This window comes from Elephas maximus, chromosome 21 (genome assembly GCF_024166365.1).
Source record: "Elephas maximus indicus isolate mEleMax1 chromosome 21, mEleMax1 primary haplotype, whole genome shotgun sequence".
NCBI lineage: Eukaryota > Metazoa > Chordata > Mammalia > Proboscidea > Elephantidae > Elephas > Elephas maximus.
In genome coordinates, this window is record NC_064839.1 from 21415838 (window position 1) to 21560016 (window position 144179).

General features: G+C 44.4%; 1 protein-coding gene and 1 long non-coding RNA gene across 10 annotated transcripts; one reads left to right on the top strand and one right to left on the bottom strand.

The window, feature by feature from the left end:
• Positions 1 to 26309: 26309 nt before the first annotated feature.
• LOC126064929 (uncharacterized) lies at positions 26310 to 68072 on the bottom strand. 7 transcript variants are annotated; one of them, XR_007514690.1, is made up of 7 exons: positions 67651 to 68072; positions 62457 to 62520; positions 57802 to 57933; positions 44404 to 44537; positions 29083 to 29255; positions 28512 to 28661; positions 26310 to 27228 (listed from the first exon to the last, which is right to left on the bottom strand). It is a non-coding gene; the product is annotated as an uncharacterized LOC126064929 (long non-coding RNA). The 7 variants fall into 7 exon arrangements; XR_007514686.1 differs by having other exon boundaries at positions 44404 to 44702; XR_007514688.1 differs by having other exon boundaries at positions 57710 to 57933.
• Positions 68073 to 69772: 1700 nt separating this feature from the next.
• On the top strand, positions 69773 to 81542 carry IRX5 (iroquois homeobox 5). Of its 3 annotated transcripts, XR_007514719.1 has the most exons (5): positions 69773 to 70408; positions 71437 to 71842; positions 71995 to 72777; positions 81274 to 81398; positions 81489 to 81542. XR_007514719.1 is itself a non-coding variant. In XM_049864733.1 (4 exons), the coding sequence occupies exons 1-4, from the start codon at positions 70160 to 70162 to the stop codon at positions 81288 to 81290; spliced, it is 1455 nt and encodes a 484-aa protein (XP_049720690.1). In that variant the 5' UTR covers positions 69773 to 70159; the 3' UTR covers positions 81291 to 81457. The 3 variants fall into 3 exon arrangements, 2 of the variants coding, with proteins under 2 accessions (XP_049720690.1, XP_049720689.1); XM_049864733.1 differs by lacking the exon at positions 81489 to 81542 and having other exon boundaries at positions 81274 to 81457; XM_049864732.1 differs by lacking the exons at positions 81274 to 81398; positions 81489 to 81542 and having other exon boundaries at positions 71995 to 73152.
• The last annotated feature ends 62637 nt before the right edge of the window (positions 81543 to 144179 follow it).

Here is a 144179-nt window from a genome sequence, read left to right on the forward strand (position 1 = left end):
CTGCGGTGCACTGGCCGGGCCTAGAGCCCAGGTCTCCCACATGCAAGGCAAGAGTTCTACCACTGAACTGCTAACGCCCCACCAGGTGTACAGCACGGAACCAATTTTATTTACAATTGGGGAGAATAAACATCTTAGCAATAGTCAGTTCTCCAATTCTTGAGCGTGTTATATCACATCATATCCATTTATTTTTGGTCTTATTAAATTCCTCCCAGGAATATTTTGTAGTTTCCAGTCTGGAGTTCTTATAGCTGGTTTACTAAATTTATTTTTAAGTATATATGTTTGCTTGTTTAAATAATACTATAGTGTATTTTTGTAAAATCTGACACAGCAAATTAGGTTCCCATTTGACAATTTGGGCACAAGATGTTCAGTGATATTAATTACATTTTTCACAATGTGTCAATAGACAGCGTTTGTCCCAACATCATTTGTTGAAATAGCCATTCTTTTTCCAATTATTTAAATGCTATCTTCTTGGCTCCAATTCATACTCACAGTTTGATTTTTGTCTTTTGTCTTCATTATGCTCCATCAAGGTCTCTCTCTTCCTGCCCCAGTTCTGCACCAATTTTGATTAATGAAGCCTTATACTTGGTAGAAGAAAGTTCCCCTACATTGTTTTCCTTTTTTAGAATTTACCTGGCTATTCTTGTACATTTACACTTCTAGATTAATTTTAGAATCATTTTGTCAACTTTCATAAAAACCTAGCTGGAGATTGTTTGGAACTGAATAAGTCTATGGATTTGGAGAGAAGAAATATCTTTATAATAATGAGTCCACCCGTGCAAAGGGTTCTCAATTTGTTCAAGTTATTTTTATATCTCTCAGTAGACTTTAATAACTTCCCCTACACTGGTGCTGAACAGTTATTAAATTTATGCCTGATTTATTTGATGTTTTTGTTAATATTCTGAATGATGTTTTAATCATTCCGTTTTCTCACTAGTGTTTACTAGTTTACTAGGAAAGTTATTGGATTTTCCATTGGTCTCCATATAAAACACTGCTGGTTCTAAAAATTTCTCAGTATCTCTTTGGTTTTTTTTTTAGGCAATTTCAATAATCGTAAGTAATGATATTTTTGCCACCTCCTTTCTAATACAGAAACCTCATCTGGCGAGCACTTCCAGCACCTCATTGAAAGATATCATCCATAACCTGGTATCTTTGTCACATTTCCAACTATAATGATAATATTCTAAACCAAACCCATTGCCACCGAGTCGATTCTGACACGTAGAGACTTGGACAGAGTAAAACTGCCCCATAGGGTTTCCAAGGCTGTAATCTTTATGGAAGCAGACTGCCACATCTTTCTGCCATGGAGTGCCTGGTGGATTCAAACCGTTAACCTTTCGTTTTGCAGTTGAGCACTTAACCACTGTGCCACCAGGGCTCCTTAACAATATTCCCATGGATTTTAATAATAAACAAGATATTGACTATTGATTTGAGCTCATACATAAGATAAAATTATTTTGCTAGATTAAGCAAGAATTCTATTTGTATTTTACTAAGTTTGGGGTTTTTTTTTATTTGTTTCATTGAGGAAAATATTTACCTGTGAAATACCCAGTTTACTGAGCTTGATGAGCTTTGAAAAATGCATACAGCCATATAATTTACACCCTTAAAAAGGACATTTTCATTGCCCCAGAAAGTTCCTTTCTTCGCGTTCCCAGCTAATTCCCACCCCCACTCCCATCCTGAGGCAACTAGGGTTCAGATTTCTGTCACTATGGATTAGTTTTTTTCTACTGAGATGTAATTCACATACCATAAAATCCAACCCTTGAAGTGTATAATTCAGTGGTTTTTATTATACTGTATCACACAATTGTGCAACCTTCACCAGTACTAAATTACAGAACATTTTCATCACCCTCTCCGAAACCCCATACCCGCTGGGGGTCACTCGCCATTCCCCCTCCTCCCAGCCCAGCAACCGCTAACCTACTTTCTGTCTCTATGGATTTTCCTATTCTGGGCATTTCATGTAAATGGAAACGTGCGACACTAGCCTTCTGCGTCTGGCTTCTTTCACTCAGTGTAACGTTTTCAAGGCTCATCCACGTGGTAGCACATATCAGCATCTCACTCCTTTTTATAGCTGAATAGTATTTCATTGCATGGATATACCACAGTGTCTGTATTCATTCCATCAGATGGTGGACATTTGGGTTGTTTCCACTTTTTGGTGCTATTAATAATGCCGCCATGAACACTGTATACAATATTTTTGCATAAACGTATATTTTCAATTATCTTGAGTACATACCTAAAAAACAACAACAAAAAAAAAACTGCTTGCCACGGAGTCAATTCCGACTCACAGCAACCCTATAGGACAGAATAGAACTGCCCCATATGGTTTGCAAGGAGTAGCTGGTGGATTTGAACTGCCGACCTTTTGGTTAGCAGCTGAACTCTTAACCACTACGCCACCAGGGTTTCCAAGTACATACCTAGGACCATAAATTAGTTTTTGCTTATTAAAAAGTTGATATAAATGGATTCATACTTTTGCACTTGACTTCTTTCACTCGGCATAATGTTTTTGAGATTCTTTCATGTTGTTGTAGGTATCAATATGTTGCTCTTTTTTATTGCTGAGTAGTATTCCATTATATGAATAAAACACTGTTTTCTTTATCCAATCTCCTATATGGATAGACACTGGGCTGTTTTCAGTTGGGGGTTATTGTGAATAAAACTGCTTTGTACACTCCTGTACATGTCTTTTTATGACCATTCAACTTCATTTTCTCTTACTTATATAGCTAGTAGTTGAATTGCTGGGTCATAGAGTAAATATATGATTGGCTTTAAGAGAAAATTTCACAGTTTTCCAAGTGGTTGAACCATTTTAAATTTTCATCAGTGGTGTATTCTGGTCACTCCAAATTCTCATTAACATTTGGTATTGAGAGTCTTTTTAAATTGCACCCATTGTAGTCGGTGTGTTGTGTATTTCATTTTCCTGATGACTAATAATATTGAGTGTTTTTTTTTGTTTTTTATATTTATTGACTATTCGTATCTCTTCCACAAGTTTTTTGTAAATTTAAAAAAGTTGCTGTCTTTTTAGATACGAGTTGTAAAGAAGTCCTTCTTATATTCTAGATACAAGAATTGTGTCACATGTATGTTTCATGAATATTACCTCCCAGTCTGTAGCTTATCTATTCATATTCTTAATGGTGTTATTTGATAAGCAGAAATTTTTGATTTTGATGAAATTTGATTTTTCTTTTCTTTTTTAATTGTATGGTTATTGCTTGCAGTGCTCTAAGAAGTCTTTAGCTCTCCCAAGAAGTCTTTAGCTCTCCCAAGGCCATGTAATTTTTCTCCGATGCTTTCTTCTAGAACTTTATAGTTCTAGCTTTTACAAATAGATAGGTGATCATCTCAATTAATTTTTGTATACAGTATGACGTAAGGGTCAAAGTTCATTTTTTTCCATATGGTTGTCTAGTTCTTCCAGTACGATTTGTTGAAGGTTTTTGTTTATTGAATTCTTTTGGTACCCTTGTCAAAAATCAATTAACTGTATAAACATGGGTTTGTTTCTGGAATTTCTACTGTGTTTCATTGGTCAGCTTGTCACACTATTGCTGTAGCTTCTTAATATGTCTTGAAATCAAGTAGTGTGCATTTTACAACTTTGTTCCTATTTCTAAGGTTGTTTTGGCTATTTTTATTTTCACGTAAATTTTATAATTGGCTTGTCAACCTAGACCAAAAGGCCTGCTGGCATCTTGATCGTGACTGCATTTAATTTATAGATCAATTTGAGGAGAATAGACATCTTACCAAGATTCAGGTCTCCAATTCATGAACATGTGATATCATGTTATATCCATTTCTCTCAGAAATATGTTGTAGTTTTCAGTATGGAACCCTTGTACCTATTTTATTAAATTTACTTTTAAGTGTATATGTTAGTTTAAATAATATTTTAGTGTGTTTTTGTGAACGTTTATACAGCAAATTTGGTTCCCAGTTGACAGTTTGGACATAACCTGTTCAGTGACATTAATTACATTTTTCATAATGTGTCAGCATTCTCATTAACTGCTTTCTGGTTGTTCTGTTTCCAGTACTCTAGTTTCCCTACCCACTTGTCTTCTCAACTTTGCTTTAGAGTCATTGTTGATCTTCTGGTTATATGCTTTTTGATATTGTCATGAATTGAATTATGTCCCCCCAAAATGTGTGTATCAGTTGGGTTGGGCCGTGATTCCCGGTATTGTGTGATTTTCCTATATGTTGTAAATCCTGCCTCTATGACGTTAATGAGGGAGGATGGGTGGCAGTTGTGTTAGCGAGGCAGGACTCAGACAACATCATTGGACTGTGTCTTGAAGCAATCGCTTGCAATATAAAAGAAAGAAGCGAGCAGAGAGACAGGGGGACCTCATACCACCAAGAAAGCAGCACCGGGAACAGAGCACGTCCTTTGGACCTGGGGTCCCTGTGCCTGAGAAGCTCCTCAACTAGGGGAGTATTGAGGACAAGGACATTCCTCCAGAGCAGATAGAGAAAGTCTTCACCTGGAGCCGATGCCCTGAATTTGGACTTTTACCCTACTTTACAGTGAGGAAATAAACTTCTTTTTGTTAAAGCCATCCACTTGGGGTGTTTCTGTTATAGCAGCACTAGATAACTAAGACAGATACTATTGGATTTTTAAAATATTTAATTTTCTGAATTTTTGCTACTAGCATACAGAAATATAATTTATTTTTATATATTGACTTTATATCCTGCAGCCTAGTAAATTCACTTATTAATTTCAGCCCTTTGTAGTTGCCTTAGGCTTTTCTAAGTGCACAATCAGGATACCTATAAATAAGAAGAAATTTACTTCCTCATTTCCAGTTTGTATGTCTTTTATTTCTGTTTCTTGCTCTAGTGCACTGGCTACAGCCTCCTGCACAATGTTGAAACGAAGGAGTGGGACTGGACATCTTTACCTTGTAATCCATCCTAGGGGGAAGCGCTCAGTCTTTCACTATTGAGTATGATATAAGTTGTAGGTTCCTAAAAGATTGTAGAACGGGCAAACGTTTTCTTACCTATATATTTGCCACGATAAAAACTTTGAAAAATGGGTGATGAATTTTGTCAAGAGCCTTTTGGACATATTTTCTCCTCTGCACTGCTATTTAATTCTCTTTTGAGGGTTTACTTCCAAAATTTCAGCTTTGAGAGTATAATTATATGAAAAACTTCACCAGGAAAATAAAAATATTTGGTCTGACTTAGTATCCAGTCAGCTGTCCTCACCTATTCCCATCTGCAGGCTCCCAGTCCTGCCCAGACTTGACTCCTTGCAGCTGAGCCTGAGAGTGTGGCCCTTCCTTGTCCTGGGATCTGCTTCACCACAGACTGGGCCTCTGGTGCCCTCCCAGCTTGCTCAGACACCTCAGTTTTTCAACTGTGGAGTTGGGACTTCTTATCAAGGCAAAAACTAGTGCACTGTCTTGCTTTCTGACCCCATCATACCTGATTGATGGATTTACATGGTTGTGCAGTGGTTAAGAGTTCAGCTGCTAATCAAAAGGACAGCAGTTAGAATCTACCAGCCTCTACTTGGAAACCCTATGGAGCAGTTCTACTCTGTCCTATAGGGTCTCTCTGAGTTGGAACTGACTAGACTGCAATGGGTTTTTTTGGTTTTAAGTCTATCCAGACCACAGCCCAAAAAACTTCTTAGGTCTACTTGGAATTTTGGTTAAGCAAATATTTTACCATTTATTTCTTGATATTACCCACCCCAAAAAATCCGTTGCCAAGAAGTTAATTCCAACCTGTAGTGACCCTATAGGACAGAGTAGAACTGCCCCATAGGGTTTCCAAAGAGCAGCTGGGAGATTCGAACTGCTGACCTTTTGGTTAGCAGCTGTATCGCTTAACTACTGCACCCCCAGGACTTCGATATTACCTACAGAGATAAAGGGAAAGTGACATTTACTACGTAGGATGATAGGAAAGTTATTAATAGGTGGTTTGATTTTTTACAATAAAACCCATTGTCATCAAGTTGATTTCGACTCATGGAGACCCTATAGGATAGAGTAGAACTGCCCTATAGGGTTTCCAGGGAACACCTGGTGGATTTGAACTGCCTACCTTTGGGTTAGTAGCCAAACTCTTAACCACTATGCCACCAGAGTGTCCATATAATACATACATGCATAAAACTTTGGTCAAAAAACCAAAACAAGCAGCATAATGTTAGATGTAGGAGAAAGTATGATGATGAACTTTGCATGTAAATACAGAGAACTTAACACTTGACTGGTGAAAGCTCTCCCATGATCTTGAAGCCTTACAGTCTTCTCATCGCAGTCTAAAGCCTTATGCAATCTACCTTCTTAACTTTATTTTGTCACATTTCATGGATTTCTCTTCCCTTCTCAGAAATGTTAAATTTCTGGTCACTTTACTCAAGATGGCCTCTTAGTTTTGTGATGAATATCGTTAACTCACGTAGCACTTAACTATGTTGTTATGAATTTCATCATCTACTATAAACTCTGATTTTACATAATGGAGTTTCTAGTAGGCTTCTTTTTTAAATTTTCAAAATTGGAAACCTGTGATTTTGAAGTCAAGCAGTCGCTGAATCCTAAGATAGGATTTAAAATGAGTGTTGGGAGAAGAAACTTCCTTTTTTTTAGAGAGGTCCAATCTGAAGTTTGTCTTAGTCAACACAGTGTATAGGATATGTACCTACCCATTGTTCTTGGTGGAAGTCCTGAATCAGCAGTGTTATTCCGAAATAGAGATACTTCACACTGAGGTGCTCACTGCTCTGCTTGGTAATGTACAGGGTGCATTTGAGCAGAACTGTGACTCTAGGGGATTATAAACCTCTTTTCCCCTTAAATCTGAATTTAGACTATCATTGCCTGAAAATTACATTTTGTTCACAAGAGATGTGTTTGTGTTTTGTTGCTTACAAGAGGCTACAAATTATGGAGGAACCAAAAAAACCAAACCTGTTGCCTTCGAGTCAATTCCAACTCGTAGTGACCCTATAGTACAGAATAGAACTGGCCTGTGGGATTTCCAAGGAGGAGCTCGTGGATTCAAACTGCCGGCCTTTAGGTTAGAAACTGTGCTCTTAACCACTGCACCACCAGGACTAAATTATGGAGAGGATGGCCCAATTACCCTGTCATCAAACAGGTTAAGTTGTGATAAGAAATTGCACTGGGTTTGGAACACAACTACCTGTAGAAATCTCAAGGTCCCACGCATAGTTTATTTGAGATCAAATGGCCTTGACTGTGGGAACAGTCCTGTGACCTTGCTGGATTTGTCTTGCCCAAGCCATGAGAGTCTAATAGCAAGCTAACAGAGGATTACAGATGCTTGCCCCTGGGCTGGTGTGCCCCTTTAGTCTTGTTTTGTTTTATGGGCCTGTCTAATCTTTGGCTGAAGAGTGAACCCCAGGAGTGACTTCATTAGCTAAAAGGGTGTCTGGGGGGCCATACTCTCAGGGTTTCTCCAGTCTCTGTCAGACCAGTAAGTCTGGTCTTTTTTTGTGAGTTAGAATTTAGTACTACTTTTTTTCTCCAGCTCTGTCCAGGACCCTCTATGGTGATCCCTGTCAGAGCAATCAGTGGTGGTAGCCAAGAGCCATCTAGTTATTCTGGACTCAGTCTGGTGAAGGCCGTGCTAGATGTGGCCCATTAGTCCTTTGGATTAATCTTTCCCTTCTATCTTTAGTTTTCTTCATTCTTCCTTGCTCTTGAAGGGGTGAGACCAGTGGAGTGTCTTAGATGGCTGCTCAGAAGCTTTTAAGACACCAGATGCTACTCATCAAAGTAGAATGTAGAACATTTTCTTTATAAACTATGTTATGCCAATCGAGCTAGATGTTCCCTGAGACCATGGTCCCAACAGCCCTCAGCCCAGCAATTCGGTCCTTCAGGGAGTTTGGATGTGTCTATGGCACGTCCCCCTCACTTGTCTGTCAGTTTGTCTTACTGTGGGGGCTTGTGTGTTGCTGCGATGTTAGAAGATATGCCACCGGTATTCAGATACCAACAGGGTCACCCATGAAGGACAGGTTTCAGCTGAGCTTCCAGACTAAGACAGACTAGGAAGAAGGACCCGGCAGTCTACATCTGAAAAGTATTAGCCAGCGAAAACCTTATGAATAGCAGCAGAACATTGTCTGATACAGTGCTGGAAGATGAGCCCCCCAGGTTGGAAGGCACTCAAAAGATGACTGGGGGGGAGCTGCCTCCTCAAAGTAGAGTCGACCTTAATGATGTGGATGGAGTAAAGCTTTCAGGACCTTCATTTGCTGATGTGGCATGACTCAAAATGAGAAGAAACAGCTGAAAACATCCATTAATAATCAGAACCTGGAATGTACGAAGTATGAACCTTGGAAAGTTAGAAATCGTCAAAAATGAAATGGAACACCTAAACATCGATATCCTAGGTGGTAGTGAGCTGAAATGGACTGGTGTTGGCCATTTTGGATCAGACAATCATGTAGTCTACTATGCTGGTAATGACAACTTGAAGAGGAATGGTGTTGCATTCATTGTCAAAAAGAACGTTTCAAGATCTATCCTGAAGTACAACGCTGTGAGTGATAGGATAATATCCATATGCTTACAAGGAAGACCAGTTAATATGACTATTATTCAAATTTACGCACCAACCACTAGTGCCAAAGATGAAGAAATAGAAGATTTTTATCAGCTTCTGCAGTTTAAAATTGATTGAACATGCAATCAGGATGCATTGATAATTACTGGTGATTTAAACATGAAAGCTGGAAACAAAGAAGAAGGGCCAGTAGTTGGAAAATATGGCCTTGATGATAGAAACAATGCTGGAGATCGAATGATAGAATTTTTCAAGACCAATGACTTCATTGCAAATACCTTCTTTCACCAACATAAACGGCGACTATGCACATGGACCTCGCCAGATGGAACACGCAGAAATCAAATTGACTCCATCTGTGGAAAGAGACGATGGAAAAGCTCAGTATCATCAGTCGGAACGAGGCCGGGGCAGAATGTGGAACAGAACATCGATTGCTCATATGCAAGTTCAAGCTGAAACTGAAGAAAATCAGAGCAAGTCCAGGAGAACCAAAATATGACCTTGAGTATATCCAATCTGAATTTAGAGGCCATCTGAAGAATAGATTTGATGCATTGAACACTGGTGAGCAAAGACTGGATGTGTTGTGGAATGACAGCAAGGACATAATACATGAAGAAAGCAAGAGGTCATTGAAAAGACAGGAAAGAAAGAAAAGACCAAGATGGATGTCAGAGGAGACTCTGAAACTTGTTCTCGAATGTCGAGCAGCTGAAGCAAAAGGAAGAATTGATGAAGTAAAAGAACTGAACAGAAGATTTCAAAGGGTGGTCCAAGAAGACAAAGTATAATGACAAGTGCAAAGAGCTGGAGATGGAAAACTAAAAGGGAAGAACATGGTCGGTGTTTCTCTTGCTGAAAGAACTGAAGAAAAAATTCAAGCCTCGGGTTGCAGTAGTGAAGGATTCTATGGGGAAAATATTAAATGACGTAGGAAGCATCAGAAGAAGATGGAAGGAATACACAGAGTCATTATACCAAAAAGAATTAGTCGATGTTCAACCATTTGAAGAGGCAGCATATGATCAGGAACCGATGGTACTGAAGGAAGAAGTCCAAGCTGCTCTGAAGGCATTAGCAAAAAACAAGGCTCCAGGAATTGATGGAATATCAATTGAGATGTTTCAAGAAACGGATGTAGTGCTGGAGGTGCTCACTCGTCTATTCCAAGAAATATGGAAGACAGCTTCCTGGCCAACTGACTGGAAGAGATCCTTATTTATGCCTATTCCCAAGAAAGGTGATCCAACCGAATGTGGAAATTATAGAACAATATCATTAATATCACACGCAAGCAAAAATTTTGCTGAAGATCATTCAAAAACTGCTGCAGCAGAATATCGACGGGGAACTGCCAGAAATTCAGGCTGGTTTCAGAAGAGGATGTGGAACCAGGGATATCATTGCTGATGTCAGATGGATCCTGGCTGAAAGCAGAGAATACCAGAAGGATGTTTACCTGTGTTTTGACTACGCAAAGGCATTCAACTGTGTGGATCATAACAAATTATGGATAACATTGTGAAGAATGGGAATTCCAGAACACTTCATTGTGCTCACGAGGAACCTTTACACAGATCAAGAGGCAGTTGTTCAGACAGAACAAGGGGATACGGGTTGGTTTAAAGTCAGGAAAGGTGTGCGTCAGGGCTGTATTCTTTCACCATACCTATTTAATCTGTATGCTGAGCAAATATTCAGAGAAGCTGGACTATATGAAGAATAATGGTGTATCAGGATTGGAGGAAGACTCGTTAACAACCTGCGTTATGCAAATGATACAACCTTGCTTGCTGAAAGTGCAGAGGACTTGAAGCACTTACTAATGAAGATCAAAGACCACAGCCTTCAGTATGGATTGCACCTTAACATGAAGAGAACAAAAATCCTCACAACCGGACCAATGAGCAACATCATGATAAACAGAGAAAAGACTGAAGTCGTCAAAGATTTCATTTTACTTGGATCCACAATCAACAGCCATGGAAGCAGCAGTCAAGAAATCAAAAGACACATTGCATTGGGTAAATCTGCTGCAAAGGACCTCTTTAAAGTGTTGAAGAGCAAAGGTGTCACCTTGAAGACTAAGGTGCGCCTGACCCAAGCCATGGTATTTTCAATCGCATCATATGCATGTGAAAGCTGGACAATGAATAAGGAAGACTGAAGAAGAACTGATGCCTTTGAATTGTGGTGTTGGTGAAGAATATTGACTATACCATGGACTGACGAAGAACGAATAAATCTCTTTTGGAAGAAGTACAACAAGAATGCTCCTTAGAAGCAAGGATGGCGAGACTGCCTCTTACATACTTTGGACATGTTGTCAGGAGGGATCAGTTTCTGGAGAAGGACATCATGCTTGGCAAAGTACAGGGTCAGAGGAAAAGAGGAAGACGCTCAACGAGGTGGATTGACACAGTGGCTACAACAATGGGCTAAAGCATAACAACGATTGTAAGGATGGCACAGGACCGGGCAGTGTTTCGTTCTGTTGTGCATAGGGTTGCTATGAGTTGGAATCAACTCGACGGCACCTAACAAGAACAACATGGTGCTTCCATGACTTTGCCTTGTGCAAGTTGTGCTGGCTTCCCCAGTATTGTGTAATGTCTTACCCTTTACCAAAGTTTCCACTGATCTATCGTCTGTTTAGTGTTTTTCCACCCCCACCCCTCCCCTCCTCGTAACCATCAAAGATTGTTTCTTTTTGTGTGTAAACATTTTCATGAGTTTTTACAATAGTGATGTCATACAGTATTTTTCTTTTTGTGATTGACTTATTTCACTCAGCATAATGCTTTCCAGATTCGTCCATGTTATGAGATGCTTCACAGATTAATCATTGTTTATCGTTGGGTAATACTCCATTGTATGTATGTACCACAGTTTGTTTATCCATCCACCTGTTGATAGGCTTCTAGGTTGTTTCCATCTTTTTGCTACTGTGAACAATGCTGCAATGAACATGGGTATGCATGTGTCTATTTCTCTAGGATATATTCCTAGGAGTGGGATTGCTGGATCATATGATATTTCTATTTCTATCTTTTTAAGGAAGCACCATATCATTTTCCAAAATGGTTGTATCATTTTGCATTCCCGCCAGCAATGCATAAGAGTTCTGATCTCCCAGCAGCCTCTCCAACATTTGTTATTTCCTGTGTTTTTAATTCGTGCCAGTAATGCCTGGGTGAGATGGTATCTCATTGAGGTTTTAATTCGCATTTCTTTTTAATGGCTAGTGATCATGAGCATTTCCTCATGTGTCTCTTAGCCTCTTGAATGTCTTCTTTGGTGAGGTATCTGCCCATTTTTTAATTAGATTATTTGTCTTTTTGTTGTAGAGGTGTTGGATTTTCTTATAGATTTTAGGGATCAGACCATTGTCTGATTTGTAATAGTGAAAATTTTTCCCCAGTCTGTAGGATCTCTTTTCACTCTTTTGGTGAAGTCTTTTGATGAGTGTAAGTGTTTAATTTTTAGAAGATCCCAGTTATCTAGCTTATTTTCTGGAGTTAGTGTGTTGTTGGTTATGGTTTGTATCCTGCTAATGCTGTATTAGAGCCTCTAGTGTAGATCTTATTTTTTCTTCTACAAACTTCATAGTCTTGGGCTTTATATTTAGGTCTTTGATCCATTTTGAATTAGTTTTTGTATATGGTGTGAGGGATGGGTCCAATTTCATTTTTTTGCACATGGACATCCAGTTTTGCCAGCACCATTTGTTAAAAAGACTGTCTTTTCCCCATTTGATGGACTTTGGGCCCTTGTTGAAGATGAAGTGATTGTAGGTGGATGGATTTACATCTGGTTTCTCAATTCCATTCCACTTGTCAGTGTATCTGTCATTGTACCAGTATCAGGCTGTTTTTGACTGCTATAACTGTATAGTACATTCTGAGGTCAGGTAGTGCGAGTCCTCCTACTTTATTCTTTTTCAACAGTGCTTTACTTATTTGGGGCTTCTTCCCTTTCCATATAAAGTTAATTATTAGTTTTTCCATCTCTTTAAAGAATGTTATTGGCATTTGGATCTGGATTGCATTGTATTTGTAAATTGCTTTGGGTAGAATTGTCATTTTCACAATGTTGAGCCTACCTATCCATGAGCATGGTATGTTTTTCCATTATGTGGATCTCTTTTGGTTTCTTGCAGTAGCGTTTTATAGTTTTCTTTGTATAGGTCTTTTATATCCCTGGTCAGATTTATTCCTAAGTATTCTATTTTTTTAGGGGCCATTATAAATGGTATTGTTTTCCTGAATTCCTTTTCTTTGTTCTCTTTATTGATTTTTGTATGTTTATCTTGTATCCTGATACTCTGCTGAATCTTTCTATTAGTACCAGTAGTTGTCTCATGGAGTCTTTTGGGTTTTCTATGTATATTATCATATCATCCACAAATAGGGACAGCTTGACTTCTTCATTACCAATTTGGATGCCCTTTATATCTTTTTCTTGCCTTATTGCTCTAGGTAAGACTTCCAACACAATGTTAAATAAGAGTGGTGATAAAGGGCATCCTTGTCTTGTTCCTCTTCTCAAGGAGAATGTTTTCAGCTTCTCTTCATTAAGAATGATGTTGGCTGTTGGTTTTGCATAGATGCCCTTTATTATGTTGAGAAATGTCCCTTCTATACCTATTTTACTAAGAGTTTTTATCAGGAATGGGTGTTGGACTTTGTCAAATGCCTTTTCTTTATCAATTGAGATGACCATGTGGTTCTTTTCTTTCCTTTTATTTATGTGGTAGGTTATGTTGATTGATTTTCTAATTTTGAACCACTTTGCATTCTTGCATACCTGGTATGAATCCTGATTGGTTAGGGTGTATTATTTTTTTGATATATTGCTCAATTCTATTGGCTAGAATTTTGTTGAGAATTTTTGCATCTATATTCATGAGAGATATTGGTCTGTAATTTTCTTTTTTTGTGGTGTCTTTGCCTGGTTTTGATATCAGGGTTATGCCAGCTTCATAGAATGAATTCAGCAGTATTGCTTCCTTTTCTATGTTCTGAAATAGTTTGAGTAGTACTGGTGTAAGCTCTTCTCTGAATGTTCGATGGAATTCTCCAGTGATGCCATTTAAGCCAGGGCTTTTTTTTTGTTGGGAGTTTTTTTTTAATTACCTTTTCAATCTCTTCTCTTGTTATGGGTCTGTCCAGATTTTCATCATTTTGTATGAGTTTGGGTAGGCAGTATGTTTCTAGAAATTTGTCCATTTCCCAGGCTTTCAAACTTGTTGGAGTATAGTTTTTCATGATAGTCTGTTATGATACTTTTTATTTCAGTTCTGTCCTTGTAACTTTCCCCATTTCATTTCTTATTTGTTATCCTCCTTTTCTGAGTTGTTTCTGCTCCACTAATATAAATTCACTGTCTCCTAACATTCTTGTCTAATCTTTTGAGTTGCCGTTGTCAATTTGATCCCATAGGCATAGTTCTTAAAAAAAGCATGCTACTCAAGGCAGACATTTTTTTACTAGTTAAGCTAAATTGTTGTTTGGTTTTAAGAAGACTTCAGGGGATGATTTTGGTTTAAGGTTTAAATATTATCTCAGGGCAACAGTTTCAGGGGTTCATCCAGTCTCCATGGCTCCAGAAAGTCTGAGTTCATGAGAATTTAAAATTCTCTTCTGCATTTTCCCCCTTTTTCTCAGGATTCTGCTATAGAATCTTTGATCAAAATGTTCAGTAATTGTAGCCAGTAATGTTCTTCTGGTCTCACAGCAAAGGAGACAGTTGTTCATGGAGGCAATTAGCTACACATTCCATTTCCTCCTCCTATTCCTGACCCTCCTTTCTCCTCTGTTGCTCCAGGAAAATAGAGACCAATTGTTGTGCCTTGGATGGCTGCCTGCAAGCTTTTAAGACCCCAGGAAATATGCAACGTCCATAGAGAAGTATTAAAAATTATATTTTCTGATTGTGTTGGTATAAAGACAAATATAATCTAGGTGGGATCCATTATTGTATTCATTACTACTATATTATCCTTTATATAGTATTTTAAAATTTTTCTTGTAATGTTCCTTAGAAGTGAGGATGGTGAGACTTTGACTTGCTTACTTTAGACACATCATCAGGAAAGACCAATTGCTAGAAAAGGACTTCATGTTTGATAAAGGGTCAGTAAAAACAAGGGAAACCCTCCATGATCAACAATGGGCTCAAACACACTTAACAATTGTGAGGATGGCGTAGGACCAGGCAATGTTTTGTTCTGTTACATATAAGGTCGCCATGAGTCAGAGCCCACTTGAAGGCAGCTAATAATAAAAAAAAAAAAAATTTTTTTTTTTTGCTACTAATAGCATTATATTAATTATGCCAATATATTAACATATGTTAATTTGGTATTTATATTCATTGTTTTCTCCTGATTTTAAAAGAAATTAAAACTTTTTTTTTGGACCAAGACACTATGCCTACTGTGCCCTCTAAGCTGACCCTGAAGCCAAGAGCCTGGCACAGGACATGGCACCTAGTAGTGTCTGTGGAACATGGGAGCATACATACAAATATGTGCTTCCGTTTCCTTCCATGCCATGTCTGAGGCAAACTTTTCAAAAACTCCAAGTGGCAAATTAAAATTTGAGAAATAAAGTCAAAAGCAAATGCTCTGCCAGCCAGTGGGTATCTGTAACAGCAGTTTTCACTTACAGTGAGTATCACTTTACTTCTTTTAACAAACTTCAAAGCGATGTTGTAAGGCCATTCATTCTACACGTCTGTCTCACATCAGTCACAATTATGTCCCAGCTTCACTTCTCTCCCCTTGTTATACCTCATAAATTGTGTAACTAGAATGTATGTGTAGGATATGGGTTACATTAGAAATTGTCAGAAGTAGCCTGATAGTAAGCATTGGCAGTCACCCCACTTTGGCATATCTGAACCCCAATTAAGGTACACAAATACACTGCACCACAGCAATGGGGGTTTACAGAAACACAGCTCAGGAACAGGGAACCAACATCTTTAACAGTCCCTCTACAGAACTGAAATTGCCCTTGCCATGTTTAAAGAATAGTGCTATAGCTTTATGATAAATATATCTTTTTACCTGATAAATGATCTTGTTGTTGTCGTGTGCCATGAGTCAGTTCCAAATCATGGCGACTCTATGTGACAGAGTAGAACTGCCCCATAGGGTTTCCTGGGCTGTAATCTTTATGGCAGCGGATTGCCAGGTCTTTTCTCCAGCAGAGCTGCTGGTGGGTTCACACCGTCAACGTTTTGGTTAGCAGCCGAGTGCTTAACTGTTGTGCCACCAGGGCTCCTTTGAATGATCATACAAGATTAAAAGCAAAAATATCATTTGAAGGGAGAATGAAACCTGGCTTGTGGTACGTGGGGGAAATGTTTTCTAGAGCAGGTGGGTTGAGCCTCTGAGATGTTGGCTAGCAGTGAGGAGTGAAAAGCTGTTCTTGTGGGGTCGGCGAGGGCTCAAACTTGGTCGTCCTCTGCTCTCTCATTCACAGCAAAGCCTACTGGGTGTCAGTGCCCAACCTTCCCATAAGAAAACAACTAGAGATGAGATGACAACCTGGAGCCTTTCTGGCAACCATTTGGACAGCAGCAAAGAGCTTTGCTTTCCCCACCTTCTGGTACTTTCTCCTCACCATGTACAGAAACAAGGAAGTTACTCATCAGTTCAAGCAAATTTTTCCATTTGAAAGATGCAGTAAAAAGAAGTTATACAGTCAAAGAATTCAGATTCCCTGTTCTAAATGAAAGACTTTAATAGACCCATATTTATCACTCTTGTTATATTTATAAGGTGATTGAAACTCCAGACTGTCTCATGTATCTGGCAATGTTAGAAAAGAGCTGCTTCACACATGTGGATTTTCCTGATAACCGAAGCTTTGTACCCTTTGACGCATCAGCACTTGTTGAATTTTTTTTTAATAGAAAAATTTCCAAAATGTCACACGTATTTCCCAGCCTTGTTAAGGAAACTACAGTTACATGTAGCTTAACGTCCATGATACCAAAAAAAAAAAAAAAACCCAAACCCATTGCCATCGAGTCCATTCCAGCTCATAGTGACTCTATAGGATAAAGTAGAACTGTCCATAGAGTTTCCAGCGAGTGCCTGAAGGATTGGAACTGCTGACCCTTTCGTTAGCAGCTGTAGGGCACTTAGCCACTACACCACCAGGGTTTCCAGCGTTCATGATCAGTTCTGTGAAATAGAGTGTTATGTGATTTGGACTTTGTGTGAACATCATATTACATACTTAGCGAAGATATGGGACACTGTAGGGTGCCTGTATTGACTAAATAGCCAAGATACTGCACACATACAGTACTGTATTTCAGCTAATGTATCTGGCAAGGTAAAATACGGGTTAAGTAGGCTAATACTGTACAATACTGTATAGGTTCGAGTTATTGTTTACCATGTCAACAACACCTTTATTAATCCTTGCAATCTCATCATCCTTTTTAAATCCCTTAAAGTCATGCACATACCGCTTCAGTTTTTGTTTTGTTTGTTTGTTTGTTTGTTATTCATGGACTCTTTGGTCACATCATCCCAGGCACAATCACTTTGTATACAAGAGACATATGAGATACACGTGTTGCGTGTGGGAAACTTTTAGGTTTGATGCATCCAGTAATGTCCACCACATTCTGTTCTCCCATCCAGATTTTTTAACTCTATTATAACCTTATGGGACCACAAATGTATATGCAGTGGGATGTTGCCCAAATGGACAACATCCAACTGCATGCAGCACGTGGCTGTATACTGAAAGTTAATGATGCTGTTCTCGAGGGTCATCCTATGGTGTTTTGCTAATGCATTGTAGGCACGATGGTGAAATGACTCTGAAATCAGAGTGGGTTCAAACTAAACTTGGACTGCACTGACCGAGTGCTGCATTGACCATAAGACCTTGTTGTTGTTGGGTGCCATGGAGTCAATGTAGACTCATAGTGACCCGATGTGACAGAATAGAACTGCCCCATAGGGTTTTGTGGGCTGTAATCTTTATGGGAACAGACCATGAGGTCTGTCTGCCACTTGTGGTTTGTGGGTTCAAACCACTGAGCTTTCAGTTACCAGTCAAGTGCTTACCCGTTATGCTGCCAGGGCTCCTTGGGCAGCTACAAATCTCTGGTAGCAGCCATGTCCTCATCCACAAAGATGGGATAAAACCCCAACTCTGAAGGATGTTGTGAGGGCTAAATTGACTTACGTATTTAAAGTACATAGCATGATGCGTGTGGCAATCATGTGGCAGAGACAGTAAAGGGTGAGATGAGGCAGACAGGCAGACAGACTCCTGGAGTTTCAGCTTTGAGAGGCTCTGGTTCTAGTCCCAGTGCCTCTGGTTCATAACTGGGCAATCTGGAACGAGTGACAGCTCCTCTGAACCCTATTTCCTCGTCTATTAAACGGATATTATATCTGCCTTATAGGAGCCCTTTGAGGATCAAAGAGTAGAAATGTGGAATTGTTAGTTGTCTTACTTTTTTATTGCTGCTATAACAGAAGTACTACAAGTGGGAGGCTTTAACAGAGGTAAAATTTATTTTCTCACAGTTTAGGAGGCTTAGAAGTCCAAATTCAGGGCTCTGGCTCTAGAGGAAGGCTCTGTCGCCCTTGAGTGAGGTCTCCGTCTCGGCTGCTTTAGCGTTCTTCTTTGTGCTCTTTGGAGGTCTCCGTGTGGCATCTATTTTTCCCCCGTTTGAGCTTGCTTCTTTGGTACCTGATCTGCGCTTTTACGTCTCAAAAATGATTCACTTAACATGCATCCTTCACTGATATGGCCTCAGAAACATAATAAAGAAAACCCTATTTCCAAGTGAGATCACACCCACAGGTGTAGGGTTTAGGATATATAACACATGTTTTGGGAGGACACAATTCATTCATAACACCAGCACTATTTTAGCCTGCTATTTCCGTTATAACTATTCTACATTTCCAGATAAAAAAATAACGTACTCTTTGCAGGGAGCATACTGAGAAAAATCCTTAAGCGAAGCATATGAATAACAGAAAAGATGTAATTATAAATGCTATGTAATACACGGACCTTAATAATATCTACAGAGATTTTGAAGAAACACCAAAACAATCTGAAATAGAAGGAAACGTTTGCATGTATTAGCATTTCTCCTAAAAGTATGTAATTTTTTTTTTTCCAAATGTTTGTTTTAGAATAAAGAAAGGGAGACATGTTGGGAGTTTAGCAACACATATAGTACAATATAGCCAGTTCTGAATGAAACAATTTTTCCAAGTTCTTGCGTGCTTGTTATTCATACTCCACATTTTATCCAATCTAAGATGCCGTTCATTGTAAAATGCGCCATGTTGCTTAACAAACCAGCCTGAGCTCATGAGCACTGATTACTGCTCATGAGTCTGGTTGGCTGGGTAGTTCTGATCTCAGCTGGACTTGCTCAAGCATCTGTGATCAGCTGTGGGTGAGGCAGATAGCTCTGCTGATCTTGGCTAGGCTCTCTCATGTGTTTGGGAGTTGGCTGCTTAGAGGATGGGCCAGGATGCCTTCAGCAGGGACAACTGGGCTCTCCTCCACGTTGTCCCTCACTTCACAGCAGGCTACCGTGTTCACATGATGATGGCCAGGTTCCAAGAAACAGTAAAAATTCACAAGGCCTTTTAAGCCCCAGGCTCCCAAGTAGCATACCTCCTCTTCTACTCCATTCCTTCAGCCAAATCAAATCAGAAGGCCAAGCTATTTTCAAAGTGTGGGGAAATAGTTTTCACCTTTTGATGGGAGGAACTGTAAAGTCACATTGCATAGGGCAGAGAGACAGAAGTGACGGTTCAGGATACTTTTTATAATCAGTCTACCACAATTGCTAAGAAAAAATAACGAACACTGCAAATTGGACTAGGCACTGCATTGATCGGAGTCCTTGAACAGTGCAAATGGTCAATGCGCTCAGCTGCTAACGGAGAGGTTGGAGGTTTCAATCCACCCAGAGTTGCCCTGGAAGAAAGATCTGGTCACCTACTTCCAAAAAATCAGCCACCGAAAACCCCATGGAGCACAGTTCTACTCTGGCACACCTGAGGTCACTAGGAGTCAGAAGAGACTCCATGGTAACGGTTAACTAGTACCCCATTGATTATAAGGTGTATCTTAGTTTCAAAGACACTAACAGGATTACAAACTACATCTTAGAATTGATGTATAGTAGTTGTACAAAGAATTTCACATATGCAACTGTCGCAAGAACAAATACCTCTAACTTTTCATTTCCATCTTATATAGCTGTTACTAAAAATTAGGCATAGGCAGTAGTATGATATGGAGATTTAGGTTTTAGCCCTGATGAGGCCATATCCCAGAACTTGATTAAATCATTTAATCTCTCTGAGCCTCAATTTTCACATCTGCAAAATGGGACTAAGGCACTGCCTTGGCTTTCCCACAGACCAGTGAAAAGTGAATGCAAAATAGTTTTAAAATTAAAATGTTATACAAATATTAGTGCTATGAATATGCAGAAGTAGCTATAAAACACACAGATAGCATGAAGGAAAATGAACACTTTCTCCTTGGAACCTCGAGAAAAGCAAAGTTACTAATTCCTCAGGCGGCTAGTCAAACTTTCTGTAAAGAGTCTTGCATTTTTAAGAAATATCTTTAAGATACAGTGGGGAAAAAAATAGGAGATGGCAGTTGGGGATTTGAGTGGAATCCTTGCATATAAACGAAGAAGAAAACCAACTGATCATTTTCTGTTGTTGATTTTCAACTCATAACTACCCCATGTGACAGGGTAGAACTACCACATAGGGTTTTCTAGGCTGTAATCTTTACGGAAGCAGATCACCACGTCTTTCTCCTGCGGAGCACTGGGGTGGGTTCAAACCACCAACCTTTCAGTTAGCAGTTGAGTGTCTGATGGTTAAGATTGTGTGTCAACTTGGCTGGCCATGATTCTCAGTGTTTTGGCAGGTGTATAATGTTGTGACCACTTCCCTGTTGAAATTTGATATGTGATCACCCCCGTGATGGAATCTGCTGAGTGGTAATGGTGGGGGTGGGGCCTGTGGTGGCTCACTGCCCCCTCAGCCTTCATCTCTCCACCTTCCGCCACCTACTTCCTTCCTGCTCACCTTGCCAAGGCTGTTGGCTTGTTCTGGATCCAGCAACTATCTCTTGTCTGACCTCTGGTTCTTGGGACTTGAGCTAGCAGCTTACCTGTCCATCTTGGGATTCCTGTCTTCACTACCTACAAGCAAGAGTCCTGTTCCCCGACCTGCCTATCTTGGGTTCGCCAGCCCCTGCAGCTACATGAATCAGGAGAAACCTTGCGGTCTTGCCTGCCGACCTTGGGGATTCCTCGACCTTCACAGCCTGTGACCTGCTCATCTTGGGTTCACTATCTTCTGCGGCTCTGTGAATTGGGAAGGGCCTCTATCCTGATCCAAGGACCTGGGACTCTCCAACCCCTACAATTGCGTGAGCTGTTTCCTTGATATAATCTCTCTCTCTATATTTATATGCTTTACTGGTTTTGCTTCTCTAGAGAACCCAGCCTAAGACAGTAACCGTTGCATCACCGTCATTTTCTAGCTGGTATAATAAACCCAGGCACAGCCTCATGGGCTGGAGCTAGCAAACCTGGTTATTGTTCACATGTGGCCATTTCTTAATGACATCTGCAAGAAGGAACTTGGGGCTGTCAGCCAGGAAAATCCAGGTTGCCACTTGGGGAGCTGAAAGCTCCCAATATAAAGAAATGAGACACACCTGAGCAGGTCTGATGTATCTTCCTCTCTGCAGAGGGCAGTGGAATCCATTCCTGGGCTATCCATCATGTTGCTAAAATTAGATGCGGCGTAAAAGGAATGATATATTACTGATTACATAATAAAGATAGCTATATTTCTCATGAGAAACAGAAGAGAGATATATTTAGGCATAGGGCAAATATATCCTTGATATGAAAAATGGATTCATTAAGCATTTAATCTTTATACCATTCCTGTGAAATAAATGCACACATACATCACACATGTTTTAAAGTGACTCAATAATTAATATTGTTATACTTGAGAAAAATCCTGGCTTTCCATCGGGAAGTCATGGCATGAGTCAGAGACTGCAGGCCTGAGGCATGCCTTCTGCCGAACTCTGAGTAGGGCCGCTTAGGTACACTCCAAAGCCAAGTGTCTCAGTCTGGGTTCTCCAGAATTGCAAAATCAGTGAGAGAGAGAGAGAGAGAGAGAGATTGATTTACTTCAAGGAAATGGCTCACGCAATTGTAGTGGGTGGAGAATCCCAAATCTGCTGATTGGCTGGTAGGCTGGAGACTTCTGGAGGCTTACATTGTGGGAACCGGAGTTCAGGTGACAAGAAGAGTGTACGGTTGAGAGAGAATGAACTTTGCTAGAACTTCTATTTATATACTGGAGGCAGGCCACACGCCCAAGGAAACTCCCTTCTCAAATGATTGGCTGATCAAATCACATCACGGAGGTGATAACCTTGTATTACATCATAGAAGAAAACCAGTCAAATCCGTCAAATCGCTGAGTCATAGCCTAGCCAAGTTGACACATTGAACAACACACCAAGTCAACCATCTTCGCTGAAAGGGTGAATTGTGGACTTGCATGGCTATTTTATCTTATTCTGGTGAGTCTCAGGAGAGTCACGGGGCTTTTCTGAAGCAGTCAAATTGTACATTTCTAAGGGTCGTATTGATGGCAGCTGAAAAGTTCTTATTCTCATGCACATACCAACCAGTTGCCCTTGAGTTGATTCTGACTCGGGGCGGCCCCACGTGTCAGAGTAGAACTATGCTCCATAGGATTTTCAACGGCTGATTTTTCAGAAGTAGATCAGCCTCTGGGTGGACTTGAACTTTCAGTCTTTCGGTTAGTAGCCCAGTGCCTTAAGCGTGCCATTGGCACCACTCAGGGACCCCACGTGCGTACCAAACCAAAAAAAACCTGTTGCCATCTAGTCGATTCTGACTTATAGCAACCCTGTAGGACAGAGTAGAACTGCTCCGTAGAGTTTCCAAGGAGTGCCTGGTAGATTCGAACTGCTGACATTTTGGTTAGCAGCTGTAGCTCTTAATCACATCCTGTGAATTGATTGCAGCTTTCATTCTCCCCCTTCTTTACAAATAAACCCGCTCCCTTTACATCTCATTCTGTCTCCTTCCAAGATCCTTGCCATAAAGGAAAGCCACACTTTTTTAAACCTGTAGCCACAGTAGAGGCATTTCCCAATATCCTGGTAATGATATCCCAATTTAAAGCAAACATGAGCAAGTTTCATTAGGCTTTAAACAAACACACCAATCTGTAGCACCTCAGGGGTCAAAGGTCAGTAAAAACAAGCCTGGGTGAAATGAAAGAACAAAATAATTTTAAGAATCATAGCTTTGAATAGTGGTTTGATCTAACTAAAAATTATTCTAAAGGGATTGGGGCTAGGAGGAAGATACTAACAAGCTTTAAGGGGTTAAATATTCATTATTTGTTTGTATGTTTATGTTACAGAAAAATTTAATGAACTTGGATTCTAATCCCAGCTCTGAGATTTTGCTAATTGCTAGGTGATTTTTAGGCAAGTAATTTAACCTCCTTTGACTTCTCCTTCATCAGTTAGGTAAAAGTCAAAATACTCTAACCATGCTGGTCTAAAATCAAAAGGACACCCAGCATCTAGCACAGTGCCTGATACAGAGCAGGGAGTCAACAAACCTTGGCTCCCTTTCATTCCTCATCCCTTTTAGCCTGTCTGTTTAGATGAGCACAGAGCCCTGGTGGTACAGTGGTTAGGCACTCAGCTGCAACCAAAAAAGTTCAGTGGTTTGAACCCGACAGCTGCTCCCTAGGAGAAAGATGTGGCGGTCTGCTTCTGTAAAGATTACTGCCTTGGAAACCCTGTGGGGCAGTTCTTCTCTGTCCTATAAGGTCTCCATGAGTCAGTATCTACTAGATGGCAACGGGTCCTTAGGTGAGCAAAGTCCCTGTGTGGTGCAAATGATTAATGCATTCAGTTGCTAACAAAAAGGTTGGAGGTTTGAGTCCACCTAGAGGTGCCTGGGAAGAAAGTCCTGGCAACCAACTTCCGAAACATCAGCCATTGAACACCTTATGACACGTAGTTCTACTCTGACACATGGGGTGGCCATGAGTCAGAACTGACCCCACAGCAGCTATTTCACTTATATGAGCATAGGAAAATAGTGCCAGACACTTTTTCCTTCTCTCCATGATGAAAAATTTCTTCTACTTTACCAGGCTGTAAAATTAAGGTCCTAAAGAGCTAATAGGGACACATTCATGAAGAATGTCTTTGAAGAAGTCACAATAGGCTAGGTTCACTGCAGTAAAAAAACAAAACAAAAACCTAATTCTCAGTGGCTTAATACAATAAAGATTTCTTTCATGCTGTGGGTCAATGAGTGGCTCTGCTCAAGTCAGCCATTCAGGGACCCAAGAGTCTACCATCTTTTGATGCCACCATCTCAACATGAGGATCAGGGTTCACTGTAGGAGGAAAAGGGAGCATTACAAACAGAGCCGGTTAAACCAGTTGCTGTCGAGTCGATTCCCCCTCGTGGTGATGCCCCATGTGTTTCAGAGTAGAATTGTGCATAGGGTTTTCCATGGCTGTGACCTTTTGAAAGTAGATCACGAGGACTTTCTTCCCTGGCACCTCTGGGTGGATTTGAACCGCCAATCTTTTGGCTAGTAGCTGAGTGTTTAACTGTTTGCACCACTGCGGGACTGAAAATAGTGTTTCTTAATTGCTTCCACAAGGAAGTGATATATGATGCTTCCCCTTGCATCTTGCAGGGGCAAGGAAGTACGATCTACCCCGGTGCCAGGAGGGAGAGGAGATTCAGAGAATTGAAGCCCCAGTGCCAGAAGCAAAATAATGAATAGAAATATACCTGGTACAGTAAGTCCAAAGAGGCTTCCATTGTCCCCAGTTGCAGTCTCTGTAGCCTTTACTCCCTGCTTCCCTGAGAGAATGCAGCTTTGCATTGTGGGCCTACCCATCTTTGCCAGGTCTAATCCAAGCCCATTCTCTCCCCAGCCTAGGCTTATGAAGCATACTCTAAAATTTCAGTTATTAACCTTTTTCAATAATTTGTGCACCTTTCTTGAGTCACACCCAAGTTGCTCAACATTTGGAAGCTTCACAGCAAAATTATCAGAATTGTCACTTTGTTAGTACCCGTTGCTGTCGAGTGGATTCTAACTCACAGCAACCCCACGTGCCGGGGTAGAACTGTACTCTGTAGGGTTTTCAACGGCTGATTTTCATTAGATCACCAGGCCTTTCTTATGAGGGGCAACTGAGTTGACTCGAACCTCCGACCTTTCAGTTACCCATTTGCACCACCGAAGGGCCCCATTTTGCCACTAAGAACACCTAATTTTCACCTCACATTACACTTTCCAGATACCTGTTGTCCCCATGCTGTTTGCTTCTTCCCCAGAAATGCTCCATCTGCATCTTCCTTATTTGCTTCCCATTTATGATTGAATGATTGCATTCATGGCCCCCATTTTTCACCCCTCCCAGGTCCTGTCCCCTTGCCATGTGACTCTGAATGGCCTGTTGCTACAGGGATGCCATTTATTTCTCCGCAAACTCAAAGGCATGACCAGAGGCTGTATTGAGGGTTTGTGCTCAAGGGGACAGACCTGTCAGTGGATTCAGCGGCACCAGATGCTTCCAGGCTGTGATGAATCAGGAAGGAGACTCCACAGTGAGTCTGGCGACTCACCCTGTTGAAAGCAGGGTCCCAGCTGGGTCACGGCATGGGGACAAGGTCTGCCTTCATGAAGAAGAGGTCAACAGGACATAAGCAAAACGTGGCCACGCACCTGTCAAACAGGCAGGGATTCTGGCTGAGGGTCCAGGAAGGCAGCTGGAGAACAATCAGGAAATCAAGACAGGAGACCAGCCACCCCAAGAGTAAGAGAAGAGGGTGCCCTGGTGGCACCTCTGGGCCCATCGGACTGTGTTGAAGATAAACACCAAAAAACCAGTTGCCGTCGAGTTGATTCCAATTCATGGCAACCCCACGTGTCAGAGCAGAACTGTACTCCGTAGTTTTTAATAGCTGATTTTTGGGAAGTAATTTGTTAGGCTTTTCTTTTGAAGAACCACTAGTGGACCTGAACCTCCAACCTTTCAGTTAGCAGCCAAGTATGTTGACTATCTATACTACCTAGGGACTCCACGTTAAAGACAGCAAGACTAATTCCAGAAACCAAGGACAGGTCGGGGGGACCTGAGCTCTCCCCAGGTTCAGTCCAGGCTGGGTGAGAACGGGCAAGGCTGAGGTTTTGGTGCCTCTAGCCTGCAGGCCTGGGGACAGCAGGGGCCACCCTTATCACTTACCTCAGGAGCGGACTACAAGCAGCTGTCTACTGCAACAGTCCTCACCCCCAGCTACACGCCAGATCACTCAGGCAATTTAAAAAAATAGTGCCCTGAGTAGAGAACCACTTACCTGGCCTGCCTAGCCTCCAACCTTACTTCCCGGTACAGGCTGCCGCACTTGTGTGTCTTTGTAAACTAGTTAGGTACCCTACTTGCAATTTTTAAAGAAGAAAAAAAAAAATTTCACACATATGTATACAAGGATGAAAATAATCTTTTCAGGTTTTTTTTTTTTAATCAAGTGATTATATGTACAGTCATTTAGAAACCTGTAAGGAGGCCATATGTAGGCATTTGGCTCCTAGCCATATTTGTGCTTGCCTTCCACAGGAATTGTCAGATTCTTTCAAAAGACACGGAGTGCACCGTAAACCTTTGGAGTGCTTTATGCTAAAGAGAGCCTTGAAATGATTCATTTTAAAGCAAATCACAGCAACTTAAAAGTGACAACATATTAGCTTATATATATTCTTCTCATCTGTTCTGAACAAACCCTAGAACTCTAGGGTCCACAGTACAGTGTGCTAAGGAGAAAATAATAGACAATGCCTGGGTGATGGGAAATGCATAATGGTGTTGGTAAGGAGCCTGGTGGCGCAGTGGCTAAGCGATCAGCTGCTAACCAAAAGGACAGTAGTTGGAACCCACCAGCTGCTCCACAGGAGAAAGATGTGACAGTCTGCTTCTATAAAGATCACGGCCTTGGAAACCCTAGGGGGCAGCTCTACTCTGTCCTGTAGCATTGCTATGAGTCCGAACGGACTCCATGGCAGTTTTGTGTTTTTTATTTTACGGGCACAACATGATGAACATAATGTCACTGAATTTTACATGTGAAGAATGTTGGAACTGAAAATGTTTTATTACACATATATTTACAGTTTTTTTTAAAAGGGAAATAAGAGACAGAACGCTAGGACACAGCAGGAAAGAGGGCTCTTTTGGATCTGGCGTCACTTGATTTCAGTGAATGAAGAGAAGGAGCCACTGGTTTCCAGGCATTTCTAAGCGTCCGAGTGAAGGCTCTGTGGAGGATTCCTGCTTGCTGGTAAGTGAAGAAGGACACAGTGGGCTACTTCAGAGGCCACAGTAGCTCAATATCCAAATCGTTGAGGTCCCCAACCAGGCGAAGGGTAGAAAGTCAATACTACAAAATAAACGAGGAGTAAGAGCTAAATATATTTTTAAAGCACCAGGAACAAGCACAGCTGGTGTTACAGCCAGTATGCTGGGGACCATATTATGCTCTTTTACATGTACGAAGAATGGAGGCTTACCCAGCCCCTCTCAGTTCTCCCTATGAGTGATACAAAATAATCTTTTATTAATCTTATATTAAATTTGTTACCATTGTACATGATCTCAGAAGACCAAGTGGAGAATACATTGCAGAAATCAAAGGAATAAACGAACATGAAAGAAAAGACAATTCTATGCCCAAATAAAAGCGTTTTGTAAATGTAAATATTACACATAAATGTTAAATAAACACAAATATAATCTCCCTCTGGGGCTTCTGAAATAAGAATTTCAGTAGGCAAAGTGCTATAATTTCATGTTTAGAAGTTCTCTCAGGCCTGCATTTTCCAGCCTGTGACAGTTACTTCCGGGGAGCCGTTATCTAAGTAGAGACAATGGTGATGGTTGAGAGCTTCTGGGTGGAGGCAGAGAGAACTAAAAGTTCAAGTCCTGTTTTGACCTTGGATGAGGTACTTAATCTAAGCCCTGGTTCCCTGGTTCTGAATGTGTAAAATGGGATGCTTCTTCCCATTTTTAAACTGCTGTAGGAACAAATTAGGATTATGTAGAGGATTTAGCACAGTGGCTATCATATAAAGACCTCGTGGTCACTGTTACCAGCATCATCTCATCAGAGGGCACGAATGCCTGTGAGGAGCAGACACACAAGACAGGCTCAGGACAGAGTAAGACTGTGGCGTGGCCACTGCCCTCAGATCGGAAAGCTTGGAATGGACAATACCCCTTCACAGCTTTCTCATCAATCCTCTGGTAATTAAGAATCTGGTAAGGAGGAGCTCAGCATGTTGCCAAGTGCTTGCATGTGAAATCTAGCCAGTTTGTCTTCTAATTCTTTATTAAGGAATTTGTCAGTATTCTTAAGAATGGTTTCTGGAGACGATTCCTCCTTAAATTGCTGCCAATCCATACAAATAGTAAGCAAATTATACAATAATTATCCACTTTTGAGAATTGTAAAGATTGATGTTATTCATGATGGCGAAAGATATTCTACTTTATGCATATTTCCTATCCTAGCAGGGGCATTAACATATATTCTCCCTTTTCTATTCAAAACAATGAAAACTGGTACATTAGTTAGAAACAGCAGGATTCATTCCGGGCAACATCCTGGAATGTAAAACAAGAGCGATGAGCAGGAATTCATAATAAGGAATTGTCCATTGATACCTCCACTGCTGGTGAGGTCACATCTGGGGCTCCACTGTAGTCTGTGCCAAGATTCATTCTGCTCAGCAGCCTTGGGCCCTCCATGGAGTGACTCTTGGGCACAATCACAGCCTCTTCTGGAAAGCCAGCTGCCTTAGTTACGTAGTGCTGCTATAACAGAAACACCACAAGTGGGTGGCTTTAAAAAAAAAAAACCAAAAATACGTTTTCTCACAGTTCAGGGGGCTGGAAGTCTGAATTCACAGTGTGGCTCCAGAGGGAGGTCTTTCTATGTCTATTTCAGCTTCTAGTAGCTGGTAATCATTGGAGTTCCTGGGCTTACAGATTCATTTGCCTCCATAAGCAGATGTTTGTCTTCCCCATCTGTCTGTCTATCTCTGTGCCTATGCTTCTCTTTATGTAACTCAGAAACGATCAGGTTTACGATTCACCCTACACTGGTATTATCTCAACTGCTTGGTTGGTCATACTACATTAGATGACATTCTGAAGGGTGATAACATTATTTTACATTATGTAAAACGATTACATTACATATAAGGTAATTACATTAGATTTAACATTATATTACCTTGCATCCACAAGTACATGGGTCATGATTCCAGCACATATTTTGGGAGGACACTACTCATTCCGTAATACCAGCCATCCTTGAAGCCACAGTCTTTTAACCAAAAGATGTGGATGTTTCCTCCTGATATTGTCAAAGATACGGTGTGCCACGATGATAAGCTTTGTTCTCTGCTGGACCAAAAAAGACATACTGTTTTTAAAAACGTGCTGCCTCTTTAAGTTGCTGAGTGCTAATTGTCTTAGAAGCACAAGTTCTTAAGTGTCTAGCATGTGTGCAAGCACATTTAATAATAAAAATAGATGGATTCTGTAAATAAACAGACTGTTTAGCTATGTGGAAAAAAATAATGAACCTAGAGTAGAGCCTTGGGTTCAAGTTCCAGTTGAGTTACTAAGTAGCTGAGTGACCTTGGGGATGGTCATTGCACCTCTCAAAATGTGTCTGCTCTCCTATAAAATAGGAATGATAATATTTAGTTCAGGCTCCTCACAGTGCTACGGTGAAAATCAAAGCAGATTGTGTGTGTGGAAGTCCTATGAATACTTTAAGAGGCACTGCTGTATAAGCAATATCGTTATTACCAATTTCCAAGAATTGCTGAACACCATATCCTTAGACCACAGTAATTAACTGACACCTGAAAAATGAGAACTCATTGCACTGTGTCATATTCCATTATCTCTGGCTGTTCTCATCTTCAGCTGATAGGATGGGTCTCTGTTGCCCTGTTGATATGCATCCACAAGGATTTGGAGACTAAGAGAGAAGCCAAACAGCAACAAAATTTCTTTTGTCAGGCCTTTGCAGATGGAAACTGGATTTATGACAGTGCTGGCACTGACGCAGAGCAGTAAGGGATGATGGAGCATGGACACAGAAAACCAAAAACACACACACACGCAAAACCAAATGAACAAACCAGAATGGAGCATCATCCAATATCTGTGGGACAATATCAAATGATCTAACCTATGTGTAATTCACATCTCAGAAAGAGGAGAGAGAAATACACAAAAACTTTCCAAAATGAATGATAGACACCAATCTGCAGTTCCAAGATACTCAAAGGATACCAAGTAGAATAAATGCACCACCAAAAAAAAGCTCCACACCATCAGCATATCATATTCAAACTGCCGAAAATCAAAGACAAAGAGAAAATTGTGAAGGCAGTCAGAGTAAAAAGATACAGTACCTACAGAGAAATAAAAACTAAAGAATTACAGTAGTCTTTTAGTCAAAAACTGTGCAAGCCAGAAGACACCTGAATGACATCTTTGTTGCTAAACAACAGCGACAACACAAACCTGTCGACTCAGAATTCTATACCTAGCAAAATTATCTTTCAAAAAGGAAGGAGAAATAAAGACGTTCTTAGACCAAAACCAAAAACACAAAAACAAACGTGAGACCCACACTACAAGAAATTTTAAAGGTGGTTCTTCAGACAGAACGATTATAACAGCAGAAAGAAACCTGAATTAACACAAAGAAATTAGGAGCACTGGAAATGGAATAAAGATAAAAATAAAATTCTTTTTATTATTTTTAATTCTTTTAAAAGTAACTATCTAAAGCAAAGATAGTAGGAATGTATTTTGTACTTACAGTAAATATGTGACAACACAGAACAAAGACAAGAGGGAGGATTGAGAATAAATTGTTATCCTTACACTAGGCCCTTATATCCGGTCCTTATAACCTTATACCAGCTATGGAGCAAAATAACATTATTTGAAACTAGAGTTTGACTACATAAGACATACATGGTAAACCCTAAGGTAACTACTAAGTTTAAAAGAGGTATATATGATAATGCAACAGTAGATAAAATTGAATCATAAAAAAAGTGCTCAATAAATCCAAAGGGACACAGAAAGAAACAAAGAACAGCTGCAACAAATAGAGAACAGCTGGAAAGACGGTAGACTTTAATTCAACCATATCAATAATCACATTAAATGTAAACCACACTAATTAAAAGATATTGTCAGATTAGATAAAAAGCAAGACCTAACTGTATAGTGTCTACAAAAATACCACTTTAAATATAAAGACAGAAAGGTTAGAAGTAAAAGAATGGAGAACGATATACCAGGTAAACACAATTCAAAAGAAAGCTGAAGTAGCTCTATTTAGATCAAAGTAGACTTCAGACAACAAATATTACCAGGAATAAAGAGGCATATTACTTAATGATAAATGGATCAATTTACCAAGAAGACATAACAATTTAACCATTTTATGCCTTAAATTTGACAATTTAGATCAAATGAACAAATTCTTTCAAAGATACATCTTACCAAAGTTAGCACAAGAATAAATAGAAAAATTCAAATAATCTTACATCTATTTTTAAAATTGAGTTTCTAATTAAAAACCTTCCAACAAAGAAAACTCCAGGGCAAATGGCTTTTCTTGTAATTCTATTGAGCATTTAAGGAAAAAATAATACCTCTCTTACACAAACCCTTTGAAAAAACAGAGAAGGAAACATTTTCCAAGTTGCTTCAGAGGCCAGCATAACCCTGATACCAAAACCTAGAAGGACAGTACAGGAAGAGAAAATTATAGACCAATATTCTACGTGAATACAGATCTAAAGTTCTCACAAATTTACATTACGTGAAAAGGGTAAATGTTAGTAATACATGGGGCTATGCCAGGATTGCAAGGTTAGTTTGACATTAGAAAATCAGCAGATGTCATTCAACACATAGCAGAATCAAAGAGAAAAAAGTACATATATATCAACTATATCATTTCAACTGATACAAAAACATTTGTGACAAAACTTACAACCACCCATGATTAAAAAAAAAAAAAAAAAAGAAGAAGGAGGGGCCCTGGTGGTACAGTGGTTAAGCATTTCGCTGCTAACCAAAAGGTCGGCAGTTCGAATCCATCAGCCACTCCTTGGAAACCCTACAGGATAGTTCTACTCTGTCATATAGAGTCGCTATGAGTTGGAATCGAAGGGGCAGCAATAGGTAGGTATGATAAAAACTCTCAAAAACTAAAAAAGAACACAATTTTTCTCAATCGGATGAAGGGCATATACAACAAAGCAACAGGTGATGTCACACCCTATGGTGAAATGACTGAATGCTTTCTTTCTGAGGTCAGGAGTAAGGAAAATATATCATCTCTCCACATCAATTCCACATTATACTGAAAGTCTTAGCTAGTACAATAATGTTAGGGAAAACAAAGGCACACAAATAGGAAAAAAAAGTAAACTGTCTTTTTCACAGATGAAATCACTGTGTATATAAAACATCTTATGGAATCTACAAAAAAAAAAAACTAGAATTAAAAAATAAATTCAGCAAAGTCACAGGGATTAAGATTAATATACAAAAATTAATCATTTCTAATTTTATCAGCAAACAGTTAGAAAATAAAACAAAAAGCATTCCATTTACAATAGCAGCAAAAAAACACGAACTTCTCAAGCTTATTTTTGTTATATAAATTTTTTAAAAGTTGTGCAAGACCTTACTCTGAAATTATGACATGTTGCAGAAGATATTAAATCAAAAATAATACAACGTGCTTCTGGATTGGAAGAATATTGCTAAGGTGTAAATTCTCCCCAAATTGATCTAGAGATGCAATGCAATACCAATCAAAATTACAGCAGGTTTTTTGTAGAAACTGGAAAGCTGATTGTAAAATGTATATGGAAATGCAAAAGATGAAAACAGTTCAAATAACCTTAAAAACAAGAACAAACTTGGAAGACTACCTGCTTTCAAGACTTTTACTATACAACTACAATAATTAAGACACTGTGTTATTTGCATAAAGATAGATAACAGGTCAATGAAACAGAAAGAAGTCCAGAAATAGATCTATACACATGTGGTCAACTGATCTCCAACAAACGGATTCTCACGAGTGCACACCCACACACACACGCACACACACAAAAGCCAAGGGGGAAAAGAAAGTCTTTGCCACAAAAAGTGCTGAACAATCAGACGTTCATATGAGAAGACAGAACCATGAGCTCCACATCGTACCGCACGCAAAAATTCGTTTGAAACGGAAGGCCTTAATGCAAAATCCAAAACTATAAAGCTGCAATATTTTCAAAAGAAAATGTAGAAAAATATCTGCATGATCTTGTGGTTGGCAAAGATTTCCTTGAGATGACACCAAAAGCACTAGCCATAAAAGAAAAATCAGAAATTGTACATAACAATTTTAAATTTAAGATTTTAAATTTCTGCTCATCAAATGGCACCACTAAAAATAGGAAAAGATAAACCACGGACTAAGAAAAATATTTGTAATGTCTATTTCTGACAAAGAACTTATTACCTAGAATATATAAAGAACTCTTACAAAGCAATAATAAAAAGACAACCCAATTAAAATATGTAAAAAACTTGGATAGGTACTTCATAAAAGAAGATACAGGACTCCCCAAAAAGCATATTAAGAGGTTCTCAAAATCATTAGTTATAAGTGAAAAGCAGATTAAAACTGACATGAGATAACACTTTACACTTACTAAAAAACCAGTTGCTGTCAACTCGATTTCAACTCACGGTGACCGCATGTGTGTCAGAGTAGAACTGTACTCCGTAGGGTTTTTCAAGGGCTGATATTTTGGAAGTAGATTGCCAGGCCTTTCTTCCAAGTATCTTTGGGTGGACTTGAACCCCCAGCCTTCCAGTTAGCAGCTGAGTGCGTTAACTGTTAGTACCATCAGTGATCGCTTATACTCACGCCCAAACTCCCATTGCCGTCGAGTTGGTTCTGACTCATAGCAACCCTACAGGACAGAGCAGAACTGCACCAAAGGGTTTCCGAGGAGTGCCTGGTGGATTTGAACTGCCGACCTTCTGGTTAGCAGCCATAGTTCTTAACCACTATGCCACCAGGGTGTCTAGGTCGGTGAGGATGTGGAACAACTAGAACTCTGATGCATTGCTGGTGGGCTGTAAAATGGTACAACCTCTCTGGAAAACTGTAGGGCAATTTCTTCTAAAGTTAAACACACCAGCCGCATCCTTAAGTATTTACACCAAGAGAAATAAAAACATATGCCCACAAAAACGTTTATACACAAATGCTGATGCCTGTTTTACTTATAACAGCCCAAAACTAAAAGCAACCCAAATGTCCATCAACAAGTACGTGGATAAATAAGTGGTAGCATACTCTTACAATGGAATACGGCTTGGCAATTAAAAAGGAACAAACTACGGCATGAATTTCAAAGATACTCTGAGCAAAAGAACCAGATGCAGAAGAGTACCCACTGTGTGATTCCATTTATAGAAAGTTCTGCTGTTGTTGTTGTTAGCTGCCGTCAAATTGGGCCCCAGCTCATAGAGACCCCACGCACAACGGAACGAACGTTGTGATCCATAGAGGTTTCATTGGCTGGAAGCTCCACTGCAGCCTGTCCAGCATCACAGCAACACACGGACAGACAGCTGGTGGCTGCTCAAGATGCATTACCCGGCAATTGAACCCAGGTCTCTCTCATGGAAGGTGAAAATTCTACCACTGATTCGCCATGTTCTATAGAAGGTTCTAGAGAGGGTACACTTAATCTATGACAATACAAATCAGAAAAGTGACTGCTTCACGGAGAGGGATTGACTGCAAAGGTGCGTGAGGAACTTCTGAGAGACAGGAACGTTCGGTATCATGATTGGTATATGGTTACATGAGTGTGTTCATTTCTTAAACTCACTGAAATGTACAGTGAAAGTCTGTGCATTTTATTGTATGTAAATTATACCTTAATTTTTTTTAAGTAATAAAAATAAACCCTTAACAGGAAATGAAAGAAGCAAGTCACAACAATATGATTTTGTTTATGTAACATTCAAAAAACAGGCAAAACTAAAGAACATACTTCCTACTCTGAAAGTATTCCTTAAATAATCTGCCGTAAGAACTAAAAGTGATTGCTTCTGAGGAGGGGAAATTGAGAAGGCTGCTATTTTTCTTCACAAAACTTGGAGATGCTGGATACGTTAGAATCTACGCAGATAAAACGCTGATGAAAACAAAGGCTACAAAAAAACCACACCCATTTGTAAGTTGGTGATATTAGCTCCAATACAGAATTGCGGACATTCATTTCAGATACAAAATTATTTCTGATGGGTGAATCTGGCAGAAACTTCGGGCCGTCACGTCCAGGAGACCGCGTTCATTTGCTATTAGTTGGGTAATACTGGCCTCCTCGTTACTAGTCAAGCATAAAAGACAATGGAGGAACACTTGGCTCTTCAAGTGTGACAAAGCACAGGAAAGTATGCATTAAATTAGACAGAGGGAGTCAAATTGTGACAGAAACCCGATCTGTACTCCCTAATTACAAAGTCTCACTTTCACCAAACTGACACAAATGTTAAGTCAAATTAAATATTGTCTAATTAAACCGGCATACACAAGGCTTCAAGACCAACGACGAGGTACTACCCAGCTGAATAAATGAAACAGGAGGACTTGCAAATTCTCAGTCAACCCAGATCTGCCATCTCGGCCATTTTGTTTTCACACATCTCTCCTTTCAGGGTGCGGCTTGTAGTATTTACAGAAAAAGGCAATGCTGGTAAACAGTTTCACACAATGAGGTGTTAGAGTTGATAGGGTCCTATTCAAGCTCTGAACTCCCCTGATGAGCTGCCAAAAGTTGTTATGAATGGCCTAGCTGACAGGGTGATGACTGATGGAGGAAAAACCAACAGCTCGGGTAATTCATGAAAACACACAGCTCCAGGACAACTCGGAGTGGCGAGTGACAGTAAAGATAATGGAATTTGGGCACCTTTTCTTAAGGGGTCCTCTCTAGGCAATTATTCCGCTAACAGATTCTCCCTTAATGTAGCTGGAACTTCAGCTTCTTTCCAGAGAAAAATATTACGATCGCTGGCACTGGCTTTAGACTTTCTACAGTGGTCAGTTTTTCATACAAGTTCCTTTTCCTCGAGCAGGAAGGATTTTTGTTGAGACCTGTGTTTGCCGTAGGGAGAAATTAAATATCCTATTTCCATTTCTATTACTAAAACATTTTGGAGCATTCTTCTCTCGTTTCTTTCATTTATAAACCATTTGCCACAAACCCTTGATTAGAAAATAAATATTGGTTTACACACTCAACTGCTAATAATTTAACGGAGAACAATTTAAATGTGGTTGAAGGCCATTTCCAATTCACACAGCCTATTTGGGGTTCATTTTCTTAAATCAGGCATGACCACACAAGAAAGTATCAATTTGTCAATGTTTAGCCTTCCCGCTCAATGGTTTTTCAAGAAGTGCACTGTGGTTTCCATAACAATGCCCGATTTCTCAATTAACATTTTAGAAAGCAGAAATATGAAGACATATAGAAAGCATGGGTATACTCACACACAAAAAGAAAGCATGGGTATACTCACACACAAAAACTATCAGCTCATGTGCCCAGAGAAAGGAAAAGAAGGAGAGAAGAAAGAAGGCAGAAGCACACAGGGGTAGTGGAAAATGATCACGGGGCACTGAAAGCACGGCCGCTGTGGGGTCTGGGGAAATCCAGAGTCTCAGACCTCCCCCACCCCCCAACCCAATCTAAATTTGCATTTTAACAAGATTCCCCAGGTGATTCATATGCGCATCTAGGTTTGGAGAAGCTCTGTAATTTAGATGACTCCTTCACAGTTCTGTAGCTGTAAAAGTTTTACAAGTATGATGGCCCCATGTTTTACAAAAAGTTTAAAAGTACGTTATAATTTACAGCTCCCCAAAGTAACTTAGTAAATCTTCATTCAAATCTCTTATTCTCCTCTCCGCCCCATGAAGAAGTCTTAGTGTGTCCTTGAGCTCACCAAGCTTTCTAGGGAGGTTTAGCCCTTCCTGAATCACTTTCCTGTAGCCACAAACGTTCAAAGACAATTCAGCACATGTTTGAGTGCTAGGCATTTTTTTAGGTTTAGGCATAGTGCTGGAGCCTGGGTTTTTAGAATTCAGTCACTATAACCCAAGTCCACTGCCGTAGAGTCGATTGCGACTCTTGGTGACTCTATAGGACGGAGTAGAACTGCCCCCACAGGGTTTCCAAGGTTGTAAATCTTCACAGAAGCACACACTCACATCTTTCTCCCATGGAGTGGCTGGCCGTTGGGTTCAAATCGCCAACCTTTTGGTAGGCAACCGAGTGCTTTAACCACTGCGCCACCAGGGCTCCTTAGTTGCTATAGCGAACTTCTATTTAGCAATAATATATATTTTTTATATCTCGATTTTAATATCAACTGCTTAGTTGTTCCAATACAGAGCAGAGTACCTTACAGGAGGCATCTTTGTGGCACAGTGGTTAAGAGCTCAGCTGCTAGCCAAAAGGTAACCCCCCAAATAAGGTGGGCAGTTCAAATCCACCAGCCGCTCCTTGGAAACCCTATGGGGCAGGTTGCTGTGAGACAGAATCGACCTGATGGCAATGGTTGTTTTTGTTGTTGTTGTTGTTTGTTTTTGGTATCTTACAGGGGAGATGAGAGAATCAGTGGAAAGGTCAAACCAAGCCAGCAGAGTTGGCCCTCACTCAACTGCCCAATTCACCACAAATCCATGATTAGATATTCATTCCTTTGGATCTGGTGGTTGTTAGTATTTCTAGAATCTTCTTTAGATTCGAAGAGATCTTGGACTCTAGTCCAACTCTCAACAAATATCCCAGGTGTTGTTAAATTTAAATACATATAAATTTAAAAATTTACAAAATACTATAAACAAAGACAAAGATACATTGGGGGAAATATTTACAAAACAAATTAGAGGAATATACTGTAAAAAATAAAAAGATAAACATTGTTGTTAGTTGCCACTGAGTGGATTCTGCCTCGTGGTGGTCAGGAGACCTGTCCCAACCTATCTATGGAGTCCGTGGGTGGTGTAAATAGTTAATCTGCTTGCCTGCTAACTGAAAGGTTGGAGGTTCAAGTCGACCCAAAGGCACCTTGGAAGAAAGGCCTGGCAATTTACTTCCCAAAACTCAGCCATTAACACCCTGTGGAGCACAGCTCTACTCTGACACACACGGGGTCACTGTGAGTCAGAGTCAACGTTACCCCAGGCAGTTTACAGCCTTTAATGATCCCTAGAAAACTGTTTGGCTGCTACAACAGCTCAGCATGTCACCTAGCTCCAAAGAAAACCAGTTGGGATGCCCCAAATGTGTTAAAAGCAGGTACTGTCTGCCGACTCACAGTCCTGTGTCATGCTGATGACACAAAGCCAACGAACTAAATCCCTTTTGACACATTACACTGGCCTCTGACACTTTGCCAATGTAAAACGACATAACATACCAAAAATGATAATATTTAAAACTGTGATAATATATAGATCCAACTAATCAACATCTAATAACACTGTCCAATGCTAAAATGGAATGATAACAATCACCTTGTCCCTCTCTGGAAATGCATCCATAGACTAACAATAATCACATGCGATAATAGCTAACAATATATACTGAATACCTTTTTTTTTTTTTACTACGTGCAAAGCTTGTAAGACTTTATGCTGATTATCTCACTTTACAACAACCCTATAAGGTAAGTACTATAAATATGTCCACTTTATAGATGAGAAAACCAAGGGCCATGGGGGTAAAATAACCTGCCCAAGGTCACTCAGCTGGTAACCGGCAGAGGTTCCTTTAACAACTTTGTTACATAAGCCACCACTTTGAAAGGAATCTAGAAATTTCAACGGGTTTTTTACAACTCGCTCCATGAACTAAATTTTATCTCTGACATACAGAGCAGAGTAAGAAACACAGAGTATGTGAATGATCTGCTAAGCTTGCTACATGAAGGTCATCGGTCTTGGACAAGTGACTTAGCTTCTGTGAGCCTTTGTTTCATGATTTGTAAAACGGTGATGTTAGTACCCTTGTTCCCAAATTGCTGTGAGACTTCAATGTGTTTAAAATGATTAGTATAGTACCTGGCAATTAGTGAGTGCTCAATTAAACGGGTTTACTATAAACACATGTTTTTCCTATGCAGCTGTGAATACACATGCGCTCGCGTGCGTGCGTGCGGGCGCGCACACACACACACAGCCTTTGTCTTGGCTTAAGGAACATGTGTTCTAACGTATTAGAATGATCTGAAAAATGCTTCTTTTCCAGTCGGTAGACTTTTAATGAAATTTTAAAATGGTTCACTTTTCAAACTAATAAGGTCTAGTTAATACTGGTTAAAAGCCAGTTACTAGTATACTGGAGGAGCCATGGTGACACAGCGGTTAAGCACTCAGCTGCGAACCAAAAGTTCAGCGGTTCGAACCCATCAGCCACTCCATGGGAGAAGGATGTGGCAGTCAGTGTCCATAAAGATTTACAGCCTTGGAAACTCCATGGGGCAGTTCTACTCTGTCCTATCGGGTCACTACGAGTCAGAATCGACTCGACAGCAACAGGTTTGTTTTTGTAGTAACCTGTATCATGTCTTGAAATGAAACCTGTGTATGACCTCGGAAAGCTCCTTTCCTTCCCCGTAGCTATCAGAGCACACACAGCAAGCCCAGGGTGGGAAAGTATGTCATTTTGGCAGTAAGACACCAAGGCCATGACAGAAAACCATGACAGAAAGAGAGTGGCAATTGCCAAACACAAACCAGTTTAGACAAAAAGACTGGTACACAGAAATTTTCTTGAGTGAAGCTACCCAGATCTGAGCTGGCATATAAATTTCATTTCAAGGGCCAATTCCATCAATTGACTGGGAATCTTGTGTTGAGGAAAGGTTCTGAGGCTCAGTAAAAAAGAATGCCACAGTGGATCAGGGACAGCTATATGAGCACACGAGAAGAACAGGAGTAAGGACGTTGCATATTGACTATTCTGAATCCAGAAATTGGTTACTGGGCCCCTCTGCCCTCAAACTTTTAAGTTTAAGGCCTATCAAAGATTCAGGCTATTGTCTGTACTGGATGTATTTCAATATTCTAAATCAGCAATTCTGAATTCACTAAAAAGCAAATATATACACTTTTTAGTGAATTCAGAATACATATATGTGTATGTGCGTGTTGCTGTTGTTGTTAGGTGCCACTGAGTCGGTTCTGACTCATAGCGACCCTATAGGGACAGAGCAGAAATACCCCATAGGGTTTTCAAGAAGCAGCTGGTGGATTTGAACTGCCGACCTTTTGGCTAGCAGCTGAGCTCTTAACCACTATGCCACCAGGGCTCCATATATATATATGTAAATTTCTTGTGACATTTAAGCTTTGTCATTTAAGAACATAAAGAAAACATTCTGTCCTGAGCTGACAAAAGCCATCAGTTAAACCACTCTTCAGATTGCTCTAAAATATGAGCTGAGTCAATCACAGAGTCATGGGTTTTCAGAGGAAGACGAGCTCTCAAAAAGTCACCAAAGAATAGGTTTGTTGCCCACAAATTTGCCTTCTAACCTGTAGGTACTGTCTAACTGATAACGGCATGTTACTGTGGAGTAGACTAGGTCATGGGGTATGCTGTCCCCTGTGCCATCCCCTAGAAAGTGAGGGTGAGAGCTGCTCAGCCCCATGATGCCCAAACTCTGTCTCCTTCTACACTGAGGACCAAACCTTACGCTCTAAGAGTGAACCAGTGCTGATGAAGCGGCCAGCTAGCCACCCTCCCCTCTGTGACCTCACTGGAGAAAGCTACTCATAATGATTAACAATTAGCATCTGCATCCGACGTGTCTTAGCACCTTTCTAAAAAGAAAGGTGCTAAGAAATCTAAGAATCTGGATTTAAGCCCCAAATGGGCCAATTAGCTTCACACAGAGAAACCTCCGGCTCAATTCTCACCACACTGGTTAGAGGGGAGAGACTGACTCAAATCAAGCTTGGCACCACCACTGGAAACACTCAAAGGGCAGACTCTGTTGAGAGGGCTCCACCCCGTTTTCTCCCCCAGGATGATGATGTTGCTGTTGTTAGCTGCCCTGAAGCCATGGCGACCCTGTGTGCAAAGAGATAGGTTTATCATTGGCTGGTTTTTCAAAAGTGCCTTGCCAGGCCTTTCTTCCTAGGTTGTCTTAGTCTGCAAGAGCAGCCGAAACCTGTTCAGCATCATAGCAATACACAGCTTCCACTGACAGATGGGGAGTAGCTGTTCTTGAGGGCACTGGCCAGGAATCAAACCCGGGTCTCCTCCATGGAAGGCGAGAATTCTGAACCACAACTGTCCCCAAGAAAATCATAAACCAGTAGGTTGTATTCAAGACTCATTAGTGTATCACTGCAGTAGGAAAACAGCAGAGGGTCTTTAATGTTCTAAGTTACTCATTTCATCATAAAGCATGTGATGCCTCTAATATTTAGCACTGTTCCTCACACACAGTGATATATGATACACATCTATTGACTGACTGCACTTAAAAATAAAAACAAGACTATTGTTGCTCATTTAATCTAACAACTTTTGATAACACCTCTATTCAATCCGTTGGAGTAAATTGGCTCACTCAGTAAGCTATCGTATTAGGAATCCTGCCAAAAGTCCGAAAATTTTTTTAAAACATTGTTACTTTCAATCTTCATCTAAAACATAAAAGTCAAACAAAATCAGGATTATGCCTGTTTATTTTCAACACAGAAAAATTATCTAGAAGGCTTTGAAGGCTCTTCCAACTTCTGAGAAACTGTAAAATGCAAAAGAAAAAAACTTCAAAAATTCAACAGGCTAGCCACGGTGAAGCCCTCCCCAGTCATTTATTCCAGCCTCATTCATGCGTTCCAGCTATGCACGGCGAAGAGCTTGCAAATGGCACATTTTGTATGCTGGTCGGTGAGCAGTCCCTTCTCAGGCTGGCTTTCCCTGCCACCAGTAGAATTGTCACACTGTGGAAAACGCCCCAGGTGACTGCTTTTTTGCTACCAGCTGCATCTAGATGAGTTTTAGATCTAACAATGATTTCCTTACGTGATTCATCATACCATGTACATGGGATATGTGGACCTCCCCAACAGAAATTATATTTAATCGCACTTTAAAAAAATGTTTCTCTAACCAAAGCTTGCAAAGTGTGGGAGTTCCAGGACGCTTAATTGTGCTCATGCAGAACCTGTACATAGACCAAGAGGCAGTAGATGGGACAGAACAAGGGGATACTGCATGGTTTAAGGTCAGGAAAGGTGTCAGGGTTGTATCCTTCCACCATACTTATTCAATCTGTATGCTGGGCAAATAATCTGAGAAGCTGGACTATATGAAGAAGAACGGGGCATCAGGATTGGAGGAAGACTCATTAACAACCTGCAATATGCACATAATACAATCTTGCTTGCTGAAAGTGAAGAGGACTTGAAGCACCTACTGATGAAGATCAAAGATTACAGCCTTCAGTATGGATTGCACCTCAACAAAAAGAAAACAAAAATCCTCACACCTGGACCAATAAACAACATCATGATAACTGGAGAAAAGGCTGAAGTTGTCAAGGATTTCATTTTACTTGGATCCACCATCAACGGCCATAAAAGCAGCAGTCAAGAAATCAAGAGGCTCATTGCATTGGGGAAATATGCTACAAAAGGCCTCTTTAGAATGGAAAAAAGCAAAGATGTCACCTTGAGGACTAACGTAACCTGACCCTAGCCATGGTGTCTTCTATCACCTCATATATATGCAAAATGAATAAGGAAGACTGAAGAAGAGCTGATGATGCATTTGAATTGTGGTGTTGATGAAGAATACCGAATATACACGGACTGCCAAAAGAAGGAGCAAATCTGTCTTGGAAGAAGTACATCCATAATGCTCCTTAGAAGCAAGGATGGCGAGACTTTGTCTTATGTACTTTGGACATGTTATCAGGAGGGACTAGTCCCTGGCGAAGGATCATGCTTGGTTAAAGTGGACGGTCAGCAAAAAAGAGGAAGACCCTCAATAAGACGGATTGATAAAGTGGCTGCCACAAGGGACTCAAACATAGCAGGACCAGGCAGTGTTTCGTTCTGTTGTCATAGGGTCACTATGAGTCGGAACTGACTCTACGGCACCTAACAACAACCAAAGCTTATTAGTGGTTAACAGGGATGGAAGGGAGGAGGGAAGAAGGAGTCGTTGCTTAGAGGGCACTGAGTTTCTGTTAATGGCGGTGGAATGATTCGGAAGAAGATAGTGGTAGGAGCTGTACAATATGATGAACATCGTATCACTGAATTATACGTGCAGAAATTGTTGGACTGGCAAATGTTTTGTTATACATATTTTTACCACAATAAAAAAACTCTCTCTAGGAGAATGCAATTTCTCATTGAAATATCAGGGTTTCTAGCACTTTATCTAGGAGCCCTGGTTGCAGAAAAGGTTAAGCGCTCAGCTGCCAACCTAAAGTTTGCTGGTTTGAACCCACCCAGTGGCGTTGCTGGAGGAAGACCTGGCTATCTGCTTCTGTAAAGATTACAGCCAGAAAACCCCTATAGAGCAGTTCTGCTCTGTCACATAGGGTCACTATGAGTCGAAATTGACTTGATGGCATCTAACAACAACAGCAGCAGCACTTCATCTGGAGATACTCCTGAAATTCCTCTGCCCTTTGGTCTCCAGAGTGGCTCTAATAACCAGAAAGCACAAAGATGGAAAATGAATTCAGGCAGCGTAAGTGGCAGGCCTCTCCCCATTTCCACTCCTCTGCAACCCCATGGAAAGCTTTTTGAAGTCAGAAAGCACTCCATAGGAAGTGAAAGCAAGCTTTGGCTGCCAGCAAGCAAAAATGCTCAGCTACTTAACACTGGGCCACATGTGGCAGCTACAAATGTATCACTAGGATGCAGAGTCCACCTACTTCACGGCATTCTCTGCCCTTGGGGCTTTCAAACCTGAGGGACTATGGGAGCCAATGAACTTGGCGGAAAGGGTGAGGGAAAACTGTTTCATGATTCGAGCCCCAAACGTTCACTGTGTAGTAAGTCCTGGAACCACAACCCGCTGGTTTTATGACATATTTTTCTATGAGTCTGCAACCTGTGGCAGCAGGTAGTGCTGTGTTTATCACGGAGCATGGTGGCACCGGGAATCTGGAACGCTGACTGTTGGAATATTAGAGCGTTTCACGTTAACTGTAAGTCAGAAGGAAGTATATGTCAGAGTAGGTGCTTAAGGTGTACTTCTCAGGTGGAGCACTGTACGTGTTTATGTTACTCCAGAGCTTATCTTCCTTTACCCTGCAGACAAAGGACTGTACACATTTGTCAAGAACGACCTGGGACCAGCTTTTGTGCTCCTCTTTGGTTGGTAAGCTGTGAATTCGAGTCGTACTGTTCCATGAGAGAAATTCACTAAAAAATGCCAGGACTCACCTTCAAACGATCAACTTGTCAGATATGTCAGGCTTATGCTTTCTCCTCAGTGCCAACAGGGAGTGGGACCAGATGACCTGCACAGTCTTTTCTTCCTCTGAGATGCCTTGACTCCAACTAGTGGCTCTGTGAGGCTGAAATGTAAGGAGAGGAAAGCACCATAGAAAACAGCAGACCACAACTGTGAGAGGAGAAGCTTTGGCATTAGGCAGATTTGGGTTCACGTCCCAGTTCTCGCATTCATGAGTCCCATAAATTTGAGTGAACAACTCATCTTCTCTGAGCCTCAGTTTCCTCACCTGTAAAAACAGAAACGATAAGGATCATCTGCCTCATTAGGGGAACTAACGGAGACAATGTAGATTTATATACATAGCAGAATGGCCAGCACAAGGTAAACACTGAAGAAATACAAGCTCATAATATCATGAACCAACCACCAATCCCAGAACATTGATCTGTATACACTTTTCCCCAAAAGAAATAGAGCTTAAGTCATCACAGCTGGAAGGGAGATGTGGGGGAAGTGAGGAGCAGGCAGAATCTTCCCCTCTACGTGAGACCCAATCTCGTCCCTTTGTAAAGCAGTAGGTGGTCCTAGACATGGCATATGACAGGGCAATGAGGGTGCTTCCATGACTGATGGCAGATTCCTCCAGGCCAGGCAGAAGGAAAGCATCATGCTTCCTCTAGTCTAGAACAATCGAGATCGCTTTGGTTAAGGAGATCTATTTATTCACCCAAGAAATATATACCATGCAGGTACCAGAAACTCAGTCAAAAGTGTTTAAAGATAGAGCTTGCAGCCTAGAGAGGAAGAGAGACAATACAGATAGAAAACAGTGGAGATCAAGGAGGGCCTCTCTGAAGAGGTGAGAGTTAAGCTGAGTCCTGAAGGACAAGGGTTCCAAGCAGAAAGAAAGCATAAGGGCTAGAGGCTGAAGGAGTCCCTGTGTGGTACAAACAGTTGATACATTCAGCTGCTAAAGAAAGGCCTAGCGATGTACTTTTGAAATACCAGCCATTGAAAACGTTATCGAGAATGAAATAAGTCAGTCGCCTTTCCCGGTGTCTACAGGCCACTCACTTTCCTTGGCTCATGGCCCCCTTCCTCCACCTTCAAAGCCAGCAATGCCCAACCCAGTTGTTCTCACATCACATCATTTTGACACTGACTCTTCCGCCTCCTTCTTCCACATTTCACGACCCTTGTGATCACACTGGGCCCACCAGAATAATCAAGGGTAGTCTCCCTATTTTAAGGTTAGCTGATTAGCAACTTTAAATCCATCTGCAACCTCAATTTCCCTTTGCCATGTGATGTAGTAACACATTCACATCTCCCAGGAATTAGAGCGTGGATGTCTTGGAGAGGCCATTATTCTGCCTATGACAACTTTATAACATTCTAAACTATTTGCATTTAAAAAATTATAAATATGTATTACTTTTACAATTTAAGACTACAGTATCTAGCAGAAAAAAATTTTTTTAATTTAAAAGACAAGAAATGCACTCTTTTCTGTTATAATGATAAAAAAGTGTCATGTTGCAGGATTCATCAAATGGAACCTTCTAAAAGAACTGGCAATGCAGAGACATATCTATAGATACGTACAGCATTAGACAGAGGACGTATTTCAAACCGTGGAGAAAAAAGAATGGACAATTTACAAATGCGACTTGTGAATGTTAGTGGAAATAAAAAGTCTGATCTTCATCTTACACCATACACAAAAATAAATCCCACATGGTTTAGACAGCAGAACTTTTTAGAAATTACAACTAATAGAAAAAGATGTAGGAAAACATGCTGTAATCCTGGGGTGGTAAAAGGCTTCCTTATACCCCAATCCATAAGAGAATACTTGATTATATTAAAAGGGAACAATGCAAAAATACAAGCAACAGGCTTAGAAAAAATTTTGATAAAGTATAACTAAGAGTCAATAACCATAATCAATAAATATTTTTTGTCATTTAATAAGGAGAAAACCCTACAAGACAACGTGCAAAAGACATGAGCAGGCCAATTCTCAGAACAAGAAACTTCACGGCCATAAATATATGAAACCATGCTCAAACTCACTATAAGGAAAGGCAAATCACAAGACAGACAAGGTGAGCATTTCTCCAGGTATACTGTAGCGGTTAAGAGCTCAGGCTCTGGTGTGCCAACCCTCCTGGGTTTGAAACCTTGCTCTGCTGATTACTCACTACGTGACCTGGTCAAGGCACTTAACCTCTCTGTGCCTCTACCTCCTCATATATGAAATGGGGATAATACTTCTTAACACTTCTTTATTGTAAAGTTGGAATGAGTTAATATATGTAAAGTGCTTTGAATAATGCTTGGCACAGAGTAATCACTTAATGTGAGTTCAATATTTTATTATGAAACTTGCACAAAGGTACACACATACACGTGTCACAAAGGCATACGCATACACACTCAGAGGTTTCCCTTAGCATTATCTGCTGCATCAAAAAAACTGGAGATGATTTTAAATGATATCAATACACAAAAAGATAAGTTTGATGAATCTAAGATATGGAGTAACAATTAGCTATTAAAAAGAATGAGGAAGATCCAGGGCACCAATAGAAGATGACTCTGATAAATTAAATGGAAAAAAAAGAAATTCACAGATTTCTATAGAATAATCTGAATTATGCTCTTTAAATACTCTATATGTAATTCATACATACAAGCATATACTCGTACGTACACATGTAAAATACACATATAAAATATTATGAAAGGCCTCAAAATTGTCAGTAAAAGTGGCCACCAGGGAAGGCAGTAGAATTGGGGGAGAGGCTCAAAGGGAAAGTTTATCAAATAAACTTCTATGTATTTCTTTGCTCTATCTTCTTTTAAATTGAGCATGCATTGTTTTCAAAATGACAAAAATAAAACAGAAAAGAAACCGTGATTGGTTAGAAAACACTCACCAAAAACTGACATAAAGACACTGGTAAGCAAAAGAAAATATGAACTCAAGTTTTATCCTGCAACTTTCTTTTTTTTTTTTCTTGGAAAGATAGAATGATTGGCAAAGGAATTAGTCTAGTCATGCTTCAAAGACCGTCAGTTTAGCTATGGTTTTCTAAATACTTTGAACGTGGGCTAAAAATATCAAAGTCATACACATCTTTCAAGGACAAAGAATCTACAATAAATAGCCTCCATTAACTGTTTCCACTGTGCAGTTGTGCATTGCTCCATGTCCACAATATGTTCTGTGAAAAAGGACATGTGATTTGGACATGGTGAAAATATGTCTAAATTGCAAAGAATTGCATTCACTGATTTTCCACCTTCACGTTGTTTAATAACCTTCGGTTTCACTTCCGTATCAATACTTCTCCTTTGCCTCTTGCTGCTGCTATCACTAGCACTGGTTTTGCTGCGTTTGGGAGCCTTGGCGCACTTCATCCTAATTATTTTGGAAAGAAAATTAAACACAGAGATAATGCTATAACACTCGAGAGAGGCACAAGACACGAGACTGGACACTGCTGACTACAAGTTGAAGCGTACACTGTTATACAGTAAACTTTTTATTTGTAAGTAAGGAAAGTTCACATTAAAATAATGATAGAAAGTACAGAACAGTACATACATAAGCCAGTAACAAAAGTGTTTATAACAACTATCAAGACATATGTACTAAAAAATGAGAAACTAATTTGCTCTGTAAACCTTCATCTAAAGCACAATAAAAAAAAATGATAAATTGGACTTCATCTAAATTAAACACTTTTGAACATCAAGTGACACTGTCAAGGGAATGAAAAGATGGGAGAAAACATCTTCAAATATGCGTCTTTTAAGGGTCTGTTATCCAGAATATATAAAAAACTCTTACATCTCAACAACAAAAAGATAAACAACCCAGTTTAAGAATGAGCAAAGGACTTGATAATAAACACAAATAGGCATCAAGCACATGAAAAAATGCTTAATGAAAAGGCATTAGGGAAATGTAAACCAAAACAACAATGAGATACCACCTAACACCCACTACAAAGGCTAGATATAAAAACAAATCAAAAAATAGCAAGTACTGATAAGGAGATGGAGAAACAGAACATGGATGCACCTTGAAAACATAATGCTGAGCAAAATAAGTCAGCTGCAAAAGGACAACTGCTGTATGATCTCGCTTGTATGAAATAAGCGATTATATAGCAAAAAAAAAAATTATTAGTGGTTACCAAGGGTGGGAGAGGGGGAGGGGGAGTCTTTGGGGACACCAAGTTATGTTAACAGTGGTGGAAATTTTTGGAAAAGGAGAGAGACAGTGGTGACACAACATGAAAAATATGATCAATGTCATGGAATTGTAAATGTGGAAGCTGTTATGCTGGTGAATGTTTCGGTGGGTATATTTTCACAATATTAAAAAAAAAAGACATATGTACTATAGGTTATATACGTAGTGTACCCTTATACGCTCGGCAGTGCAATCGCTCCGTATATAAGAGACACGAGATACACGCATTACATGCGGAAAGCTGTTGCCTTCGCTGCACCCGGTTATGTCCTGCCCCCTGACTAGGATACCTTATGTGACCACGGACAGATATGTGGTCTGACGCTGCCCTAACGGACGTTTATGCAGTGCATGACTGACTTAATGTTTTGTAACTTTTTCATCCCCAGGAAAGTAAGGCTGGCAAAATTCAAACCACAGGCCTTCAATATTACTTAGATGACATAAACAAATTAAAATAAGGCCAACCTGGGCCCCAGTTGTGTTTATCAACCTGATCCCCTCTGAAAACGAGAAACGAAGTCAAATACAAGGTTCTATACTAGTTATTAGTGGAATAACAGAATACACTCTGACAAGCTGAATAGTTGTAACAGGCGGCTGTTAAAGGCTCTACAGGGCCTGTTTAGAATGAAAACAGGAGTGAGAGACAGCTCTATAACTGGGTTTGAAGAACAGCTCAGCCATCAACGATATCCTAAACAAGTACTTTTATCCAGTTAATTTACGGAGTGAATCCCTTAGGGTCTCTAGCCGTCTACTACTGCAGCTCATTAGAGCCCAAGATCCAACTTTTCTCGTTGCAGTACTGAAAGCACTTATGCTTAAAATGTAATTAAACTTAAAACAACAAGATCTTTATTTTCTGACGGTCCTGCTATTTTTAAATTGACAAAGGCATGAACTTCCATAGGTTTATTTAGAAAGCACGTACATTTCAAGCCACTGACGGCAAGACATTTGCCCAACTGTTCCTCCTGCACGCAATTAGGAATCTAAATACTTGGGTAACGGGCTTCTATTGGGAATTAAACTTGCAGATCCCTTACAAACGAGTAACGCGGTACGGCTTGCTGTCCAATGAGGTGTCTCATTGAAATATCCCAGGCCGTTTCACTTGTCACAGCTGTCGTTTCAGCCGCTTGCGCTCACAGTGTACAGCTTTCATTACGAAAATAGAAATTTGTGTCCTAAGTGCTGTTACATTACTAATGATAAATATTTAATTCCCTGGGGTGCCAATTATGGTTGAGCACTGGCAACGCTGATTCTACTTTTTAATAACAACTGTAAAAGCAATTTGAGCATTTTTCAATTAATTAAATACATACTGAACGAGTAACCTCTTGTCATTTTGCCCTCCAGGACCTGTGCTAATTGGTGTAGAATAAAATGTTTTGAAAATTAACTGATATTCTGGTCTGTGCACTGTTATACCATTATATTACCGTTTGCAAAATGAAGTTTGTCTTCTAATAGTTACACTCAACAGAGTCTGCAGATGTGAGAAAGTACCTGTGTTTTATGTACTTAACGGTGACGCTAATTAGAGCAGAGTTGAAAGTCAAGTGTAGTTTCTCTAAACACCTGTCAGTATCAATAACACATTGCATTGCTCATAGATAAAAGCAACAAATTTCAGCGGAGGAAAGTTTCCTGGGTTGCATTACATGATTTCACAATTTAGCTTAAATGTTTTATAAGTTTGCCCACAAGAAATTTTATCATTAATTACATTCACACCAAGGAGTTCAAAAATAAGTTTTTAGCTTTCCTTCGCAAGACAAAGTGACGATGCAAATGCCTGGAAAAGTCCGTTTCCATTTTACACACGCTGTTGCAGTTTCTCGCTCTACCATACAACAGTGTCATAAAGAAGCGCTGAACTAGTGTTTCAGCTGCAAAGCATTGTGAGGACGAACCGTAAAAGCAGATGCCGCCGTCTTATCCACATTTTACAATGAACCTTCTTCTGAACTACAATGAAAGCTGATTAAAGGGACCATCTCCTTGTAGAAAAACATCTCTGACAGGTGTTCTTCCAGCACGGGGGCTTGATTGGCCATAATCTAAAATCCATGCTTAGAAAGTGGCTGCCTTTGCCGCAGCTGTCTTCCTAGCAGAGATGATCCCCTAAACAGGTTTCACTGAATTAGGAACCTCAACGAAAGCATTACGGTTCATGGAATAAGACGCAGAAAGTGAAATTAATCACTCTGGGAGAGAAGGGAAAAAATAATAAGGAAAATTTGATGATTTCCATACCAATTTTTAGGGTTTAAGTCTTTAATATTTCTAAGATTTTGGTAACATTTTCAAGAAATCAATTTTAGTTACATGATTAACTTGACAGGACCAGCCTGTTAGTATAAATAGATCTGCCTGCCTTTCTGATTTAAAAAAAAAAAACAAAACCCACAAACCTAAAATTAGATAACTCAGACTTTGAGAATTTCTAGAGTTTAGCTGACTTCCTAGTCAAATACATACACATAAATATAAATGAAAAGGAAAAGATAAATTTGTTTACATGTTATGTTAAGTATTATTCTATGTGGAATGTAACAATTTACTATACTTTCAGACCTTCAAAACACTGGCTTGATTATCTTCTCATTAACAACCCTTAAGACAAGTAGCCACAGTAAAATCTGTAAGAGATAACGCTAAATTGAGTGAAACAAATTTATTTTTGCCAAAGACTATGTTTTTTCCTGCCCAAACAGCAGCTACATTTTAAAATCAAAAGGTAAGAATAAAGGAAACTTGTACTTTGGATACAAATGGTACAGATACTGTTTGTATTAAGAAATATGTCAGAATTTATGCTAACACATTTAAGTACCTAGTTGTGAAAATAATTTTATTAACTGACTACTAATATGTGGCCAAAAAAAAAAAAAAAACAATACTTGGTTCTCTAAAATACTGAAAGATTATTAATTATAATAATTAAAGCCATTATGTTTAGTCCAAACCAAAACCAAAAAACCAAGCTTGTTGCCATTGAGTAGATTCCCACTCATAGTGACTCCACAGGACAAAGTAGAACTGCCCCATACGGTTTCCAAGGCTATAAATTATAAATGTTTATGGAAGCAGACTGCCACATCTTTCTCCTGCAGAGTGGCTGGTGGGTTCAAACCACTGACTTTCAGTTAGCAGCTGGGCGCTTAACCTCTGCACCACCAGGGCTCCTCATGTTTAGTCCAAGGTCCCCAAATTATTGAACTCCAATGATGGGCTGGTCGTCCAATCCCAAATGGGCAGTCTTGACCCCCCATCTGGCAGCAGCAGGACAATGGCTAGTTGAGGATGACATGGCCTCTTTCCGATTCCTTTTTCTCTTCCTCTGTGTGATCTGACACTTCATGTACTCATTGGGGTTAGCGACCCCAATCTACATGTTCAGAGCTGAGCCTCGCCTATCACTCAACCAATACTTTTACTTAAGAGCTAGTGGGGAAAACCCCACTGGTCTTGGAAGTACAGAATCTGGGCTCAGTCCGAGCGCACGAATGGTAATGTGACCTTGAGGAAGTCACTCGACACCTCTGCACCTCTGGTCTCCTGCCTCTGACATGGGGGACAACATAATCCCTGTGTCGTTCTGAAGATCAAATGAGAAAACGTGATGAAAATGCTGGATAAACTATGAAGCACCATGTAAATGTAAGATAATCAAGGCTTCCAGGTCTGATGTTCCTCTGCCAGCAGCTTGAACAAAGTATTTTTCATTCTGTTATCGTACCTAAAGTAAAGAACGTATGTGACACCTCCGTAATGATGTATATAGCAAAAAGATGAGGATTAGAATCATTAGGGACTCAGTGGTTCTAGCTAGAGATGCTTCTTAAAACTAAAGCTCTAGCTGTAGTCTCAATGAATCTTAAGCCAAAATAAAACACTTTCAGCATTTTATAAAAAATGAAAAAAAAAAAAAAAAAGGCCTGGGATGTAGAGGAGAAAGTGAACTAAAAGTATACTACCACAATCTCCACCACTACCAGTTCACTAGGTGCCATGGGTTCGATTCCGACTCATGGCAGCCCCATGTGTGTGAGAGAACTGTGCTCCACAGGGTTTTCGATGGCTGATTTTTTAGAAGCAGATCACCAGATCTTCCTTCCCAGGCTCTTCTGGGTGGACCTGAACTGCCAACCTTTTGGTTAGCAGCTGAGCATCTTAACTGTTTACACTGCCTAGGGACTCTCTTCTCACAATATAGGTATTGTTTAATAAACTACGAACTTAAAATGAGGCCTGTTTTAAACCTGATTTTCTTTTCCAAGGCAGGTTCAGCTAACTGCCTTAGTCCCCAGATCTAAGGCTCAGTGCCTCCCCGTGCTAGCTGGAATCAGGGTCTCTACAAAGATTTTGGAAACAGAGGACAATGGTGAGGAGGGAGTTAGGGCAGACCTCCCCGATCTTACCACCCAACTGGCTATTACAGAGAAATCCAAACAGCAGCAAATAACAGTTTGCAGGGAGCTAAGAGCTGCTTCCAAACTCATACTCAAAAGTGGTCTCTGACCCATTAGGTGGCCTTGGAAGCCCTTTCTCTTGCCCTCCTGTATTCCAACATGCTCGGTTAAGATTCCTGAGTCCACAGACGTGCAAAAGCACAGTCTGAAGGGCAGAAGAAGGACCACAAGTAAGCGAGTGAGAAATACAGCTGAGAGCAATTAAAGAAACATCCATGTTTTAAAAAATGCCAATGAGAACTTAAAAAAACAAAAAAATACCCCAAGTCCTTTAATGAGAGCTGAGTTATAGCGCAATTCTTACTGATGACCCTCGAGTTATTATCAAAGTTAAATGAAACTCCATATATTATTGGCAAGATAAGAGAAAAAGGTATGATCTATTTTAGAAAGATTTCCACTACAAAGAGTTAATGTTAATTCTTAAAACTTGGCTGTCTTGAATAATCCATCCCCTGAGGTTTCCAGATTGCCATGGTTTTACTGTAGTTAGATAGTTTTATGGTTAATGTACTGTGGTATAAATAAATATAGTTTAGCCTAAGTGTCTCCACTGAAAATACTTATGTCATAAAATGACAAATAAAATAGGCCAAGAACCAAACACACAGTAAATAATTCACGCATAAAAGTACATAACATTAGAATAAACGAAGATAAACTAGTCCTCTTCAAAACTGACAATAAATTTATTCAAAACGGATTTTCAAAATGCAAAACTAAATATCCAAAGGCAAATGGTGAGGAAAGAGGTATAGAATTGCTAACTTACACCTTTTTTGATAAAATATAATTAATGAACTATGCTCACAGGAGGAGCCCTGGTGCCTCAGTGGTTGAGAGCTGTGGCTGCTAACCAAAAGGTCAGCATTTGAGTCCACCAGCCACTCCTTGGAAATCCTATGGGGCAGTTCTACTCTGTCCTACAGGGTTGCTACGAGTCAGAATTGACTTGACAGCAACGGGGGTTTTCTGCTCACATGAGAAAAGGTTGTAGGAGACAAATCCAGCTTGTGTGTTTGTGTGATGATCAATATTCTACATCATTCTTATTCAATTTTACATTGCAAAGACCCATTAATTAGTAGGTGCTCAATAAATTGCCGAACTGAAATACAACCTACAAGTTGTTTGGACATCATATAAATAAAAGATGTGAGATACCAGGAATATCATCCACGTTTCTTGGGGTTTTAGAGATCTAAGGCACAAGGAAAGAGAGAGGGAAGTGTCTTGGGATTTTAAACGAAACCACCCACTGAAGGCTATAACGCACACATTGACGTTAACTGCATCTCGGGGTCAGAGCGGCTGGGTGAATAATGTCCCATTCTGGTTGGCTTTCAGAGTAGGAGACTGTGGCTAATCTGAAGACCCTCGAAATAGCACCAGGAGGCGAGGAAGACAAAGTCAGAGGCCCAGACTCGCAGCTCCCCTGGCATTGACTTCACTCCTAGGTGGTCCTGCTCAGTCAGGCCGACAAAAGATGTCCTGATTTGTGGCTCTGGGGAAACAGGGTGGCAAGATGGCCTCCACAGAGCCCCTCAGGAGCAGAAGGAGGTGACAGAGAGCAACAGTATTGTTAACAGGCCTCCTTCACCTTATTCCCTTGGTGCTGGTTATGTCAGGGTTCTAGGGACTCTATTGCTTTAGATTTTAATTTACATGGCTATTCTGTCTGGGCATTTATTATAGAGTATATCACCATGGAAGCAAGCATGCCTGCCTTTAATGTCCACTGGCTTAATTTATGCATTGCTATACTGCCTGCCAGGAAACCCTGGTGGCATAGTGGTTAAGTGCTACAGCTGCTAACCAAAGGGTCGGCAGTTCGAATCCGCCAGATGCTCCTTGGAAACTCTATGGGGCAGTTCTACTCCGTCCTATAGGGTCGCTATGAGTCGGAATCGACTCGACGGGACTGGTTTGGTTTGTTTTGTATACTGTCTGCCACTCTATCAACTCAAAGATATGAGTAACCTCTGCATTTTTTCCCCATAGGCTGAGGATCCTGGTATATCCAGGATACCCAGACCAAGGATATAGGTATCCTTACCTTAGCTTACGACAGAAGCTAAACTTGACTTTCTGGGTTCAAAATTCACACAGCCAACCAAAACAGAGCCGGGGCACTGCTGACATTACACAATCATCTTATGACAAGGTTTTAGTTCCCAAAGAGTTTCACTGTAAGAATCTCACGTTCTAGCTCATTATAACCGGGGTTAAAGATTAATTTTACAAACACACAGGGCTCAGCATGTACAACTTCCACTCCATCAGTAAAGGGCATTTCGGGCCTCTGTAACTGATGGATAAATGGAGCCAGATTATTCACTGTTACCCCATTTTGGGTGGAGAAAAGGTTCAGGATTCAGAAATTCTAAAGGTAAGCCTAGAGAGGGCTCTGAAAGGCTGTTTAGAGATAGGGCAGAAGAAGGGGAACGTTTCATCCCCTTTAGAGCAGGGCCGGTTTTTGTAAATAAAGTTTTATCGGAAAAGAGTTGTGCCCATTTGTCTATGGCTACTTTCATGCTGCAACAGCAAATCTGAGTAGTTGCAACAAAGACCACCTGGCCCACAAAGCCTAAGATACTTACTCTCTGGCCTTTTATGGAAAAAGTTTGCCAATCATTGTTTTAGACTGTCTCTCCTCCTCTGGGAAGGATGGGGATCCCAGGTAAGCTGCCTCCATCTTGGGAAGCCACTTTCGCCCACTTCCAACCTTAAACAGCCTCTGTTCTGTTCTCTCCCAGTCCCGAGATGTCCAGATGCTGATTTTAGTGTTACTCTGTAATTGTTTTTGTTGTTCTTAGCAACTGTACAGTCAGTTCCAATTCATGGTGACAACAGAATGAAACGCTGCCCAGTCCTAAGTCATCCTCACAATCATCAGAATGTTTGAGTCCATCTTTGCGACTACTGTGCCAAATCCATCACACCGAGGGTCTCCCACACCCTGGTTGGCTCTCTATTTCACCAAGCATGATATCCTCCTCTAGTGATTGATCCCTCCTAATGACTTGCCCAAAGCAAGCAAGTCGGACAATATTCTGTTGTGATCCCACAAGGTTTCTGTAAGTTAATTTTCAGATGTAGGTTGCCAGGCCTTTCTTCCTAGTCTACATTAGTCTAGATGCTCCTCTGAAACGTATCCACCATGAATGACCCTGCCAATACTTCAAACACTGGCGGCATAACTTCCAGCATCATAGCAACATGCAGGCCACCACTGTATGGCAGACCAAGAGATGGTGGATTTGGCAATTACCTCTACCTAATGGCCCAAAAGTCCCTGGGTGGTACAAATGGCTAACACGCTCAGCTGCTCATTGAAAGATTGGAGGTTTGAGTTCACTGGTAGACACCTGGAAGAAAGGCCTGGCAACCTACTTCAGAAAAAACAGCCATCAAAAATCCTATGGAGAATCGTTCTACTCTGACACATATACGGGTTGCCATGAGTCAGAATCGACTTGATGGCAACTGGTTAATGGTCTAAAGGTCATAACCATTTCTAGTTGTGAGATACCTGATGAAGACTCCGGGCAGAGGAGTGGCTGAATTGATAAATGCCCTTTCCAGCTCTACACTCACTCAGCACTGATGGGGATCCCAAGCCGGCCCTGTGTGTCTGACACCGAGTTCCGCAAAGCTTTGACGAGGAAGATGGTAAAGGATACAGGGGGATTTCACCAGAAACGGGTGAGAGGAAGGAGGGTCTTCTAGCTGGAGGAGGCAGCAGACACCTAGCATGGGGGTGGCCAGTGTACATGGTGCTTTACTCTAGAAAACCAGCCAGTGGACTGGAGGAGTCTGCTGAAGTCAGGAGGTGCGAGGCCTTGTGAATGGGGCTGAGGAGTGATGAGGTGCTAGGCAGGAGGATGTCTCCAAAGAGCTGAAACGGTAGCAGGACATCATTAGCTCCCTATTTTAGGAAGATCATTTAGGAAGTGGGGGTGAAGAGAGATGGGGTTTGGGGTGTCTATGCTCTCCCTCAGGCTGCTGTCATTTCAACATAAAAAGGGGATACTGCATGGTTTAAAATCATGAAAGGGTGTGTGCCAGAGTTGTATCTGTTCACCATACTTATTCAACCTGTACACTGAGCAAACAATGAGAAGCTTGACTATATGAAGAAGAGCTTGACATCGGTACTAGAGGATGTCTCATAAAGAATCTGCAATATGCAGATGACACGGCCTTGCTTGCCAAAAGTGAGGAGCACTTGAAGCACTTACTGATGAAGCTCAAAGTCTACAACCTTCAATATGGATTACACCTGAACATAAAGAAAACAAAAATCCTCACAACTGGACCAATAAGCAATGTCATAACAACCAGAGAAAAAATTGAAGTTGTCAAGGATTTCATTTTACTTGGATCAACAATTAATGTTCATGGAAACAGCAGTCAAGAAATGAGAAGACGTACTGCATTGGGCAAATCCGCTGCAAAAGACCGCTTTAAAATTTTAAAAAGCAAAGCTATCACCTTGAGGATTAAGGTATGTCTGACCCAGGACATAATGTTTTTAATCACCTTGTGTGCATGTGAAAGTTGGACAATAAAAAAGGAAGATCGAAGAATTGACACATTTGACTTATGGTGCAGGCGAAGAAAACTGAATATACCGTGGGCTGCCAGAAGAACGAACAAATCTGTCAGAAGAAGTACACCAGAATGTTCCTTAGAAGTGAGGATGGTAAGACTTTGCATCTAGACTGAAACAGACCACAGGAAGTCTCAAAGACTGAAGGCTGAATCTAAAAGAAAAAAAAAAAAATCCACTTAGTTGTCATGATCACTGTCACCATCAGTCCCAAATATGATACACCTTAATGACTGCACTTAACTTTGTTTGCCATGCTGCTTTATGATTGAGAGAAGACAAGTCACTAATCATTTATGCATACTAATCAAAAATGCTACCTTTAAGAGGTGCTTTAATAACTTAGTAATGGGGTGAAGTGTTTCCTGTAACTGCTTTCTTTAAAAACATTTTAGATGACACGTTAGCCAGGATACACTGAACATTCGCAAACGCTTCAAGCTATATAGTCTACATAAACTATCAAATTGCCCCCCCAAAATGGTGGTGAAATTCTGCAATTGGTCAAGGTCACATGGAAAATAGAATTATATGCTAATTTGTTCCTATGTTAAGCTGTCATAGAAGGTCAGACTGAACACAGTAAAATGAATTCTGGAAAAAAAAAAAATAAACTAAGTAGATTGGTATGTACCGTATCAAAGTAAACTGTTTATCTTAATAGATACAAATACAAGAAAGATTTTTCTTCTTTTTGAAAACAAATGTTTTAATCAACCCTAGGTGGGACATTTTTTTTCCCTAAGGGGAGAAAAGAAATAGTGAAGGGCACAGTAAAAAAAAAAAAATTTATCTACATATTTTTTAAATTTAATTCCTAAAAACATTTCTACACATGTACTGTAAGATAAACATGCAAGTTCAAATTACATGAAGGGGTCAGAGGTGCTGACTATAACACATTATTTTATTCCAAAATTAAGCAAACAATCATAAAGGTATTTTTCTTAGCATAGACTTGCCTGAAGAAAACATATTTTATTTTGCTTTATTTAAAACACCATTATATCCATTTTTTTTTTCCTGGAAGATATAAGCAATTCTAAAAAAAAAAAAAAAAAAACTATGACCCAAATTAATAGTTGAAGAATCTGGGCCACCAGTTTCTACAGCATGATGGTGCAAACTCATATTTCTACAATTCAAGGTCCTTTCATAGAAAAAAGGAATCAGAGGGCGACAATGTAGAAATGAAAACTTCCAGTATATGAAATCACAGGTCCGGTATTTTATAAAGCACCAGTTTGCTGCAGGACACAACTAAGACAAGTGACAGAGATCATCTGTACCACGCCCTTCGGCAAACTCGGGGAGAAAATAAAATGATAACTCTGTATCCTAGAGTCTATTCTTTTTTCCGTTAAAAGATATGTTTATATTTTCCATTTGATTGCAACGTTTCCAATGCCAGGGTAGAAGAGAAGGGCACCCACAAAGAGCCATAAGAATGTTCCTTAAATCCTAACTCATTTTTAATTTCTAAAAGGACTCTACATATTGCTTTTAATAAGCTTTTATTACTATTAGTTGCCATAAATTGAGTTAGCTTCCCATGAAATATCAGTTTGACATTTTGCTCAAATACTTACTTTTCTGCTATATATTACGGCCATTGTTTACTGTGTTTTCTCCTTACCATATCAGATACAGGGCCACCTCCTCAGGCATGAAACCTTCAGACTCCTTGATGGACTACAAACCTAAAAGCACATACTTCTCTACTATCATTCCTGCCTAAGAGCCCCTACGAGTTGGGATCTTAATCCATAAGAAGTTGCGAATTACATAAAAAAAGGGGGGAAAGTCTGACAAAACTGAAAACATGCACTGATGCCTAAAAAAAATCAGGACTTAAGTAAATTAATCTTCATTCCCAGTGAATATTCCCCAATGGCCAGAGACTGAGACTTAGTCTGCCATAAAATATGGCACTTTAAATACTACAACTAAATTCGAAATGCCTTAAGATAATTAATGTCACCTACAAATGATTGTATAGATATTTTTATTTTAATATTCATTACTGGTGGTTCCAATGAAAATGTATTGAAATTGTGGAAACATTAAGTCGATAAAGAAAACATCAAACAAATCAATAACTATTCTAGGACTAAAAGTAAGACTCAAAATAAGATTTGAAAAAGAACTGTTAAAAGCAAGGACAAAATATTTGGATCCTGGTTATTACAAACAGGATGCTATCATTCCTGATGGTTTGCTTATAAGACTCCATATTGCTACTAGCTAGCTAGCTGAAAAGAATGAAAAGCTTCTTGCAACCAGCTAAAAAGAAAGTCTTTACCATGCCCCTTGAAAAAGCTCATTTTCACATTACTCAGGCTTCATTATGCTAAATCAATATTCGTTTAGTCACTGGGGTTATTGACATATTTTAAAATAAAAGTATACCCTTCAGCTACTGCACTCATTACAGGTAATTTGTCTTGTCAGAGAGCAGGGAATATTATCCTAGTCTTTCAGGGGCTGACAGCCCATGGAAATACCTCCCCATGGTTACAACTGTAAATAATTTTAAGGTAAAATACTGAAAAATCAATGACTGTTTCCTGCAATCTGTCACAAACAAATCAATCATAATCTGTACTGCCAGAGAGTATGATTTGAAGGAGATGGGAGCAGATGTAATTCTTGGCTGGAATCTCTCATTTCAAAATCACTTCACATAATGGTGTCATCATTTAAACACTTAACAGTCGGTGCAACTGCCACTGTAACATCTAGTTGGACAAAACCACAAGGAGGAGGAGAAGAAAATGCCACCGCTATTATGTTAACAAACGTTTAATTTAGACGGTTGCTGCATTAGTAAACACCAACTGGAAACACTCTCACCTGCCCCCTTCCACAGTTCTAAATTCATCAACGCTGCTTCTCTATGTACTGACGCTTAGAAAATTAGCCCATGACTTCAAATTCTACTCTCAAAACCCTGCATATCCTTTACTTTAAAGGTCCACTGTAGAGAAGAAAATTTTAGAATTAAAAAAAATCAGACATTTGGATCGTAGACTATCCATAATTCTATCTATCTGACAAAGACAGAAATGCTGCCACAGATGTCAAGATCATACTTTTAGACTAGGTTTAAAGGTCTCAGTTGCTCAGGTATTAAATTTTATACCTTCCTGCTTTTAATAAATATTACATTTCAACTTTGTAACACTGGAGCAGGTTTTAAGATGACCAGCAAGACCTAGTCAATTCAAATATACCCCAGCGTTCCACACACAAGCTGTATAAAAACTGATACTTTCAAAGCCAGAGGAATAGGCTGCCAAGGACATACAGTGTAAACGCTGATCAAGGCTCTATAACACTGAATTGTTTTGCAAAAGTAAACTGCTTTCTAAGTAATCACTTTGATTTCAACATTTTTTTCTAGATTACATTTTAATGGCTTCCTCAGGTGCTTACAACCTCTATATAGGCACAAGGAATCTGAGATTGGAATATTTCCCCTCCCTGTCATGTTAACCAAAAATTCTATTTAAAGATTAAAGTCTTTTTCCTGAAGGTTTCTGTTTTAAATGCACACTAGTTCCTTTAACGGAAGCAATCAATTTTAGCTACCACATTTCTTACCTATTCCTAATTATACAAGTCGACACCATGAAGCCCTGTATAGTTCTGATAATATTTCCCCACAGATATAGTTCAGGAGGCAGACATTTTTGATGATTAGAAAAGTATGCAATTTTTCTTAAAAAGAAAACAAGTAGGTATAAATACCATTGCACCCTTTAAGCCTACATAAACATCCTCAGACACAGTAATTGGTCTTTTTTTAAAAAAGAGTTTTACTCTCTTTTTAACTTAAGCATAGTCAATGTGGCAACACAGCATCAGAAGACAGCTTTCCTTACAGACACAAATTGAATACAAATTTTTGTTCTTCCAGAATCTTAAATTGATTCTCTAACACCAAACTCAGGTTTTTGAAAATGGAAAAGCACATGAGTAAATTATCAAAGACATCATCCAGAATAAAACAGGGATTCCATTCCATGTGAATCCCTGCAACAGCTGCAAAGCAAGCAGTAAGCCAACCTAGCCGGAGAAAAAGGAAAATATTACCCATGGCCTGGGATTAAAAGGAAAACGGAAAGGGACCTAAAGCTCTCACCCAGGAAGGAACTCATGTGTGTGAGCTCCTGGCCTCCAGAACACTCGAGTGTCCCTGGGAGGGCCCAACTAGCTCCTTGGCTGAGCTCTGGGACCAGTTGTCAACCACCAAGTCTTCCACTCAGGGCTGGGCTGTGGCTGGTAGGAAATCACCCTGCACAGAACACATTCCCCAAGTGAAGGCAACAAAGAACTGGGAGGTAAATGAGGACAGTTAAGCAGCATGCTAAAGGAACACATGTCTTAGCCACAAACTAAAATGACATCTACTAGAACTGTGGGGGACACCATCACAGAACTAATGCTCAGAAAGCAGCTATGTTAAGGATGCTGAGTATGCCTAAACGGTATTTCTCAGCTACCCCAATGCTGCCCAGAGCCCTAGAAGAAGCAGGCTCAAAAGCTTAACAGAGGAAAATCTAAGTTTCCACATCCAAAATTTGAAGCAATTGCTGTCTACTGGATAAAGTTCTTATATGTAATAAAGTCTCAGAACTACAGAGGAAAGTATTATTTTAAAAGAGATAATATTACCTCCCTAACTTCAGAATCTTCACTCCAGCAGCCAGTACAGTAGCTCCACTATGGAAAGTAGACTCTTAAAGAGAAAAACAGCCACAGTTAGCTTCACCTTTTCCACCACTTCCTTCCTTTATGGAATTACAATTTAATTACCAATACTTCAATTGATTTTATTCCTGACTGAAATATATCTCAAAAAGCATATTCTTTAGCTATTTCCACTAGAAAACATTTAGTACAACCTTCTCAATTAATCAACCGTGACCTATTACTGCCGAATGGGTATGTTTTTCATATTTCCAAAAGAGTGGGGGAAACCCCTAATATCTATCATGTATACAAGGAGTACTAGTTTTAATATACCTGAAAACCTTTAAAATATATGAAATGTACATCTTAATAACACGTTTTGGCTGACAACAGATTTGTAACTCAAGCAATATTAACAAGAGATATAAAACTTAACCAATCTGCATATATGTTTAGATTCTTCCTGTATTTATCCTTAGGAAAGAAAGAAAAAAAAATGGCCCTCTTGTCTTTTCAACTCAACAAGTTTACAGTTTACACAGGGTTAAAAACAAACAAACAAAAAAACCACTAAGGTGAAAAGGTAATGAAAGAGGCATCAGATTGCTCACTTGACATTTTCTTTATATTTGTGTTGTGTTTCAACTTGCTGCAATGGTCATACCTGAAACCCCATCTCCTTAGGATCCAATCAGCCATAGGGGAATACAAATTTGTTATTTAAAAGCAATTATGCATACATTAGTTATGTTAACTATGTATACATTAATTATGTTGAATACCACTTTAATACCTTTGAAAGTATTCACAGAGAAGAACCTGCTCTAGAAGAGGCAATACTAACTATAGCAGCCTTCTATAAAATGAGCTGATCGTTACCCTTTTTGTCATACAATCGTCTTTTTTACTTAAATGTTCTCTATCACCAAGTCCAGTTCCTTGCCCTGCATACTAAACAACACAAATATTCTGCAAAATAATTCCTCCTCGTAGCTTTTCTGATTTGCATGTATTTGTTAGGCCCATTCTGATTAGAAACGACAAGTTGTACTGCACACCTGTCTACTCTTTGTCATTAAGAGTTTGGCATCCGTGGCTAGAGTCGATCTCTCACTGAATTTATTCTTAAAAGAACCAGGTAATTAATATAATCAAAAGCTGAGATTCTGTGTAAACGGATTACGTCCTTTAAAATAGTAATTCTATCTCTATTAAATATTAGAATGGGTAGTCTTGATTTTTATGAAAGTAATGAGTATAAATTTCATTATCCAATGATATCAGTAAAAATAAATTTAGTGTAATTTCATGAATCAAAAATATTCTGTTTACTGTACCCTTGTTTAACGCATTAGTCAAATTTTAATAATCTAATGTCTCATGTGACATTCTCCACATTCTGTCCTTAGCCCCCATTAGTACCATAAATGCTTTAGTCAAATCAGCACTGTGGCTATTTCTGGTTTACTCCGCACACAAGCAGACCGCATGCAGGCAGACACTTGCAGATGCGGCTGGGGATGTGCAAGGACAAATTCCAGCCAACATCTGGAGGAACGCCATAGTTTAGAAGTGAACTTGGCCGAAACCATACGAATGTATTTCGAAAGCATCATACTTATCACCTGCACAGAAAATGAAAAGGATTCTGTTTAAGAAAACACGGAAGACTAGTTAAATACTTCAGGGGATATTATCTATGAATATCTAATCTCATTTTCTCCAAGGTATCATTCCATATTATGGCACATAAACAAATAAAAACTCTACCAAGGTGTGGAATATCATTAGCCCAAGAAAAGGCTAGAAAAATGGATTACACAAATGACAACTGCAGGAGAAAATTCTATTGCCTTTTCCTGAACAAATGTTAGGTGCACCCTTACTAATAAAGACTTAAACTCAAACTACATTACAATAGACTGGGTTTCAATTTTGAAGCTTCTAAGTTAATTTGCCAAGCTCAATTGGTGCTTAGGTATAATACAGCCATAAAAATACTGCAGATTTATGCAGAAATAACTCATCACTAACACACTTCAGAGGAACGCTGGGAAAACAAACCAGTTATTATTGAATGAGAAAAAAATAATTCCTAGCTTTTACATGCTCTTGGAGTTGAACCAGCTGTTATTTTATTAAGAACAATTATTTTCTACGAATACCTAACAGATATACCAAAAAGATGCTAAAGGCACAGAAGTCAACACAATGTAGAAACTGAAGTAAAAAATGCAAAGACATTGAGATAGTCACAACTCAAAACAGGCTGTGCTGTCTGAATTAAAACATTACTCAAAAGTATGATACTGTTTTCATAATCTGTTTTGAAGAATGTATTTAATTTACTCAGGATTACGTGTTATCCCTGACGTCCACAGCCTCAACTGAAGAACCTTTAAAATTTTCCTAGGATTTTTATAACATAAAAATATATTAATAAATTGCTGGTGTTGTTCATTAAAACGGATGATAGGTAATTAGTTAATGCTCCTATTTCATCTCTTTTAACACAGTGTATCAAATTTGAAAATAACACATGGATAACAGCATAGGGGTGCTGCTCCTAGCTTCCAGGAGGAAAAAAAAAAAAAAAAATCGATGGTGGAGTTGGATGCTGAGTAAAGCAATTATCTCAAAATTAATGCTCTTGTTTTAGTTTCAGCAAACAAATCCAAATAAATCTTTCTTTGATTCTAGTTTACCATGTCATTCTAACCAGCTAATTATCCTTGGACTCACGCAGGAGCTAGGGCTCCACACCCGGCTTCCCCGATCACATGCCCACTGCCTCCTCCACTTTCATTTCCTTTCTACAATGAGTTCTCATATTAACACACACACACTTAATATACATACTGATGGACAGCTAGCTTCCAGCAAATAATGAGCTCTGTGGGGGGGGGGTGGTGGTTAATGCAATACTTATGTTTAAAGGGTCTTAGGTGCTAGGTTAACCAAAGGAACTATAACAAACTGCAGCCGTCCTGCTATTGTTTTGGCATTCAAAGATTTGGAGTGAAGGCGGGTAATATTTCAGCGATCATTCAGGTTATGATTCTTATCTATAATGACAGCCTTAAACGAATCAGAAACTAAATGCATTATCTTCACTTGCTCAATGTTTTGGAAGAAATAAAACTGTTTTCTTCTTTTTTTGGAGATAAAAACAAGGCATTCTACCAACACTGTAGCTAGGTATTTGGTGATATGAAAAAGAAATTGTGTTAGACCATGAAAACATTCTAAGAGACTGTTTCTCTCCCCCCCCCAAAAAATGAAGTGGTATAAATGTCTCATATTTATCTCTTTATTATATTTCTATTTTTGCATATTAAGCATGTCTTCCTCTACAGATTTATTCTAAACACTAATAAATGTTTGCATAATAATATCCTGCTGTTTCATGCATTTCTTCCTAAATTAGGGACTATTTTTTTAATTCCATGAAGGTAGAGCCCAAAAAAAGTGGGACACGAGGCATTGCCAAAAAGCCACAAGTAGCATCAGTGCATGCCAGAACACTTAACACTAAACTATCATTTCTCTGTAAAAGTTCCGCTGCCAAAGTACTCACAAAAGCTCGAAGCTCAAAGATAGGTTTCATGTGCAGTTAAATTCTCCCAAAGCAAAACTGTACAACAATATCCTGTCCCTCTTACGTCACCATTTTATAGACAACACTTTCTCAGGATCTTAATTGAGATAACGACGCACACCTGTGTCAACACTCTCTGGCAAGGCAGCCTTATCAATCATAATCCTTTAAGTACACTCCAAAACAGCAGAGCGATATGACAGAAGCAATCTGTTGCCTTTCCTGGTGCTGGTGATGTGTCTCTCCCACCAGAATGATGACATCTTTAAAATACAACAGACCTACTTTTATGAGTCTTTAAAGTTTTAACTGTAAACAGCTATTATGCTAAATAAGCTGAAATAACCTCTTTTGCACTCGATTTCAACAATGACAACTGTACAGCCAAAACTTGCAGAGCAAGCTCTGCAGCCAGGTCTCAGCAATGAAGCTGTGCATCTTATTTTGCAGCTTTAAATTTTATGAGCTATGCATAACTGGATCCCTGCAAACAGGACAAATCAATAAACCCTGAGGAAGCTTTAAAACTGAAATTTAAGAATGTCCTATGTTAAAAGCAATCAGAGCAAACCTACCCCTACCATAAGTGAAAATATTCAGAAAGATACAAATGCAATAGCAAGCAAGAGAAAAAAAAAAAAAGTAGTCGTCTTGGTAACTTGGGACAGAAGGGAAGGGAAGAGCTTCTACTTCTGATGGGGGAGAGAGAGCTTCAGCGACAAGAGACCTGTGAAACTACTGCTAACAAGTAGGCAGCTTCCCCAAAGCAAAAGCTGATGAATAGGAAGGGGAAAAAGGATGGGGAGAGGGGGCAATGGGTCGCCACCAGTACCGAGATAAAAAGTTAAAACCTCGTATTTATCAGCAAAAATGTGAAAGCTTTCATATAAAAACAGAGAAAATCGGCCAGATGCTATCTGAACTCCGTCTACCTGCTAATGAATGATCAGCCCTTCCTTTTCACATATTAACACAATTCTATGTCAGACGCCCGGCAGCCGCGGCCAGCCGAGCAGCAGAGCCACCAACGTGCAAATAAAGCAGAAAATAGAGACATCCTTAAGAAATGAGTCTTAAATTTGACGTAGAGCGGAGCTGACAACCACAGCAACAGAACTATAAATTCTAAATGCTTTAATATCTTGCAGGATTCTCTCCAGTCCTCAACACCAAAAAGAAGAGATAAAAGAAAAAACAACAAAAAGACTAAAGCAGCCATAAGGCCCAGAGTGGCAGGAGGCTGCGACGAGGGCGTCTGTGTGACAGGCTCAGATTCTCGGTGGCACAAACCTCCACGGCTCCATTGCAGAAACCAACAACCTGCACGAGAGCCGACAGGGCAAAGCCGTCGCGCGTGGACGGAGGGACGGTGACACCTGGGGCGCCCGGCGAGCACCCACGCAGCCCACGCCGACGGGCCGTCCCGTCGCGCGCCGGGCACCGCCGTGGCCACCGGACCCGCGCGAGGACGCGGACTTGGTTCCAGGGGCCGGAAGCCCGGCCGCTCGGGGAGCGTTCGCGGCGGGGTGGGGGCCGCGGTGCGGGTGGGGCCGGCGGTCGGCGGGACCCCGGGCTCACCTCTCCTCCGGGGCGCGGACGCCTGGGCCGCGGACGCTCCCTCGTGGCTGGCGCGAGCCCCCGGCGGGCGGCGCGCGCGGGCCGTTACCAACCGTTACCGTGAGGGGCTGCAGCGGCGGCGGAGGAGCGGCGGCGGGCGGAGCCGGGGGCGGACGCTGAGGCGCTGCTGGGCCGGGAGAGGCGGGAGCAGAGGGAGCAAGGCGGAGACGACCCGGGGCGCGCTCGACCCGCCCAGCCCCGGGCGCTCCCCGCCACGAGGTGGCGGTGGGACACGGCCCCCGGCCCCTCTGAGAGGCCGCCACTGGCCCGCTCCGCACTCCCTCAAGCTCTGGCCGTCCGGGCCGCTCGCCCTGCCTCAGCCTCGGCCGGCCTGCAGTCGCCTTGGTCCCACCGTCCTCGCCACCGCTAACGCCCGCTTCCCGTCTCCATGACAATAGCGCAGCCGGCGCCCCGCCCAGCCCCGCCCCTTCTACGCCGTGACTCTGAGGGCAGCGGGCTTACGTCAACGGGGGCGGGGCCAATAGAGGCCAGCGTCCAATCAAAGGTAAAGACAGTGTGAGGGAAAGGGTTGGGCGGGCCGAGAGAGTCCCGGAGATTGTAGTCTGGGTGGGTCAGTTCGCCTGTGGGGCGGAGCGTAGAGGAGCGGGGCGGCGGGGAGGAGTCAGTGCGCCTGCGTGAAGGCGCGCCACCGAGAGCGTGCGAGTGTACGTGTAGATGGGTGGCTTAGTGTGTACCCGGGTTGGAGCTCAGGAAATAAAGTCTATCTCGCCTGTCAAAGTCATTGCGAGAAATTTTGATTGTGGTCGTGCTTCGGCTTGCGTGTAGCCCCATTATAAAAGGCCACAAAGTTCCAGATATTATTCAGCTCCAGCACCGTGCCCAACACTGTGCCAGACTGTGTCCTGGTTCACCAGCACCCCTGGCCTGTCCCAGAGTTGTAGTGTGTCTGTGGCTTGTGGGGGGTGGGGACGGGGGTGCAGAGGCGGGCAGAAGGTCTGTTTTGTATTCCGTGTGGCCGTCGTGGGCAAGCACTCTGTGACTCAGTTGTGTTTGTTTGCCTCGCCAGCGCCTCGCTGAACAGTGGTCGGGTTGGGCACTGCTCTGCGGAATGTTTGCAGTGGAGAGTGGGCGGGTGCGCGAGTGCGTGCGAAGGGAAAGAAGACTTAGTTGAACAAAAGGGAAGGCGGCCCGCACCCCTCCCCACCGGCCTGGCAGGGCGAGCTACCCATGGAAACAGCCAAGAAAGAGGCTGCAAGGCATGGGGAAAAAAGTGTTCCAGATACCTACCCGGGTGTAGCTGCTTCACGATCAAGCACCTTTTGCCCACTACCTCTCCTCTAAAGAAAAGCCACCTCATAGTCCCGGCCCCTCGCCCCCCCCCCCAGGTTTCCTCCTTCGACGTCCGGCAGGGGGTTCTGTGGAAGGGAGGCCCGGCCTAAGACGTGCAGACGTCCAAGGCCTGACTCTCGCCCACCTGCTGCTGCTGGCGGAGAGGGGCAGTCCTCCCGGACTCGCTGCGCCCTGGGCGCAGGCATCCATCTGGCTCTCCCAGGGACCTTAATTCCGGGCCTCCAACTCGCTCTGGAGCCCTTGGAGTGGGAGGAGAAGCCGAAGGTGGAGGTGGACGGCGACCCGCCGCAGAACCCAGTCTGCAGGCGAACAAGAAATCCGCTAGCCCCCAGGTTTACTGTGGTTTGGAGAGCGCAGAGCATTCGCCGGCGCACAGTCCGTGGCCTCATTCATTCCCTTTGTGCTTTGAAGCGGCCCGACTGCGGACCAGAGCCCGTGGGGCGCCCAGCCCTCCATTCTCCCCGGAGTTAGCAGGGGAGGAAAGTTAGAAGCAATCGGCTTGCCTGGGATGTGATTGTCATCCTGGAGCCGGCGCTCGAGAGTCTGAGCGAAAGAGAGAGGAAGAGAGAAATCGGGAAGGGGAGAGGGGGGAGACAGGGAGGAGGGGGAAGGGAGGGGGCAGCAGAGGAGAGGCGGGCGCGAGGGAGGGGCGAGGGGAGCGCCGGCGAGCGGGAGAGGGAGCCGGGGAGGAAGAGGGAGAGGGCGAGGCGCGCCTGGAGGCCGGGTTGGCTGCGGCGGCCCAAAGGCTCCTGCCAGTCCTCCCACCGACTACACCCCGGGAAGGAGGAGCTTCGGGCGCGCACAAGGCGTCAGGATCCTCAATTTCCAACTTAGCATCTTGGCAGGACCTTTGCGAAGCCAAAAGCAGAGCCCCCCGGTGCAAAGAGCGAGGGGGAAAAAGAGAAAGCAGCAAGGGGGGAAAAAAAAAAAAGGCCAGCCAGGGCAAGCGAAGCGCGCAGAGGAGCGGGCGCGGCGGTCGCAGCCGGAGGCTCGAGGGAAGCCAAGGAGGAGGCGCTGCGGGCCCGAGCCCGGGAGCCGGGGCCCGAGGAGCGGCGGCCCGGGGCAGCCGGAGGCCAGGTGCCCTCCCGCCTGCCCTCGCTGGGCGCCGCCCGGCTCGTTGGCGGCCGCGGCGCGGCGCGCCCCATGCCCGTGTGTGGCCATGTCCTACCCCCAGGGCTACTTGTACCAGCCGTCCGCCTCGCTGGCGCTTTACTCGTGCCCGGCATACAGCACCAGCGTCATCTCGGGGCCCCGCACGGATGAGCTCGGCCGCTCGTCGTCCGGCTCCGCTTTCTCGCCCTATGCCGGCTCCACTGCCTTCTCCGCGCCCTCGCCGGGCTACAACTCGCACCTCCAGTACGGGGCCGACCCCGCGGCGGCCGCCGCCGCCGCCTTCTCCTCGTATGTGGTGAGTGAGCGGGATCCGCGGCGGGCGAGGGCAGCTGAGGCCCCGCGGGGCGGACAGGAACTGCGGGGGACACCGGCCTCCGCGCCACCGCAAGCTGTCCCTGCCTGGCTTCGCGGCTTCTGGAAACTTGGGCGATTGTCTCGCTCGGCTTCGCCCGGGCCTGGGGCTCGGGAGTTGCCCGGAGAGGAGAGCCGCGTCTTCCTCGCATCTCAGAGCTGGCGGGAAGGGGCTTTCGGGGAGCGGTTGCTGCAAGGAGAGAGCAGCATTTGGTTCAAACAAGGGCTCAGGGCCGCCACGCGAGTATTATTTTTGGTTTTGCCATTTTGGAAAAGTAGTTCAAAAGAAATAGACCCGAAATCTGAGCAAAAGCGTGCTAAGTCTATGTAAATGTGTTCCGCCTCGCCTTTAATTAGTTCTCCAAAATGTTGTAAATCCTTAATCCTGTTTTTGCAATCCGATTTGAAGGTATTAAATTTCTGAAAAGTCGGCGGAGTTGCGGTGCATCCGGGATTTTTCGGCCGGATGCATGTTCTGAAATTGCGAGATGGCTTTGGTTTGGGATAGCACTTTTGAGGGGGTGGGGGTGCTGGACTAAGGCTCGTCTTTTCGTTCGCATTTCTCTGTGGAAAAAAAAAATGCCCGGGCTCCCTCTACTCTCTCCCCTTGTTCTTAACGTGCAGCCGCTGGGGCGCGGGGCGCGGAGTTGTCGCCGCTCCCAGGCCTCCCTCCGGGTTGGAGGGCCGGGCCGCGGTGGCCGGTTCGCGTAGGGGACAGATGTGCCCGGGCAGACAGGGACCTACAGGTTGGCACCGAGGCCAAGACGGCTTCGGTCCAGATTCAGAATTTGGTGTCCCTGCTGCCTTTTGGGGAAGGGGGTTATCCTTGGGTCTGAGCCGGCCAGCTCTGCCCCAGAGGACACCAGAGTGCGGGCCCGCAAACCCTGAAGCGCAAGGAAGTGTGCAATGGTTACTCAGGTGAGAGTTGGGACAGTGGCCAACTCTAACCTCCTCTCTACCTGTCCCCCGCAGGGCTCTCCCTACGACCACACACCGGGCATGGCGGGCTCCTTGGGGTACCACCCGTACGCGGCACCTCTGGGCTCATACCCGTACGGGGACCCCGCGTACCGGAAGAACGCCACTCGGGACGCCACGGCCACGCTCAAGGCCTGGCTCAATGAGCACCGCAAGAACCCCTATCCCACCAAGGGCGAGAAGATCATGCTGGCCATCATCACCAAGATGACCCTCACCCAGGTGTCCACCTGGTTCGCCAACGCGCGCCGGCGCCTCAAGAAGGAGAACAAGATGACGTGGACGCCGCGGAACCGCAGCGAGGACGAGGAGGAGGAGGAGAACATTGACCTGGAGAAGAACGACGAGGATGAGCCCCAGAAGCCCGAAGACAAGGGCGACCCTGAGGGCTCCGAAGCAGGTTGGTGGACGCGGGAGGAAGAAGGGAAAAGAGGGGTCGGAGGGGGCACACGGGGCCTGGGGTTGGGAGCAGAGGTCTCTGCCTTTGCGGGCGAGAACTTAAGTCCCGCCTTGAGGCCTCCGCGCCTCTGACCGCCTGGGTTTCGTCTGCAGGACGAGCGGAGCAGAAGGCTTCTTCGGGCTGCGAACGGCTGCAGGGACCGCCCACCCCTGCCGGCAAGGAGACCGAGGGCAGCCTCAGCGACTCGGATTTTAAGACGCAGTCCTCGGAGGGCCGTCTCGACGCGCTGCCCGGGCCCCCCCGCGGCGGCGGATCCTCCCCAGCCGGGCCAGCGGCTGCTCGGCTGGCCGAGGACCCGGCCCCTCACTACTCCTCGGGTGCGCCGGCGCCAGGCCCGCACCCAGCCGTGGGAGAGCTGTCCACCGGCCCCGGCGGGCCCTCGGTCATCCATTCACCGCCGCCGCCGCCGCCGCCACAGGCGGTGCTCGCCAAGCCCAAACTGTGGTCTCTGGCAGAGATCGCCACATCTTCGGACAAGGTCAAGGACGGGGGCGGCGGGAGCGAGGGCTCCCCATGCCCTCCGTGCCCCGGGCTCGTACCCGGGCAAGCCCTAGGAAGCAGTCGTGCGTCGCCAGCCCCGGCGCCTTCTCGCTCGCCCTCCGCGCAGTGCCCCTTTCCCGGCGGGACCGTGTTGTCCCGGCCTCTCTACTACACGGCGCCCTTCTATCCCGGCTACACGAACTATGGCTCCTTCGGACACCTTCATGGCCACCCAGGGCCCGGGCCAGGCCCTACTACCGGTCCGGGCTCGCATTTCAATGGATTAAACCAGACCGTGTTGAATCGAGCGGACGCTTTGGCTAAAGACCCGAAAATGTTGCGGAGCCAGTCCCAGCTAGACCTGTGCAAAGACTCTCCCTATGAATTGAAGAAAGGTATGTCCGACATTTAACGCGGGCTGCGTCGGTCCCGGACTTTTCTAATTTATTAAAAACATGGCCTTGGCAGTTATTTTCCATCACCAAAAAGAGAAAAACAACAACAAAACAAAAACACTACCCCTCCTATTCAAAAGTTTATAGTTTAAGGAGATGGATGACATAAAAATGGAAACATCTCCACACAAAAATGTCTTAACCAACTGAAAAGAAAAATTTAAAAAAAGGATTTGTATTACATCGTATTCTGTATATTTAATGTAGCATTTTTGTATTTAAATTGATAATTCAATATCTTTGAAGTAAATTATGAAATCAAGACACCTGTACAGGCATTTAATGGTTTTTTTTTTGTAATATAAATATACACGTTTGTGTTTTCCCCAAAACTGTTTCATAGTTTAAAAATACAAGTTTAATTTAATTTTTTACACCTATTGATTTTTCTGGGTATGAGCTAAAATATTATTACAGAAAGAAAACAGGTTATACTCTTAGATTTAAAAAGTAAAAGAAACTGCAGCCGCCTTTGTAAAATGCAAAATATTTAATTAAAAGAGATTTTAACATAATCAGAGCCATCATTACTTTTTAGAAGCCTCAATAAACTGTCCATCGCCTCAGACAAAAGGTGCAAACTGAACTTTTTTCCAAGTGGGGAATGAAAGGTTTCGCAGACCCTGGAGCGCCAGAGGGAAGCCATAATTAGGCAGTGAGCCCCGGGGAACCTGGCCCTGCCCGGAATGCAGATTTGGATCGCGGCTGCGGGCTGCTTGGAGGAGATTGGACCCCGGAGGAAGGAGGAGGGGACCCAAGTGTGTGCCCAGAAGGGAGAAAAGATGGCAAAACCAGCTAGAGACACGCACCACGCGAGCACCATCGCTTAACCTAATTACTTCCAATCAGTGTCGTGTTTTATGCAAAGCAATCAGCTGGTGAACTTTGCTAATGAGTTCGATTTTATGCCGGATTTAGCCCTTGTTACTATTTCAAAGGCGCCGTGAGCTACGCAGGCGGGGATCGCTAGGGGAGGCGGAGGGAGAAGGCTTTTCCAAGTTACTGTCTTCTCTACCCCTTCAAAATTGGGCATTGATCTCGTCGTTGGATTTGATTAAATTAGTTAGGGTGCGGTCCCCGACGGTGCGGGTGGCGGACGGCCCGGTAGATCCCTGCGCAGCCGCGGGCCTGGGGAGGTGAAATGGGTGAGGGGACGGTTCCCTGCTTTCACAGGTAGGTGTCACACTTGTCCTGAATTTCAAGCCTGCACTTTGCAGAGTCGGAGATTCGAGAGTGGGCGGAAGGACTGGGTTTGGGGAGCGTGGCACAGCCGGTTGAGGAAGCGAGGGGAGCCCGGAGGACCCAGCCCTCCACTGTGGGCCTCTTTTGGGCCAGTGGCCTTCAAAAGTTCAGGGCCTAGATAACGAGGCCATTGGGGACTCAACCAGGCTTGTCTTCGCTTTAGCACTTTTCCCGGCTCAGCAAGCATCGAGTAGCTACAAATGAATTTTTGAGGTCTTATTTTCTGGTTTGAATCCCGCATGTTTCACCTCAAAATGAAAAGTGGTCACGTCTCAATGCCAAATGGTAAAGAGACGCCGCCGGGCACCGCAGCGGGCCAACACTGGGTTCCGGCTTCTCCGCGGTTGCTGGTGTCTCCATTTTGCTCCCGAGATTTTGAGTTGGAGACGTGTTTCACTTCGTGGGAAATTTTCGGTGATGCGGCCCGAGCGGAGGGCAGGTTACAGCAAAACACACCCCACCAAGAGGAATTAATTTGCTCCATTAAACTCAGCCCTGAGTGTAGAGAGAATGTGTTTGTACATAACACCGGTTTAACTAGGCTAAATCAAAATGGCACATATTTGCATTTCTCCAGGAGATTAACGCTACTCGGTTTTTAAAACACACCCCAAACTTTCACCGGAGCTTTTATTTTTATTATTATTATTTTTTTTTTGCTTAATTCAAATTAAACAAGTTTGAAAGCTACGTTGTCCAGATGTTTTAGCGAACTGCCATAGACATCAGAGTTTAAACTAGTGAGAAAATTCATGCAGGGAAAATTGTTTCAAAGCTGGAAGTGCGAATGATTAAATATGCATGAGACAGAGAGTATTTTATTTTTGTCCCTTTAATTATGATTTTTTTTAAACAATTGAATTCCAGAGATGATTCGCCCTCCCCCCGGCCCACTTCCCTGCCCCCTCCAGCCACCGACAGCCCAGTTCACAATCAGCTCCCTCCCCGCCCCCTCCCCCCCCCCCCCGCCCAGTTGAATCTGCAGCCCCGGGAGTCACCTTCTCTTCTAAAAAAGTCGGAATAGGCCAGTCCCCTTCTCTTAAGAGTTTAAGAGCGACATCCGCTCCGCGGGGTTTTGGAACCATGGGCCCTAAACCCTACCCAACGATTTTAAAAAGAAAATTACAGGCCTCCTTGTGTTGCCAGGCGTATGCAAATGGCGCGGCGCGGGCCTCCCTAGTCAGACTGCGGAGGGACCGAGCTGGGAGCCGAATGCCCATGGGGCTGCCTGGGAACGCGAACCGCGCGCGCGGGAGAGCGCGCGGCGCTTCTCCCCAACGAGGGTTGTGCGAAGACCCTTCCGGCTGGGCACCGAAACTGCCAGAGGCTCGACGGCTGATGCCTGAGCCGCTGCCCCTGTTCGCCTCCCTCCTGCCGGTGGCCACTGCAGGGTCTAAGGTTCTTTGCTTCCTGCCTCTTGAGTCCAAGCCCCCAATGAAGTCTGGGGTTGTCTCGTTTGCTGAGCTAGGTTTCGATCGCCAGCGGTTTTTCCGGTTTTGAAGCGGCCTGCCCGGCAGATCGAGGTTCGGGACATTTAGGAACTGCCTCCCGCGTTGAATCCTAGAAGTAGTTGCGTGTCTTTGTACCCTCTCAGTTCCCTCCTCCAGCCTCGGCTTTGCAGCATCGCAGGCGGTCTCGAAGGCAGTGCGTCTTCGAGGTGCTGGAGGAAAACTTCGGGCATGTGCCTGGTACCGGGTTTGTTCACGGGCTTGGAAGAAGGCGCAGGAGTTGCGCCTGACAACTCCTAAGAAACCTCGCCCTGGTTCTCCGCCGGTGTTTGCCGGCCACCTGAGCTTGGCAGGCTGGTTCCGGTCCCCAAGAAGCGCCCAGCTTGGTCTTTAAGGACTAGGAGGCGCTGGATCCTAGGCACAGAGGTCGCAGGATCACGGAGTGAGGTCTTTGCAGGCAGTCCCCTGAGACAGTGTCAAACGAGGGATGGGCTGGGCCTCTTCTCTTTCCCCTCTGCGGGCTGAATACGTTCCTTGGAATATAGGGGGTGAGGAGGAACAGCCCAGTCAACCCTCCACCCCCCACACAGGGCGCTTAGGCTGGCATGCAGGAGAGGCTGAGGAAGGTGGCCTTTTCCCTTCCCAATCTCTGGCTCGGGGTGTCAGGGCCCGAAATTTCGTTCCCCCGGCCAGGGGGCGAGGTCTGCAGCGAGGCCTCCGAGTTGGCAAACTCCTCGGGGCTCCTCATTCCCATGACGTGCTCTGCTCTTGGGGCCTGGAAAGATGCAGGGGGAAGGCATGCCTGCAGTTTCGGCACGGGACATGCCTCGTGGCTCACCTGTTCCCCACAACTAGCTGCCAACTCGGGCGGGGCAACGGGCAGCGCTCTGCAAAAAGCTCACAGCGAAAGGAACGTGATCGAGCTCACAGGAGTGAGCCGGGCTCGGATGCAGTTTAGGAAGGGCGCCGCCTACTGGTCGGTTCGCTGAGGCAGGGAGTTAGGCGAGACCCAGCAATACCCTCACCCACTTCAGGGCCTTATCTCTGAACCTGAAGCTGGTGGCACTTAAACTGCTCCACCGCCCCCCCCAATTCGCCAGAGCCCCACCGAGAGAGGCGTGGGAACTGGAGGCCAGAGTCCAGTCCCGCCCGCTTAGCTCCAGGATCTGAACCCCGCGTGCGCGGCCCGGGACCCAGGACCCAGTTGGCATTAAGGATTTGGGGCATCAGGGTTCGCGACCAGGAGAGTCTTAACCCTGTGGATTTCTGCCATGACGTCGCCACAGTCTTCGCCACGGGTTGCAGGCATTGAGAAATATGCCGGAGGCTGAAGGAGCCTGCGGGTGGGGACCCCAACCTTGCGCAGCCCGGGCCATACGCCCCTGCTCGGCTCCACTTCTGGTCCTTGCATTTCCGCTTCTGCCGTCCTGTCCAGGTCGGGGCTCTGGACCTCGGGCAGTTTTGTTTAATTTGCGGTTTGGCATATCCGGGGCTACCATGCATCAGTGCCCCCAAAGACCGTTCCTGTCTGAAGAGCTTTTGGTCTGTGGGGTACACATAGGAAAAGGAAAAAAAGACCCAACCCTCCCACATTGCTCCAGACCCTCGGATTTCTAAGCACTTTTAACGAAGTCCGCGTTGCAAAGCAGCCCGAGCTCACCAGGGCTTCCCCCCAACCGAGTTCTCTCCTGTGCTTTCCAGAAGCTGGTGCCAATGGGTTTCCCCCAGATACTCGAAAGCTCGAATTCCTGGTATATTGGTGGAAAGCGGGTCGCGCCCTCGGCCTAGCTCTCTGCATCCCTTGCCGCTCGGCCTAGAACGGGAGGGGAATCGGGCCCGGCTGGGGCCTTGGTGGCCCTCCGAAACTGGCCAAAACTGCGAGACCGTCTCCACTTCCACCCCGCGGGTCTCCCTTTGTGGCCCGGCCAGATCCGGTCTCCTTTTCGTTTCGGCGCTAAATGTAACCTGGGTCCCAGCACAAGGCGGCCCAGGTTGTGGCCTAACAGGGGAACGTCTCGGGGGCCCAGATACAACTCTGGCAGCGCTCCCCTAGCTGGTCTTCCCCCGGGGCCGCTGGGGGTCTCTGGCCTCGTACAGGCCCCAGCACTGGGTCCCCAAGGCCACTCGTCCGGTCGCTCTAGTTTCAGGCTCTCGGAGGAGCCCGCCTTGCCCAGACGCCACTTTCCCAGTGAAATCTGCTTTTATTTGCTCCGAGCAAACCCCGGGCTCTCAGCGCTCCCGCCTGATGGATGCAAATGTAAATGTGCACTTATTTAATTGGATCAGGCCCCAAGATAAAAGAGATAAACGGCTCCCCGTTTGCTAACTTATTTTCCAAGGCATGCGGCGCCGCGTGGAGGGGAAGCAAATGAAGAAACAGCGCGTCGCCCGGCGCTTGAGCTCTCAGCGGCCTCAGCGCTTGGGCCCACCGGCTCCGCGTGGCTGCGGCTCGGTGTCTACCTCTTTGGCAGGGGCCTTGCCTGCTGCCTAGGGTTCCCGCGGAATCTTCTGGGCACCAGGCTGGGAAAGTGGGAAGGCGCGACGTCGGCTTCTCGCTGGCAAACACTCCGCCCCCTCGCCATAACTTTCTCCACGCAGGCTTGTCCTCTTCTCCTTTCCTGCCCAATTCCCTTTGCTTAGGTCACACTGGCCCGCCTCGTTCGATAAAAAATCCTTTCTCCCACCCTTTCCTCAGGCATGGTCTTCTGCCCCAGGTGTCAGTTTCGGAAAGAAAGTCCTGAGGGCCATGAAAAAGACCAGGCGCGCTCCTCTGGCTACCAGGGTCCCCGGCGCAGTCTTTTAGCTGGAAAGACCCCATTTCTTGTTCCGAGGTATCCTTCTTTGGGGACCTGGGATTCCATTCTGAGTCAGCTGGAAGCTGGGGGTAGCTTCCCCCCCCCCCCCATAATGTGTCCGCGCGATATACACATGCCTTCCATAATTCCAAGGGGCCGCGGAACCCGGACATCCAGACAGTAAAAGGAGAAAGGGCTGCCCAGATCTTCGCTTTCCGAGGCCTGAGTTCAGAACCTCAGCGCCCGCGCGTCCTCCTCCCTGACTGCCAAGTTTGTTCCCCATATTTGGGCCTTGGCTTTCCCAGTAAAGTTTCTCTTCTGTTCAGATGGTCTGGGGAAGAGGCCGGGGTGGGCGAGGGCGAGAGGCTGGACGAGACAGCCGGCACAGGAAGAGTGAAAAGGAGCCGGGAGGCGGTGAGCCCTAGGCGGAGACCCTCCCTGGCCAAGTATCCCCCAGGGGCTGGGCCGGGCTAGGCCCGGCTGGCCAGAGCGCCTCGGCCGCGCCTCATTCCCAACGCGCTGATGGATCGGCTTGTCGGGAGAGCCCTGTGCGCGGAGCCCATCAGAAAGCACTTACCTCGCTAAACTGAAATTACTGTCTTTTCAGGGGCTAATTTGTGTAACTCCCATGGAGGGGCTTGGAGGGGGTTTGATGAGGCATAAAATGATGATTAATGAATTTATTGGCCACTGCTAATCAAACAAGGGCTGCAGAACTTGTGTCTGCAGCAGCGGCCTGACGGCGGCGCTCAACACGGCTGGGTTTCAGCGTCCGAGAGCCCAGCGCCTGTAAGGATTCCCCCAAGCGCCTGGCTTTGGGTGCTTTCCTTGGCCTGCTCCTTGGGTGCTTCCTGCTATACGCTCCGGATTTGGGGCTCTGGCTCCAGCCGCACCACCATCGCCTCCTGAGGGCCGGCTGTTCAGACCTGAGGGAGGCCTGGGCTCCAACGGCTGCAGCCCCTGGGGCGGGGGAAGCGGGGTGGAGGGGGCAGCCTTTCCAGAGTCTTAGGAGCGGCCTAGAGTGTGGCCAGGGCGCCTGAGGCAGCATATTGCTGGAAGGACAGCTGTCCTCTAGAAACGTCATAGCTTACTGGCTGGGTGCTTAGACCTTTGGTGGCTCAGTCCTGCCTGTACAACTTCCAAGCTGTGTGACTCGGGACAATCAAATAGCCTCTCTGAACCTGGCTGTTCTCAGTGGGGCTGTACCATCCATGGTTCGGTGAAGAAGATAGTGCTAGACACATAGTTATCCTTCAGTATAATTATTAGAGCCAAACTCTAAGATTTCAATTCGCCAGGGACACCAACCAAGATCTGGGGGTGGGAGACAGAGGCTTTGGCATTCTGGCTTCAGGGGGAGGATACTGCCTGAATTGCTGAGGCTCCTTAGCACCCTCCTCCCCTCAGGCCTGCATCTGCCTCTGGCTTTGCATCCCTCCCTAGGGCTTGAGGAGCCCTGGTGGCACAATGGTTAAGAGTTTAGGCTGCTGACTAAAAGGTTGGCAGTTGGAATCCACCAGCTGCTCCTTGGAAACTCTGTGGGGCAGTTCTACCCTGTCCTATAGGGTCACTATGAGTTGGAATCTCCTTGGAGGCAATGGGTTTGGTTTTCTAGGGCTTAATCCACAGGGTAGGGGGAACCTTGGGAGGCAGTTAGACAGGGGAGTGACTGGATCAGAGCTGAGGCATAGGGAGCCCACTGGGGCTCCTTATGGTTTGTCTATTCTGGCAGAATTAAGTTCCAGGTTAGTTGGCAGGACAGTTCACTCATAACTGCTCTTTGTCTGCAGACTCCTGTCTTTTGGAATCTGTCCACCAGGGCCTTTTATTTTGGCCTTTTTCACCAGTGGAGAAACAGAGGTTCAGGAAGTGAAAATGTCGTGCCCAGGCTCGCACAGTGAGTTTATGGGCGGAATAGAGCCAATCAAGAGCTGATCAAGAACCCCCAGCCCATTAACTTATAAATTCAACTTGAATTCTTTTCCCTGGGCACAATGCACCACCTTATCTCCCAGATCTCCCAGTAACCTGCTTTACCTGTAGTCTCTGCAAGACATCCCCACTCTGCTGAAACAGAAGGCAGGAAACACTCTTCAGAGGAATGCCTAGGCTGGTCTCCACGTGAGTGAAGTTCCACTTACGCCCTCCTTTCCCCTCCTCCAACAAACATTAACTGAGCACCTATAATATGTCAGATGCACTATTCTAGGTGTCTATGGTGCAGCAAGGAACAAAACAAAGTCCCTGCCCTTATAGAGCTAACATTTTAGAGGGAGAGTCAGAATGGAAATAAATGAGTGTGGTAATGACTCGTTACGATGTCCAGGTGATGAGTGGTATAAGAAAAATGAAGTAGGGTAAGGGAGCGGAAAGGAGTTCTGGGTAATGCAAATGGTTAAGCACTGGACTACTAACAGAAAGGTCGATGGTTCAAAGCTACTCAGAGGTCCCTTGGAAGACAGGCCTGGTGATCTGCTTCTACAAAGTCACAGCCTTGAAAACCCTGGGAAGCAGTTCTACTCTGCACACTTGGGGTCTCCATGAGTCGGAACTGATTCAACAGCAACTAACAGCAACAGCAACAAGGAAATGGAAGACAGCGTGCTATCTCAGAAAGGGCCTCAGGGAAGGCCTCCTCTACGAGGTGGCCTTTGAGCAGAGACCTAAAAGAAATTAGAGAATAGGCCATGCAGATATTTGGAGGAAGAGAGTTCAAATGGAAGGAACGGCAAATGCAAAGGCCCTGTTGTTGTTCTTGTTAGGTGCCATGGAGTCAGTTCTGACTCACAGGGACCCTAGGTAGAACAGAACGAGACACTGCCCAGTCCTGCGCCATCCTCACAATCCTTGTTATACTTGAGCCCATTGTTGCAGCCACTGTGTCACTCCATCTTATTGAGGGTCTTCCTCTTTTTTGCTGACCTTCTACCAAGCATGATGTCCTTCTCCAGGGACTGGTCCCTCCTGATAACATGTCCGAAGTACATGAGATGAAGTCTCGCCATCCTCACTTCCAAGGAGCATTCCGGCTGTACTTCGTCCAAGACAGATTTGTTCATTCTTCTGGAAGTCCATGGTATATTCAATATTCTTCGCCAACACCATAATTCCAAGACATCAATTCTTCTGCAGTCTTCCTGATTCATTGTCTGGCTTTCACATGCAGCAAAGTCCCTGAGGTGGGGGCAAGCTTGCACGACAGTGTGGAGACCTTTGTGGGGTGAGTGAGAGGGGATGAGGCCAGGGCAAGCTAGGGCCAGGTTATATGGGGCCTTGTAGGTCCTGGTGATACCTTTGGGTTTTATGATGATAGGGAGTGGGGGTGGGGGGACATGGGAAGGTTTATTGGGGAGCGACAATCGTTTCAAAGGCATCCCCAGGTGTGAAGAGCCTGGGAGGGTGGGAGTGGCAGCAGGGCCAGCTAGGAAGCCCATACAGAATCCAGAGGGAGTTGATGGTGTCTTGAACTAGGGTGGGAGTCAGAGAGGTCAGAAAACGTGATCAGGTTTAGACTGTTTTGAAGGTAGGGTCAATAGACTTGCTGATGGATTGGATGTGTCAGGGCGAGGGAGGGAGGAGAGAAGGCAGGAAGTTCTGGATGCCTTCAAGGATTTGGGCCTGAGCACCCAGGTGAATGCAGGTGCCATTTGCAGAGATGTCAAACATTATCAAGGGCTGAGCAGGGATTTTTTTGTTTTGCAGGGGTGGGCAGAGGAGATACCCTTTGACCTGAGCCCCAGCCCTTTGGCCCCGAAAAGCAGCTCTAGTGGACATGCTGAGCTTCCAGGGACACAGTGCACAATGTCCAGGGCTGGTGCACTTACCCAGGGAAGATTCTCAAATGGACAGATCCTCCCTCCTGAAACCCAAGATCCTAGGGCTTTCTCTGACCACTTCTTCACTTTTATTTCTGTCTTTTTCACCAGTGGAGAAACTGAGGTTCAGGAAGTGAATATGACTTGCCCAAGTTCACACAATGAGTTTATGGGTGGAATGAAGCCAAAAGCCCAGGTCTCCTACCTCCTCGGCCTGCTCTCCCCACCTCATCCAAGCTGAGTTCTCCAGGATATCTGTATTTTAACAGAGAAGTCCTGGAAACAAAATGCCTTAAGAGAGAGGAATGAATTTATAATGGTGGAGTCTCAGACACTGTGACAGGCTGTCAAGGGAGATATTTTTAGGCTTGGCCAGGAAACATCTTAGCCTTCCTCACACACCCGCCTCCTCAGGACTCCGCATGTGAAGTAGACATGAGGGAAAGCTCTGGATGTGCCATCTTTCCCAGAGCCTCGACAACAAGGAGAAACTGGGGCTGCGTCCTCTGCCAGGGACTGTTTCTTTCCCTAAATAATTGCCATCTGAAAAGGTTTGCTTATTTCTCCCATTGGAAGTGATTAATTGCCTTCTCACATGATTTCAAATAAGGCAAGCAACAACGAATGTGCCCTTGCTCGTCATTTTCCAGAACAACTCCTATAAAACAAAGATTCGAGTTGGGGACAAGACCCCAAATCATGGGCCTTTCATGCATTTATTTTGGAAAAAAAAAAAAACCTTTCGGATGTCTCAGCTTGACTGTTGTTTTTCCTCAACGCTTTCCTTGACTCTGTGTTGTATATATTGTCAGCTTGGGGCCTTTTTTTTTTTTTAAACTATCGGTATCTTTGTCCCCAAGGGAACCCATAGGCCCTTTGGAAAAGCATCTCTACGTCTTTAAAGCTGAGCAAGACATCTGTTAGCCCTAGATTTCGAATACACTCACACTTCCAGAGTGTTCCAGACGCCTGTCACACTCCACACACACACAGTTGTTGTTCCTGAGACTTTTTTAAAAAATAGGTTTGTACCACGAGGTTTTTTTGTTTGTTTGTTTTGTTTTGTTTGTTAGTTTTATTCACCCTCTATTTGTATCCGGTGTCTAAATCCAAATCCTGTGGTAATAGGTGGCTCTTTCTTAAAATACTCAAATGCGTTAAGATATTCATTGGTAGCTGAAGACTGACTTTCCGGGATCACAAAGAAGAGTGGATTGATGGCAACTTGGAGAAAAGGGCTCATTTGGGATAAACACCACCTCTTCATTCTCATCAAGAGCGTGGCAGAAAAATCCTTGGCTTGGTTCATTTTTGTTGGCAGAGTTCCCCCCTCCCCCAATTCTTTTATTTTCTTTCTTTCTGTCTCTCTCTTTCCTCCCTCCCTTCCTTCCTTTCTCTCTGAGTGGTGCAAATAGTTAATGTGCTCGGCTGCTAACCGAAAGGTTGGAGGTTTGAGTTCACCCAGAGGTGCCTCAGAAAAGAGGCCCGGTGATCTACTCCCAAAAAATTAGCCATCGAAAACCCTATGGAGCACAGTTGTACTCTGACACACATGAGGTTGCCATGAGTCAGACATACTCAACAGCAACTGGTTTTAAGCCTATGTATTTGAATTTCCCATAGAAGTATGAATTTTGAAAGTACTCTGGGGTCAGAGAGATGTGGGTACAAATCCTGGCTCTGTTTTATTATTTTAGATCAATTACTGAACCAGATTAGATGACCTGAGGCATCTAAGTAGAGGGGCCCAGGACCTGTGGTGATTGAAAGGTGGGCCCTGGAATTGGACTGCTTGGATTCCAGTCCCATCCATGCCATTTGCCTGCTGTGCCACCCTGGACAAGTTACTTCACCTCTCTGAGCTTCAGTGTCCTCATCTGTAAAATGGGGATAAAAACAGTATCTACCTCAGAGGGTATCTCTCAAATGAGATAACGTGTACAAAGCTAGGCAAAGCCCATGGCTGGCTTTCAACAAACAAGCTTTTACAATTATTTCTACTCAATAAATGTTACTGTTATTAGGTGCTGTTGAGTTGGTTTTTGACTCACAGTGATCCCACGTGACAGAGTAGAACTGCCCCATGGGGTTTTCTAGGCTGTAATCTTTATAGAAGCAGATCGACATGTCTTTCTCCATGGAGCTGCCGAAAGGGTTCAAACCACTAACCTTTCAGTTAGCAGCTGAGCGCTTAATCTTTGTGCCACCAGGGCTCCTTACTCAATATGAACGGTATCATACTATTGGCAATGACTTCATCTAAGAATTTCTGAAATTGTGCAGTGCGTTTTCCCTGGTTCTTCACGACTTCGCGCCTTTTTGCTGACCAGCAATACTGAAGATGTCTAGAGTGTTTTTTGTTTTTTTTTAAAGCTTATTTTAAGATCACTCCTTGGAACATTATTTCATTACTTCAACTTGCTGCTGACTCATACGTCCCTTGGTAACTGAGTCTTTCTTTACCAATAACTTTAATTACATCAATCACTCATTTCAGAAACCGCTGAATAATGACAACTAACTCCTCCAGGTGACACTGTGGCCTTCTGGTATGCAAGCAGGAGCTTGTGGGGGGGAGAACAGGTTTTTCTTTTCTTTATTTTTTAAAAAGAGCATTCAGTACTCAGACGGGGAAAAGATATTTTGTTTCCATGATTTCCTATCTGTCCATCCATCTTTCTAAACCCCTAAACCAAACCCACTGCCATCAAGTTGATTCCGACTCTTAGCATCCATCTTTCTACCCACCTATAATTAGTAATCTCCGGAGCCAGGGGAAACCACAATTCAGAACTTCTTGAATTAAATTGGTTTCATTTTTGGACATTTCTAAGTCATGAGACCCAACTCTCTGCCTCTGGAGTCTAAGAAATGATGTTTGAAAATTCCAACAGCAATTCCTTTGCTAAAAGCTGTTAATGGGATGCTGTTTAAGAGTTAACACAATCCCTGTTATTGTTGTCGTTAGGTGCTGTCAAGTCAATTTCAGCTCATAGGGACCCTGTAGGACAGAGTAGAACTGCTCCATAGGGTTTCCTAGGCTGTAATCTTTATGGGGAAACCCTGGTGGTGTAGTGGTTACGAGCTACGGCTGCTAACCAAAAGGTCGGCAATTCGAATCCACCATGGTGCACCTCGGAAACCCTATGGAGCAGTTCTACTCTGTCCTATAGGGCCACTATGAGTCGGAATTGACTTGATGGCAATGGGTTTGGTTTTTTGGGTTAATCTTTCTGGGAGCAGATTGCCAAGTCTTTTCTCCTGTGGAGCTGCGAGTGGTTTAAACCCCCAACCTTTTGGTTAATAGCAGAATGCTTAACCATTTCACCATCAACATATTACCTCAATAATTATTATTATTAATAATAATAACTAGCATATCGAGCTCTTAGTACATGATCTCAGTACACCCTCAACAAACCTTATGGAGTGGCACAATTATTATCCCCATTTTACAGATGAAGAAACTAAGGCACTGATATGTTAGCTGCCTAAGTAAGGGTCAAGGTGAGATATAAGTGTAGGCAAGTCTGACTCTCATTTCTTTGCCTAGACAGAGCCTGAAGGGAGTTGCTGGCTGTTCTTTGCTGCCTTAGGCATTAGCTGCTTTTCTGGCTGTTTAGAGCTTGGCTAGAATCTACCAGCCGCTCCTTGGAAACCCTATGGGACAGTTCTATTCTGTCCTATAGGGTCGCTATGAGACAGAATTGACTTGATGGCAATGGGTTTGGTTTGTTTGTGAGTAGAATAAGGTACCTGCTACTTGCTAATCTTGCAATGTTGTCTGACTCTTCAGGGAAGCAGTGGCCCTCAAAGTGGCAAGAGGAGCAGAAGGAGGCTGGCGTGGGCATTACACAAAACCCTGTCCCAATGTGTACTCTCTTCCTTCTTCCCTACCCTCCAGGCCTTTGTCCTCTCCCTCCTGGACTGTGACATCAGTCTCTATTAGGCGTCTCTGCCTCCAGGCTTTCCCTCATCTTTCCATTCTACATACCAGTTGCCATCAAGCTGATCCCGACCCATGGCGACTCCATGTGTGTCAGAGTAAAACTGTGTCCTACAGGGTTTCGATGGCTGAGTTTTTGGAATTAGATCACCAGGGCTTTCTTCCAAGGCACCCCTGGGTGAACTTGAACCTCCAATCTTTTAGTTAGCTGCCAAGCACAGTGAACCATTTGCACCACCCAGGGACTCCCCATTTTACATACTCTTACCTGATTAAACAGCATCCAAGGGAGCTATTGAAGATTGTAGAGCAGGAGTGACAAAATCAAAACTTTCAAAAAGATTCAAGTCCCAACTCCTCTGTCATTTGAAGCTCTTCCTTCACATCTGACCCCACTCTTCTATGTAGCCCCATCTCCCAAGACTCCCTGTGGGATCTTCTGTTATGGTCACACTGGTCAAATGTCACTCCCCAGACCCTTTTCCTAGGCTGGTTCCTCCCCCTTGGTGCCTTCCATCCTAGTCACCTGTCTAAATCTGCCCACTCTTCAGATATTCAGCTCAAGTGCTTCTAGAGGCCTTTCTTAATGGCTGTAGCCCTCACTGTTTCCTTTTCATGTGGGGCTGCCGCTAGGCAAGAGGGAATATAGTGCACAGGCTCTGGGTTCAGGGAAATCTGGGTTTGAATTCCATCTCTGCTGAGTATTGGCTATGTGACCTTGGACAAGTGGCTTAACCTCTCAGAGCCTCAGTTCCACAGTAAAGCACTAATGATAATATCTGCCTCCGGGGGCTATTGCTAGGATAAGTGTGAGCATGTTCAAGGAACATTTTAGGAATGCGTTCATTCTATCTCTGCCTACAAAGCCAGAGGTGTTCATTGAATGCCTGTGTGTGAGGAGGCTGGAAACAAGATGATTCCAAAAAGCACACACATCTGTGAACTCCGAACCGGCTTCTCTTATATTTGCATTAAATCAAAAAGAAAAACCAAACCCGTTGCCGTCGAGTTGATTCTGACTCATAGCGACCCTATAGGTCAGAGTAGAACTCCCCCATAGAGTTTTCAAGGAGCACCTGGTGGATTTGAACTGCCGACCTTTTGGTTAGCAGCTGTAGCACTTAACCACTGTGCCACCAGGGTTTCCATCTTTGCATTATGTTCCCATAAATGCATAGATCTTATTCTGGGCTCCCTCAGGTACTATTTATCTTGGGCCAGTATGTACCATACTGTTTGTATTACTGGGACTTCTTAGTATGTCTTAATATTTCATAGGGAAGTCCTTGTTTTTTTCTGTTTTTCTTTTTTCAAAATATTTGACTTTGCTATCTGAAGGTATTTATTCTTCCACACAAGGAGTCCTGGTAGTGCAATGGTTAAGAGCTTGGCTGCTAACCGAAAGGTCGGTGGTTTGAACCCACCAGCCACTCTGCAGGAGAAAGATGTGGCAGCCTGCTTCCATAACGATTACAGCCTTGGACACCCTGTTGGGCGGTTCTATCCTGTCCTATAGGGCTGCTATAAGTTGGTATTGACTTGGCAACAATGGGCTAATGGGTTATTTTTCCACACAGATTTTAAGATAAGCTTATCAAGGGCTTAAATCATTTATCTTTGTAACATTTCCCCCAGTGCCATGCCAGGCACAGATTGCCGTAGCTTCAGGGTTACCAGGGTGAGAGCACCCCGACCATTCTGAGGATGCAGGTTGGGAAAGCAATGACGCCCATGCCAGCACTCTGTCAGGGTCTATCTTGGGCACCCCAGCAGTTGGTTCTGAGATGAACCTGAGGATCCAGGTGTCTTTCCTCAGGTGGCAGCAAGGAGCCAAGGCCCATCCTGGCTCCCAGGCAAGGCGAGGGAGAAGCCCATGCCTTGCTCATGGAGGACGACACTCACCTGTGCCCAGTTCCCAGGGCAAGGTGTGCAGCTGGCTGCTTGAGGACTTGGGCTTCCAGTCCACCCACTCCCAGTAAGGGAGGTTTGCTCACCTCCATCAGGCTAAACACCCCTGGCACAGTCCTGCGTCCTTACCCTTCCCTGTGGAAGGACAAGCGCCAGGGATCCAGAATGTACTGTGACTAAGAACGTGGGCTCAGTAGTCAGGCAGCCAGGGTTCCTGATTCTCCATGCTTCCTTCCCACATGCTCCATCTCAGCAGAGGCACTGCCACCTGGAAACCTGGGAGTCAGCCTCAGTTTCTCCCATCTTCTCCAAATCGTCACATGCAGTTACCAAATTGGGGTGATTCAATGTCCTTGATTTTTTCCCACGAATCTCCTTCTTTCCATTGCCACTGCCACCACTTTAACCAGCCCAGTCCTCGGTGACCTCCTAGCCACTCGGAGTCTTGCTGCCCCATAAGTTGATTTTCCTCCCTGAGGATAGACTGTATATGTAACGAGATAATTCTTCTGCCTATGACTGGTTCTCCATTGCCCTTGTGCAAGCCCCAATCTCCTAAGTATGATGCTTCCTCAAACTTTGTTCTCCAAACCTGTAAAATGGTTGGCCTTTCTATGCATTATTTTGCCTCTGGGCCTTTGCACACACTGTTCTTTCTCCCTGACAAGCTTCCCCTCCCACACACCCCAACCCATGACCTTCCTATAGCCCACCCCCACATAGTCCTAGGTCTTGCTGAAAGCTCCCTGCTCCCCTTTCTAGTCTTCTGCCCTTTTCTGTACTAAATGTGTAAGGGTTAAAGTAAGGGATTAGTATAATTTAAAACCCACTTCTATGTCCTGTAGCAGACTTTTTTTTGGGGGACACCCAGATTCCATTCTAGCATCCTGAAGTTTCCCTCCCCTGGCTTTCTGTGAAGTTAATTCCGTTCCGGTTCCAGAGTTAGGTATATGATTCGGGCCTGACCCACATTCCACTCCCCCCAGATATAACGATTAGTTCAAGAATGTACCCGTGACCCTATTTGGTCCAGTAAGATTGGGGCCTAGGATTTCCATTAATATTAAAGAGAGGTAGAGTCTTTCCTTTCCCAATTGGACTTGAACTCTGGGACAATGGCATGTAAGAATGAAGCCCACATGGAAAAGAATAGGGCTGAAAGCAAGAGACTAGATCCTGGATTAAGCTTTGTCTGAAGACACAGACTTACTACCGGACTTTTCATTTCGGGAGCCCAGAAATTCCCTCTTCTGTTTAAGTAGTTTGAGTTTCACCTCCTATTATTTGCCACCCAAAGGGCTCCAACTAGTACAGACCCCCTCCAGACCCAGAATGCTGGGTCCTCAGAGAAGCGGGCGTTCGGGCTGTCTTTCTCCTCCTGGACACACTGCAGGACTGCACGTCCCCATGCATTCTAAGTGAGACGTGGTGTGTGACTTTCATGGCCAATGGAGTATGAGAAGAGCCGTGTGTCCCTTCCAGATGGATGCTTTAACAGTCAGTGCCTGGTTCAGCACTCACTCTTTCCCTCCCTCCTATCATGACGTTCCAGACGGTGGAGGCTGCATCAGCCTGGGTCCCAGACTGAGGACACCTTGGATCAGAGACCCCTGCTGACCCTCGATGGACATGCGGCTTGAGCGAGAAATAAACCACTGTTGTTTAAAGCCACCGAGATTTTCGGTTATTTGTTGTAGCAGCTTACCTCACTCTATCCTGAATGATACACTCAGAATTCTTCTTCTTCTCCTCTTCCCTTTCCTCCTCCCTCTCTCTACTCCTCCATTTCCTCCTTCTCCTCCTTCTTCAGTCTCTGTCTCTTTTTATCTGTCTTTCTCTCTCTTCCTCCCTCTCTCCCTCTCCCCCACATTCTCTCTCTTCCACTCTCATTGCTGTTTCTGCCCAGCAGTCTTACAGCTCTATTTCTTAATTTATCTTCTGTCAACAGACTTGTTAAAAGGCTTCCATGATTGTTCATCTCCGGCCTTCCCAGTGATACTCAAGTGGACATTGGCAGGAGACAAGCAGCCTGCCACCACAAAATCATGCCCCTGGCATCGCCGCCCATGCCAATCAATTCTAGCTGCCAGTCATTCTCCCCAGCACTGGACTCAGCAGGCTAACCTTCTAGTCAGATTACTGGACTCACAGGACACTGGACTTCTGGAACCAAACCTCCGGCAGGAATTCCCACGCATTATCTTATGAAAAATCAACAAGATCCTGAAGTTGGTGCTGTATTATTCCTAACATGATGCTCTGCAAATATATATATATATATGTTTTAGTTGTTAATAAGCAATTTCTAGAGCTGATCAGCTGAATAAGCTACTGTACAAGATTTCACAGCTGTGATGGAGGTTTGGCAAGATGGAGTTCTCTTGAAAGCAGAAAAGTAGAAGTGAAACTTTCCTAAAGTTTGAGAGTGATCTTGATCGGTAATGTGCCCGACACTTTCAGTAGTTCAGGGATCTCAAACTTACCTGCCTACAGAGGCTGGACAGATCATGTAAATGGGTAAAGCAGGCCATATGTGAGTGGTGGGGATTGTAGGGAACATTGCAGTGATATCTCTCCTAGCTGATTGTCTCCATGCAAGAATGTAGGCCCAGTGTTGCAGTTCTTCCAGTTTTTTTTTTTCCAGGAAAACTAGAGATTCAGATAAATCGTCAACTACATCACATTTTCCCTAAAGCATTGTAAGGTCCAAAACTGGTTGGCAACTACAGGCAGAATGTTTGACAGTATATTACACACGGTCACCCTTATCCCCTCTTCTCATTCTGTAATGGACATTACCTCCATGTTACAGATGAGGAAACTGAGGCTCCTAAAATGTGAAATGACTTGCCCAAATGGGCATAGCTAGATTCTGAAATTCAAATCTATACCTCTTGACTCCAAGTCAACTGCTTCCTCTTCCTCTTCTGTCCCAGCTGTCTTTTCACAGCTCAAATATGCAGCCGAGAAACTAATTGTCCCCCAGAGATTCATGCTTCCTCTTCCATAGTATATGTTGTTTGTGGGGAGCAGGTATAAGCCAAGGACTACATTTCCCAGGCCCTCCACTCCACGAAGTCATGTGACTAGTTCTTGCCAATGAAATGTGAGAGGAAGTACCCACCAAAAAAAACCCATTGCCTTCAAGTCAATTCAGACTCATAGCAACCCTATAGGGTGGAGTAGAGCAGCCGCATAGAGTTCCCAAGGCTGTCATCTTTATGGAAGCAGACTGCCACATCTTTCTCCCGTGGAGTGGCTGGTGAGTTTGAATCACTGACCTTTCAGTTTGCAGCTGAGTACTTTAACCACTGCACCGTCAGGGCTCCTTTCAAGAGGAAGTGATAGGTGGTGTTTCCAGACAACAACAGTTAAGAAATGGTTGTGGCTTCTCCACCCTCTCTTTCCCCTTCCACAGCTGTTTGCAGATGAACACAGCAAATCTTGAAACTGTGTATTGAAGATGGCAGAACCACAAGGTGGGACGAACCTGGGTTCCTGAACCATCATCAGGAGGAAAGACATCCTCAGTCAGGCATATACCGCTTTGTACTTGGCATTAGGAATAAATAAACTTCCATCATGTTTAGAGCCAGTAAATACTTTTGATGTATTTGATACAGTGGCTAGCACTTACTCACCTTAATCAACACAAGTATGAACAAGTTAAAAAAAAAAAAAATTTTTTTTTTCCTTTTTCTATATCAGCAGCCCACTACTCATTTTGTCAGTTTGTCGTGTTATGGTGGCTTGAGTATTGGTATGATGCTGGAAACTATGCTACCAGTATTTCAAAGACTAGCAGGGTCACCCATGTTGAGCAGGTTTCAGCAGAGCTTCCAGACTAAGATAGACTAGGCATAAAGGCCTGGTTATCTACTTCCAAAAATCAGCCAATGAAAATCCTATGGATCACAACAGAACACGACCTGATACAGCACTGGAACATGAGGTCCCTACATTGGAAGGCATTTGAAATACACAGTGGCCACAAAAATGGACTTGAGCATACCAACAATCGTGAAGATGACACAGGGCTGGACACTGTTTCGTTCTGTTGTACATGGGGTCACCGTGAGTCAGAGCCAACTCAATGGCAACTAACAACAACCTATCAACAGGAAGAATCTGTAAGACACAGGGCTGTCCACTGGAATCCTATAGGTCTTGCATGAGAAACTGACTGGAGTTAGGTTTGATTTCTGGGGATAGCGGCACAGGGGCCCTGAGTGTCACTGCATCTTTGCTCCCCCTCTCCTCTCCCCCAAATCTGGCTTTAAAGAGGGGCTTGTTCATGTTTCAGCTGGAGGTGAACGTATTATCACTGAGCCCTCCTGGAGGAAGACAACAGACAAAACAAGCATTTGGCCTGTCTGGGCTACACACCCTCAACCAAGATAGGAGTCAACATGTTTGGGAACATCAAAGACAGTATGATATCTTAAGTATAAGGAGATTAACATGTACAAAGGTTTGCCCCTCGGCCTGTTCCCAGGAATCCAGCAGACAGAGCCAGAAGGGTCAATTAACATCACCATTCACCTTGGGGTCTTCTGGCATCTCATATTCGAAGATTTTCCTTTGAGCATTCTGCTAGATTGGGGATGGTGGAGGAAAAGTCTAGTCTCATATTTGAGCGAGGCCCCCCTTCCCTCCTCCCCCGACACAGGAAGATGTTAAAACACTCTGGGAAATGCCAGCATGGGCACAAAGTTCTGGGGGAGAATTCTGTCCCACAAGTGCCAAGGCCACTCACACTCATATAGAGAGAGAGACAGGCTGCGCATCTCCTTCTAGTCAGAAACAGCCAGTGCCCTCCTAAGCCTGGCAGCCAGTATAAGAGCAGAGGCGAGACAGTGTGCATGAATGGGGGTGGGGAGGGTGTGAGGCACTGGTTCGACCCTTTGAAGCAAGAGGCCAAGAATATCTCAACACACTCCAAGTACCAGCAACAGTAGGCAACGGATGGGTCCCAAAATCCCTTACAGCTGTTGGAAACCATACCCTATTCAGAGATAATTGGCAATTAGTTAAACAACTCCTGTTTAAAACACTCCTCCTCCCCACCCTCAGAGACAGCTGTGTTTAAAAAGGGGGAGGGGAGAGACTTTTCAAGAAATGTGGAAACCTAATCATCAGGTCAATAAAACATGGCAGGACTCTGGGAGTACATGAGTTGGAGAATTTAAAAATATGTCAAGACACTGGAACACCTTTTTAAAACATGTTGCTCCTTTTTTTCTCTTGCAGTAAGACACAGTGGTCAAGAGCACAAACTTTGGGATCAGAAAGACATCAGTCTGAGTGCCTGCTCTGCCACTTACTAGCTATGTGAACTTGGGCAATTTGCTTAAACTCCCTAAATCTCAGTGTCCTCATCTGTAAAATGGAGATAATAGTAATTGTACCGTGAAGACTAAATGAGATTGTGTGTGGGGCCTGGCACGTAGTAAGCCCCCAGAAATATTAGCTCTTAGGCATACATGCTTGTTCAAGTCTAAATTTTTTAGCCCGGCTTTCAAGGCCTTCTATAATTTGTATCTAAGTTGCTCTTCCAAACTCTTCCTCACTAATATCCCCTGTTCTCTGGAGGCCAAAAGAACTAGTTTCTCTCCCCCAGGCCTTTGTTTCCTAATCTGTAAAAAGAGAGATGAACTGGGCTCTGTCTAAATTCCATATCAATTCTATTCTGAGCCCTGGTGGGACAACAGTTAAGCACTTGGCTGCTAACCAAAAGGTTGGCGGCTTGAGCCCATCCAGTAGCTCTGCAGGAGAAGGACCTGGTCATCTGCTCCCATAGAGATTAACTAAAAAAACCAAACTCAGTGCCGTCGAGTCGATTCCGACTCATAGCAACCCTATAGGACAGAGTAGAACTCCCCCATAGAGTTTCCAAGGAGCGCCTGGCGGATTTGAACTGCTGGCCCTTTGGTTAGCAGCCGTAGCACTTAACCACTATGCCAGCAGGGTTTCCCCCATAGAGATTAAAACAGCCTAGAAAATCCTATGGTGGATTTCTTCTCTATCATATGGGGTCTCTATGGGTCCAAATCAACTTGACAGTACCCAACAACAACAACAGCAACCCTTGGAAAATTTCCCCTTCCAGTGCCTTTGATCCTGGTCCCCGGGTATTGCAAATGGTTTGCACTTGACTGCTAATCTAAAGGATGGAGGTTTGAACTCACCCGGTGGGACCGAGGGAGAAAGTTCTGGAGATCTGCCTTTGTAAAGATTACAGCCAAGAAAACCCTATGAAGCAGTTCTATTCTGTAACACATGGGGTCACGGCGAGTTGGAATCAACTCCACTGCAATGGGTTTGGTTTTGGTCACGCTGTTCCTTTCATCTAGAATGCCTTTCTTTCCGTCTCTGCATGTCCAATCTTACCAAGCCTTCAAGGTCAGGCTCAGTGCTACCGTGAAGCCTTCTCTGGGAAAGGATATATTTCCTCTTATAAAGCTCAAACCAGGGCTGCAAACTGGTGGCCTTCCTTGTTTGACTTGCATGACATTTTTAAAAATCAGAAAAATTACCCAAAATTTTTGGATTTCCATCTTTTCTTTAAAAGTCATAAGACCTCTTTCACAGAAAAACACAATCAGAAAAAAAAAAAGTTAGAAGACCTAGCAATCCTGGCCCTGCATGACTAGATGAAAATATTTGCCTGGAGATGGGTAACTGCTGCCCCCTGCAGGTGGGGTAGGCATTTCCAACTATCTGCACCCCCACCCCCCCGCCATGCTTCACTGATTGACTTTGCCCACCTGAGCCCTGAAATCAAACGAGATTGAGCTTCTCACAACCTCCTCCCCTTCCTCTCCTCCTCTTTTTTTTTTTTTTAATGAAGAGTACTTCTTACTTTTTACCTCACTCAGTGGCAGCTAACAATAACCACCACCTTATGTTGGAATTATTGATGTTTATAGGTATCTTGGAAACCCTGGTGGTGTAGTGGTTAAGTGCTACTGCTGCTAACCAAAGGATTGGCAGTCCGAATCCACCAGGTGCTCCTTGGAAACGCTATGGGGCAGTTCTACTCCGTCCTATAGAGTCGCTGAGTTGGAATCTACTTGACGGCACTGGGTTTGGTTTGGTTTGGTTTTTATACGTATCTTAAGAACCTTGGTGGCACAGTGGTTAAGAGCTTGGCTGTTAACCAAAAAGTCGGCAGTTCGAATCCACCAGCCGCTTCTTGGAAACTCTATGGGGCAGTTCTACTCTACCCTATAGGGTTGCTATGAGTCGGAATCCACTCGATGGCAATGGGTTTGTTTTTATTGGTACAGGCATCTTAAGGAGCACTGACGGTGAGATGGTTAAGCAGCTCAGCAGCTAATCAAAAAGGTCGGTGGTTTGAACCCTCCCAGTGGCTCTGAGTGAGAAAAGATCTGGTGATCTGCTTTCATAAAGATTACAGCCTAGGAAACCCTCAGGGGACAATTCTACTCTGTCATGTAGGGTCGCTATGAGTTGGATGGACTCAATGGCACACAACAAAGACAACATAGGCATCTTAACCTCCTCTATCAGACTGTGAGATCCCTGGGCTTGGAACCCTGTTTTACTCATCTGTGAAGGCCAAGGACCTGGCCCAGCGTCTGGCTGTGGAGAGCGGATGAACGTATAAGTGCATGGTGCCTGCTGGAGTTGTGCAGCCCAGTCCAATGAGTGAGCAAGTGAGTGAGTGAGGAAACGAATGAGTGACGAAGATGTGCACCTATATTGCACCTACTGTGTGCCAGCCACTGTACAAAATACCTCACATACATTAGCTCATTGATAAAACAAACGAACATCAATATTGAGTGAATCAGCCCCTCTGCTTGGCTCCTGGCTCAGCACTCGTGTGCCCTCTTGTCGGGAAGATGCCAAAACATTCTTCCAGTTCTGAGCCCCAGTTGTGCTGGAGCTCTGTCTAAGCACCAGATCTCGGTCTAAGCAAGGTCCACTCACATTAGAGGAATGGGGGCAAGGGGTCATCTGGGAAGAGAAAGAAAACTTTGCCAATGTCCCTCAACTTCTACTAGTTGTTGATACCTCAGAGAGATGTCCCAGGTCTCAAGCGAACCCCAGAACCAGTAGACAGAGGTCGCTGCAGCTGCAGGGCTAGATTGACAACTTACCTTCCCAAGTCACATATTTCCTGGGTGACAGTAACAGGCTTTTTGTGTTTCCACAAAAATCTGTTTCATCTATATGATGCTTAAAAAAACCCAGTGCCGTCGAGTCAATTCCTACTCATAGCAACCACATAGGGTTTCCGAGGCTGTAAATCTTTACGGAAGCAGACTGCCACATCTTTCTCCCATGGAGCCGCTGGCGGTTTCTAACCGCCAACCTTTTGTTTAGCAGCCGATTGCTTTACCCACTGCACCACAGGACTGCCTATGATGCTTTGGCGTTTAAAAGTAATTCTGCATTCATAATCTGCTTTCTTCTTGAAAAGTTACCCCATATCTCTCCTTTCCTTCCCTACCTCCATTATGAGGTACATAGAGCATGTATTACCTTAGACTCATTTTACAGATGAGTAAACCAAGGTCCAGTCTTCCCCATTTTTAGCTCTGTGACCATGGGCAAGTGATTTTACCTCTCTGGCCTCAGTTTGTTCATCTGTCAATAGGGATCTTGATTGTCTCCACCTGATAAAGTGATTGTGAAGATAAAATGAGACAATACAAAGTAAGTGGTCAGAGCCATTAGCTATTGTCAGTATGAGCTACTCTGATCCCCTCCTTACACATCTGAGACGAGAACAGGTTCATTTCTAGCCACACAGTAAACAAGGGACAGTCTCATCCTTCTGCCTTCCAGCCACTGCGTCTTTAACAGCTGCACTCTGGGCGTGTGTTGCTGAGGTCCCTGAGTTAGGAAAGCCCACCTCCCAGCAAGCTGATGCTCCATCCACTGTCTACATTACCTTCTGCTCTTCCCCACCTTAGCAAGCTTCCCTGTTGGCTGAAAGGCCAGAGTAGGAGACCCAGCAGGAGATGACATGTTATGCCACCTTCAATCTCTTTCTTCTCCCCCAGAAATCTGCTCCTTTTTCCTAGGCCGGGAGGGTCGGTTCTGATCCACCCCCTCATCCCACTGAGAAGCACCCATGGTCACAGGAAGCAGCTTAGCCCTTCTGAGCACCTCCTCACCACCACCACCACCAATAGCCCTTGAGTAGACCCTGAGTCGTGGTGACCTCATGTGTGTTAGAGTAGAGCTGTGCTCCATAGAGTTTTCAGTGGCTGGTTTTTCAGAAGCAGATTGCCAGGACTTTCTTCCAAGGTGCTTCTGGGTAGATTCAAACTGCCAACCTTTCGTTAACAATTTGTATCACCCAGGGACTCCTTCCTGAGGCCCGGACCTAAGCAAATGCCTGGCAGGCCCAGCGCTCCTCTGCCATTCATGACCAGCAGCTGCGGCTCCCTCCTCTCTCCATTGGGGCCCCTCTTCCTAAGCCCTGCCCTGATCTGTGTCCTCAAGAAGTTCAGCTGCACGCCTACCTCTGAGACTGAGAAAAGTCAACCATCAAAGAGCCATCGACAAACGCAACAGAAATTAGAGCCAGAGAGAGAGAGGTGGATACATAATTTATGGCGTGGCGGAGTGTGAGTGACAGGTAGCAGCAGGGGGTCTCGGCACCTTATCGATCCTTTTAAAAATCCCAAGCAAGGGTCCCATGCTGCGGGCCAGGGGAGGCCTGGAAGGTGCGGGGGTGGGGGGACAAGGCCATTAAGGACGCTGTGCGACCAGGGTGGGCAGGGGCTCCAGCAGGTGGGGCACACACATGCGCCTCGATCGATGACACCACGTCAAAACATAAAATGCCTGCTTTGGCTCTTAAGCCAAAAGCGTGTGAGATTTTTTAAAAGCATTGATTCAGGATGGATCAATGGAAATCAGGCATATTTTTTTTCTCTGTGCAAAAATGGGGTAATAACACTTTGCAGAGAGGCAGCCGGCAGGGTTGGCAACAATAAAAGTTCCATGAGGAGCACCTTTTCCTCCGCTGGCTGCCAGGGAGCTCCAGGAAGAAGGCGGAGGTGTTTGCCTTCCCTTCTGAAGCCGCAGCCGGGGGGAACGAGGTCTACCTGGGAGAGAGGCTGGTCCCCACCCCTGGCGGACCTGCTCACCTGTTGTCATCCAAGGATGGTTCTACTCTTTTTCCGAGGCTCCACATCCAATCCCTAAGCAAATCCTGCCAGCACTACTTTCAAAATACACCCAGGAGCCCACCATTTTCACAGTCTCTGGGGGGCACAAAGGGTTAAGCACTTAACTATTAACCCAAAGGTTGGCAATTCAAACCGCAGGCGCCTCGGAAGACAGGTCCAGTGATCTGCTTCCATAAGGTCACAGCCTTGAAAACCCTGTGGAGCAGTTCTACTCTGCACACATGGGGTCGCCATGAGTCAGAATCTACTCAATGACAACTGACAACAACCATCCTTTTCACTGACTCCCCGGCTTCCACCCTGGTTCGTCTCTCGCCTGGCCTCCCTATCCCTGTCCTAAAAAAAAAAAAAAAAGCCAGAGAGATGTCGATATTCCGCTGCCAGAGTCCATCTAACCCAGAGTTAGAGCCGGTCCTGCAGGGTCTGACCCACAGCCTCTCACCCCGACCCCACCTTCTACCCCTCCTTGGCTTGTTTCCTGAGATGCAGCCCCAGGTCCCCTCAGGCACCCCTTCCTGATTCTCTGATCTAGCATTGTCCCTACCCACCCATCCAACCCTGCCCCATTCCATGCTCCTTGTGATTTTTTTTTTTTTTTTCCCATAGTGCTTAACACTGTTTACAGCTTGGTTGTTTGTGGTTTGGTTTGCTTGTCTATTGTCTGCCATTTCTTTGTAGAATGTGAGTTACATGAGGGCAGGGACCTTGTCTGTCTTGTTCACTTCTGTACTCCCATGATTTAGAACAGGGGTTGGCACAGGGTAGATGCTTAGTAAATGTTTGTTGAAGGAAGGAAGAGAGAAAGGGAGGGAAGAAAGGGAAGAAGAAAAGGAGGAAGGGAGGGAGAGAGAAAAGGAATGGAGGAAAGGCGGGGGGAGGAAGAAAGGAAGGGAGAAAAGAAAGGATGGAGTGAGAGAGGAAGGGAAGGGAGAGGAAGAAATGGAAGAATGAAGGAAGAGAGGAAAGGAGGGAGGAAGGGAGGGAGCAAAGGAGGGAGGGAAGGAAGGTGGGAGAAAGGAAAGAGTCACACCCAGGTAGGAGACAGTGACACATTACGAAGCACTATGACCATAAACTATACGAAACAGAAAATGCACCGGCTGTAATCTGCAAAAGGTTTTCACAGGGGCCGCTCTGAACTGAGGATTTAGAATCATTGAGGAAAGCGCGTTACCAAAGTTGCTCTCCCAGGGGACAAGCTTTTCTTTTCACTGGAGTCAAAGAAAACTCTAGCGGCGTCAGAGCCGTGTCCCCTGCCCCCCAGCTCTGTTAAGCTGTGGGGATGATTAGGGGCCAGCCTCCCTTTCCCTGGGGTTTGGGAGGGTGGCAGAATCTCTTACCCTGAAACCATGGGGCCGTGGGGTGCAGATTTTGCTGGAGGCTCAGGGTGAGTCCTGGGCCCCCTGTCATCCCAGGGTCTGGAGGCAGCTTCCACTTGGGGTAGGGGATGGAGGTCTGATTTTATTTCTCTGGGGCTTTCCCTTGAGCCACACATCGTTTTTCACTGTCTCGAACACTTGCCTGGCCGGGCTGGTCAGACAAGACGATGAAATGAATCTTCACCAGCCATGAGAGAGAGGCTGAGAGGCAATTCCACAGCAGGCCTGTGACTGGTACCCTCCTCCCCTACCCCAGCCCCATCCTGGAAACAAAAGGGAGCAGAATCATTTTATTTGGCCAGTGCTCTTGCAGACAATTATTTTATTATTCCATAAATCGTCTTTCAAGAAGCCAGCCTCATTCTATTCATTATTTATGAGATAACTCAATAATCAACTCTGAGAAGGGGAAGAACCTGGATGGGGCAAGGGGTATGGGGGAAGGGGAGATTAAAAAGTGCTTGCTCAAAATTATTCTTCTTTTCCTTTTTTTTTTTTTCAATTGCTTCAATATGTCCCTCTCCTGCCTTCCCCTTCTCGCTCAGTCTTATGCCCTCCCCCTCCCTTCTAGCCCCCTCTCCCTTTGCTTCTCTGCTCTTCTTTCTGCTTTAATATCCCTCCTCTCATCTTCTTCCCCTCCTCCCCTGGCCCCCAGCCTGGCTCCCTGATAAACTTGGCCCCTAATCGTCTATGACAGTGACATTGTCCTGTGCAGAGCAAAGCGCCCACCTTCCCAATCAGCAGCATTTTTATTGGGCAAATCCTGGGGGTTTCCATCCATGAAAGTCCATCTGACCCCCCAGGCAGCCATCTCCAGGCCCCATTCCCTGGGGGAGCCTCAAATATGGCCTGCTTTTTGAAGAAATGTCTTGTTCTTGGGCCTCAAATTTCCAGCTGAGGCTCCCTCCCAACCTCTGGTCCAGGCTGCTTCAGGGAGTATCCATTCCTTCATCTGATGCTATGCAGAGTCGGGGAGGCCTCCCTCCCTGCCTAAAAATGAAAAAGCCAAACCTGTTGTAGCCAAGTAAATTCTGATTCCTGGTGACGCCGTATCTATCAGTACAACTGTGCTCTGTAGGATTTTCAATAGCTGTTAGCTTATAGAATGCTGGTGATGCAAATGGTTAAGTGCTCATGTGCTAACTGCAAGTTTGGCAGCTCAAACCCACCCAGCCACTCCATGGGAGAAAGACCTGGGCATCTGTGTCCACAAAGATTGCAGCCAAGAAAACCCTATGGGGCAGTTCTACTCTGTTACATGGGGTTGCTGTAAGTCAAAAATGACTTGACGGCACATGACAACAACAACAACAATCTTAAGGAAGTAGATTGCCAGGCCTTTCTTCCACAGCACTGCTGGGTGGACTCAAACAGCCAAACCTTCGGACTGCAAAGTGTTTGTGCCACCCAGAGGCCTCCCCCATACCTAGATGCTATTTTTGCACAGTTGTCTGAGAGACAAGGCAGAGAAGCAAAAAGACTGGAGCTAGACTGCACCGCTTACCAGGTATATGATCTTAGGCTAATTACCTAACCTCTCTGGGCCTCAGTTTCCTCATCTGTATAATTAGGGTAATAATGCTACCAGCCTCATAAAGTTCATGTAAAGATTAAATGTGCTAATACTTATAAAACTCTTAGAACAAACGCTGACACATGATAAGGGCACATTGAAGGTTAGCTAGTGTCAGTATCTATCATCTTGGGTTTCTACCCATCCCTGGGGGGATTGGTGTGGAGTATGGCTTGCTGCAAATCACTCTTTGAATCTCAGCTCTGTTATCTCTACAATGGAGGTACTGATAGTACCCCACCACAGGAGCGCTGGGATGATAAAATGAGCTAATACATGTAAGGAACAAAGATTCTAAAGCCAGGTCTGTGGGTTCAAATCCCACTCTCTACCACTTCTCAGCTGTGTGTGCTTGGAGAAGTCACTTAACCTCTCTGTGCTTCAGATCCCTCGTCTGCCTAAAATACCGCCCTCACAGTGTTGTTGGGAGGACGAAATGAGTTAATTCACGTAAAGCTTTCAGCAGTGTCTGGTGCAGAGTAATTCCTGGGCAAGTTTTGGTTACTGCTGTCACCTAAGTGTCATAGACATGCCCTGAAAAATGCTTCCTCACCCGCCTTTTGTCTCTGAAGAATTTCTTCTCCTCTCCTTACTCTCTTCCCGTTGAGTAGCTCAGGGCAGAAATTCCCTGAAATCCAAATCGTTCTGACAGACTCAGTCTAGCGAGTCTAACCTTTAGAGGCAGGAGGGGGAGCTGAGCCCTCAGGAGGGGGGCCCATGGCAGTGGCAAACTGCAGAAAGTGATGAGGTGCTTGCTGAAACTTCTGGAATTAGGCCTTGGATGCTGGCCCTGCTAGGCTACCAGCTCACAGTGTGACCTTGGACAAGCCCCTTAACTCCTTGTGGTCTCAGTTTTCTCATTTGTCTAACAGGGATGACTTCTGGCCGACTATCCCGAGACTGAGAAAAGTACCACAGAACCCAAAGCTGCCTGTTTCGTTTGGGTTCTTATGGTGGCAAGAAAAAGACTCACTCAAGGGTTCTCATGGAATGGGGGGCACACGCGGAGGATCAGAGCTGCTAACCTCTGGGAGGGCAGGAATTGGAGGGTGGCTCTGGGCCTAAGGCAGGAGTGGCTGGATTACCTGTCTCCAAGGGCTCCGTCACCCTCAGAAGCTCTGTGGGGCTCAGCTTTTCCATTTCCCAGAAAGTACCTTGTTCTTCTACTCTCGTACCTCCTGCTTCCTTGGTGCTCTTTATCCCTCAAAATATCGACTTGCATGTGGTCTTTTCTGGCTTCTGGGTCCTCTCTGAACATCATGGACCATAAAAGCACTCATCCATGGGGCCAGGCAGAAACCTGATGGGTCCAGTGGGCCAGCTGGCAAAACGGCCAGCACCGGTGCCATCTGAAGGGGTGACTGGTCATTTACCTGTTTGTTCTCCAGTCCATCTCCCTCCATTTTCTTGCTGTGTACTGCATTGCAGGAGTTGGTGGACCCCTATAAACTGCACTTCCCCTGCTCCTTTAATAACTAGCTTCCGGCTAGGTTCAGCCAATAGGAAGTGCCGGACAGAGACTGGAGGGTGGGAAGAAGGGAGATGCTATGATATTTCTCTCCCTCTTGCTGTCCTGGGCTCTGTCTCTAGCAGCAGCTGTATCTCCTCTGTGACTTCTCCTCCCACTGATGGCACCTCTCTCCAGGGCCCCAGCTGTCACAAGGTGGGCCCTCCACCTGTGGTTCCAGTCTCTGCAATTCATCTCTGTTTCTGAGTTCTGATAACACCAGCCCCAGTTGCTAATCTCAGGGTTGTCTCACCTTCTCCTTGTTGCTTTTTTAGATCTTCTAACACCTTCGTAGATGACTCCCTGCGATAAATTCCCCCCACTGAATTCCCGATGAGAGTTGTGTCTTCCTGGATGGACTCTGAGTGACAGACACAGGAGCAACTGCTGGTCAATGCCAGCCAATTGTTGCCAAACAGGCACTTGGGGCTGGGCATTGCCTGATCTTCTGATCTCTCAAGAAAAGCCAGATACTTGGAAATTTATATCATGTCTGATTTTTACATGCTAGCAACTAATTCAAGTTTTAAAACAGCATTCCGAAGGATAAATAAAAAAGCCTACAGGCCCCAGTTTGCAGCTCTGTTCTTTATCATGACTCAGTGTTTCTGCCACTGTTTTCTTCTCTTGGTATTTCCTGGGTCAGATCTTACGGAGGGGAATAGGACTGGCCAGCTCATGTCTTTACACTGAGTGGGTCACTGAACTCTCAGTGGGTTGGCTGCCTTTGGGTCACAGGTGTCCTCCCTTGGCCAAGAAGCTGAGGTTGAGTAGTGATCACATGGACAAAATAAGCCAACTAAGGCTGTTGGTTTGGCAAGATGGGTTGACTCTCAATTCAGTGCTCTTTCCACCTTACAACTTAGGCTCCCTCTAGTTATTCAGCAAGTAGCCCTGGTGGTACAATGGCTAAGTGCTTGGCTGCTAACCAAAAGGTCAGCAGTTCAAACCTATCAGCTGCTCCACAAGAGAAAAGACCTGGCAATCTGCTCTTGTAAAGATTACGGCCGAGGAAACCCTGTGGGGCAGTCCTACTCTGTCTTATAGGGTTACTCTCAGTCGGAATCAACTCGACGGCACCCAACCACAAAGTTATTCAGTACTTTTTTTGTTGTTGTTGCCAGAATCCATGCCAGGGATAAAACCTAGATCTTTAGACTTGGATGAATCTACTCTGGCCTCTGGGCCTCAGCTTATTTTTCTCAAAGATAAGAAGCTTGAACATTCTTTCTGGGGATCATTCCAGGCCTGATGGTGTATGGCTCTAGAGATTCTCTTTCTGTGACATCCATCCATTGACTCACCTACCCACCCACCCGCCCATCCATCCATCCATCCATCCATCTACCCATCCATCCAATATTTATCAGGCGTTTACTGTGTACCAGGCATTATGCCAGATGCTGGATAAAGCAGTAAATATAATAGACAAGGACTGCCCCTGTGGAATTCCATTCTAGTCAGAGAGAGAATAAATAAGCAAATAAATACATACATCAGGTAATTTTAGTGATAAGTGCTACGAGAAAAATAAAACAGGATAATACATGGATAGGACTAAGGGTTTGGGGGATGCTTTAGATTCCTGGTCAGAATAAGTCTATGTGAGAAGTGACATTTAAGCTGAGATTTGAAAGAGAATGGGGATAGGGTGAAGAACGTTCTAGATAGAGGGTTTAGCAAGTGCAAAGGTGCTGAGTGGAGAGGGAGAAACAGGAAAAAATGTTGGAGTGGCTGGAGAACATGAGGGCAAGAAAGATAGGAAATAGAGTTAGAGATATAAGCAGGGGCCAGAGCTTCTAGAACCTAGTGGGCCATTGAAAGAGCTTAAGATTCTATTCTGAGTGCAGTAGGAAGCCAGTCCTGACCAGCAGGGACCTCCCTTGCCTATCATCTAGCTGTGGCCACTCCTGATTCCCATACAGACCAGCAGCAGTTAACATAGTCAGGTCAGGTTCCAGAAGCAAGGCCATATTAGGAGGAAATAAGGCCTAAAACTGGCTTAGTCCAGTCTAGAGCTGAGGATGAGTTTAAGGGGTCCACAGGGCTTTAGACAGGTCTGGACTGCAGCTCCAACCTCTGGCCTGGCTGAGGCTCTGAAAACCTCCTGTTTTAGCAGACTCTGTGCTTTAGGGTTGGAGTGGGGAGGAGGGTTATGATGTTGGTTAAGGGTCAGGTAGGCTGGATGTGACCCTTGACTCTGCTGCTTACTAGATGGTGATTTGTACAAGGTACCTACCTCCTTGAGCCCCAGTTTTCTCGTCTGTAAAAAGGACACAGTCAGAGTGCCCAACAATGGCCTTTAGAAGAGGTAAATGATATAGTGCATGGAAGAACTGGATGCCTAGGGCTCAATGTATTTTAGCTATTTTTCTTACAATTATTGTATCCTCAAGGACAAGACTCTCTGGAGTGTGGGTTCTTGTAAAAGAGATGGGGGCAGGGGCTCCTGGGTGCCATTTTGTCTTAACTCAGTGCTCTGTTGTAGGCAGACTTTCTGTCTGAAACACCTGTTCTCTGGCCCTGGCTTACTGTGTGGGCTCAGACTCCCCACTGGTAACATGAGGGAAATGGACTACGGGCCCTGTTTGGTTCTTCCCCTCTGACATTCTGAAGCTCAAGTCTGGCCACCCCCAGAGGTTAGACTGAATTTGCCCTGATATGTGGCAAATTTGCTTAGCCATTGAGGCCCAAGATTGGGCAAAGGGTGGTCAGCAGTGTTGGGGAGATATAGATTAGTCAGCTAAGCCCTAGTTAGGCTAAGCCCAAAGGACTCTGATTCCCAACTGGGCAAAAACTAGCCAAGAGCAAGTAATGGTTTTCATTCCTTAGAATATATTTTAACCAACCAATCAACCAGGCAACCATCCATCCACCTATCCAAAAACCAAAAGTCCAGCACAAACTGTGTTCTCAGCACAGTGCTAAATTACAGAGTTCTTTGAAATTACTTCCTTTTACAGATGAGAAAACTAGTTCTGAGAGGTTAAGTGGATTGCCCCAGGTCACACAGCTGATGAACATATATGTATCTCAATTCTGTCTTCTCAATACCTTTACTGTGTCCCCCAGGTCAAAGCCGTAACCATCTCTAACCTGGAAGACACCAACAACCTCCCCCCCGCACTGGACTTCCAGCTTCTACTCCTGCCCTGCTTCAGTCCATTTTCTACAGAGAAACCAGAAATGTCTGTAAAAAGATCATAGACTTCATACCTAGTATGTACCAGACACTGTTCTAGGTGCTGGGGCCACAGGGTACAAGCTATAGCTAGGTTACTGTGGCTTCCCTTTGCTCATAGGATAGAATTCTAAGTATCAGTTGTGGCAGGGGGTGGGCAGTGGGAGATGGCAGGCAATAAAGGATTCAGTGTCTGAATGTAAATAGGATAATGAAACTGATTTTTATCTTTTTAAATTATCACCATGTGCCAGCAATTCCAGACAATGTCAGTGATAAAATACCCCCCCTACCTTGGCCTACAAGTGGGTGGTCACATAAATTACCACCCATGTGGGGGGACTTTGGACAGTGAAAGGGACATTAATGATAATTACATTGGGGCAACAGGTATAAACTAAGATGTGTAAGACCCTACCTCTAAGGTCCTATGGGATCTGACCCCTGTCTACCTTTCTAACCTAATCCTGACAAGCCCTACCTTTTTTCAACCGGCTGGTCTACTCTGCTCCATAAATGCTCCAACCTTCTTCCTACCTTGAGACTCTGCCCAAGACCTTAAAGATGGGACTTATCCAAGGAATGGAATTGGTCATTGCAACCAGGGAAGGTCATGTATGAAGGCTTCTTCATGATACTTTCCCTGATCCTCATCCAAGGATCTAAAGGCCAAGGGAACTCCTTCAAGCCTTGGCTTTAATATCATATTCTCAGAGAGGCCCTTCCCGTCCCTAAGCCTAGAGCAGGAGAAGGTCTCTCTCACATAGTTCTTTTCCTTCACGGCTCTTATTACATTGGCGATTGTTTCATTGTTTGTATGGTTACTATTAAATGACAGCACCCAATCCTGCCCAACAGGTAGGTTCTAAGTTCCATGGCATCAGAGATCATGTCTGGTTTGCTTATGATTATACCCTTGCATCCAACACAGTGTTTTGAACATAGTAGTAACTCCTACATATTGAACAAGTAGATGGATGGACGCATGGTGGAGTTGGAACCCAAACTTAGACTGCCTGCAAAGCCCAAGTTCTTTCCATCTTTCCATCATTCCATATTCCAAGACTGCCAGCGTGGTTGGAAAAGCTGATCACGTCCAGGCAAGAGACCTGCCTTATCAAGGTCAAGGCAAAGATCAGGGGGGAAAGGAGCAGGTAAAATCAGGGGATCCAGATGTGCAAATTCCCTTCAATGAGGCAGATGTGACCCAATGATTCCACGCCAGGCGTAACCATTGCGTCTGACTGCTCATTCCCATTAAAGGAATTGTAGCAGGTGCAAAAACCAGAGATTATTCCAAGAATTAAGATATGAAAAGCATGTTAGATCACTAAACTCCAATTAGGGAAATTAAATTGTGCACACTCCCCTCCTGATGCAATATCGGGAGCTTGCATTAGCTCTGGGCTCTGGCTGTAATAAAATTAGAGAATAACACTTTAATTGAATTGTGCTTAAAAGGATCATGCTGACAAATGTGATTGTATCTGGCTGGGACGCACACCTTCTCCAGCAATCATTAAATCCAATGAAATGCTAGTTTCAGAATCTTGACAGTTTTCTGAAACAATCTGTGAACCGTGCCGTATCTTAGAATACCTAATCAATTTAGAGCCGCCTCATTAGGACTGGGCTGCTAACGGATACTTAAAAATCAAAGCAAATTACTGCACTCCATGGATAACTAGCTAATCATATCGATACAACATGGCTGAATTGTGTTGCAACAATTCATTTCCTCTGTAAGAAGCCACTGTCACTCGTCATTTAGGGACTGAGATTCATAAGCCTGACACAAGCAGCTCCAGCGTCAAAGATTTTCCTGAGCTCAGCAGCAAGGGGTACATGTTGCCTCAGCTAATGGGGGTGAGCCAAGTGCAGCCCCTCAAGTCTCCTCATTCATGCCCTACTTATCCTGAGCTCTTGTATCGATATTGAGACCAGGACCCGTATTGTACAAAAGAGGAATTGGAGCCTCAGGGATGGGCAGCATCATTTCCAAGATCCCACAGCAAGTTAGTGGCAGAGCCAGTATTTGGCCTTCCTTGACGTCACTGAAATGGTTAAGCACTTGACTACTAGCCAAAAGATTGGTGGTTTGAAACCACCCAGAGGCAACTCAGAAGACAGGCCTTGGAAATACTACAGAGTAGTTCTACTCCGCACCTGTGGGGTCGCCATAAGTTGCAATCAACTCGATGGCAACTAACAACAATATCATTTTAATAGCAATTTGGAGCAGTGATTATTTCTTCATTGATAGTTTACTTGGGTCTTACTTTAATATTCTTACTAATGACAAACATCACAATCATCATAATGCTAACATCTTACACTTAAACAAAACTTAAAACATATAACAGCCTACACTTATACAGGAGTCCCTGGGTGGTGCAAATGGTTAAGTGCTGGGCTACTAACTGAAAGGTTGGCAGTTCGAGCCCACCCAGAGGTGCCTTGGAAGAAAGGCCTGGTGACCTGCTTCTGAAAGGTCACAGCCTGAAAACTCTATGGAGTGCAGTTTACTCTGCAACACTATGTTGCTATGAGCCCAACGCCAACTGGAAAAAAAAAAAAAAAAAACCACACCAATACAGATAGAAGTTACTAGAAATATAATTTCTTTATTTCTATTTTTATTGTGCTTAGGTGAAAGTTTACAGAGCAAATTCGTTTCCCATTTGATAATCTGTGCATTAAGTTGCTATGAAAATGGCATGGATGCAGAGTCTGACCTCTTGTAACTTTGCAAGAGGGAAGGAGAATCAAGATCAACAGCCCAAGGCTGATTCCTATGAGGCGAAGGTCAGACATACCTCCTCCTCGGCCATCTTTACCAGTTCTGACACCAACCATTCCTCCCATGGCACTCTCTACTTCTCTACTGGGTCCAACAATTCATTGCAGTGGCCACACAGAACTCACAGACAATGCTCATGATTATGGGGTTTATTAGGGAAGTAACGGGTTACAATTCAGGTTGAGGAACACTCAGGATACAGTTCTTCCATCAAGACCGCCTCTTCCCAGCCGTGCTTGCAGGCAGTCCTCTCCCTGGCCTTTGGCCTCTGCCCTGCTAAGGCAAGTGTTCTAAAGCTCTTTTAGCTCTGCTGATGAGTGCCTGGAGGTGCCCCACTCTGCCAGTAAACCTCGGCCTGAAGATGCTCGGCTCTAGCTCCGTGTGGGTCAGCAAACCTAGCTCCACCAAGTGCCTGGAGGCACCTTACTCTGCCAGCAAGCCTTCTGCTGAAGGGCACTCAGCTTTCTTGCTCTGTGGGCTGGGAAGCTGACCACAGTGCCTCCTACTGGTCTTTGCTGCTGGTCTCTCCTGCCCTGCTGGTCTCTATTTCCTTGGTGGTGGTGGGATCTCTCCTTCTTGCCTCTGGAATGGCTCATTTCAAGCCCAGTGGGATAGCAGAACTGACCAATCGCCTTGGTGGCCTCAGTTACTCTATTTGCACAGTCCCACCCAATCACTTGGATTGGAGTTACAAGACCATGGCGAGAAAGGCTACGCAAAAGCCATCCAGCACACCGCAGTTGCCTTCTCCACAGTGTGTCAGCACTCGCTCCATTTCTGCTCCATTTTGAGATATGTGTAGGAAGTGTTAGTGTCTTCAGTGAAAGGTGGCACCTAAGGGTTCTAAGGAATTAAACGTATAGACCCTTATGTACAGACCTGTGTATAAACAACTTTTGTATATACAAACAGGATAGCTTTTTTGAACTTACACAGCTGTACATAAAAGTAGCTGATGTTATGGGTCTCAGCCCACCTGGATCAAAGGACAATGAAGAACACCAAGGTCACATGATAACTGTGAGCCCAAGAGACAGAAAGGGCCACATGAACCAGAGACCTACATCATCCTGAGACCAGAAGAACTAGTTGGTGCCTGGCCACAACCCATGACTGCCCTGACAGGGAGCACAACAGAGAACCCCTGAGGGAGCAGGAGATCAGTGGGATGCAGACCCCAAATTCTCACAAAAAGACCAGACTTAATGGTCTGACTGAGACTAGAGGAATCCCGGCGGTCATGGTCCCCAAACCTCCTGTTGGCCCAGGACAGGAACCATTCCCGAAGACAACTCATCAGACATGAAAGGGACTGGACAGTGGGTAGGAGAGAGAAGCTGATGAAGAGTGAGCTACTTGTACCAGGTGGACACTTGAGACTGTGTTGGCATCTCCTGTCTGGAGGGGAGATAGGAGGGTAGAGAGGGTTAGAAACTGGCAAAATTGTCACGAAAGGAAAGACTGGAAGGGCTGACTCATTAGGGGGAGAGTAAGTGGGAGTATGGAGTAAGGTGTATATAAGCTCATATGTGACAGACTGACTTGATTTGTAAACGTTCACTTAAAGCTCAATAAAAATTATTAAAAAAAAAAGTAGCTGATGTTGGCTAGAGTTTTGTTGGGAATTTTTGTGTCTATATTCACGAGGGATTTTGTTCTCTAATTTTCTTTTTTTTTTTTTGGTGACTTTGCCTGGCTTTGGTATCAGAGTTATGCTGGCTTCATAGAATGAATTCAGGAGTATTCCTTCCTTTTCTATGATGTAAAATAGTTTGAGTAGTATTGATGTGAGCTCTTCTTTGAATGTTTGGTAGAATTCTCCAGTGAAGCCATCTGGGCCAGGGCTTTTTTTGCTGTTATTCCTAGTTTTTTAATAACCTCTTCAATCTCTTCTTTTGTTACAGGTCTGTTCAGTTTTTCTACCTCACTTTGTGTTTGTGTTAGTTTAGCTAGGTAGCGTGTTTCTAGAAATTTGTCCATTTCCCCTAGGTTTTCAAATTTATTGGAGTATAATACTTCACAGCATTCTGTTATGATCTTTTTTATTTCGGTTGGTTCTATTGTAATGTCACACATCTCTTTTCTTATTTGTTTCTTTTCCTGCTTTTCTTTTATCAGTTTGGTCAGTAGTTTGTCAATTTTATCAATCCTTTTAAAGAACCGACTTCTGGACTTGTTGGTTCTATTGTGTTTCTGTTCTGTTTCATTTACTTGTGCTCTTATCTTTATTATTTCCTTTCTTCTGGTGACTGTGGGCTTCTTTTGCTGCTCTCTTTTTATTTGTTAGAGTTGTAGGGTTAATGTTTTTATTTTGGCCTTTCTTCTTTTTTGGTGTGTGCATTTATTGCTATAAATTCACCTCTGAGCACTGCTTTTGCTGTGCCCAAAGGTTTTGGTATATTGTGTTTTCATTCTCGGAATTTTTTGATTTCGTCTTTGATTTATTCTGTTATCTAGTGGCTTTTAAGCAAGGTATTATTCAGTTTCCATGTATTTTAATTTTTTTTCCTTGCTCTTCTTGTTATTGATTTCTACTTTTATAGTGTTGTGATCAGAGAAAATGTTTTGTATTATTTTAATGTTTGGGATTTTGTTGAGGCTTGCTTTGTGGCCTAAAATGTGGTTTATTCTAGAGAATGATCCACGTGTGTTGGAAAAGAATGTATACTTTGCTGCTGTTGGGTGGTGTGTTTTGTATACGAGGTCGAATTGGTTGGTTGTGACGTTTAGATCTTCCGTATCTTTGTTGAGTTTCTCTGTAGATGTTCTGTCCTTTACTGACAGTGGTGTGTTGAAATCTCCTACAATTATTGTTGAACTGTCAGTTTCTCTTTTCCGTGCTCTTAGAGTTTATTTTATGTATTTTGGAGCCCTGTCATTGGGTGGGTAGATGTTTATTAAGGTTAAGTCTTCACGATGAATTGGCCCTTTAATCATTATATAGTGCCCTTCTTTGTCTTTTATGGTGGATTTTATTTTAAAGTCTATTTTATCTGAGATTAGTATTGCCATTCCTGCTCTTTTTTGGAAGTTATTTGCTTGATATATTTTTTTCCATCCTTTGATTTTTAATAGATTTGTGGCTTTGTTTCTAAGGTGTATCTCTTTTAGGCAGCATATTGATGGGTCTTTTTTTTTTTTTTTTTAAATCTACTCTGCCACTGTCTGTCTCTTTACTGGTACATTTAAATCGTATACATTCAGTGTGATTATTGATAGGTATAAGTTTACTTCTGTCATTTTGTTGTGCTTTTTTTTTCGTGATGTTGATTGATGGTTTCTTCTGTTTAATTTTCTGTGATGAGTTTTTTTTGTTTGTGGATTTTCTTTTCATTTCTTTCATTGTTGATTTTGTATTTACAGGCTCTTTACATTTTTCTTCTTTTTTATTTTGATGAGTAGGTTGGTTAACTTTCTTTGTGGTTACCTTGAAACTTAGATCTGTCTTCCTAAGTTTAAAGGAGTCATTTATTTTTGATATCACCTTGACTTCTCCATGTGAAAGTTCTATAACTACACCATTTATTCCCCATTTTTGTTTTGACATTGTTGTCATTTACAGATTGGCATCTCTGGTTCCGTTTTTAGTCTTCAAGCTTTGTTTTATTTTTGAGAATTCTTTTTTTGGGTTGGTCTCTGGCTAAGGCTGTTCTGTGTCCTAATCTCAGGTTGTTGTGTGATGTTGGTGGTTCTCTTTACAAAGGACTCCCTTTAATATTTCTTGTAAGGTTAGCATGGTTTTTACATAGTCCCTTAATTTCTGTTTCTCTGGAAAAGTCCTAATTTTGCCATTGTATTTAAGAGACAGTTTTGCTGGATGTATAATTCTTGGTTGGCAATTTTTTTCTTTCAAGGTTTTATATATGTCATCCCAGTGTCTTCTTGCCTGCACGGTATCTGCTGAGTAATCAGAGAGTAGTCTTATTGGTTCCCCTTTGTAGGTGACTTTCATTTTTCCTGAGCTGTTCTCAGGATTCTTTCTTCATCTTTGGTTTTGGCAAATTTGATTATGAAATGTCTTGGTGACTTTCTTTTGGGGTCTACCCTGTGTGGGGTTTGTTGAGCTTCTTGGGTGGGTATCTTCTCATCTTTCATGATATTTGGGAAGTTTTCTCCGGCAAATTTTCTACAATTCTCCCTGTGGATTTTTTTGTTTGTTTGCCTTCTTCTGTTCTGAAATTCTGATCACATGTAAATTTTTCCCCTTGATAATGTCCCATATAATTCTTAGGCTTTCTTCATTCTTTTTTCTGACTTTTCCTCAAACAAATTGGTGTGAAGGATTTGCCCTTTATTTTGCTGATTCTGTCTTTCATTGATTCAATTCTCCAATCTCCTTTTACTGAGTTGTCTATTTCTGAAATTTTATTGTTAATCTTTTGGATTTTTTTTTTTTTTTTGGTATGGTTTCTAATTGCTTATTTATTTTTTTGTTTTGCTTTTGTGTTGCTTTCCTGAATTCCTCTATTGCTTTGTCTGTGTTTTCCTCGATTTTGTCTGTGTTTTCCTCGGTTTTGTCTGTGTTTTCCTTGATCTCTTGGAGAACTCTATATATTATTCTTTTAAATTCCTTATCAGGTAGTTCCATTACCATTTCTTCCTCTGGAAGGTTTCTGCTTCTTTATTTTGGTCACTTGCTGGGGTGATCTTGTCCTATTTCTTTATGTGATTTCATATTGTATGCTGTCTCTGAGGTATTAAGGTGTTATTATACTTATATACTGTATGTTTGTTTGCCGTGTCCTGATATTTTGTTTTGATATATCCAAGTAGGCAGGGCGTACATGCTACTCTGGTCACTAGTCTGGGTGTACTGGAGCTCTCACCACCTGTCTCCAGGTGGGTGGGGTAGTGGCTGGGTGTGTGAGAGCAGGTCTCTGTTCATTGCCTTGTGAGGTGGCTGAGGCTGTAGCTGGCATCATTGGCGAGGTAATGTGAATGCCCAGCTGGTCACCTGGGCTTGGGTATAGGAAGCATTCTCACTTGTCACTGGGTTGGGGTTTTGTGTGTGCACACTGCTGGTTACTGGGTGGTTGGGTTGAGGGTGCTCAAGTCATTGGTCACCATGTGGGTGGTGCAGAAAGTCTCACTGATGGTCCTGGGGAGGCAGGGCTGCACAGGGGTGGTCAGAGTGGGCACAAGCCTCTGGTTGCAGGGGCAGGGCAGGGCAGTGCAGTGGGTGAGGTGCGGGGATGCTGCCTGTTCATGGATGTCTACTAGGAGGGGGTACTCCTGCCCACTAGAGTGTGATGTGGGTGAAGGTGTGCCACCAGTCCTTGGGCCCCTGGCACAGATGGCTGGAGGGAGTAGGAGGCATCACTGGTCTTCAGGCTTTCAGCATGGATGGTTGGGCATAGGAATGGGAGCCTCCAGTTTGGAGGCTCCTAGTGCCAGCGGCTGGGTAAAGCAGCAGGCACCACCAGTCTGTGGACCCCCAGTGTGGGTGGATGGGTATAAGAGAGGGTGTCAAAATCCTCAGGCCCCTGGCACAGTTGCCGGGGCAGAAGAAGGTATGCCTCTGGTCCCTGGCTCCCAGCGCCAGCAGCCAGGTGGAGAAGGGGACGTTACCTGTCCACAGGCCCAGGCTGGGTGGCTGGGCTTAGAAGCAGGTACCGCCAGTCCACAGGGCCCTGGTGAGGGTAGGTGGGTAGAAGAGGGGGTGCTGCTCATCCACAGGCTCCCAGTGTGGGTGGCTGGGGAGAGAAGCAGTCACCACTATTCCATGGGCCACTGGTGCCAGTAGCCAGGCAGTGAGGCAGGTGCCACTCATCCATGGGTTCCCCCGTGCAAGTGGTTGAGCAAAGGGGTAGGTGCTGCCGGTCTGTGGGCCCCCTGCTTAGGGGTGGTGGTTGCTGCTACACTGCAATCACATGTGGTGGGATAGCTTATGGGGACAAGGGAGGCACCATAAGTCTGAGGGCCTCTGGCACAGAAAGTTCGGGGGCACAGCAGGTGAGGTGAGTGCATTTAACCTTGCAGGGCAGGAAGCCCTCCTCCCTGGCTCTGGACGTGGGTGCACAGTCACTCCTGATTGGCTATACCAGGTGATGGGGGCTTCAGCTGGAAATACTGCTTGCTTTGTCTCAATACGGCCGCATTATGCAGGTTGGGCTGGCAGGACACCGGCAATCTGTGATTCTCCATGTCCACTGCTTGCATATAGTCTCTCCTTCCACTTAACTTTTGGTCCGATTCTTCAGCCTTGTCTTTGATGCTCAGGGTTTGAAAGTTGTCTTCTATATCTGATTTACTTCTTTTCTTGGGTCTTTGTTGTAAGAGGGATGTTATGAGTCATCTGACTATACCTCCATCTTGGACTGCCTCCCAGATATAATTTCTTTAATCTTCTCAACAACTTTAGAGATATGTTCTGTGATTACTGTGGTAGTCATTAATACTGTTCACCGAGTATTTCCAGCTCTCCCTCTCTAGAACACACGGTAGAACTGCACTTCCTAGTCACCTTGTGGTTTATGGGGCTAAGAGACTAGTTCTGGCCGTGAGTTGTGAACAGAACGGGGAGGGGAATCCATTGCCATCCAGTAGATCCCAACTCATGGCAACCTCATGTGCCACAGAGTAGAACTGCTCCATAAGGTTTTCGTGGCTGCAATCTTTTCAGAAGCAGATTGCCAGGCCTTTCTTCCACAGCACCACTGGATAGGGCCAAACCGCCAATATTTAGGTTAAAAAAAGATATTTAGGTTCATAAAAAACAAACAAACAAACCTGTTGGCACTGAGTTGATTCTGACTCATACCAACCCTATAGCACAGAGTAGAACTGCCCCCATGGAGTTTCCAAGGAGCGCCTAGTGGATTCAAACTGCCGACCTTTGGGTTAGCTAGGTTAGTAGTTGAGTGCAAACTGCTTGTGCCACCCAGGGACCTTGAACAGAAGGAATGTGGCATTTACAGGTCAGAACATTCATTGCTGGTCCAAGATCATCATCGTTCTTTTCCCCTCTGGTTCATCAATCAGCAACATTTGAATTGGTGGATGCTCTGAATACAATGAGCATAAAACCCCAAATTACCCACGATACACATGTAGTGTGAATGAGAAAGAAACCTGTGCTGTCATCGAGATTTTGGTCTTTTGTTATGGGACCGTAAACTAGCTTTTCCTGACTGATACAATTCTCACCCCTATTTTACCGATGAGGAAACTTAATGCCGAGAGGTTAAGTGGCTAGTGCCAGGTCACATTCAGACACTGTCAGTGAATTTCTTTACATTCTGGAATCTCCTTGGCTCCTGTTTTTTTTTTTTTTTTTTTTCCTTTCCCTACTTCCCAGGCTCTTTCTTCATTCTGTGCCAGTTTTCTGGGCCTGCAGGACTCAGAGTGAGCTTGTGGGTGCCAAGAATTTTTTCTCACTCAGGTCAGGTCTGTTCAGAATGCTCACCACCTCACTCAGCTCACCCTGGTCAGATATACTTTATTTCCTTAAATCTCAAGGAAATATATATAACAAAACATTTGCCATTTTAATCATTTTTATGTGTACAATTCAATGACAATAATTTTAATATGCTCGTTTCCCAGCTTCTGAACCATTGGTTTTCTCTGAAGAAGCTCCTCTTGGTGTTAGAGATAAACATTCGTCAAGTGGGTCCTTTATGAGAGCCAGGTTTTACCAAAAGGACTGAATTTTTGATGGAGGAATTCCAGGAACAGCGAAGGGCTGGGTGGGAAGCTACACTTAACAGAAACTATTCAGTCCCACTCGCCCCACCCCTTTGTTGTTGTTACTGGATGTTGTTGAGCTGGTTCTGACTCATAGCGACCCTGGGTGACAGAGTAGAACTGCCATGTATGGTTTTCTTAGCTGTAATCTCTCATCCCTTAAGCATAACTAAGTTGGCATTAGTGGATGTTGCTTACGGGTAAGGAAGACTCAGTTGTTTATTCTCTTGGGGCACGCAGTACCATTGGCTTTGCAGGACTTCTGAAGCATTGGCTACTTCAGTCCCAGAAGCCGTTTGAGGGGTATGGTGGAGGGAGGGAGGGAGCCTGAGCCCCCAGCTCTAGAAGAGGGAGTGGAGGAGAAAGTTTGCAGAAATTGTATACAGCTTCAGGAAATGTATACCCTTTGCGAGCCATATCTGAGCTGGTTAAGACAATAATTGCAGGCCTTCCCGACACAGAGAGAGGGCAGGATGGCAGGACCTGCTATTATCATGTTCTTTCAGGAACAACAGCTTGTTTACAGGAGGGTTGTAGACTGCGGGGTGATTGTCTGGTGGCCCCGGGAGCAAAGGCTGCTGCCCCCCACCCTTGTTTGCTCTAGGGCTCAAGCTCAGCCATCAATTCCAGTGCTCAGTTAAAATCTGTGTTAGTTTTCTGGGGCTACCATAACAAATGACCACAAACTTGGGTGGCTTAGAACAACAGAAATTCATTCCCTCACAGTTCTGGGGGCCAGAAGTCCAAAATCAAGGTATTGGCCAGGCCATGTTTCTTCTGAAGCCTCTAGGGGAAGATTCTTCCTGCTTCTTCCAGGTTTGGGTAGCCAGGCTTTCCTTGGCTTGTGGCAGCACCACTCTAATCTCTGCCTCCATCTTCACATGGCTGTCTTCCCAGTGTCTGTGTCTGTTTTTTCTTCTAATAAGGATGCCAGTCATATTGGATTAGGGCTTACCCTAATTGAGTATGACCTTATCTTAACTTGATTACATCTGCAAAGACCCCACTTCCAAATAAAATTGCATTCACAGGTATGAGGGGTTAGGATTTCAGCATGTCTTTTTGAGAAACATGACAATCCACTCCTTGGTCCCCCCAAATGCATGCCCTTCCTGTGAGCAAAACACGTTCACCCTATCCCAGCATCCTCCAAAGACTTAACCCATTCCAGCATCAACTCTGAGTCCCAAATCTCATCTTCTAAAGCAGGTACTAGTGAGACTGTGGGTATGGTACATCGTGGGGCAAAATTCCTCTTCATCTGTGGATCTGTTGAGATGCAGGAAACAAGTTATATGTTTCCAAGATACAATGGTGGGATAGGCATAGGATAGACATTCCCATTCCAAAAGGGAGAAAGGGGAAGAAATAAAGGAGTCACTGGTCTAAAGCAGATTTGTAATCCAGAAGGGCAAATTCCCTTAGGTTCTAAGGCCTGAGAAAAATTCTCTGTGACTCAAGTCTCTGTCCTCTGGGTGCAGACATTTAATCAGGCTCCATTATCAGCCCTTATTCATGTTTTATGCCTCACCACATGCCACAGACTCACAGAAGGCCAGCACTTCCCCCAGCTGGGCTGCTTCACTGGAATGCTTTGGGGCCTGAAGGCAAGAAAACTAGTCCTGGCCTGGGCTCCGCCCCTCCTTCACTGTGGGACTCCATCCCCTCTCAGGTCCTCAGACTTCCTATTTTTAAATAAAAGAGCCTCATTAGATTAGTGTTTCTCAGATTTAGATTGTGCACCCACTTCTCTTAAGGGTGGATGTACTTCTTGGGTGGTTAAGTGCTAGGCTACTAATGAAAAAGTTGGTGTTTCAAACCTGCAGAGAGGGGGCTGAGAAGAAAGTCCTGGCAAACTTTTCTGAAAAGTGACAGCCATGAAAACTCCACGGAGCAAAGCGCTACTGTGCACACATGGGGTTGCCATGACTCAGAATTGACTTGATGGCAGGTGGTTGGGTACTTCTTGTGGATGCTAAAGTTTGTCTCTGATTATTTTTATTTTGATGTTACTTCAATAGATATGTTTATTGCAAAAAACGAAAACCAATGGTGGCTAATTTAAGCAGAAAATAAATTTATGATAGGATGTAAGTTGCTTATAGACTCTCCCTGAAGACCAGATAACAAGAATGGAGGCCCCATAAGATCAAATCAATGACAGAACTGGTCTTACAAAGGCTGGTCTGAGGCCACTGTGGCACAGATGCCAGAACCGTCTCTGTAAACACCACCCATGGTGGACCCCAGATACTAATGCCCAAATGAAGTGTAATGCCACCACCATAGCCACCAACTTCCCCAGAAGTGCTCCACATAGTCTCCCCTTTTTTCCTTCACAAGCTTCTGATCAAAGTCTGGGCCAAATGCATCTGATAGGTGGATCCAGGTCGTCATATGATTGTGCTGTAGCTGCAAGGGAGGCTGGGAAAGTAAGTGGACTTGTCCACTAGGAAATGGGTCCTGATTCATAAGTAGGGACATTCCATAATCATAGGAAAAGGGTTCAAATACTGGGTAACGAAAGGATCAATAAGGGTTCCCTATAAATTATAAACATAAAACTATCCTCTAGCCCTTAAACAGCTATGTAGTTCAAACACTTTGGTGAATTAAATATGAATTCAGCTTAAAAAAAGAAGTAATGTTCAAATTTAAAATATTTATTTAAGGTGAAGAATAATATTATTTGACTGAAACCAAACCACCACTTGAAATAATATGGGGCTGATTGCTATACCAGTACTCTTCAGAGTTCCAGAAACAGTCCACAATACTTTTGTCAATTGGTCCTTCCTTGGAACTAATGCATCTTTTCCATATTAAGCTTGCCTCTGTTCTTTTCTCCTTATCCCTCAGTAATTACAGTTGAACTTGTTGACACCAATGTGATTATAAATACAAAAGCAGACATGGGCACTGGAATTGGAGGACAGTTCTCTTATAAGGTGGCCATTCCAGTGGCCCAGAATATTCTGAGTATAGTGGTGAATGTGAAATTCTTTAGTCGCCAAAATACTCTACTGATATAAGGGATTCCCTCACATGCGCCTCAGACTTTGAGGTGGTAGATATTAGTGTTGCTTCGTGGTATATCCAGTTCTCCTCATCTTCTTGACACATAGGATGATTGCACTTTTCTTCCCTTAAAGTTAGGTTGCTATGATGCTGGAGGTTATGCCAGTGCTAGTTCAAATACCAACAGAGTCACCCATGGTGGGCAGATTTCTTCAAAGCTTCCAGACTAAGACAGACTAAGAGGAAAGGCCTGGTGATCTGCTTCCAAAAATTAGCCAATGAAAGCCCTATGGATCACAGAATATTGTCCAAGACTTGGACTTGCTTACTTTGAATGTGTCATCAGGAAGGACTGGTTGCTGAAGAAGAAGGACATCATGTTTGGTAAAGTACCAAAGATCATGAAGAGGGCACAGGACTGGACAACATTTTGTTCTGTTATATGGGGTCACCATGCGTTACAGATGACTTGATGGCACCTGACAACAACAAAGGTAGGTGTGGCCTTGTGATTTGCTGAGGCCCGTGATCTAAGCAGTGTGTCACTTCTGGGTGGAGGCATATTAATGTGTGATTCTCCGCTTTCCCTTCATCTTGTCATGATGACCAGTGATGTTCCATGTGAATGAAGATAATGCGAAGCAGAACCTCTACCAACGAGTGATGGAACGTGAGCGAAGAATAAATCATTCTTGTTTTAAGCCACTGAGATTGTAAAGTTGTTTGTTATACAGCATGACCTTGCCTTTCCTGGCTGATATGCTTCATAAGGTTGATGTTGTGTGCCGTCAAGTTCATTCTATCTCATAATGACCCTGTAGGACAGAGTAGAGCTGCCCCATAAGGCTTCCTAAGCTGTAACCTTCACAAAAGCAGGCTGCCACATCTTCCTTCTGTGGAGCAGCTGGTGGGTTCGAACCACCCGCCTATCAGTAGCAGCTGCGTGCTTAACCATTGTGCCACCAGGGCTCCTTCTTCATAAGGTAGAGAATACAATTGCTGTTATTTTCTTTTTGAACAACAAAGAACCCTGGCACAGAGAGGTGGAGAATCTTGCTCAAAGTCACAAAGCTAGAAAAATTCAGACCCAAGTGAGCCTCAATCCCATGCTACTCCCAGTGATTCACAAAGCCAAGAAGGCAGAAGCAAGAGAGGCTGATAAAAAAAATAGAAAAAAAAAAGTCATTTCTCGGTGGCTGGAGTACTACAAGTTTTCAGAGCCACCCACGTAAGAGATCTTTGTAACTGCCAAGCAAATTTCCACTTCAGCTTTCCCAACTTTAACAGCGAGGCATTTTGAATCTTTCAATTTAAAGCTCATAGTTCTCGAATTCCCTCCAAAAGCCAGGGAGGTCGACAAGATGATAAATGCATTTGGAGCAGTTGAGCTTCCATTCCAAAAGCACTCTGAGGCCATAAACCTGTTCCTAAGAGTGACATGTGTCCTTGGGTCTGTGGGTGGTCAGGCGGTTGGCAGGAGAAAGACCCTACTTTGTGCTTTGAGGGCTCCACCCACCTTCATTTGAGAAAACAAGCATCTTATCTGGAGGCAGATACTGTGGCTTATAAGACAGGTGGCTCGGAGAAAGCCCCAGAGGTAACTGCAAAGTTCCCCATTGCTCCCTGCAGGATGATGTTAGGAGGTTGTGAATGGAAGTAGGCGGGGATTGCATATTTTAAAAAATCTCTCCAAATGAAGCTGCATTCAACAGATCTCAGAGCTCAATTCTGGCCCCACGCTTAAGAACCAAGTCCTTCCTGCAGGTCTCTTGAGTATTTCCAGTTTGGGGCTTTTTTACCGATCCATCTGGGCTGAGGCCAGGGTTAATCCCGAGCATGTCCATTGGGGAGAGGCTCTGTGGGACATGACCATACACAAAGGTGTCCACTTCTGCTGTTCCCTAGCTCAGCTGCAGTCTGCAGATCCTCTGATGAGTAATAATATTTAACAATACTAATCATAATAGTCTTGCTGTTGTTTGTTGCTGTCGAGTTGGCTCCAACTCATGGCGACCCCAAGTACAACAGAACGAAACATTGCCTAGTCTTGCTCCATCTTACAATTATTTGGTGTGTTCGAGTCCATTTTTGTGACCACTGTGTATTTTGAGTGCCTTCTAACCTAGGGGGCTCATCTTGCAGGACTACATCAAACAATATTCTGTTGTGATCCACAAGGTTTTCATTGGCTAAGTTTTGCAAGTAGATTGCCAGGACCTTCATCCTACTCTGTCTCAGTCTGGAAGCTCCATGGAACTTGTCCACCATAGATGACCCTGCTGGTATTTGAAATACTGGTGGCATAGTGTCCAGCATCATAGCAACACTTAAGCCACCACAGAATGACAAACCAACAGGGTCACTATGAATTGGAATTGACTAGAAGGCAACAGGTTGAGCTGGGTATGTTTTACATACATGCCTTAAAACAGTCCTATGAAGTCGGTACTATTACTGCTCCATTTTACAGATATGGAAATAGACATAGAGAAGTGAAGCTATAACAAGTAAGCACTGGAACCCAGACTTCTCTGCTGCTCTATGCCATTCATTCTTCTTCATACACTTCCTCAAGGGTTCAGAGTGAAGGGAGGTACCTTTTATTTTCTTCATCCCAGAACCAGAAACATCAATGCTCTGGGATTTAAAGACCTCTCAAGGAGGTAAACTCACTCGGCATCCTCTTTCTGTCACTCTGTGGACCCATGTGAGTAAAATTTTTCTGCAGATCATTCAAAAACAATTGTAGCAGTACATTAACAGGGAACTGTCAGAAATTTAAGCTGGATTCAGAAGAGGACATGGAATGAGGGATATCATTGATAATGTCAGAGGGATCGTGGCTGAAAGCAAACAATACCAGAATGATGTAAACCTGGATTTTATTGACTATGCATAGGCACTTTACTGTGTGGATCATAACAAATTATGGATAACATTGAGAAGAATGGGAATTCTAGAGCACTTAATTGTGCTCATGAGGAACCTGTACACAGACCAAGAGATAGTCATTCGAACAGAACAAGGGGAAACTGCAGGGATTAAAATCAAGAAAGGTGTGCAACAGGGTTGTATTCTTTCACCATACTTATTCAATTTGTATGCTGAGCAAATAATCCAAGAAACTGGACTATATGAAGAAGAAAGTGCTATCAGGATTGGTGGAAGACTCATTAACAGCCTGTGGTATGCAGATGACACAACCTTGCTTGCTGAAAGTGAAGAGCACTTGAAGCACTGTAAATCCTCAGAGAGAGGAAGAACAACCTATTACCCTCCCCTTCTTCTCAGGAGTCTCACCCATTCTGGAAGAGAGGCAGGGCAAGGATTATTAATTCCATTTTGTAGCTAAGAGAGTATATCAGATACCAGAGATAACCAAAACCAAACCCATTGCTGTTGAGTTGAATTCCAACTCATAGCAACCCTGTAGGACAGAGTAGAACTGCCCCATAGGGTTTCCAAGGCTGTGAATCTTTATGGAAGCAGACTGTCACATCTTTCTCCCAAGGAGTGGCTGATGGGTTCAAACCACCAACCTTTCACTTAGCAGCTGAGCGCCTAACTACTGTGCTACCAAAGCGAGAAATAAATGAGCTGAGAATTGCAACCCAGGTCTGTCTGATCCTAAAACTTGTGTTCTAAAAAGTTTAAAAATCTTGCCCTGTTTCCATCCAGCTATTCCTTGAGGCAAATGGGATTTTAACAGGGCAGATATAAACACCTTTCCCACTTGATAAATGAGGAAACTAGGGCTCAGAGAAGTTAAATAACTTAGAGATAAATCTGGGGTCAGGACTCATTCTCCTGTACCTCTCTTTCCTGGGACATCTTTATTATGTAGTTTAAGTGAGCGTAACAACCTGCAATATGCCAATGACACAACCTTGCTTGCTGAAAGTGAAGAGGACTTGAAGCACTTGCTAACGAAGATCAAAGACTGCACCTTTCAGTACGGACTACACTTCAACATAAAGAAAACAAAAATCCTCACTACCGGACCAATAAGCAACATCATGATAAAGAGAGAAAAGATTGACATTGTCAAGGATTTAATTTTACTTGGATCCACAATCAAAGCCCATGGAAGCAGCAGTCAAGAAATCAAACGATGTATTACATTGGGCAAATCTGCTGTAAAAGACCTCTTTAAAGTTTTAAAAAGCAAAGATGTCACTTTGAGGACTAAGGTGTGCCTGACCCAAGCCACGGTATTTTCAAATCACCTCATATGTATGCAAAAGCTGGACAATAAATAAGGAAGACAGAATAAGAATTGATGCCTTTGAATTATGGTGTTGGCAAAGAATATCAAATATACCATGAAGTGCCAGAAGAATGAACAAATCTGTCTTGGAAGAAGTATAGCCAGAATGCTTCTTAGAAGTAAGAATGGTGAGACTTCGTCTCATGTACTTTGGACGTGTTATCAGGAGGGACCAGTCCCTGGAGAAGAACATCCTGCTTGGTAAAGTGGAGAGTCAGCGAAAAAGAGGAAGACCCTTAATGAGATGGATTGACACAGTAGCTGCAACAGTGGGTTCCAACATAGCAATGATTGTGAGGAGGGTGCAGGACTGGGCAGTCTTTGGTTCTGTTGTGCGTGGGTCGCTGTGAGTGGGAAGTGACTTGACAGCACCTTACAACAACAATTTTCTAGCTATGATGTTACTTGAACATCTGTTCTAGCTTTTTATATTATTGTTGTCTTTGTGTGTTGTGTTTAAAGCAGGGAAGATTGCTGGGCGGCCCTGGTTCTGAAAATACTCTCTGAACTTTTTTTCATAGAAGTGTCACTGTTATAGGAACCTGGGCCAAAATGGGCAGCGTCTGGCTTTGCTGGCTCTGGCCTGGGCCTTGGAATGGGAGGGTTGCTGCTCCTCTGGAGTCAAGGGAAGGTCATGGCCTGTAGATTTCCCATCTGTACCCAGGACTGCTAAGGCTAAGCAGGGTCAGGACAGGGAAACCTCTAGAACTGTTGTGTCAGGGAAGCCTAGGTTTGAATCCTGCCTCTGCTACTTACTAATTTCATGACTTTGAGCAAGTTGCTACATCTCTTTGGTCCTAACTTTATATGGAGGCACTATCCAGACTGCCCTCTGCTCTACCTAGTCTGGTGCCTGTTGGGTCCTTCTCCTTGGAATGGGTGCTTATTTCTCGGTTTGAAAGGAGGTGTCGTGAGTGCTTACAACAGCCCTGGACAGTCACTACTGGCTGGCATAAAGGGTGTGGAGGCCTCAGAGCTTTCTCACCTTGTATACCCTTTTCTTTTCTCCGACAACTAAGCCTCCCTCACAGAACATGGAATATGTGCCCAACTGCCCCCTTCGTCATGAGACCAGGAGAATTGGACGGTGCCTGGCTAGCAATACTTTAGAACTTTTAGATCAAGGATTCTATAGGTGAATCCTGATCAAAAAGGGGAAAATGTGGAACAGAATTTCAAATTTTTATGGAATCCAGTCTTTCTGGAGCCATTGAGGCCAGGTGACCCCCCCACCCCCACCCCAGCTATTACCCTGAGGAAGCCTTTAAACCTTGAACCAAAGTCATCCCCTGAAGTCATCTTTAAACCAAATAATAGTTTAGTGGAACTAGAAAAGAATGTTTGCATTAAACATCATACTTTTTTTAAAGAATGTTCTGTGATCAAATAGACAACAACAACTATAGAGTAGATGCCAAGCTTGGGAGGGACATTGAGTTTGTGTTAACGATGCTGAAATAGTCTGGAAAAGATTGTTGAGAAAGGTGGCATAGCTTTAAGAATGTAACCAATGTCACTGAACTGTACATGTAGAAATTATTGAAGTGGTGTATGTTTTCTTATGTATATTTTCACCAAAACAAATAAATTGAAAAACAAACAAATAAACCTCCCTCCCTTCTGCAAGATGGCTACAACTTGTGGTTGTATCATTGGCACCTGCTTACAAAGAGGAAGTAGGTTCAAAGAGCCAGGCTTAGAATCCAGGCACCCTGACTCCCAAGATGGGGTGCCTGAGCCTGACCCGGGGCCCCTCTGGGATAAAACTGGTCAGGTTGTGACCCGACCATCTTACTTATTTCCACATCCCAAGGAAAATCCACCCCTAGAAAAGCCCAGGGGCTGTCGTTGTATTTGTGTGGGTTTTTCTGCCAGGCAGTTTCGTCACCCCAGGCCCTTGTTTTCCACTCTTACGAGAATTCTCTGTAAACTTTACCTCTTGTCAATGGTCCCCGTTCAGGAAAATTGGCTCCTTTGACACCGTTTTAGACAAACCATAATGTGTGTGGAGCTGAAAGAGGTTCTATTTACACGTCTGCAGGAAATAGCCCTGGGCAGAGGATGGTAATTGTTGGGTGAAGGTTCACCAGGGTCTCAGAGGGGAGAGGGGGCCGCCCTGGGACAGAGGCTGCCCAGGTGGAGGATGCCTAGGAAGCCACTTCTCCAGGGCCTTGAGCAGGTGGGGAGAGTGCGAGTGGGGGGTGGGCAGTGTGGAGACAAGTCCTGGGTGCCTCAGGAGAAGGTGCTGTGGTAGGCCAGAGAGGTACAGGATCTGTGTCTGCCACCAGAACCTGTGGGGACAGGTGGAGGTTCAAGAAGGGGTGGAGAGATCTCTTCCTCCTCTCTCCTCTCAGCATGCTGTCCCTTTCACATCTTTGCACCTCATATCCTCTTCTAGAATGTTCTTCCCCCAGGTATTTTAATGGTTCCCACTCTCACTTCCTTCAGGTTCTGGTACAAATATGACCTGTTGGTGAGGCTTTCCTGATCACCATACCCCCCTCCCCACCACGCTCACTTCCTATCATCTTAACCCTGCTTTGGTATTGATTCTCTTATTAGCGTACTGTCTGTCTCCTCCTCCTAGAATGTAAGTTCCACGAGGGAATGGGGCTTTGTTTTTTGCTCACCATTGTATTCCTAGTGCCTAGAAAAATGCCTGTATGTAGATAGTGGTCACTCAAAAACACTTGTGAAATGAAGGAACTAAATGAATGAAGGAATGAATGAAAGACTAAATCCCAACATCAAGGACCCCTTAGGTTCCCTCCTGTGGTGTGCCCCATCTCATTCATGCGGTAGACCTTGACCCCTCTCAAACCGAATAGCTCACAGATCATGTTCAGCTGGAGCTCCCATCTGGTAGGAGTCACAGGGGGTCATCTAGCTAGCTATTGACAATGTAGACAGAGCCAAAGATCTGAGGCCCAGGACATTGAGTGATGTGTCCAAGGTGACCCAACATCAGTGTTTGTATGATCCAGGGCTCAGATTAGTTCTCCTCACTCCTGGAGCCCTGGGTCAAGTCCTGGCATTCCCTCTTCTAACTTTTCATGTATGGCAGATGTCAAGAACTAGCAGATGGTTCTTCAAAAAGTTAAACATAGAATTACCATAGGACCCAGCAATTCCACTTAGCAGATTCTCGCTTAGCAGATGAGAAAATGGAGAGCACAGGAGATGGCAGCTGACTGGGGTGCTCACTTTAGGTCTCTGGATCTCACTTCAGATCTTGTGAGACTTAGATGTGTCTAGAAGGGGCACAGGTGGTGGGATGGCTGGGGCCCTCCTGCAGCAAGGGAAGGGCTTGCAGGGCCTGGGGATAGTGACATCATTGTGTGAATTTCTCCCAACCCATATCCTCAGCTGGAAGTCACACTGACTGGGCTGCCATTTATTCCTCTTACAGCTGCTTCTCAACATCCCAGACATCTGTTCCCTGCCTATCAACTGAGTGACTTCAGCGGATCACTTAGCTACCCCCTGTAGGACCTCTTCACTAATGGTGTCCATGACTAACATTAGCCAATATGAAAGGGCTCCAGGGTGGGTTTGAGCCCTCAGTACCCCATCCCCAGGAAGGCTGAGGGCCAGGTTCTCCTCACCCAGGAAGGGAAGCCCAGCCCCTGAGAGAGTAGAGGCCAGTTACCTCAGTCTGGCCTCAGTATTTTTAGCGTCTTCCCTCCTTCCATCCCTCCCACAAGCCACTAGCCCACTCCTTGCCCAAATAACAGTCACCAAAATAGCCCTGGCAGTTGACTGAGGGGTAGTGGGAGGGTCCCCTCCCTCCTGCCGGTCAGTCAGACATGAGCAGAGTCCCTGGGGCTGGAAGAAGCCCAAGCGGAGGCTGTTAATTGTACCTTTGGCCCGAATAAAAAAATAGCTCTCCTCAGGGCTGATTGTAGCACTGGTCTGAGGAGCCAGGTGCCTGCCTCTGCCAGCCACTGGGCTTGCTGGGGCGCCTCAGGGTCTGGACTTGGCTCCCAGCAACAAGGTAGGACTATCCCAGAAGGACAGCAGCAAAGTGGCACACCTGAGCAGAAGAGAAAGTCTTCTTAGGTCTCCCGGTCAGAGGTCATACAGGTCAGGAGACTGAGGGCCAGAGAGGAGCAGTGTGTGTCAGTCACCTCCTCTGAGAGGCCATCCTTGGCCACTCTGGCTGGAACAGTGACCCCATCACTAGCCCTTTCCTGCTTATTTTTTTCCTAGCCCTGGGCACTACTGACACTGTGTTATATAACTATTGGCATATTTGCTTTTTGTCCCTCTCCCCACTGGAATATTGTTCCCCAAGGCAGGGAGCTGGTCTCTCGTTCACCGCTGTGTCCCCAGTGCCCAGACTAATGCCTAACTCAGAGTAGGAGCTCAATAAATGCAACGTTAGCAGAGCATTGGATTAAGAATTAAACCACTATGTGTAGCAGATCCGACCAGTTGTTTTTTGTTTGTTTATTGTGGTAAAATATCCATGACATAAATTTTGCCATTTTAACTAATTTTAAGTGGCATTACTTGCATAATGTTGCACCACAAACAGAAACACTGTACTCATTAAGCAATGATCATCCATCTGGCCTCTACCAGGTCTCTGTAGTTGCTGCCTTGTGCTGTTGAGCCAATTCCTACTCATAGTGACCCCATGTGATAGGGTACACTATCCCATAGGGTTTCCTAGTAATCTTTATGGGAGCAGACTGCCAGGTCTTTTCTCCCGTGGAGCTGCTGGTAGGTTTGAACTGCCGACCTTTCACTTGGCAGCCAAGCACTTCCCATTTCACCACCAGGACTCCTTCCTCGCAGTCTCTGTTAAGCTCCAATCTGCTTTCTGTCTCTATGTATTTGCTTATTCTAGATACTTCATATAAGTAGGATCATGCAATATATGTCCTTTTGAGTCTGGCTTAATTCACTCAATGTAATGTTTTCAAGGTTCATCCATGTCACAGCGTGTATCAGAATTTCTTTCCTTTTCATGGCTGAGAAATATTCCGTTGTATGGATAGACCACATTTATTTGTCCATTCATCCATTCATATTAATGGGCACTTGGGTTATTTCTACCTTTTGCCTGTTGTGAATAATGCTGCCGTGAAGGCTGGTGTGCCAGTATGTTTGAATTGAATCCCTGCTTTCAAATCTTTTGGGTATAGAACTTGGAGTGGAATTTCTGGGTCATAGTAATTCTAAGGACCCCTGGGGTAAAATGGTTAAGTGCTCTGCTGCTAACCAAAAGGTTGGTGGTTCCAACCTACCCAGTGGCTCCATGGAAAAAAGACCCAGTGATCTCCTTCCGTAAAGATGACAGCCTAGGAAACCCCATGGGGCGGTTCTACTCTGTTACACGGGGTTGCTATGAGTTGAAAATCAACTGGACAGCATTTGCCAATGACAATATGGTAATTCTATGTTAAACTTTTTGAGGAACTAAAGTCAGAAGAAGAGGAGAAACAAGCCCCTTCACCACCCCAGCACCAAATTCTCCACACAAGCTCCCAACCACCAGTAAGAACAATCCTTCCTGCGTACCCAGCTATCTACTAATCCCCGAACCCACCCTCTGTCCTCAAGACAGCCCTGGGCAGCAGAGATAGCCCCTGTGTTCTGCCCTTCCTTTATGGTGTCTGGCTAGGACTCTGAGTGATGAGACTTTAGGCTTTCAGGCTGTGTTTGCAGGGGGAATTCCATCTCAGCCCAAATCTCGTAGTTTCTCAGTGTCCGATCTGCCTCTTTCTAGGGTTCCCTGAGGCTTCTATCCAGTGACCTGTGTGGGCCAGCCTGCCCTAGCCTTGTCCAAAGTCTCGGTATCCTTCATTTTTTGGTTCATTTATGCATCCATTCATTCGTTCCTGCTCAACTATCCGCTCCCCTTCCTTTCCTGCGCTATCTAGAATCTCACCCGTGACTCTCTCTAACCCCTTACTCTATTTCTCTTCCTTATAAGGTATGTAACCTGCCTTATATCCTTCCTTATAACCTGACATTAGTAATTCATGTCTTTACCCTCTGTCTCTCCTATGAGAATGGCAGCTCCCTGAGGGTAGAAACCTGGTCTATTCTATTTACCCCAGTGCCCCCAGAGCTTAGCTCAGCGCCTGATACGCAAGAGGAGCTCAAGGAATATTTCAGAATGAATAAATTCACTTGCCCAGCACGTGTGGACTAAGGCCACACGGCCATCAGGAAGGTATCCTTGTGAAGCCCTCCTTCAGGCCCTACACAAGTGCTGGCTCCCCTGCGGAGGATTGTAACTTAGGCAACATGTTCACCCATGTGTGGGCAAGGGAGGCCTGAACAGGGGTCTCCGGGAGACAGTATTTTAACCTGAGCGTTTTAGACACTGTCCCCTCTTCTGGGGAGTCCACAAAGTCCCTCAGAGTTCTCCCTCACTCTCCTCAACCCAACTTCAACAGAACCAAAAAAACCCAATTGCTGTCGAGTTGACTCTGACTCTGGTGACCCCGTGTATGTCCCAGTAGAACTGTGCTTCATAGGGTTTTTAATGGCTGGTCTTTCAGAAGTAAATCACCAGGCCTTTCTTCCCAGGTGCCTTCGGGTGGACTCAAATTGCAAAACTTTCAGTTAGCAGCCAGCCACATTAACTGGTTGTTCCACCCAGGGGCTCCTTCAATAGAAAGAGTCCCCTTTATTAGCTTTACACACTGAGGGACCGTTCACCATTTTATTTGAAAATAGAGTTTCACTGAATAAAAAACAAACCTTTGAAAAACAACTCTGCTTTGACCCCAGTAGAGCAGCATATAACATGCTAGAGCAGGGATCAGCACACTTCTTCTATAAAGGATCACATAGTAAATATTTTTGCTCTGTGGGCCATACAGTCTCTATGGCAACTACTCAGTTCCGCCATTGTAGTGTGAAAGCAACCATAGATAATATGTAAATGAATGAGAGGCTGTGTTCCAATAAAACTTCCTTAATGGACACTGAAATTTGAATTTTATGTAATTTTCTCATGGCATGAAATGTTATTCATTTTTTTTTAAATCATTTAAAAATATGAAAATTACTCTTAGCTTGCAGGCCGTATAAACAAAAACAAAAAACCAGAAAAAACAGGTGGCAGGCTGAATTTGGCTCCTGGGCCGCAGTTTGCTAACACTTGTACTAGAATTGGAAACCTGGTGGCATAGTGGTTAAGAGCTACGGCTGCTATCTGAAAGGTCAGCAGTTCAAATTCACCAGGTGCTCCTTGTAAACTGTATAGGGCAGTTCTACTCTATCCTATAGCATCGCTAAGAGTCGGAATCAACTTGATGGCAATAGGTTTGGTTTTATTTTTGGTTTTGTACTAGAATAATCAGAAAACCTGGTTTCAAGTTCTGCTTGGCTGTCAACTCATTGAGTGACCTTGAGCACATTGGCTACCTTTGCCTCGCTGGGACTCAGTTTCCCTGACTGGAAAAGGAGGATTTAGGCCAAATGGCTTCCAAAGCTCATCCCAGCTTAACGCCTAATGGTGGAAATTTCAAGAATTTTGTCAGGTGGGTGGAAGAACATTTTTGCTGGGAGTGAGGAAGGAAGCCCTTCTAGGGGCCCTCAAACCCCACCTCTTGGGAAGAGGAGAGAGGCATCTCCACGGCTATGCCTGGCTCCACTGACCTTCCTGAGAGGCCAAGGGGGTCTTGGGGTCTTAGAAAGGACCAATGACCCATGGACAAAGCGTTTTTGGCTGAAACATCAGAAGTGATCATCCCAAACCCTTCCCAACTCCCAGCTGCCCTCCCCCCGCCCCACCATTCATGCCTGCCCACCCCTCTTACCCCTCCCGGCTTGCTTAACAAAGACAGAGACAGCAGTTGACACTGTAATGTTGAAAATTGCTTGTTTCAGAACATCCCAGTAAACAAGCCCGTCTTTGTTTTAATCCCAGCCTGGCTTACTGTAGTTAATTATAGGAATTTGTGGCTATTTATGTGAACCCAGGACAGGCGAAAACATTCATTTGAAGGCCGTGTAAGTGCCGGGTGGGAACGGGCTCCAAGTGCTCAGAGGGCCTAGGTAGCATTTGTCCTGGGGCCCGGGCAAGGTAGCAAGGGGCCCAGGTGTGTAATTATCCCCTCTGCCCCCAAAGGGAGAGAAGGCCACCGTAGAAAGTGACACCTAATGATTGTTTTTAGCCCAGAGTGGGTAATGGGAAAGACCCCATGTTTAAGGTGATTGCCTGAGAGGTGGATCTTGCACCTGCCAGGTGAGCTGGGTTATTTCTTGTCCTGTCAGCCGCTCCCCTATGTTCCGGTTCCCCGTGGGTCTGGGGAGAAGGAAGCAGGACCAAGGATTCCCAGGGGCCTGAGGAGGCAGCAGTGGGGCCGCCGCAGCTGGAGGGGATGGAGGCCGCCTTTCTCTCTCTCCTCCAGCCCCGGAGGAGCCACAGTTAGTGAGGAATGTTAACAAAGAGGAGACAGCCCTGGCTAAACAGAGGCCCCACGACAATTCCTGGCCCAAACAAAGCTACCCAGGCCCCCGCCCGCTTGAGAAAACAAGCCAGGCCTTTGTGCACACTCAATAATTATCGCTCGCAATTACCCAGGCCAGGGCTGGGCTGGGCTGGGGCGGCAGGCATGGCGGGAGGCCCTCTGACAACTCCTGGCATTAGGGGCGCAGAGCCTGCTGCTGGGGCAGATTCTCTAGGACACTGCCTGCCCGGGGGGTGCTTGTCAGAGGAACCCCGAGGGCTCCGAGTTCTGCTCTGGACTCCCCTGGCCTGGACGTCTCCTCTGGCTGGGCTGTCGAGAGCCCCAGAGGCTCTGCCCACATCCCCACCGTGGACCCCTCCTGCCCCAGGCACCAGAAAACCCACCTGTTCTCTGTGCTGAACTCTCCTCAAACCCTACGCTGAGCTCCATCTTTGAGCGCTCACGTGCTCCTCTCTCAATGCCTTGGCCACTCACTCGTCTCTCACCTCCTCCAAATCTCCTTCAAAGCAGCATTTAATAAGGCCAAGAAGCCTGGGTCCTGTGTTCAGCCGTCATTTGCACTTCCCTGCTTTTACCCTCCTGTTCCTCCTGCTATAAAGTCTCTCCTGCCCCTCTCCCCAGCCCAATCATCCGAGCCCAGACCTAGGGCCCACCTCCTCCAGGAAGCCTCTCAGGATGGCTCCACCTGATGCTCATCTCTCCTTGCCTCTTACAAGTTAGCAACTCACTGTCTCACACACCCTCTAAGAGATATGTATCTATATATACGTATATGTGTACGTATCTATGTGTACACATGTTATTCAGTCAATTCGGTCATGAACTTCTTAATAATCATCACCACAGTGATAATAACTATAGCCAACATTTACGGAGTGCTTACTATGTACCATGCACAGTGCTATGTGTTTTCCAGGTAGTTATCATTAAAATGCGACAACGAGTTTAAGGGGTAGGTATTATTATTATGCCCATTTTACACTTGAGGAAATGGAGGCACAGAGCGTTTAAGTAACTTGTCCGAGGTCACAGAGCAGCAAATGGTAGAAGCGGAGTCAGTGGTGAGCTCCAGCTGGAGTGCACCAGCTTTTGAGAGCTGATGGTGTGCATCCTTTCTCAACTCTGCATTCATTCACATTGGCAGCTTGATATTAACCATGGTGATAATATTTACACCATAGGAATCGGCAAATGCCACAAATAAGGGCTTTCCCTCTCCCTCCCTTGAAAGCTGGTTGTTAAACCTTTAGCAGAACAGCACAGGGGAATGTCTGGGCCTTCTCGCATTGTGGTTCCGAACCCTCCCTTCCCGACCCCTTCCTTGCAGCACCACCACAGAGCTGAGTGCATAGGAGGTGAGCTGGTTCATGTGTCCACCTGGAAGAGCAGGTGTGTATTTTCTGGCTATTAGAGTCGGGGGGGGGAGTTTGGCTGGAGGACTTTAACTTGGGTGGAGACACAATATTCCCCTCTTCTTTGGCCAGAGTCTCTCTGGAGCACGGGGGTCACTATCACTCCTATATGAGCCCAGAGCCCTGGGCTACCACGGCTCTGTGGGGGTGAGAATCCTCCAGCCCTGACCCGGTGAAGGCCCCTCACCTCTGTCCAGCGGCCAGGCAGAATTGAGAACTGCAGACACGGTTCAATTAGAGACTAACTTCAGACAAGACAAGAAAAGCTGTGGATAATGTTAGAAAGAGTCAAAGTTAGCCCTTTTCCTGAGAGCCCCAGCAGGGCCGGGCCCGGAACGGCTGTCTCGTGAAGTTATTTTGGTTTCTCCGCCTGGTGGCTTGGAGCAATTAGCTGGGCACCCATCGACCAGAGAGACCAAGAGGCCCCTGCCATAGGGAGCTGCCTTTTTACACCAGGGTAATGATGGCTTCTGGGCAGGAGAGATCAATAGGGGATAAAAATACGTTTCTACACATCTGGACGCCACGCTGTGGCCCTTGCTGACTCAAAGGTGCCCTGTGAGGAGGCCAGAATGACCACCCCTCAACACAACAGGTCTTCAAAGCACTGTGGGGGAGAAGCTGTCTCCCCATTACCCCCTCAGGACCTCAGGACCCCCAGACCCAAATGCGGAGACCACTTAGAGAGTTAGTGCAGGGGAGGCCCTACTGGCACCCACATTTGCACCCAGTTTTGTGGAGAAGGCCCATCTCAGATGTCCACAGAGCAAGGGGAGAGAGCAGCATGGGCCAGAGAGAGCCGGTAAGCACTCCTGGTGCCTGTTTTGTGCCAGGCCCAGTGCTGGGCCCTGCAGATGCAAGGGGTAAGAAGACAGAGACTCGTCTGCCTTTAGGGAGCTCATTGAGTGAGGAGACAGCCAGGGGAGCAGTCACATACCTTATGGAGAGACGGGCCCTGCAGGGGCCTTCAGAGGCCCAGAAGCAGGGCCTCTAACTCGACAAAACAAAGAAATGAACAAACAAATTAATTCGTGTAGTAAATTCTTCTTCCTCTTCTTTAGGTAGTAGGCACTATAAATGTGTGAACTCACTTGATCCTCACAGTAATCTCATAAAGTCACTATTTTAACTACCCCATTTTACATAAGAGGAAACTCAGGCTCAGAGGCCAGCAGTAACATGCCCAAAGTCACCAAATTATGATCAGTGGAACTGGCATTCAAGCTCTGGTGTCTCTGCCTCCCGGAGCTACATTCTTAAACTTTATGCTGTAGACCAGGGTCAGAGAAAGTTTTTTTAATAAAGAGCCAGGGAGCAAATATTTTACGTTTTATAGGCCAGACCATCTCTGTTGAAGTTACTCAAGTCTGCTGTTATAGCTTGAAGGCAGCCATCAACAATACAGAAATGAATGGCCATGACTCTGTTCTAATAAAACTTTATTTACAAAAACACATGGTGGGCCGGATTTGGCCCCCAGGCTGTAGTTTCCCCACTCCTGCTCTAGTTTCCTAAGATATATTTTATTAAATCATGTGGAGGGAATTCCACCTCTGGAGCTTGGAAGCTTCTTCAGTAACTTTTGGCATTTTCAGCATTTGTTGGATCCAAACTTTCCATTCTGTGTCTTGCTGTTCAGTAGTACTGTCCAGCAGAAATATAAATGCAAGCCACCTGTGTAATTTAATATTTTCTAGTAACCACCCTGGTGATGCAATGGTTAAGTGCTCATCAACTAACCAAAAGGTTGGCAGTTCAAATCCACCTGGTGGCCCTGCCAGAGAAAGACATGACAATCTCCTGTGAAGACTACAACCTAGAAAACTCTATGGAGCAGTTCTACTATATAACACATGGGGTCGCTATGAGTCAGAATCAGTTTGACAACACCTAACAACAACAACCTTAGAAAGGAAAAAAGAAACACATGAAATTAATATTAATAATGCATTTTATTTAACCCAATATGTCAAAGAATTATGATTTCAACAGGTAATCAATACAATAACTTAAGATTCTTGACTTTTTTTTTTCTTTAAAATCTGGGGTGTATTTTATACTTATAGTACATCTCATTTCGTATTTGCCTCACTTCAAGTGTTCAATAGCCACCCATGGCTAGTGGCTACCATATTGGATATTATTTTAGAGTAAAAATAAATCCCTGGTATAAGATGAAAACATCTGAACAATAGAAATGAGAAAGAAAAATCCTTGATGGGTCTGAAGTGAAGCCAGAAAGCAGAGAAGTTCATTATCACTAAAGAGGTGGGGCTTGGGGTTCCAGGTAGAGGGAACAGCATGGGCAAAGGCCCAGAAGTGTCAGAGCATAAGGGTGTCTGTGCACCGCGAGAAGTTCAGGAGGCTGGGTTCTGGATGGCAAGGTTGAGGGAGACAAGACATGGCCATGGGGATGATGAGCCAGGGAGATGGGCAGGGCCTGGATGCTGGAGGACTGTGTTAAGTCCTGGGAAGAAGTTTGTACTTGATTCTGGAAAGTCAGTGATGCATTGTTGTTAATGTTAATTGCCATCAAGTTGGCCTGACTCATGGTGACCCCATGGACAACAGAATGAAAAGTTGCCTGGTCCTGCACCGTCTTTAAGATCATTGATATGCTTGAGTCCATTCTTGGGGCCACTGTGTATTTCGAGAATCTTCCAACCTAGGGGGCTCATTTTCCAGCACTGTATCAGACAATATTCTGTTGTGATCCTTAAGGTTTTTACTGGCTAATTTTTGGAAGTAGATTGCCAGGCCTTTCTTCCTAGTCCGCCTTTGTCTGGAAGATCTGCTAAAACCTGTTCACTGTGGGTGACCCTGCTGATATCTAAAACACTGGTGGCATAGCTTTCAGCATCACAGCAACATGCAAGCCACCGTATTACAACAAACTGACAGACAGATGGTGGAGGGACAGATTGAGATTGTAGCCCCTCAATAATCTCTATCAGGTACCCCAAATCCCCTCCAAATACATATGCGATCTATGTAAAAACTGTGAGAATGCAGCTTCAGGACAAGCCCTCCAACTCTGACTACTCGAGTGTGGACCAGCGGCACCAGCATCACCCAGGAGCTTGCTGAAAACACGGAAACTTGGGCCTGACCCCAGACCTACTAAATCAGAACCGTCATTATAACAAAATTTGAAGTATATGTATATTACAGTTTGTGAACTGGTGACTAACATCGCTTTGATTTTGGCATCCTGATCCACCAGAGGGGAAAGCCGGTAGGAGGAGATTGTTCTAAACCGACTGGTCTTTTGTTGTTAGCTGTCATCAAATCTTCCCTGGCTCGTGGTGACCCCAAGTAGAGTGGAACAAAACACCATCCTATCCTGTGCCATCCCTATGATTGGTTGTGGACTGGATTATTGTGATCCATAGGATTTTCACTGGCTGATTTTCAGAAGTAGGTTGCCAGGCCTTTCTTCCTAGTCTGCCTTAGCCCAGAAACCCCCCTGAAACCTGTTCAGCATCATAGCAACACACAAGCTTCCACTGACAGACAGGCGGTGGCTGCATATGAGGTGCATTGGCCAGAAATCGATCCAAAGTCTCCAGCATGGAAGGCAAGAACTCTGCCACTGAACCAGCCCTGCCCCTGGTCTTTTATTGTTGTTGTTGTTGTTAGTTGCCTTTGAGTTGATTCTGACTCGTGGCAACCTCATGGGTACAGAGCGGAACGGCTCCATAGTGGTTTCAAGGCTGTGATCCTTTGGAAACAAATTGCCAGGCCTGCCTTTGAGGTGCCTCTGGGTGCAATCAAACCCGCTACCTTTTGTCTAGTAGTTGAGCACTCAACCAACCGGTCTTTTTGCCACCTTCTAAATCCTGCTTCAAGCCAATAGTACCATCGCTACCAGAGATCCCTCCTTCCCCAGCCCTCCCATCCAGAGAGCTTTTTCCCGTTTCTGCTGCAAAAGAGGCAAATTAAGGCGATGTCCCCAGCCCCATTGCCTGCTCCTTTGGTATTTTAAACATTCCCTGTTTGGATCTCCTAGAGCTGTTTTAGTTCTCTGCTCTTTTCTCTCAGGGCAAAAACGGTAATGTCTCGTGTTGCTCCCGAGGCCACGGGCTGGACTTCAGAAGCGCCTGCCACGGACGCAGCGCTGGGAGCGCGGGCGTGGGTGAGGGAGGAGGTACAGTGCTTTGCGGGGTGGCATTTTCCTCATGGAAGAAAGCGATTTGATTGGCTTTGGCCCTTCCCATGTTCCGAGACTGCCTGACCTGCATTTGTCGTCTGTCCATTTTATTGCTGTCTGACGTGGGCTGTAAAGATGACTTTTCCTCCAAGCGCTCCAGGCAGAGGACAAAGCCCGCTTTTGTGGCAGAATGCGAGAGGTGTCTGTTACGTTATAGCTGCGAAACAGGAGAGTGGATTCTGAGCACACATTACACAGCTTGACGGCGCAGCTCCCGCACTCGCCAGGGGTGTGAGCCTTTATTTATGGTTTATGGTTTGGGCCTTTATTTTGTCCCGCATGTGACAGTTCCATAGTCCTCCCATAGCAGAAGGACATCCCAGCAGGATGTTTAAAGGAGTGGCGAGCAATTACACCAGCAGCTTCTCTGACTCCCCATTCCTGCCCCCCAACAGAGCATTTCATTGACATCAAAATTATCTTAAATCGTCATTTTCCAACCTTGGAATAATATTCTGGGTGAAAAGAAAGAGATTGCTCTTGCGATATTCTGCAGACAGAACTCCCACCCAGACCCAGGGGTATAAGCTTTAGCTACTCCACAGAGCACAAAAAGAGCTGTTCATATATATAATAAGAGGAGTGGCAATAAGAGCAACTCTGCACATTTACTGGGCACATATGATGTGGCGCCATGCTAAGCACCTCATGTGTGTCAACCTGCAGAAGCCCCACAAGAGCCCCTCAGGTTGAACTTTTATCATCCCCATTTTACAGATGAGAAAAATGAGGCACGGGAGATGAAGGTATTTGTCCAAGTCACACAGCCAGGCAGTGGCAAATCCAGGGCTTAACACAGCCAGATTCTAGTTCCTGTGATCTGTACCCCCATGCTGTCCTGCCTCTCCATGCTTCTGTATGATCTCATTGGAGCCTCACAACCACCTTCGAAGAGGCAATTACTATGACCCGCAATTTCCTAGTGGAGACACTGAGATTCTGAGAGGTTTTGTGGGCCTCGGGAAGGGCAGGATTGAGATACGAACCCTGGTCACTTCCCGTCCTTCAGGGGTGGCACACTCAAGGCCAGGCAAGAAGGTAAACAAGTGAAGTGTCCTGCGGAGAGACTTGGGTAACGGAGGGCACCCACCCATCTGGGAAGTAGCCCCCACCCTACTCCAGGCACTGCTAGAGTTGACACTGGCCCTACAGCTGCCATGTCTCCTGATTTCATAAAAGAAACCACAAGTTGAGATTTTTATGTGCGATTTCCACATATGCATATACTGACAACATATTACAGTTTTTTTTTAGAAAACATTCTGTGGTTCAAAGAAATCTGTCTGTTGATTGTATCCAGCCAATGCGCAGCCTCTGTATATAACCAGTACCTGTACCACGCCTGAAATGGCTTCCGATGTACAGAAATTCGCTTTTTGCCTGCTCTCTAAAGAAAGCTGGAGCCTCAAAACTCAGGATGGAATAGAAGTCTCTAGACTCAAGTATGTGCCTACATTAAAGGTTTTTCTCCAAGGGCATTGCTATCTCTTTGCAATCAAGGTCCATGACTCTGCCGCTCTAGCCTAGGTTGTACTGGCTGTTAAAATATTAAAATGTATTCAACAAGTTGGCAAACCCCTGCTTTCTCGAGCCCTCTGAGTACCTACCTACCCTGCGGCTCCAGGCCCTTCTTAGGATTCCTGGATTCCCCACAGTTGAACAAAAAAAGGGAAAGCCTGACCCAGCATAGGTCATCTGGACCAGACTCCAGGAGGTCTGCTGGGGCCTGTATGATGCTGTTGTTACATATTTGGAATATCGTCTCTGTTCCTTTTAATCAGAGTCCCCGAGTGGTGCGCACAGTTGAAAGGTTAGTGGCCTGAATCCACCTAGAGAAGCCTCAGAAGAAAAACCTGGCAATCTGCTTCCAAAAGGTCACAGACACACATGGGGTCACCATGAGTTGGAGTCGACTTGATGGTGACTGGTTTGATTTTTGGGGGTTTTTCTTATTAATCAAGGACCATTTCCCTTCCGCTGGTTCTTCCCCATGATATTTAAGCTCGGCCTTTCGCTGGGTTTACTACTGTACTTGAACCACCTCACCAGCCCCTGACGTCCTCTCCCACCCAGGCTGGGTCACAGTAAGGCCTGCCACTGCCCAGCTTCAGCCCCTGTTCCCTATCTCCTTCCTGTGGGAGTGGCAGGAGGTGGAATTTTCGTACTGCAGAGAGAACGCTCTCTAACGCCTCTGCATTTGATGATATTTTTCTCTGGGCAGAAAGCAGGTGACCCCTAAGGCAAAGTGCTCATTTTCAGGGAAGTGGCAGCTGTGTGGGGCTGGGGAACCGGTTCCTCCAAATCCACAGAACACTGGAGGAGGGGGGCTCCCTATCAGGAAAAAGGCCCCCTCTGAGCAATTAGGGAGGGTCACCGGGGGCTTCCACCCCATCCCATAAGCTGGGGCTGGGTGTGTGGTGGCTTATTTATATTAGTCTCCCTTTTGTGTGTCTGGTATATTTTTCCTCATTTGGACAAATTACAAAAAATGATGTCGATGGGAAAATCTCTCCTGGCACCCTCATTTCCTTAGGGAGACACTCTGACGTTCGCACTCCAGGGGGACAGGGTTCAGGAAAATCAGTTTTGAAGCCACCTGTGGCCTGGCGTGACACAGACCAAGGGGGACTGGAGAGAGAAGACAACACAGCAGACGGCTGCCGTTTATCTGCTAGCTGGGTCACACGCCTAGAGTCCTGGAATCACTCACAATCGACTTATTCATTATGTCTAGTTTTTACTGTTCGTTTCCTTCTGCTCGAATGTAGAATTCAGGAGGACAGGGATTGGTATCTGTTTTATTTGCTGCTGTATCTCAAGAGCCTAAAACAGTGTCTGGCACATAGTAGGTGTTCAACTAATATTTGAAAAAATGAATGAATACCCTCAGGGCTCTAAAAGATTATCTCATCCAAGCCCAAGGGGAAACTGAGGCCTGGGGTAAGGAAGGGATTTATCTGTAGTCTCACAACCAGTTGATGACAGAGCCTAGACCTCTGGAGTCTATTCCGGATAGAATGTCAGTTGTTGTTGTTAACTGCCATCGAGTCAGCTGTGACTCATGGAGATCTTACGTGTCACAGAATGAAATGTTGCCTGGCCCTGCACCATCTTCATGATCATTGGCATGTTGGCATCTTCCAACACTGTGTTAGACAATGTTCTGTTGTGGCCCACAGGGTTTTCATTGGCTAATTTTTGGAATTAGATCACCAGGCCTTTCTTCCTAGTCTGTCTTAGTCTGGAAGTGCCACTAAAATATGTCTATATGGGTAACCCTGTTGGTATTTGAAATACCAGTGGCATAGCTTCCAGTGACATAGCAATACACAAGCCACCACAGTATGACAAGCTGACAAAATGACACCTAGGACTGTCATTACACCTCTCTTGACCTTGACCACCTATGCCACATGTTCAAGCATTTGTTGTAACACTGACTATCCTCTTAGCATCTTCCAGTGTTTCATTTATTCCAGCTTGTCTTTCAGGAGACCCCCACTTCCTGGGAGGGGCTCTTCTGAGGGGCTGACCATGTTCTGTATCTAGAGCTGGGCGCTGGTTACACAGGTGTGTTCACTTTGTAAAAATTCTTGGAGCTGGCACTTTTGCTATGTTCCGTTCTTTTTTTGCATATTTAACTTCAATAAAGACCATCACCCACACACACACACACACACACACACACACATACATGCAGCTGAAAGCATTTGAGGTGCTTTGAGAGCTGAGAGTAATAATATTAAGCCTAAGAGATACAGCTCTACTTTGACACACATGGGGTCGCCAGGAGTCGGAATCCACTTGACAGCTGCTGAGTTTTCTCAGCTGAGATTTGTTCTGTGTGGGCTACTTTCCTCAACTCTTTATGTGAGTTTATTCATCTAATCCGACAACTATGAAGGAGGACTTTGAAAAACAAATCTCCATTGTACAGATAAGAAACTACAGTCTGAGAGGTTGAGTAACTCTCCCAAGGTCACACGGGGAGGCTGTAGCAGAGCTAGGGTTCAGCCCTGCCAGCCGACACCAGACCCTGTTTTCTCCTTCAGTCTGCAAGGATGCATGCTGTTTAGCTAAGTTCGAAAGAAGACAAAACTGTGGAAGTTTTGGATCCAGTATCATCAATCAAGGAAGGCTTCCTAGAAGAGGGGAGAATTTGGCCAGGCTCTGAGGTAAGGGATGTGCCGCAGAGAGGAACATTTTTTTTATCACTTACTCAGACATTTTCCCACAAGTTGTGTTCATTGTATGTGCACAGCACTGCGAGGTGGGGATTGTTCACCCCATTTCATAGATGGGGAAACTGAGGGTGGCTCTGAGCCCTTCTATACCTTGCCCAAGTTTGCCTAACAGGTGAGCAGCAGAGCTGAAGTTCACACCTCTGCATCCTGACCCCTGGGCAAGCTCCTGCTGCGAACCTCACCCTCATCTGCGGCATTTTCTGCTCCTCTAACCAGCGCTATGAGTCGGAATCGACTCGACTGCAGTGGGTTTTGGTTTTGAGTTTGGGAATCATCGCTAGTGGAATTTTTGGGACCTCAGACACCTTCTTTGGGCCTGGGTTCTCCTCCCACTAAAGTGAACCTACTGGACCAGGTGGTCTCCTGAGAAGTCCCCTCGTCCTCCAAGAAGCTGCAGCCCTCACTGGCCTTGTCCAAGAGGCTTTTAGAGTCCTGGATTCTTCTCTGAGCCCTGTGAGGTGGGCTCTCTGCCCCGCCTTCACCACCTCTCCAAAGCTCAGGCTATGGCTCTTTTCAGAATTAATACCTCAGTTGAGCAACAAGCCCCATCTTTGCCCACACAAACTCGTGCCTCTTGTGGCTGGGGAGGGCATCTCCCTCTCCCCATGAATCCTGTGCCACCTTCAGCTACCAGGACCTCCCTTGGCCCCGACTTGCTCACTTCAGGCTCCTGGGGAATAAAAACCCTTGACTGCGTTTCTTTAAACTGATAGTCAATTTCCCCTTTATGAAAATTAACGCTGGATAGGAAATGCCTTGAAAAATACATCAAGGTGAGGCAAATGGCTTTTTGAGATCAGTCCCAGGCACACACAGGTTTGGGAAGGACTTCATTTACTTCCCTCTCCAAACCTGGGCCGGGGAGCCAAAGAATAGCAGGAGATGAGCGTCAGGCAGAAGAGTTTCTCTGTCTCGGAGTAATGACATCCCCTGTGGCTGCCCAGGAAAGCCGTGTTCGGGGCCTCTCCCCCCATCTCCCGCCATGCGCCTCCTTCCCCTCCCACACTCCTCTCCTCAAGGTATTTCGACTTAATTTTGTTTAGAAATTTGAAAAGCAAGTGAAAGTACGATATGATTATAGACTTTATTTAAAGGTTTGATTTAGGTTTCTCTCTGTTCTTATATCAAAGATAAAGTGGAAGTGGTGGTATCATGTTCAGGTAATGAGATTTTATATTAAAAAGAATAAATTAAGCTCATAAAACCGTAGGAGGAAGGGCCAGGCCAGGCTGACACACTCACAGAGGGAACCTATACATTCATGTAATGAGGGCCCACCGTGATTAGGTGTCCATGTGTGGGCCTGGACTTCTAAGTCAAGGGCAGACTTTCTCCTGTTTCTTTTTAGAAATCGTTCCCTTGGGCACTCAAGGATGAGAATCCCGCCTCACAGGAACCAGAAACAACCACGGAATCTTTCCCTTGGCTACTTTCTGGCTGTGTGACTGTGGGCAAGTGGCTTGACCTCTCTGATTACCACTTTCCTCTTCTCTAGAATGTAAGTTGGAGCCCTAGTGACACAATGGTTAAGCATTCGGCTGCTAACCAAAAGTCAGCAGTTCGAATTCACTAGCTTCTCCTTGGAAACCCTGTGGAGCAGTTCTACTCTGTCCTATAGGAGTCAGAATGGACTCAATGGCAGTGGGTTATAACGCAAGTCATATTAGTACCTACCTCTAAGAGCTGTTATGATGGTTTATAAGATGGTGTATGGAGAGTATAGTTAGCACTCAGAGAAGGTTAGCAGCGATAACCTTTGGGTAGCAGCTTTCTCATCTGTCAAATGGGGATACTGGGTCCCTCTAGTAGATCTTTCCTGATGGATAAACGAATGCAAAGTCTTAGTCCAACAGAACTGTCACAATGATATTTGTATAGTAGTTACCACCGCTCCAGCCAGGCCTTGGGAAGACTCTCTGCGTGTTTATCAAAAAGGGCTGAGTCCCTTGCCAGACACTCCACAGGGCCAGAGGCCGGGGAAAAGAGTCAGAGATTCAGAGATTCCCAGCTTCCTTCTGCCCCTTCCCCCCTCCGCCCCCTCCCCGTCCTTCCTTTAAAGCAATAAAACAAAACACAAAGAACAGGAATCAAATAAAGACTATGAAACCGAGCCATTTGTGGTCATTTTAAAACAGATCCTTCTGGAAAAGCCGGGTGACATTTTCCTTTAACGCCTGATTTTTTTTTAATGCTGGCTGCATTTTTTAAGCACCCGGCCGGCTTGTAACTAGCCGAGGCAGTACAGTAGCTGCGCCGACTGTACCATTTGATCATTAATTTATCACAGTTCTAGCAGTTTGTCTG

Bases quoted from the DNA above. Each gene is read 5' to 3' on its own strand.
- IRX5 (XM_049864733.1), top strand. From the start codon at position 70,160: ATGTCCTACCCCCAGGGCTACTTGTACCAGCCGTCCGCCTCGCTGGCG. The intron at 70,409-71,436 runs GTGAGTGAGCGG...TGTCCCCCGCAG, and splicing joins CCGCCTTCTCCTCGTATGTG to GGCTCTCCCTACGACCACAC. The intron at 71,843-71,994 runs GTTGGTGGACGC...TTTCGTCTGCAG, and splicing joins CCCTGAGGGCTCCGAAGCAG to GACGAGCGGAGCAGAAGGCT.